The 144,179-nt window shown below is 40.9% G+C and overlaps 3 protein-coding genes across 3 annotated transcripts; 2 read left to right on the forward strand and 1 right to left on the reverse strand.

Moving 5' to 3' along the window:
- The first annotated feature begins 24,896 nt into the window (after nucleotides 1-24,896).
- Nucleotides 24,897-25,262, forward strand: LOC122739133 (40S ribosomal protein S15a-like). The gene has a single exon (XM_043980979.1). It carries the CDS (start codon nucleotides 24,909-24,911, stop codon nucleotides 25,260-25,262), a length of 354 nt encoding a protein of 117 aa, XP_043836914.1. The 5' UTR covers nucleotides 24,897-24,908.
- Nucleotides 25,263-56,982: 31,720 nt separating this feature from the next.
- On the forward strand, nucleotides 56,983-92,501 carry CYS1 (cystin 1). The gene is made up of 3 exons (XM_043987353.1): nucleotides 56,983-57,468; nucleotides 88,685-88,734; nucleotides 91,655-92,501. Exons 1-3 carry the CDS (start codon nucleotides 57,070-57,072, stop codon nucleotides 91,758-91,760), a joined length of 555 nt encoding a protein of 184 aa, XP_043843288.1. The 5' UTR covers nucleotides 56,983-57,069; the 3' UTR covers nucleotides 91,761-92,501.
- Nucleotides 92,502-126,685: 34,184 nt separating this feature from the next.
- Nucleotides 126,686-141,717, reverse strand: KLF11 (Kruppel like factor 11). The gene is made up of 4 exons (XM_043980489.1): nucleotides 141,515-141,717; nucleotides 135,794-136,060; nucleotides 133,813-134,821; nucleotides 126,686-129,758 (listed from the first exon to the last, which is right to left on the reverse strand). The coding sequence occupies exons 1-4, from the start codon at nucleotides 141,554-141,556 to the stop codon at nucleotides 129,457-129,459; spliced, it is 1,620 nt and encodes a 539-aa protein (XP_043836424.1). The 5' UTR covers nucleotides 141,557-141,717; the 3' UTR covers nucleotides 126,686-129,456.
- Nucleotides 141,718-144,179: the final 2,462 nt, after the last annotated feature.

The raw sequence follows: 144,179 nt of genomic DNA on the forward strand, positions 1-144,179 counted from the left end.
TGAGTCTCATGATCAAGTCAGGTTCTCAGCAGGAGGAGCTGCAGACTTCTCACCTACCTCCTCATCTAAATATCTACCATTCAGAGTTGATATCTCCTTGCAGAGGCTTTCCCTTTCAAAAAAAATATTTAGAGCATTCAGTATCTCCAGTAGGTGTCTTTTGTTACCGAAAAAACTGACTAAATTTACTGTTAGCCTAATTAATCAATTGACTATTCATTACCCAGAAACTCTATCTCTTGGGTTTTTCATTTGTTATAATTGTTTTACATTTGTGATTTTTAACTTAATCACTGATGTCTAGTTTGGAATGTGTTATAAGAGGGATCTAGTATGTCATATATGAATGAGAGTTGGGATTATAGAGAAGAAAAAGAGTTCGAAGCTTTTAGAAAGGCATTTTATGAACTTAAAGGTACAAAAGATGGCTTCTTTGGCATGAATATCATGTATTATCCTATTAGAAACCAACCCCCAAACCTGCTGGAATCAAAGTTAACTTTAAAATAATTATTCTTTACTTTTTTTGGGGGGGGATGGCCAAAGAGGGTTAAGTGACTTGCCCAGAATGACAAAGTTAGTGTCAAGTGTCTGAAGCCAAATTTGAACTCAGGTCCTCCTGAATCCAGGGCCAGTGCTTTATCCACTATGACACCTAGCTGCCCCCTATGCTGTACTTTAATTGTAAGCACTGGAATTTTCTGGGTGAGACAGAATCCCTTGGGGACATAAACTTGGCTTATCTATTGCCTTGACCTTACCTTGATCCCAGAAAAAGATTTATGCTAACAGATCAGCAGTCTACTATGCAAGGCAAAAATAGTGAATGGCCACTTTTTAGGAATGCTAAAAATGCACATTACATTTTCCAACCACTTTCAGATGGATGTTGATCCCCTGGAAAGTCAGGGAGACAGCAAGATGAAGTTGTGCATACAACTTACAAAATCTCTTTAAATAATCACAAGTTGGCTATTTCAAAAACCCAAGATCAAACCTAATTGAGGGAGTCTTGTCCCAATATATCTATGAGAGGTAAGGCTGTAACTTTTATACAGAGGCCTGACTGAACCTTTTAGTGTTACCACAATGTCTCTTTTTCCCTTTTTAGGGAAAATTCCTCCAACCATTGCAGGAGATACCCCCTCCCCCCATATGTGTGTGTGTGTGTGTGTGTGTGTGTGTGTGTGTGTGTGTGTGTGTGTGTGTAATATGTTCAATGTCACCAAGAATCCTTGAATCCATAGTGATTGGGATAGAGGGGTGGGGAAAACTTTCTTATAAGAATTAACTTTTACTCATGGTTGAAAAATGCTCTCCACATCTAGAGAAAGAACTATGGAGTCTGAGTGCAGATCAAAGCATGCTATTTTCACTTTTTTTTTGTTTTCTTTTTTCATGGTTTTTACCTTTTGTTCTTTTACTTCTTTCAAACATGGCTAATGTGGAAATATGTTTAACACGATTGCACATGTACGACCTATTTCATATCGCTTGTCATCTTGGGGATCAGTGGAAGGGAGGGAGAGAGGGAGAAAAATTTGGAACTCAAAACCTTATAAAATGAATGTTGAAAACTATCTTTACAAGTAATTGGAAAAAAAATTAAATACTATTTAAAAAATAAGAATTAGCCTTTTCCTACTTGTTGAATGTACTAAGATGTCGGTGATTCCCTAAGATCACAGATGGTGCTGTGGGGTATAGTGCCCATTAAGGGAAAAGAGCAAGTAAACCTCAGTCTGTGAACAGGTTCAGAGAATCCCGAGGCTCTCTTTTTCACTGATTCCAGGTCCTCCTTCTGCACCATCCTTCCTTTATAGCCTGAAGATGGCCTCAGTCAATCCTACCGTAACTTTCTTATAATCTGAATAAAGTGTCTCTGACCAACTTCATCCAAAATGCAGAGTGAAGCATATTTCTTCTACTGTACCATGGAAAGTAGCCATCTGCAAACCTGACATGTCAATAGGCAGACACAGCAAAGCCCACAGACATCCAGAGATAATAGAAACACTTTAGGGGCAGCTGGGTGACGCAGCGGCTAAAGCACTGGTCCTGGATTCAGGAGGACCTGAGTTCAAATATGACCTCAGACACTTGAAATTTACTAGCTGTGTGACCCTGGGTAAATCATGTAACCCTCATTGCCCTGCCCCACCCCCAAAAAAGAATGTGTGCCAAATATATGTGTGTGTGTGTGTATGTGTGTGTGTGTGTGTATGTCTTTCTATCTCTATATATCTTTAACAATTACAAAGCACTTCCCTTACATCCTCTCCATGAGGTACGTAACTTGAATATTCTGATACCCATTTTATGGGTGAGAAAGCTGAGACTCAGACTAAGTGTCACACAGTTAGCAAGTAGTATAGTCTGGACACAAATCTTGGCTTTTTGATCCCTCACTCAAGGATTATTCATTAAAATTACCAGCCAGCCAATCTGTCAATAAACATTTTTTTTTAAGTGAGGCAATTGGGGTTAAGTGACTTGCCCAGAGTCACACAGCTAGTAAGTGTTAAGTGTCTGAGGCCGGATTTGAACTCAGGTACTCCTGACTCCAGGGCGGGTGCTCTATCCACTGCGCCACCTAGCTGCCCCTGTCAATAAACATTTATTAAGTGTTCTATAGTGTCAGGTCGTCACTAGGAATAAAAATACAAAAGTGAGATAGTCCCTTCCTTCCAGAAGCAAATAGCCTACTAAGTTTTGAACAAGCAGACTGACTAATCAGGACATTTCAAGTTATATAACTTCTTGTGCTCACTTGACAGTAGTATTTAACTGTTGAGAAGTTATCAGTGGGGCAGCTAGCTGGCGCAGTGGATAGAGCACCGGCCCTGGAGTCAGGAGGACCTGAGTTCAAATCCGACCTAAGATACTTAACACTTACTAGCTGTGTGACCTTGGGCAAGTCACTTAACCCTCATTGCCCAATCAAAAACAACAACAACAACAACAACAAAATGTACTGAGAAGTTATCAGTGTGCTAGGAATGAACAGAAGATTTGTAGGGATGGGGCCCAGAATCTGTAGAACCCACAGAACTGGGAAAAGTCTGAAAGAAATAGCAATAACCCACATTGATATAACTCCATGGTGACAAAATGCTTTCTCCCCATTATCTCTTTTGATTATCACAACTCCATAAGGTAGGTAGTGAAAATATTATCATCCCTATTTTTTGGAGGGGGGGGCAGGGCAATGAGGGTTAAATGACTTGCCCAAGGTCACACAGCTAGTGTCAAGTGTCTGAGGCTGGATTTGAACTCAGGTCCTCCTGAATCCAGGAGTAGTGCTCTATCCTCTGCCCCACCTAGCTGCCCCATCCCTATTTTACAGATGAGAAAACTGAGGCACAGAAAGGTGAAGTGATCCATACAAAGTTATACGTACAGTAACTCTCAGGGTCTGAACTCAGACCCAGGTCTTCTGATGCTAAATCCAATATACTCTATCCATTACACCAAGAGTTGATTTTTGGGTCATGAAGATACTGCAAAGGCTGTGGCTAGCCTGAGAAATCTGAAGGTTTGCAAATGACCCACTTATACCAAATGACCTACTTCATTATTGTGCTTGACAATGATCACTTTTACTGTAATATATGAACCTCCAAAATGTTTTACAAAGTTACTGGTCATTATCTGACCATGACACATACATTTGTTCTCCCTCAAGAAGATCGTAAATTCTCTGAGAGTTGGGATTATGTCTAATTCTTGTCTGTCTCTAGCACTGGGCTTTCTAACAAAAAATTGTTTAGTTCATTAAATGAATAAGCCAGTTGCTCTTTACTCAAGTACAACACTATACCAGGCTGCTTACTTTACTCTGTCCTCCATGATGTGATATTTCCCCCAAATAAATACAGAATGAGTATCCTGGGCAAGCAAATAGAAGCTCTGTGTGCTCACCCATATCTACAGCCCAAGAGGAAAGTTCCTGAGAGGGTATTTTCCTGATTTAAGAGAAGATAACAGTTGGGATGATGGTAGAATAATGCAATAAAAGCACATATGACTACCAAAACCTCACATGGTGAATGGGGAGTTCATGGGCAATGTTCCTCAGCCCCAATCTTCTTTAGAGGAGAGGAGATCTTAATGAGGCACCATGACATGGTTGATAGATTGCTGGATGAATCCTAGCAGTGTGCCTAGAATGGCAGGTAGTGACTGATGGCAGCATCTGTGTTTGGAGTCAGGGACAAACTAGACACACTAAAGAAAGGCAACTTCAGGACCATGCAAGGAGTCCAGCAGAATACCTAGGAGGTGCTACATGAAGACCATTTGAAGGAGAAAAAAGGACTTAAAGCAATCAGAAGTTGTGAATAAGGCCTTGGCCATATGTGATCATCGACTATTTTCTGAATTCCATATGTACTTATAAGAGAGTGTGTTTCCCCAATGTGGAAGGATGCTTTGTACCAGCTGCTCTTAGTATACCACCTTAGTAAATACCAATTTCTAAAAGTTAATTAATGCTGGCTGGCTAATTGATATCAGCTAATAATTAAAGGGAAAAGCACATTGGTGGGGGATTCATGAGCTATAGTGCTAGAGAAAACACTATCAAGTCCCTCAAGGTTACCCCTAGAGCTCTTAGGCAAGAAATAACCATACATGTTAAGTAGATAGTTTTCCTGAGTAAAAGGGGTTTGGGGATAGTAGTCCCAGAGCTTGCAAGAAAGAAAGAGAGAGAGAGAGAGAGAGAGAAGGAAGGAAAGAAAGAGAGGGAGGGAGGGAGGAAGGAAAGAAGGAAGGATTAGTTAAGCAATTACCATATGCTTGTATACCATAAGTACCATAAGTATTTGGGGGGTACAAATAGAAGAAAATTATATAGTTCCTGCTCTCAAGGAGCTCACCCTGTGATTGGGAGATAACACATAAAAAGAGTGTGACATGCAGATAGAAAGACCCCAAAATCCTAAAGGTGCATGGACAGGGCAAATGGTGAGGTCCATTGGGCACACCAACAGGTCAGATGACAATGCTCAATGGGTCCGGAGGACATAGGGGCAGGTTAAGTGGTAAAGCTTGGTGGTCCTCCATTTCACCGGAAGCATTAGAATTGGTAACTTCCAGCTCATCCAAGCACTGTGAGCAGCCATTTTGCTCTTCTCAGCTGGTGAGGGCTGAGAGATGGGGCAAAGGGAAAACAAAGAGGAAAAGCAGCCCTCGTGTCCATTGGCCTATGGGGTCAACAGGGAACTAGAAATGGGAGACATTTTTATTTCTATTCAACAGTAAATTTTCTCTTATTAACCTCTTCTTAGGAACAAAAAAAAAAGGCTTGTTTGTTTGTTTGTTTAAAAAGGATCTGGCTATATTAAAAAACTTTTATGCTTATCCCCAGAGCCTGAAAGGCCATGGTTTCAAAGCCATCATCCCTTCACCTAGAAGTACACCCAAGGAAATGCTGCTGGTTAGAGTGTCCAAGATAGACTCTTCCCAAAAGGCTTATCTCAATTCCTCTCTGACACTGCCGGCAGAAGGGCTGGAGAGATTAGGCACTTTTGAAAGAGTTCCAGCAATACTCATCTTAGTCACTTAATACTTTTTTTTTTTAATTAAGAATCATGTTCTTTTCCCAAAAGGCTATAAAACTGTGCCTACCCTTTGACCCAGCAATACTACTACTAGGTCCCAAAGAGATCATAAAAAAGGGAAAAGGAGCCACATGTACGACAATATTGATGGCTGCTCTTTTTGTAGTAGTCGAGAATTGGAAATTAAGGGGATGCTCATCAATGGGGGAATGGCTAAACAAGTTGTGGTATATAAATGTAATGGAATATTATTGTAGTATAAGAAATGATAAGCAGATGAATTTCAGAAAAACCTGGAAAGACTTACATGAATTGATGCTGAGTGAAATGAACAGAACCAAGAGGACATTGTACGTAATATCAACAACATTGTATGATGAGCAACTGTGATAGACTTAGCTCTTCTCAGCAATACAATGATCCAAGACAATGCCAAAAGACTCATGATGAAAAATACTCTCCATATCCAGAAAAATAACTATGGAGTCTGAATGCAGATTGAAGCATACTATTTTCACTTAAAAAAAAAGAATCATGTTCCTTAGGCCACATTTATAAAAATCAAAGTGGATCATGGGGCCATGGAATTTAGAGTTCCCATTTTACAGAGAAGGAAGTTGAGGGGAAATGAATTGTCCAAGGTCACATGGCTGGGTAGTAGTAGACCTGTGACTAGAACCCTTAACCCACTCATTCTCAATTTAATTAACTTTTCTCTATTCATGATTTGACCAAGGTCACATAAGTAGTTAGTGTAAATGCTAGAATATAAACTCAGGTCTTCAGATTTCATGTTCAGTGCTTTTTGCAATTGTACTTTTCAAGCAAATAAGGAGTCAGTGTAACATAGTAGAAAAGTCTGGGAGCTCTGAATTTGCTGTGTGGACTTAGGAAATGTCACTAAGCTTCTGGGACTCAGTTTCTTTATCTGAAAAATGAGCAAGATGAACTACCTAATCTATAAGACCAATTCCCATTCTATATATTATTATAGGTAGCCATATTGGATAAATAATGCCCCAAAGGAAAAAAAATGGGGGAGGAGAGGGAAAGAGTTCCATAGAATACAACTTATTGGAGTCTTGGGCTTTGGGCCTCAATACAGGGTTTCAATGCCTTCTTCAAACTCATAAAAAGATTCATTCAGCTATAGAACCTTTGTAGTAATGAGCATAGACCAAATAAAGTTATCCCTTCCACATCGCCAGGGTTAGGGGCACAATGCCCCCATGATCTGGAAAATGCACATAAAATTTTTAGCCTTCCCTTCATACCAGAAAAGAAGTCTGAATTTTTTCTTTTTCTTTTATGGGATGTTTACAGTACCTTATTGTAAAATTTAGGTTAAGTATTTAGTCATAGGCTCTGTGTCATCTGCTGGGTCACCTGAGGCTTCCACAAAGTCCCCACCAAATTCCCATTTAATTTCTTATGCTGACCCACAACACACCAAAACTGATAAGGGGAAAGTTGTGATGTGGAAGGGATAACTGCATTGCTGGCTTTTTCACAGCCTGAGTTCACTCCAAGTTTATGTCATTTAATGGCCACTAGGTGGCAGCAATGGCTATAGCCCCCAAGCCTTATCACAGGCAAGTTACTTTACCCTGTTTGCCATCTGTAAAATACTCTGGAGAAGGAAATGGCAAACCTCTTCAATATCTCTGCCATGAAAACTTCAAATGGTATTATGAAGAGTCAGACATGACTGAAATGACTGAACAAAAAATCTACACTGAATCCTCGATACTATATGGCAATATCACCGCCCCCCCTTCACTGACCATCCTGCTCCTCTCAGTAACCATTTCAAATCTCTTCTCTCCTTGAGTTCCCAATGTTCCCCACCCCACATTGTATTCATCCTTTATCTTACCAAAAATTTTTAAAATGGCCTTCCATGATGAGCTACCTCTTCTCCTCTACATGAAAATTCAAAACCCTTATATATCTTTGCCCAACCTCTCCTCCTTTACTGTCCTAACTAATCTCTCTCTCTATCTCTCTGTCTCTGTCTCTCTGTCTCTCTCTGTCTCTGTCTCTGTCTCTCTCCTCTCCCCTTCTCTTTCTGTCTGGAATATGTGCATTCTACTAATTCTTTCCATACTATCTATAAACATGTTCAGACCTATCTCATCCTAAAAACAAAGCTTATTTAACCCTGCCAACTCAAACTATCATCCTATGATATATCTTTTCTCCCTCCAACTCCTATTTTTATAAAATTTCCAATTCCTGACTTGACTTCCCCACCGCTCACTTATTTCTTAATTCTTACATCTTCCTTCTGATGTTGATATTTTACTGAAACTGTCAGCCCTGTGTTAGGGCCTATTCTAGCACCCCAGTCATTTATTAAATGCAGGTTAATTTTATAGATCTAAAACAGCTCAGTATGTTAAGTATTGAGCAATGGGCCCTAGATAAATGTTGCTCACTGTCCCTAAAGCCTGATTTAGAGAGCAGTTCAGGAGGGTTAAGTTAAATCACATCAGACCATGAACACACAGTACCTTTGTTCTGTTTTACCATTCCCTCCCTCACTCCCCACACCTTATGAATTCATGACTACTTGTGTGAAGGATAAGCTCCTGGCCATTGAGAAAGGTTTTCAGAGCCCAGCCAAGCCATGAAGAGCTAGCTCCTATTTCTATGACAAAAGGCCCAAAGGCAGTCATGAAATGAATCAGATAAGGAGAGGTAGACCCAAAAGTGAATAGCTGCACTAAATACGGGGGTTTCTCTCCCTCCTTTTCTCTGTCAATCATTTATAATGCCCAAAGATTCAAAAGCATAGATCTGGAAGTAGAGACAGTAGCTAACACAATGCTTCCCCAGAAGTCACTGCCCTAGAATTCCTGAGAAGCCAGAAAATCTGACCAGAGCATGTTAGTAATGGAATCTTTCCTGTGTAAAAGAGGAAAGCTGGAAAGACATGTCTGTGAACTGCTAGCCTGATCTTCACTCCTGCCCCTAATAATTACATTGGAGATCAGCAGCACTCCTATCTCTAGCTATTGGAGACTTCAATTAGCTATAAAACACATCCTTCAATAAATTTCATTTGGATTTATAAGTTTTGTTAGATGATTTCCCTCCCAAGTATGAATGTCAATTTATCATAGAATCAATCATTTGGAAAGTCATTTATCAGCCAATGTAGGGAAAGAGAACTTAATCAATTCTCCATTTCATGTTAAGAAAGTATCCTATAAACCTGGAGAAATAATACTAATTCAAATTGGTGTCATGAGTAGGACTAATTTAACCCCACCCCCTTCTCTTATATACTCTTGTACTCCTTGGTTTCCATGACATTGTTCTTTCTTGATTCTATTTTCCTATCTTTCTGACTGTTACTTCTCAGTCTCTTTGCTGAATCATCATCTGTCCCTTCCATTAGTGTGGGTTTCCCCTGAGCTTAATCCTAGGCCTTCTCCTTCTTGACACTTCTTCAGAGATCTCATCAGCTCCAATGTGTTCAAATATTGTCTCTATACAAATGACCCCCCCCCCAAATCTATACATCCAGCCATTATCTTTTTCGTAAACTCAGTCTGTTATTGTTGTTTAGTCATGTCTGATTTTTTGTGACCCCATTTGGGGTTTTCCTGGCTAAGATACTGGAGTATCTTGTCATTTCCTTCTCTAGCTCATTTTATAGATGTGGAAACTGAGACACATTGTGCTAAGTAACTTGTCCAGGGTCACAGACCTAGTAAGTTTCTGAGGTCAGATTTAAACTCAGAAAGATGAGTCTTCCTGACTTCAGGCCCAGCATTCTATCTACTGTACCACCTAGCTGTCCTGGACTCAGTCACTCACCATCAACTTCATGATGGATATCCCTCTCTTGATATCATATGTGCATCTTAAACTTAAAATGACCAAGAAAACTCTAGTCATTTTCCCCAAAATATTACTCTTCCTCCAAACTTTCCTTCTTCTGTTGAGGGTATCACCATCCTCTTAGGTATTCACATTCATAACCTAATTATCATTCTCTCCCTCTTCCCTTCCTCATATCCAAACTGTTGCCAAATCTTATCAATTGTACCTCCATAATATCTTTTCTATCTGAACTCTTCTGTCAAACAGCCATTACCCATGTTAAATTGTATTATTTCTTGTCTAAACCATAATAGCCCTAATCTGTTTCTGCTTCCAGTCTCTCTCCTCTCCAATCTATTTTCTACACAGCTACTAACATAACCTTAAGATACAAGTCTATATCATGCCCCCTGCCCAAAAGACCTTTAGTGATATGCAATAAAATAGTTACATTGGAGATCAGCAGCACTCCTATCTCTAGCTATTAGAGACTTCAATTAGCTATAAAACACATCCTTCAATAAATTTCATTTGGATTTATAAGTTTTGTTAGATGAGTTCCCTCCCAAGTATGAATGTCAATTTATCATAGAATCACTCATTTGGAGAATTAAATTGCATTTAAAGCCTTTAGTCGGGGCAGCTAGGTGGCACAGTGGATAAGGCACCAGTCCTGGATTCAGGAGTACCTTAGTTCAAATCCGGTCTCAGACACTTGACACTTACTAGCTGGATGACCCTGGGCAAGTCACTTAACCCCCGTTTCCCTGCAAAAAAAAAAAAAAAAGCCTTTAGTCACCCACCAATACTTTCCAGCATTATTTCACACCCATTCCCTTTTATGAACTCTACAATTCTGTCAAAATAGACTACTAACCACTTTTTGGGTTTTTTTTTAGTGAGACAATTGGGGTTAAGTGACTTGCCCAGGGTCACACAGCTAGTAAGTGTTAAGTGTCTGAGGCCAGATTTGAACTCAGGTACTCCTGACTCCAGGGCCGGTGTTCTATCCACTGCGCCACCTAGCTGCCCCAACTAACCACTTTTTGAACTTGATGGTCCCTCTCTGGCTTCCATGTATTCACTCCGGGTGTTGATCAGCCCTATGCATAGAATTCACTTGTTCCTCATCTCTGTCTATATGAATCTATCTATGCCTTCCTTCAAAACTCAGCTCAAATTTCAATACCTATAGGAAACCTTCTCTAATTTCCCCGATTTGTTAGTACCCTCATCCTTCTCAATTTTCCTTGCACTATATACTGTACAAATAGTCCTATTCTAATGCTTTAATATAATGTAAAGGGAACCCAAGGATCTCAAAGGTTACAACAGCTAAGATACCCTTCTGATCCTACTATGGTGGAAATGTCTTGGGTGTGATCCTAGCAACAGATCAAATCTGCCTTCTAAGAATTTAAATACATGAAGACTCACCACCAGACAGGATAAATGTATAGGTTAGTTTTGTAAAACTGTTTTTCCTCCTTTTTCTCTTTTTTTTTCCAAGGATGGCTTGATGGGGAGAAAGGGATGGAAGGATATATTTAGAAATAAAGTGATACAAGGGGCAGCTAGGTGGCGCAGTGGATAAAGCACCAGCCCTGGATTCAGGAGTACCTGAGTTCAAATCTGGCCTCAGACACTTGATACTTACTAGCTGTGTGACCCTGGGTAAGTTACTTAACCCCCATTCACCCACACACAAAAAAAAAGTGATGCAAAACAAAAGATATCAATAAAGATAATTTTAAAAGAACTATTGAATTCAATTGAATTGAGATGGGTTCAAGTCTGAACTCAGACACTTACTGTTGACACTTGTCCCTTGAGTCCTCACCTCTCTGGGCCTCAGTTTCATCATCTGTACAAGAATAATACCACTGACACTACCTACCTAATAGGAAAGTACTTTATAAACCGTATAGAAAGTAATCCATTATTATTTGAGTTATATACAAATACAGGGTAAATAGGCCTACATTTCTAACACTTGTATGACTTCTACATTATAAATTAATAGCTCAACATATAACATTTTCTTACAGGTTACTTAGGTATTGAGAGGAAACATGATACAGTGTCTAAAGAACAGTCTTGAAGCCAAGACCTGGGTTCAAATCTTGCCTGACCAGGGAATTCCTTAAAACCAAAGGTGGGCTAGTAAATGACTCTCCTCACCCAAAAAAATTATGTCATGGTTTTAAGTTTAATCTACATGATTAGTATTACTCCATCACTTTTTTTGGGGGGGGGGCAGGGCAATGAGGGTTAAGTGACTTATCCAGGGTGTCTGAGACCGGATTTGAACTCAGTTCCTCCTGAATCCAGGGTCAGTACTTTATCCACTGTCCCACCTGGCTGCCCCCTTGTCCATCACTTTCTTAAGTTTACATAATCAACAAAACACTAAATCAAGCCCTGATTTGTAATGTTTGCTGCTTTCAGTTTAAATGTTCAGGTAGAAAATTTAACAATCAGTTCTCAGGAATCTCAAAGAGCTGTCTCCAGCATACCCCAGACCTATCCCAGTGAAATCACAAGTTCAGTCCCTATTCTCCATATTCAGAAGTTTAAAGATCTTTTTCCAGTGAAAAACGGTATGGTATTGTGATATTTAAAATCTATATTGTGTGGTTGCCTTAAATTAGAAGCTTTAGCACCAGTCTTTGGGCATTAAGCATTTATTAAAGCATACCAGGTATTCACATGGAGTTCAGAAAGCTAAGAAAAGGCCTATCTAGCCTAGAGTTCCAACCTGGTTGGGTTCTTCCTCAAGTCCTCCACCACGAGCCTACTTCAATCAAGAACTCCCCAGCAAACTGAGTGTGGAAGCTTTTTATAGGTCCAGAGCACAGGAGGTCCTTACACACTGCTTCAAGCTGATTGGTTAGTGTCATCCAAATCCATTGGTTCCCTGGACTTGAAGGTGGTCTCGAGTTAATTCAAAGTCTTTAGCTTCTGAGAACAATACCTTCTAAGGGCTGGCCAGGTGTGATTACAATCTAGTAACTTGAAGTAGTCTAATCAGCAGTCAATCACTCTCACTTAATCAATCAGTTTAGATTAATCTCTGGGTGGGGCCTTTGAGTATCTGCTAAATCCCATTATTTTTATCACAGTATAATGGAAAACACACAAGATCAGAGCTGGATTCAAATCCTAGCTCTCTGAGCTTTTCTATCTGTGTGACCTTGAGTGATAAGTTCCTTCCCAATGCCGAGCCTGAGCTTCCTCATGTATCAAATGAAGAGGTTGAACTAAAATGATTGCTAAAGTCACTCTGAGCGGCCGTGATTGGTGTCGATAGTGCCATTGCCATTGAGAGCACGCTTCAGCTCTGGCCCGTTATTTCTGAGCTGAAGCTAAGTGGGGAGGGGGTGCATTTAGCAAGAGAACAACATTCTGCATCCTTTGTGCAAATTGAAAATTGCTCAAAATCTCTTTTCCTGCAGAAATTCAGGCCTCCTCCTTTTCAGCCTCTCATTGGAGAGAAGAAGGAGGAGGAGGAGGAGGGAGGAAGGGGAAAAAGGGAGAGGAGGAGATCTGAGCCCATCCAAAACCATTTAATCTTAACCCCAAAATGTTTTTTTAAAGGCCATGATTTGAAGGTGATTACCCTGTCACAGGTGTTACCTCAAGCAAGGTTACTAGCTACAGCTTCAGGGTGACCCAGATAGCCTCTCTCCTAGAAAGGCTTATCTTAGCTCTTCCCCAACACGGTGGTATAAGGTCTAAGAAAGATTAGGTACATTTAGTAAGAGTTTTCAGCAATATTTATCTTAGACACTTTTTTTCAAAAATTGAAGAATCATGTTCCCTGGGCTGTGTGTACAAGATACATAGTAGAACTTATGAGTCACAGAATTTGGAGTTGGGAGGAACCTAAGAGATTATCTGGTTCTACTGCCTGTTTCACAAAAGAGGAAAATTAAAATTCAAGGAAGGAAAATGACTTGTCCAAGATCTCACAATTAGGAGTGAAAGACCAGGACTAGAACTTTAATATCTTGACTACTTGACTACTTCTTGTAGATAGAGCACTAGGCCAGAAGAAGGAAGACCTAAGTTCAAATATGGCCTCAAATACTTATTAATTGTGTGGACCCCAGGCAAGTTATTTATCCTCTGTTTGCCTCAGTTTCCTCATTTGTAAAAAATGAGGATAATTAATAGCACCTACCTCACAAGGTTGTTATGAGGATCAAATGAGATAATAATTATAAAGCACTTAGCATTGTGCCTGGCACTTAGGAAGTGCTGTATAAACGTTAGCTAGCTAACTAGATTCTTCTCTATTATTCTAGAGATCAAGTCTTTCCTATCCACTGCTGGTAGCTAGATTGTTCTTTTTATACCAAGACTGTTCCAAGTCCCACTAGTAAGTTGCATAGTCAGATATTCCATCTCAGATCCCCCTGCCATAAAGTTCAGTATTCTTGAATTCAGTTTAATTCAACAAGCATTTTTTGGGGGGTGGGGGGGCTGGTAAGGCAATTGGGGTTAAGTGACTTGCCCAGGGTCACCACAGCTAGTAAGTGTCAAGTGTAGAGGCTGGATTTGAATCAGGTACACCTGAATCCAGGGCCGGTGCTTTATCACTGTACCACCTAGCTGCCCCTCAAAAGCATTTATAAAACATCTTATTATGTGTCAGAAATTGTGTTATCTGATGTTGGAGATACAGAGACAAAAGCCAAACAGCCCCTGCCCTCACAGAGCCTTACAGTCTACTATGAGATTATATGTACCAGAATATCCAGGGAAATAATGACAAAAAATTCACAGGAAGGTGGGTTAGCGGTACCAAACCTGGAGCTTTACTATAAAGCGGCAGTCATCAAAACTATCTGGTACTGGTTAAAAAATAGAGTGGTAGATCAATGGAATAGGCTAGGCTCAGGAAATGCAGTAGTAAAGGACACTAGTAATGTAGTGTTTGATAACCCAAAGACTCCAGCTTCTGGATAGGAACTCAGTATTTGACAAAAACTGCTGGGAAAACTGGAAGATAGTATGGCAGAAAATTAGGCATAGACCAACATCTTACACCTTATACTAAAATAAGGTCAAAATGGATACATGATTTAGACATAAGAGGTGATACCATAGGTAAATTAGGAGAGAAGGAATAGTGTACCTATCAGATCTTTGGAAAGGAGAACAGTTTTTGACCAAACAGAGATAGAGTATATTATAAATGCAAAATGATGATTTTGATTATATTAACTTAAAAAATTTTGTACAAAACAGAATCAATGCATCCAAAATTGGAAGGGAGGCAGAAACTGGGAAAAAAATTTTGAGGCCAGTGCTTCTGATAAAGGCCTCATCTCTAAAATATATAGGGAATTAAATCAAATTTATAGAATCCAAGTCACTCCCCAATGAGGAAATGGTCAAAGGATATGAACAGGCAGTTTTCTGATGAAGAAACCAAAGTTATCTATTCCCATATGAAAAAATGCTCTAACTCTCTAATGATTAGAGAGATGCAAATTAAAACAAACTCTGAGTACCACCTGACACCTATCAGATTGGCTAAAAATGACAAAAAAGGAGATCATATAATGTTGGAGAGGCTGTGGGAAAATTGGAACACTAATGCATTGTTCGGGTGGAGCTGTGAGCTGATCCAACCATTCTGGAGAGCAATTTGGAATTATGCCCAAAGGGCAATAAAGCTGTGCATACCCTTTGACCCAGCAATTCCACTTTTAGGTCTTTTGCCCAAAGAAATCATGGAAGGGGGAAAGGGACCCACATGTACAAAAATATTTATAGCTGCTCTTTACGTGGTAGCAAGGAATTGGAAGTTGGGGGGGTGCCCATCAATTGGGGAATGGCTGGACAAGTTGTGGTATATGAATACAATGGAATACTATTGTGCTGTAAGAAATGATGAGCAGGAAGAGTTCAGAGAAACCTGGAGGGTCTTACGTGAGCTGATGATGAGTGAGATGAGCAGAACCAGAAGAACATTGTACACAGTATCATCAACATTGAGTGTTGACCTACTGTGATGGACTATATTCTTCTCACCAATGCAGTGGTACAGAAGAGTTCCAGGGAACTCATGATAGAAGAGGATCTCCAAATCCAAGAAAAAAAAAAGAAAGAAAGAACTGTGGAGTATAGATGCTGATTGAACCATACTATTTCTTTTGTTTTGGGTGCTGTTGTTTTTTTTTTTTTTCTATTTTGAGGTTTTGCATCACTGCTCTGACTTTTTCTCTTGTAACAGGATTAATGCAGAAATAGGATTAATGTTATTATGTGTATATATATGTGTGTGTATATATCTATATCTATATCTATATGTATAGAGATATATAGATATAACCTATATCAGATTACCTGCTGTCTAGGGGAGGGGGGAGGGAGGGGAGGGAGGGAGAAAAATCTGAAATTGTAAAACTTGTATAAACAAAAGTTGAGAACTATCTTTACATGTAATGGAAAAAATAAAATACCTTATACATTAAAAAAAAAAGATTATATGTACCTAGAGAGAAACATGTAAGGTAATACAAAGTAATTTCAAGAGAGAGAAAATGTGAACTAGGGGGATCACCAAAGCCCTCACAGAGGAGACAGCATCCGAACTGTACTTTGAAGGAAGCCAAAAATTCTAAAAGGTAGATATGAGGAGAGAATACATTCTAGACAAGGGAGACCCCCTGTCATGGAAGCAGGAGGTAGAATGTTGTGTAACAGAGAACAGCCAGTAGAACAGTTTGACTGAATTGGAGAGTGTTTGAAGGAGAAGAATCAAAAACAAGCCTTGAAGGGAATACGGGAACCCAATTGTAGAGGCCTTTAAATGTCAGGCTGAGGAATTTGTATTTTATTTTAAAGGCAATAAAAATGTTTTTAAAGTAGATTGGAAACAGGATTACACTTACATTTTAGGAACAACACTTTGGCCACTCTATGAAGGATGGATTGGAGAGGAGAGAAGCTGGAAGCAGGTGAGTTTCTTACAAGTCCAGGTAAAAAGCCAAATTACTAGATATTGAGAAATGAGTGAGAAACTGAGACTATGGAGTCAATGAATGTTGTTGTTCAGTCATTTTCAGTTGTGTCTGACTCTTTGTGACCCTATTTCAGGTTTTCTTGACAAAGATAGTGGAGTGGTTTGCCATTTCCTTTACCAGCTCATTTTACAGATGAGGAAACTGAGGCAAACAGGGGTAAGTGACTTTCACAGGGTCACATAGCTAATAAGTGTCCAAAGCCAGATTCAAACTCAGGAAGAGAGTCTTCATGACCTCGGGCCCAGCATTCTATCCACTGTGTCACCTAGCTGTCCTTCAATGAATGTAGATGACCCTTTCTAAGTCTGGTTATAAAAAGGAGCAGAGTTATAGGGGATTGTAGGGTCAAATAAAGGTTTGGTTTTATATTCTTAAGGATATATAGGATCTGGTCTTATTTGTAGGGAGCTAGGAAGAAAACAACAGATAAGGAGAGATTGAAGATGAAAAGAAAGGAAATGATAGAAGGGACAAGCTCCCAGAGAAAGTGGGAAGGGATGGAATCAAGAACATAAGTGGAGGAGTTGATCTTGGCCAGGAGAAGGTCCACTTCTTCATTAGAAGCTAGAGTGAAAGAAGAGAAAATGAGGGCTAATGAGGAGGGACGTTTTTTTTTTTTTTTGTGGGGCAATGAGGGTTAAGTGACTTGCCCAGGGTCACACAGCTAGTAAGTGCCAAGTATCTGAGGCTGGATTTGAACTCAGGTCCTCCTGAATCCAGGGCTGGTGCTTTATCCACTGTGCCACCTAGCTTCCCCCTGAGGAGGGACTTTTGAAGTGTATAGTAACATAGAAGAAGGGCAGCTAGGTGGCACAGGGGATAGAGCACTGGCCTTGAAGTTGGAAGGCAAGTCACTTAACTCCAAATTACCTTAAACATCCGGCACTATCTCTAATTGTCCTGATATATATCTCTTCGCTGGACCCAGATGCCTCTGGAGGAGAGGTGTATGATGATTTTAATTAACCCAAACTTTTGATTTTTTTAAAAATACAAACAAACTGTGGTATATGATGGTGATGGAATATTATTGTGCTATATGAAGGGACGAGCAGGATGACTTCAGAAAGGCCTGGAAAGACATGTATGAACTGATGTATAGTGAAGTGAGCAGAACCAAGAGAACATTGTGCATAGACAGCAATATTGTTTGATGAAGAACTATGAATCACTTGACTTTTCAACAATACAATGATCCAACACAATCCCAAAGGAATATTGATGAAATATACTAGCCACCTCCAAAGAAAGAACTGATACTGATGGAACAGACTGAAGCATGATATTTTTCACTTTCATTTTTTTCTTTTAATCAAGTTTTCTTGTACAAAATGACAAATATGGTAATGTTTTACATAATCATACATGTATAACCCATATCTGATTGCTTGCCACCTCAGGGAGGGGAGAGAAGAGGAAGGGAAGGAGGAATAAAAATTGGAACCCAAAACTATAAATAAAAATATTTATTACCATTTTAAAAATAAATAAATCCTTTAAAAATATTGCTATCATTCCCAAATGTTTGTGCTCCCCATACTACTTCACATCCCAAACACTGATAGAATCCTCCTTGTCACAAAATTTTGTTAGCAAACAAACAACAACATATTGCACAAGTGATCCACCGTGTCCTCTGCCAGAGGAGGAAGGTATTCTGTCTATTCAGTCTATCAGAATCAAGGCAGGCCAGTAGAATTTCTGACATCTTTCTGTTTTTCTTCCCTTAACCTCACTGTGGCTATAGAATAGATGAATAAGTATTCTTCTAGTGATACAATATAGCACGAATCCAGGAAACACCAGAAGCACTTAACAGTAGAAGCAATGGAGAGCCCTATGATGATCATAATGATGCTGCAGCTTGTGGGCAACAAGGACTTATATGCCAAGAGTAAGTAAAGACATCACCCAGCCCATATACAAGACAATATTTAACAGTAGTACTATTTTGTAGTGGCAATGAGCTAGAACAACGTGAGGGCCCTTTCTATTGGTAAATGGCTGAAGAAACCTGAGGCACATGAATATAATGAATATTATTGTGCTGTAAAAACCCAATGAAAACAAACGAATTCAGAGAAACATGGGCAGACTTGTATGAATTGGTATAAAGTAAATAGAACCAGAAAAACAATATACACAATGACTACAACAATCTAAACAAAAATACCAATAGAATGAAGTTGAATGCTGTTTAATTGTTAGAAAGGTGGGAGACTATGGGTATGGAATAATGCAAGCATTGTTGGATGTAGTCAAGTGTATGTTGGTTTTACATAACTAGAATTGGGGGGTACATTCAAAGGTACTAACCAGCCACAGTGAATCTCTTGGTCTTCATTTTCTACCAACTGCTATTCAGTGAGAGACATGCCATAAGCCCTCAATGAGAAAGAAAACTTAGACCCTTATCTCCCACCAGACCCTGCTGTTATTATCACTGTCATGTCTGGTATTTCCTGTTTTACATGAAGAAATACTGGAAATTATGACCGCCTTATGAACTTTGAAAGGTCAGAAGAGGGAGCCACAGTAGCAAAGAAGCTGGAGTTCATGCCAGGATTGGCCGGAAGCCAGTGGTGAGCAGCAAAGCTCAAAACAACCAGTTCCGCCCCAACATAAGATTGAAACAGGCCAAAGGGAAGTGCTACTGCTGTTCATCCATCCACTAACTATGGTAAAATTGTTCATGAATTTGGAGGTGTAAATCCTGGGTAAGAAGCTGCATTAAGTTTTAGGTGATTCACCCCAGGGACCCAAGGTGGTATAAGGAAGTGTGCCCCCATATGTTAGAGAGAAATACTTAGAAATTTCTATTCTGGTTATATCTTCAATCAATCAACAACATTTATTAAGTGCCTACTGCTTGCCTGGCTGGTAAGCAGCTCTCAATAAAAGTTAATTATATTAATTGGTTAAATGAGACTAGGGTGTGTATAAGGGCTAAAATTCTAAACTGTCTAAAATTCTAATGAGTGGTCACCAATAAATTACAAGCTTTAGCAAGAGTTAGGCTTTTAAGCATTTATTAAGGAGAATAAGAATTTTGGTAAAGAGAAAAGAAAAGCCTAGATTCCTATCTATTAAAGGAGAGGGCATTTCTAGCTCCCTTCTCCACCAGCATCCTCAGGAAAAGAGAGCGAGACAGAGCACCTGGCTCCCCCTTCCTCCTCCCACCAGCAAACATCACTTCCTGACGCCAAAGAAAAGCCAAATGGCCTTGCCTCAAAGACCTTCCTTTCATGGCAGAGCTTTTCTACAGTAAGTCTCCAGCAGGTGGCGTCATTCCAATCATTACAGGTGCTAATCACTGGTGGTCAACTTTGATAAGAACACAATAGAATGTGGCCTAGAAAGGATAGCTTTGGAGATGGCATTGGAATCACCCCAATCCCTAAGAACCCTGAGGGGGAAGTTCAGCCAGCCTCTCTCTGAAAAGTGAGTTCAAGAATTAACAATGTTTGTTTTTTAAACGAGTTTTTTTTTTTTAATTTTTTATTAATGTCTTCTGTTTCTTACATCATCTTCATTATCTCCTGTATCTTTCCCCTATGCCCTCCAGAGAGGCATCCCACATAACAATAATCTTTTTTAAAGAGGAAGAAAAGTCAGCATTACTGGTTGATACATTAAGACTTCTGAAAACATATATAATATGTCACAAGCTTCTTAAACTGTGGGTTCATGACCCCATATGGGGTCACATAAGTGAATGTGGGCATCACAAAAATTTGGCAGCAGTAAAAGTTATGTATACCCTATCTTATACACCTTTATACCAGGGAACACATAGAAAATTCTCAGCAAAAAGGGGGGTCACAAGTGGAAAAATTTAAGTATCCCTGCAATATGTAACATCTTGGATTTCCCACCTCAACAAAGTGGTTGGGGTTGTCTTCTCTATATCTCTTCAGTTCAAGTCTATAATGAATCTCTAATTGAGTTATAATTTTGTTAAATGATTTGTGATTCTGACTATAATTATAATGGTTATTAATTATAATGATATGTTATCATTTTATTTCTAATTATAATTTAGAATTTGATCTATAATTTTGTCAGATTACTTTTTATTTTTTTTGGTGTGTCATTGTTCTTTCCATTCCCATTATTGTAGTTACTTACTGCTTATTTTGTTTTTCTTGGCTTTACTTAACTTTACTCTGCATGAGTTCATTTAAGTCTTATCCATGCTTCTCTGTATTTAGCACACTCATCATTTCTTATACCACAATAGGGACAGCTAGTTGATCGGTGTATAGAACACTGGCCTCAAATCAAGAGGACCTGAGTTCAATCTCCCCTCAGACACTAATTAGCTGTGTGACCCTGGGGGGAAGGTCACTTAACCTAATTGCATTAAACACCTGGGCCCATCTCCACTCTTCTGATACCACATCTTGCCACTGGACCCAGATGGCTCTGGAGGAGAAATCAAGGTTGGTGACCTTACACAGACCTTCCTCACTTAAATCCAATTCAATGCAAATCATGGCATCACCCTGATGTCATGGTTCTCTTTAATATTCTCTTACTTTCATATATCAAAATTCCTTTGTTTAAGCCATTTCCCAATTTATGGGCATCTATTTGGTTTACAATTCTTTGCCATCACAAAAAGTGCTGCCATAAATATTTTGGTGGATATGGGACTATCTTATTATCAATGGCTTCCTTTTTCTGTGTTTGTTACAAGATAGCCTCACTTCAGGGGAAAGTGAATGGAGGAAGGAATGTATACAGAAATGACTGTGATGTAAAAACAAAGACCACCCAGAAGACATGTGACCAGAAAGAACATGGAAAGGCACACTGAGCAGATGAGTGATTAAATGGTGGTCTTAGAACAGGAAATGCTCACAACAAACTTCCTGAGTCTGTTACTAAAATTTAAGACCCTTAACGTATTGTTCCAAATAATCTTTAAGATGTGTTTACCACTAATGGCACTAGAGAGTGCCTGTGGGCCTTACAAAACCGTGTCATGAGAAAGTGAGAATATTTTCCCACAATGTGAAGCCAAAAAAGGGGGAAAAAAGAAAGAAAAAGAAATATCTGGACTTGTTTTGTGGGAACTGGAAAAGAATGAAACTAGGAAAGGAGGTATCGATAAAATAAAGAAAAATTCCAAAGAAGGCTTTTTTTTTTTTAAAATTGTTGTTCAGTCCTTTCAGTCATGTTTAAGTTGGGGTTTTCTTAGCAAAGATACTGGAGTGGTTTGTCATTTCCTTCTTCAGCTCATTTTACAGATGAGGAAACTGAGGCAAATAGGGTTAAGTAACTTACCCAGGGTCACACAGCTAGAACATGTCTGAGGCCAGATTTAAATTCAGGTCCTCCTGACTCCAGGCTCATCATTCTATCTGCTGCACCCCGCCCCCCCTCCCCAAGAAGGCTAAAAATTTCATATTTTCAGATTTCATAAACCATGACCTTTTTGATTTATAGAAGCGACGGATGCTCTTTCTCCACCCTTTCACAAGCAGAAGTTACTCCCAGAGTCAGAAGGACTTAGGTTCAAATCTCGATTATGTTACTTGTTACCTATATGACCCTAGACAAGTTATGTCTCTCTGGGCATCTGTACATTAGAAATAATAATATTTATAGTGCCTACTTCATGAAATTGTTGTGAGTGAAGTACTTCGTAAATCTTAAAGTGCTATAAAAATGGAAGTTACTAATCACCTTGACAAGAACAATAGAGAAAAACTTACCACCCTCTTTCTTTACCTCAACCAGGCTAGCCTTTTGTGAATTCTCCCTTCTTCATCTTGCTTGATCTCTTTGTAGCATGAGAGAAAGAGATATAGAGAGAGCAGAGATAGAAACAAAGAGAATCAAAGAGATGAGAGAGAGAATTTATTAAGTGCTTACTATGTGCCAGGTCCTAAGCTAAATGCAGGAGATATAAATACAAGGAAGAAAGAGAGTACCTGCCCTCAAGAACCTTACCTCCTAATGATGGAAGACAACAAATGAGAAGAGATGGAAAGCCATATGAGCACATGGAAAGAAGGTTGTGATGAGACCAATACCATTAATATCCTCTTCTGGATGCTCTCTTCCCTTGTGACTTCAGAAACATATCTTCCTCTCTCTCTCTCTCTCTCTCTCTCTCTCTCTTTCTGTCTCTCTCATTCTGTCTCCAAGTACAATTCAATCCCTTGGCCCTGCCTCCATCTGGTGTCACCCTACCTAACAGTTTAATTCCATATTATTCTTTTCTACATACTATATTCCAGCCAAGAACTGCTCTCAATTTCTAAGCATGTCCCCCAAAACTTGGCTGTAGCAAATGTCTACAATCTTCTTCGACTGTTGAATTTCTTCCTATTCCATTATTCTCCAACGTAACTCAAATGTCACATGCTCCAGGAAGGTCAATAATGACCTTTTGTTTTTTCAATTGGCATAACTATTTTATTCAATTCCTAGTAAATTACTGTTTTTGAAAAATATTGTTATCAATATCTTTTGTTTTTACATCACTTGGACATCTCCCTTTATTCTTTTTCTTCTTCCCTTTCAGAGAGCTGTCTTGTATAACAAAGAACTGTTTTTTAAAAAAAAAAAAGGAAGAGGAAAAAATCAGCAAAAATCATTTCTATTTTTCCAAAATACATATACATATATGCATATATTATATACAGTGCTCTACCCCCATGACTTCTGCAAAGGAGTGGGAGGGAAGAATCTTCTTATATCTCTCCTTAGGGGCAAACTTATCCATTGTCATTTTGCAACATTCTTCTTTTTATTATTATTTTCAGTGTGTTGATCTTGGAGTCATATGGTTTTCTAGGCTCTGTTTACTTAGCATCAGCTTATAAAAGAATGACCTTATTTCTGCTTCAACTTCACTTAGCATCTTATTTGCGCCTCCCACCTACCATGCAATATTTCATCTTATATTTATGGATGTTGGTGTCTCATCCCCCTACTGGACCTCATGAGGGTAGGAACTGGGTCTTATCTAAATTTTGTATCTCTCTCCTAGTGAGACAGCACATAGTACATAGCACAGTGCTCTGCACATAGTAGGAACAGAGGAAACAATGCTGTTTTTGATCCCATCTCATTCAACTCACCATGCAAAAAGTCACTGGGGATTTTGTGCCCTTGTAAAGTGATGGGGCTGAAATAGATAGATGGTCTATGAGAGCCGTCCAGCTCCAGTTCTATGATCTAATAATAAATAATTGAGCATGGCAAGGCAAAATAAATAAATAAATAACAGATAGATGATGGATGGATGGATCAATGGATGAATGGGTGAATGGATGTATGGGTGATAGATTAATTGATAAGTAAATAAATATTATTGAGTTGAGGGCAGGATGTACTCTATTTTCTCCAAGTATATTAGGTTACCCTGAAAGATCACAATATTCTTATCAGTGTAGCCATTATCTTGCTGGATGCAAATCCATATTTCATGCATTGCCCACTGACTCAAAAAAAGTGGCCAGTTTCTAGTAATGAACCTTTATGCATCTGGCTAATCTGGTCCTTGACTGGTTCCATATATAAGTCCTTTCCATACTGATTAGATCTCCAAGAGCTTGCCTTCTCCTTTTGGAAATGAAAATGGACTCTTCCCCCACCCCAAACACACACACACACACACACACACACACACACACACACACACATTTAGGAGAAAGGTTTTAGCGAGGATTTTATATCAGAAGTGGTGAGAAATGTTAGTACCAAGATGGTGAGAGGTCTGGGAACCATTTGTTAAAGAAAATGGTGGGTACATGGTGCAATGAAGAAAGCACTGTGGAGTCAGGAAGAGCTGAGTCTGAATCCTCCCTCAGACACTTAATAGATCGATGACCCTGGGCAATTCACTTAATTTTTGTCTACCTCAATTTCATCTATAAAATAATAGCACCCACACAAGGATCAAATGAGATAATGTGTGAGATGCTTTGCAAACCGTAAAGGGCTATGTGAATACTAGTTGTTATTATTATTACCTATAAAGTTTGCCTTAGAGAAGGTTCTTCACTGCTTTTAAAGATCTGAAGCCCTACAGTGTAGGAGAGGGATTAAGTTTATTCTGTGTGGCTCTCAAGGACAGAACCAGGACGAAAGTATGAAGTTTAGGGGATGATGGGTTAGGGAGAGATTTCAGTTCAATACAAGTACAGGGGGTTGGTCAGAGGAAGGTGCCCCTCTGGAATTTTGATTCTGTGGAGGGTATGTACAGAGCATTAGAAAACATCTCCTGGGGCATGCCCACAACATCTCATAGAAGAAGAGGCAATGTCTTTAATTCTCAAGAATTTCAGAAAAATTGAAAGGCTCACACTTTTGTGAGTTAGAACCACTCCTTTGTGCTGGGCCTATAAAAAAGGGGATGGGATGGGAAATGCAGAGTTGGCTTTTTTGCACAGATCCTGAGAGAGCCGGGCATAGATCAGAAAGCAGCAGAGAACTCTTTCCGCCATCTTGCAGTGCCGCCACCATGGTGCGCATGAATGTCCTGGCAGTTGCTCTCAAAAGCATCAACAATGCAGAAAAACGAGGAAAACGCCAGGTTCTCATTAGGCCGTGCTCTAAAGTAATTGTCAGGTTCTTAACTGTGATGATGAAGCACGGTTACATTGGTGAATTTGAGATCATCGATGATCACAGAGCAGGAAAAATTGTTGTGAACCTCACAGGCAGATTAAACAAGTGTGGTGTTATCAGCCCCAGATTTGATGTTCAATTGAAAGATCTGGAAAAGTGGCAGAATAATCTGCTACCATCCCATCAGTTTGGGTTCATTGTGATTACAACCTCAGCTGGCATCATGGACCATGAGGAAGCAAGATGAAAACACACAAGAGGAAAAATCCTGGGATTCTTTTTCTAAGGGTGCAAAACATACATACAAATAAAATGCTCCAATGGAAAAAAAAAAGCAGTAGAGAGAAGAGAGGACCTGGGTCATATAGGCAAGGGAAGGAGAGTCTGTTTATGCATATAACTGTTAGTGGCTGCCTTGGGGCAGAGGAACATCAAAGTCGCATGTGCTCTCACCTGTGTGTCAGGAGAGGATGGCGTATGGTCCCAGATGTAGAGAGGTAGTAGTGTAACCTCCCAGGCTCAGAAATACATAAAGAGGAAAACCATATAGCTAATGGTGGAATTTTGTGTGACTCAGCCTCCTGAATAGAAAAAAAGAGAATTTCCTGGAGAGCTTGGAGTCCCAGATTTCTAGGGAGAGAAGAGGAAATTCCTGGGCTGCATCAGCCTTGTGAAGTTTGAGAGTTCCAAGACCCAGCCTTCTAGAGAGAGAAGGAGGAGCATCCAGCCCATGCTGAACTCTTGGAGAGAAGCAGATGCCAGAATCAAGCTTTTTAGCAAAAGAAGACATTTTTGGGTAGTGGCAGTCTTAGGGGGAGGGCTTTCATGGATGTAGCCTCTTGCAATTGGAGAACCTGAAATATTGCTAAGCTATGACATGGGGGAGCAAAAGACCCACACTTTGACCATCCCATTACACTGAGTTATTTGGATAATGCAGGTATGATGGGAAAGGTGGGTTACTGAATATGGCGGTTATATGTGTTGAATGGGTACATGAAGGAGGGGGTCATTCCTGGGATCAGGAGAGGAGTTTAGAGTGGGAGGCGAAGGATATTAAGAGATTAAAAAAAAAAACAACTTTGAAATATTGCTGAGGACTAGTTATTTTTTTTTTTTTGGTCTAAATCTTAATTCCTCAAGAAGCTTCATAAACTCCCCAAAGGCCTAGAATGAATCTCCCATTTATTCTGTACTTTCTTTGTACTTGATGTAATATTGCAATCTCAAGTTTATTTTCCTTCTGCTATGTGGTAGGGAATATGGGAAGGGGAGAGCAGCCTAAACTCATAATGGAACTTGTGTAGATCCCTGAGTAGATGAAGAGATTCACTAGAATGATGGGAGGGTTATCTTACCAGCAACTAAAGTTTGTCCTACAGGTAAAGTGCAAGTCCTCAGGACAGTATCATGAGGGTGAAGACCTTTATTGCTTCTGAGTAAAAACGAGGCTCACTGAAATCTCAGGAGATTTCTCTCTAGAATTTACCTTCTATTGCGTATCCAAAGAACATCAAGGTAATATGAGGGATAATGCAAGGCACTGGGGGTCATTTCATATAAACTATGGGGAGCTCCAGGCTGGGGGCAGGGAGCGGGGGAAAGAGATGGAGAGAATGGTGGGGGAGGGGGGAGGGGAAGAGAGATACAGACAGACAGAGATAGAGAGACAGAGATAGAGAGAGAGATTTGGAAAGGGATGAGGTTTTTTTGCATTTTTGTGGGATGAAATTACTTCCCCATACCCAATAAACATTATTACTTTGAGCTGGATACCATTTTACCTAATAACTATAGAGATTTAGACATGAATCATATCCAACCTATATCTTGAGGTTTCAGGAGAAAACATTGGATGGTGACAAAATAAGCCAGGATATGATTTGGGGGAAGTCCAAGGAGGGGCTGCCACCAAAACTGAACCTGGTCTATGTATGCCAAAAACTTGGATCATAAATAAACTTTATGGGGCAGCTAGATGGTGCAGTGGATAGAGCACCGGCCCTGGAGTCAGTAGTACCTGGGTTCAAATCCGGCCTCAGACACTTAACACTTACTAGCTGTGTGACCCTGGGCAAGTCACTTAACCCCAATTGCCTCACTAAAAAATAAATAAATAAATAAAATAAATAAATGGATAAATAAACTTTATAACTACTGAGCTGTCCAGCAATGGAGGGCCGTCCCATGAAGTAGTCAGCTGCCTTTCAATATTAGAACAGTAGAGGGAAGCAACATGGTCAGTGGATAGAACACCTGCCCTGAAGTCAGGAAGACCAGTTCAAAAATCCAACCTCAGACACTGTGTGACTCTAGGAAAGTCAGTTAACCCCAATTGCCTCCAAATATATGTATGTAAATATAAAATATATAGTACACACACAAGTGTGTGTAGACCAGTAGGAAGTTCAAGCACAGATTGTGTGACCATCTGTAGAAAATGTTGCAGAGGGGCCAGCTAGGTGGCGCAGTGGATAGAGCACCAGCCCTGGATTCAGGAATACCTGAGTTCAAATCCGGCCTCAGACCCTTGACACTTACTAGCTGTGTGACCCTGGGCAAGTCACTTACCCCAATTGCCTCACCAAAAAGAAAAAAGAAAAAAGAAAGAAAGAAAATACTATGAACCATTATTCATTTTTTTAAAAAGAATAAACATTTTAAAAAAGAAATGTTGCAGAGGAAATACTGAAATAAAAGTGAGAGGTTAAGATAGATGAATGCTGAGGTCCCATCTACCTGTAGAATTTTTGTAGGGCAAAGTACTGTGTAAAAAGTTGTATAAATGTGAATGAGATGATTACCATCATCTCTGTTGATCAGGTCTCTGGAAATCAAAAGCACCAGTGACTATTATTTCCTTTGTTGTGTATAAATGTAAAGATTCCGGCCCCCATCTCTCATGGCCTGAATGTATTATCTGCTATCTACCCCTTATTGAAATTCTTTTCTTCCAAGAAAGCCAGTTGGTACCACCTCTTATATGAAGCCTTTCTGGATTCTTCAAGTTAAAAATGATCTCTCCCTCACATTTTCCTAGATTACTTTGCTGACTCATCTTTGTCCTGTCACATTCAGTCTTATATCATCCATGTTTATGTATTTATGAACTTTTCCCCTACTATAATGCAAGTCCCTTTAAAGCTGGGAATGTTTCATTTTATATCTTTATAACTCCTCTCCTTACTTTCCTAGCAATGAGCAATGTTGTTTGGTCTTTTTTTTTTCTTTTTTAACAAAGTAGGTGCTTAGTAAATGTTTGTTGAATCAAATTAATTCCACTTTTAAAATGACTACATACTTTAAAACTCAAACAAGAAAGGAAAGAGCTATTTATTACTCACAGCAACGAACTTTTGACCTTGGATCATGTTTGAAATATTCTCTGGAACTTTTTTCCCAGAATTAAGCCAAGAACAGTCTATTTTGCCACCAAATAATAACTAATAACTTTGAAGAAGAGGGAAATCACAGTCATTTCATCCCGGGTGTCACTATCATTAGCAACGCAAGCAGCCTGGTATGAAGTCATTGGAGAGATGTAAAGTTAAAAGACATGGGGCACCTAGGTGGCACAGTGGATAAAGCACTGGCCCTGGATTCAGGAGGGCCTGAGTTCAAATCAGACCTCGGACACTTGACACTTGCTAGCTGTGTGACCCTGGGCAAGTCACTTAACCCCCATTGCCCTGGGAAAAAAAAAAGCTAAAAGAGATCATAGAGGTCATGGAGTCCAACTAGAGTGTCCAAGTGGTCATAGATGAGACCCAGTGAAGCACTTATTTTGTGCCAGGCACTGCACTAAGTTCTGGGGATACAAACATGAACAATGAGGAAGACAGTCCCTGCTCTCAAGGAGCTTACCATCTAATACACAAAAAGGAGCTGAAAAGGATGGGGGTATTTGAGGATATAATCAAAGGCAAAGTCTGGAAAGTCAGAAGCAGAATCAGGAGAAGAATGAAGGTTAGTCAACCTGGGCCACTCCCCAAAATAGAGACCCCAACAGGAACTCACCAGTAGAAGAAAGGGTATTGGGGTGACAGAGCAATGTTACGGAGTGAGAAGGCTGTAGGAGAAGATGTATATTCCAGAATGAAGAGACAAGCCTTAGGCTCTAAGAGAAGATCCAGGGTGATGTGGCAGCTGAGGCATCAAGTCATGAAGACCTGGGTTCATATCCTACCTCAAACACTTAACCAGCTGTGAGACCATGGACAAGTCTCCTCAATTTTCTCATCTATAAAATGAGAGGGTTAGACAGCCTCCAAGGTTCCTCTCTCATCCAAATCTATAATCAGCCTATGATCATGAGTCCTGGCTTTGTTAGCATGCTATAGACACTTTCAAAAAGTTTCTTCATTCTTCTGAGCCTCAGCTGCCTTATCTGTAAAGTATAATAATAATATTAGTAATAACAACCTCACAGGGTCATTATAAGGAAATCACTCTGTAGCCTGTAAAAAACTTCTAGAAATATGAGCAATCACTTCTCTCTCTGCTTCCAAATCTTCCCTGGACATTAGTTTTTTTCTTCCCAGAGAAAATCACAACTAATATTTACATAGTGTTTGAAAGTCCACAAAATGCTTTAAGTCCATTAAACTCCTTCATTCCTCACAGTAACCCTTTGAAGTAGGTGATAGTAATCCCTATCACAGATAAAGAAACTGAGGGTCAGAGAAGTTAAGGCACAACTAGTGCCAGAGGCAGATTTTTATCCAGTTCTTTCCTGACTATAAAAATAAAACTTTTCCCTCTAAATAGCACTTCCTCTCTTGAAAATTAGGCTAATGTAGGGGGTAGCTAGGGTGGCACAGTGGATAAAGCACCAGCCTCGATTCAGGAGGACCTGAGTTCAAAATCCAGCCTCAGCCACTTGACACTACTAGCTGTGTGACCCTGAGCAAGTTACTTAACCCTCATTACCGCACAAAAAACAAAACAACAAAAAAAATTAGGCTAAGGTAGAGACTTAGGAAAGGCTTTTAGAGTCAGTCTAGATTCTAAGTGTTGGAAGAATAGGAGGTCAAGGAAAGAGGGGGGTGTCAAACATTCTGAACTGAACTAGAGAGGTGTATTCTTCAGTGAGCTGTGGCCCGAGGACTCCAGAGACTGCAAGCTCATATTTCTCATAAACTAAAGAGCTGGAACCTTCAGAGTCTCAGGTTCTGACCCTTTTGCTTACTAACTCTAGTCAAGTCTCTTGGCCTGTTTCCTCATCTGTAAAATGACTTTAATAATACCTGCCCTTCTCACCTTAAAGGGTTGTTATAACAACAAGTAAGGCATGGGGGGTAAAAGCTTTTGTAAATCATAAAGTGCCATGCAAATACCAGGGGTTGTTTATTATCAGTAATGGAAAAGTGTCCCTCTGTTGAACTCAGCATTCTGCCAGGTAAAAAGAGGGTATAGGGGGCAGCTAGATGGCGCAGTGGTTAAAGCACCGGCCCTGGATTCAGGAGTACCTGAGTTCAAATCCGGCCTCAGACACTTGACACTTACTAGCTGTGTGACTCTGGGCAAGTCACTTAACCCCCATTGCCTAAAAAAAAAAAAAAAAAAAAAAAAAAGAGGGTATAGAAGAAGAAGACTCGGTCCTGATCTTTGAGCAGTTTACAAACCAGTTGAGGAGTTTGGATATAGACACATAAACACGGCCAGTCCTCAGCAATACTTCAAAGTTGATCTTTTGATGTCCTGCTCTTTCCACTCTGAGCCCCTCTCCCAACTCACATGAAGGAAACCTCCCCTAAGCACCCACCCAACATCACCATAATCTTCAACATCCTGGTAGACCAAGGATCTCCCTGTGATTCTTCATCTTTCAAGACTTCCTATCTGATCAAAACTCCCCTTCCCTCTTCCTCCCTGAGCAGCCAAGTCTCAAGGATTAAGAGGAAAGCAGTTGATTAAACTAATTCATACTAAAATGATATGACATGCTTGTGAGAACCTTAATCTATCCAAGGGGCAATTGTTTTGTTTTTAGTGAGGCAGTGGGGGTTGTGACTTGCCCAGGGTCACACAGCTAGTAAGTGTTAAGTGTCTGAGGCCGGATTTGAACTCAGGTACTCCTGACTCCAGGACCGGTGCTCTATCCACTGTGCCACCTAACTGCCCCACAATTGTATTTTTTAAAAGTCCACTTGCTAACCCAAGGGATTTGGGTAGGATTTCAGCCATGGTGGGGGTGTTATTGGAGGCAGAGAGGAGGACAATTGGACTTTCTCCACAATTTGATATTAATACTAGCCAGCAGCTGGTCAGTATTGAATTTCATGAGACAACCCTTGAATATGGCAAATGGGGGGGGGGGTGACTCCCCTGGACCTTGTATTTTATCCTGCTGGATTTGTCTCGAGACCAGGGAAGAGTGTGTATTTGAGGAGAAGGTGGCTCTAAAGTAGACCTGAGCTTCATATACAGACAACTCAGGACAGAGACTGTACCTGTGATTTCACATATGCCAATGCCTAGCATTGAGTGGGCACTTAATAAGTACTTATTGACTGACAGGATTTGATAGAAGGACATTACAGAAAAGCTGGAGTCCTTCTACCCATATGATGTGGTGTCTTCGAAACTCTTAGTCCTAGAGAGTGGCCCAAGCAGTGAAAGGTTAAATGACTTGTCCATCATCAAAGAATCAGTATGGACAGAGGCAGGACCTGAATCCAAGTCATCCTTGTTTGAGGACCAGCTCTCTATCCTCTGTATTAGAGTTCTCTGCATACATTGTGTGTAGTAATAATTCCCTTTTCTTTGTATCTTATAGGTTTACTAAGCACTTCTGTCAAGAATATTCCTAGCGGGAGTGGTCGGAAGGGGGCAGCTAGAGCACCGGCCCTGGAGTCAGGAGTACCTGAGTTCAAATCCGGCCTCAGACACTTAACACTTATAGCTGGTGTGACCCTGGGCAAGTCACTTAACCCCAATTGCCTCACTAAAAAAAAAAAAAATATTCCTATTGGGTAAGTATACAGTTATTATCATCCCCATCTTTTAAAATTTTTGTGTGAGGGAATGAGAGTTAAGTGACTCGCCCAGGGTCACACAGCTAGTAAGTGTCAAGTGTCTGAGGCCGGATTTGAACTCAGATCCTACTGAATCCAGGGCCAGTGCTTTATCCACTGTGCCACCTAGCTGCTCTATCATCCCCATTTTTTTTTCTTTCTTTCTTTTTTTTTTTTGGTGAGGCAATTGGGGTTAAGTGACATGCCTAGGGTCACACAGCTAGTAAGTGTAAAGTGTCTGAGGCTGGCTTTGAACTCAGGTCCTCCTGAATCCAGGGCTAGTGCTCTATGCACTGTGCCACCTAGCTGCCCCTATCATCCCCATTTTTATAGGTGTGTAAACTGAGGCTCAGAAATGTCTAAGAACTTGCCCATGCTAATACAATTAATATGCATTAGAATCAGAATTGGAGTCTATGTCTCCCCAGGTCTGTACTATTTCTACTGGACCATGCTATCTATCTACTGTCTACCGGAGTTAGAGTCAGAAGATCTGGGTTCAAATCCTGGTTTTGCTGCTTATCACCCATGTGCTATGGATCAATTCACAACCTCTTTTTGTTCCAGTTTCCTCATCTGTTAAGAGAAGTGGACTCGATTTTAAAGGTGTCCTCCAGGATTCAACCCTATAACACCAGCCATAATATACCCTTCCCTCAGGTTCTATGGTTGATATTAGAACCAGAACTTGGCACTGAATCTTCTGCCTCTAAGGCCAAAGGACATTCTACTTGTCCATGGTGCAGAGGCAGCAGTAACAGTAGCAGCATTGCTAAGCAGAACTACCCAACCAATCCATTCCCTAGGCTCAGGGCCAGTTTGGCCAATTCCCTGAGCAATAACTCTAGCCCCTTTGTCCACTGTCCTCCACCCTCCCTTCCCTGCTGACTACCTCTGAGACAACCCGGGTCTCTGCCAAAGCCAGCTGCCTTCTCTTTGTCTGGAAGGGGGTTAGGAAGCTGGTTTCCAGACAGTCTGGTGGGGACCCTGCCAAATCATGGCCTTTGATCTCTGACCAAACTTTGGCCGAAATGTGCCCAGCCTGCTCCAGTTCTCCGGCTAGGGGTAAAGCCCATCCCCCTGACCTAGATTTCTGATCTCTTAGGACCAAGTAGCTTTAGAGGAAAGAAAAGTAATAATGGGGCTTTTCAGGCAAAGGTCTGCTTCCCCCACTCCTACCTGGGAGGAGCTGTCCATATGAAACTGGTCCCAGCCCATTCACCCGCCTAGTAAGTAAACAATGCCTCAAGGGACATCCGGGAGTTTCCTGGAGGGACTCAGGATCCCTTTTCCCACCTTATCAGTGCAGAATCCGGAGGAGATCTATGGAATGCAATCAATGACTGTAAATTACCTGTAGTCAAGGCTGTTTCTTATAAACAGAATGTGAACCTTACAACCTTCATAACCTTTCTGGTTGTTTTGTTCATCCAAGAGAACTCTGACCACTTATTAGGAGAATCAAGGGTTGGAGCAAAGAGGTCGTAGCATGAGAGATTTAGAGCTGTGGGGACCTAAAAGGGATCTAATCCAATGTTCATATTTCTATGTGGCATGGATACGGTGTGAAACAGTATCTTTGGTGCTGTGGAAACCATGTGGAAGAGGGATTTATAGAAAGGTCTGGAATGTCTCTCTCTATGTCTCAATGAGGGCAGCTGCTACTGTGTGATCACACTCTAGGTCTCCTATCTTCAAAGAGGATAGAGGAAGGGATGAAACTGGTATTTCTTAAGTGCCTACTACATGCCAGGCACTGTGCTAAGCACTTTATAAATCTCTCGTTTGATCCTCACAACCACCCAGGGTCACACAGCTGAGGTCATATTTGAACTCAGGTCTTCCTGACTCAAGGCACAGTGTTCTACCCATTGCACCAATTAGCTGCCTCTAAGGCTTAAAATTGTTTGCAGTATAAGTATGATTCTTTGTTGTTGTTGTTTTTCCCTGGCTGCTCAGAGGAAAAATAGTTTGGGTCCTGACCAAGAAGATAACAGTTTGCCTAAATCTTGGTCAATTTAACTTCCCCTTCTCACTATACATTTATTATACAAGTGTAGGCAATAGAATATGCAACACTAAGGGAGGGTTCATATCTTGGGAGTAACATCTCAGCTCAAGGAAGGAGAAGGTAATCTCACCCAAGAAATCAACTCTCTGCAGTCACTAGGAGAACAGAAACTGGGAATATTGGGGAATGTCAGGGTGTTGGTTTTCCCTCACGCCTGAGGAACCTATTTAAGCTATTAGCTTTTGTTATTGTTATTGTGCCTTACTCAACCAAGTCCCTCTTGATATAACAGGATTCTGGATTTAGAGTTTGTAATCATGGGGAAATTATTTTGTCTCTTTCAACTTCCATTTCCTCTCCTTTAAAATTAGAATAACAACAATGATGACCAACAATGATGATGGGTAGATAACATTTATGTAAGTCTTTATTTAGCTCATCTGATCTTCATGCCATCCCTGTAAGTAGGCAGTATGTTATCCCCATTTTTTCAGATTTAGAAGCTGAATCAAAAGAGACAGGAGATTCCTTGCCTAAAGTCACAAAGCTTATCAATTACAAAGTCAGAATGCAGAACCCGCTCTTCTAACTCCAAGGGTACATCACCATTGCCTGTATGTTTGTACTAACTGCCCTCACATATAAGGAAAGCATTCTGTGGATGTAACTTTTGGTCTACCATATACCACCCTATGCCCCAAGACTCCAGACTCACATGGATCAAACTTAATATCCCAGGATATCTCAAAGGGACTATTTCCTATCTTTAGCTCATTATGCCTACCTGGAGTTACTCCTGCAAATTCAAAATAGAGTTTTAGGCATAGCTTACATCTAGGTGTCCACAAATGTGGGAAGTGAGCTCATAGCTTCCATTTAACCACTCAATATTGGGAATGAAAATTGGATGTGGGACCTTTATTTCTCCCCACAGAAATTTCATAAAGTATAAAAACCAAACAGGATCCCATGAATATATACAAAAACATAAAATCCTTCAAATTGTAGGCAGCTAGGTAGCATAGTAGATAGAGTTTGACCTATAGTCAGGAAGACCTGAGATCAAATCCTGCCTCAGATACTAGCTGTGTGACTATGGTCAAAGTCACTAAACTTCTCTCAGCCTCAGTTTCCTAATTTGTAAAATGAGAATGATAAAAGCCCCTACCTCCCAAAGTTGCTGTGAAGATAAAATGAGTTAACATTTGTAAAGTGCTTTTTAAAACTTAAATCACAACATAAATGCTAGATATTATTATTATTATTAATTTCATATGCTCCCCTCAAGGAAACTGTTATAGGAATATTATGGGCCCCAGTTACCCGAGTTGATCTGGGGAGGTCAAGGAACTTTTTTCCTTGAAACCCTAGGAGTTTTCCCTAGAGATCAAAGAATCTTCTCCTTGAAACTAAACCAAAGGACAGACACACCCAGAGAGATAAGCAGTACCAGATCGGACTGAGCTAGCTCCAAGACCTCCACCCTTCATTCCAGTCTCCCTCACCCCCTCGATGAGGTAATTCTGTTAGGCAATCCTGTTTGGTGTGGCTGCACCAGGAGGGGACAGAGTAACTGCCCACCAGGAGACTGCTTGCAACCCACCAGGACGGAGCAATCACCCACCATCAGACTACTCCCAACCCATGACCAGACTACCTCAAACCCACCATCCAATAAGGGACATTTCACTCACCCCATCTTGGCCCTATAAAAGGGTGCTCCCCAGTCTAGTTGGGGAGAAAAGAGTTTTAAACCTTCCTCCTGGCCAGTTTCTCTGAAATCCACTAAACCTGTTCTTTTATTCCTAACTAGGACTTGCACAAGAGTGTAATTCTTTACAGAGGAATCCTAAGGACTCACATACTTTCCCCATAACAGAAACTAAACTTGAGATTGCCATTGGGTTGACCCTTTGACATTTTGATGAGTCCCTCTTTCCCACAGAGTCCTTCACAGTCCTCCCACAACTCAAAGCATTGCCTGGTGGTTTAGACTACTCTCCCCTGAAGGTAAGCATGAAAAACTAAAAAAAAGCAATCACCTTCCCATGAGACCCGCACTGTCCAAATAACTCACTTTAGCCTGGCTATAGAACCACCCTCCTGTGAGAGAGGCAGGGAAGGGGAAGAGAGTACTCAGAGAGGGACAGGAAAAGAAGGTGGGGAGGGAGAGGGGAGAGGGGACAGGGAGAGGGAGAGGTGGAGGCGGAGGCAGACTCTCCTTATAACTACAGATCTCAGGTGGTGGAGAGTTTGTGCTATTGAAGAGAAGCTGACTCCTTAAGCCAGCTGAGCTGGAAACAAGTTTAGAGTTTGAGTTAGTTTTTGCCAGACCCAAGCTGTTCTGAGTAGCTGAGGAAGCAGAGCTTATTCAAGGAACCTGGGGCCTTTTTACCCTAGAGATTTAGATTCTAATCATCTGAGTTTGGGTCATATTTTTCCCTTTCTCTATCCCCTTTCTCACTGTCCCTGGCTTTATTAACTCCATTTGTGTTACAAATTTTGTTCCATTAATAAAACCTGATTTGTTTGTGTAAAAGAGGCTGTTAATCTCCTTTCTTATCAGTCTGGGAGACATAACTGAAAAAGAGGCAGTTTGGAGAAGGGGAAACTCTGGACCTAGAGGTCCTTCATTATTTTCTGTATGGGATAGGTGGACTTGAGTCAGTTTAGATTCTGAGGATGGGGTCTGGAAAGTACCCAGCCCCCAGTCCCTGTTATAGTCAGATTATTTTATTCATGTTATATTCTATAGTTTATAATAGAAATCATGTATCTTGCCTTACTGAACCTGATGTACCCTGGCACCCCCCCCCCCTTACATTCCAAACCCCAGTCCTTGTTATGGGTTAGTTATACTGTTGCTACAACACACCTCCTGACCAGGCAGGAGAAGATGTCTCCTGTTAGTGCTAGAGCAGACCCCACCCAGATAATACCTCCCTTTTGCATTCCTAAGTCCTAACTAACCCCCCCCCCCCCAGCTCCTGATACCATCACTCCCTTCTTCCCCCTTGCCCCTCCTTACCTGGGTGGAATGGTTTGGAGTAATTTCACCCCTCCTATGGTTTCACCCTTTCCCCCTCCCTTGGTTTGACCTTTTCCCCCTCCCCTTTTCCCCCAGCTCTCGGACATGGCTGAGCATGCATCATACCCTGGTCACAAGCTGAACACACACCCTGGGTGAGACAGGATTGGATGTTAGATTGTGAGCTCACCCTGTGCACGAGGGAACCTCCCCCTCAAAACTTCCATAAAAACCCAACTCATGAGCCCATTACTGTGTTCTTCATCCCTGACATGAGGTTGCCCATTCTCATGAGAATGTAATAAATCTGCCTCTGCTTGACTTGGTGGTCTCCTTGAGTTATTTGGGTAAACTGAGGCAAATTTTGTCCCAAACATTTTCTGAACCCAATATTATGGGGAGCCATCCAATTAACTCTCCGATACTAAATTTGGCCCTTACACCATCTTGTTCATCATTTCTTATAGCATAACAGTATTCCATTGTCGTCATATACCATAACTTTTTCAGCCATTCCGCAATTGATGCAATGCCCTAATTCTTCAATTTGAGAACTCTCAAACTTGGGGTACCCATGAGGCTGTGACAATTGGAGTGATACCACCTGCTGGAGAGTTATTATACGAAAGTTCCGCCATGAGGAGAAGGTGTCTGAGGGCAAGCCATGTGGCTTGGAAGGTCACTTCCTTGGTATCAGGAAGTGACGTTTGCTCATGGGTACTGTCTATCAAAGCTACCAGCCAATTGGCTTGGAGCTGTGTGTGCATGTGGATGGGATGTTCCCAGTTTCACAGGAGGCTTGTGGGACAAAGAAGGGGCAAGGCTCGTTCTCTCTCTCTCTTTTGTGAGGACCTCAGGGGGGAGCCAAGCAGAAGACTCTGGCTCCCTGAAATAGATAGCTGAATCTAGGCCTCTTTCTCTCTCTCTTCACCAAATTCTTATGCTCCTTAATAAATGCTTAAAAAGTCTAAACTCTTGCTAAAGCTTATAATTTATTGGTAACCACTCATTAAATTTTTGGACAGTATAGCTAGATAACAACTTTAAAAGGCAATCCCCATGGCTGTCACTACCCAGCAAGTATTCTACTGTCTCAAGAATCAGAAGACTTAGGCGGCAGTTAGTTGGTGCAGTGAATAAAGCACTGGCCCTGGATTCAGAAGGACCTGAGTTCAAATCCGGCCTCAGAGACAGACACTTGATATGCTTACTAGATGTATGACCCTGGGCAAGTCACTTAACCCTCATTGCCCCGCCAAAAAAAAAAAAAAGAAAAAGAAGAAGAATCAGAAGACTTGGACTCAAATCCCACCACTGATATAAAAGTCACCGTGTAACCTTGGCAAGTCACTTTAATTTCCTGGGCTTCAGTTTCCTCTTCAGGAAAGTAAAGAGGTTGGAGTGAGGGACCTCTAGTTGCTCTTCCAGCTCTAAATCTATGATACTATTATCCTATTACCCAGGAGACCATGAAAGCCAATCTCTGGCACCAACTTGCCTGTGATATCAAAGATGGGAAAGAACAATCAGAGAGATTGTCCCTCTAAAATCCCTGTCCTTCACCTTCATTGAACTTGAGTTCAAATCATGTCTCAGACACTACCTACGTGATCCTAGGCAAGTCACTTAATCTCCATCTGTCTCAGTTGCTTCATCTGTAAAATGAAGATAATAAGAGCACCTTCCTCCTAGGGTTGTTGTGAGGAAAAAATGAAATATTTTTAAAGTAAAATGGTTTATATTAAATTTATATTAGTTTATATGCTAAAGTAAAATATTTTCAATATTTTCAACTTTAACGTAAATGCTAGCTATCATCATTGTTGTCATCATTCAGTTGTTTTAGGCACGTCTAACTCTTTGTGACCCCATTTGGGGTTTTCTTGGCAAAGATATGAGTGGTTTGCCATTTTCTTCTCCAGCTCATTTCACAAATGGGGAAACTAGGGCAAAAGGGGTTAAGGGTCACACAGCCAGATTTAAACTAAGTAAGATGAGTTGTCTTGGCTCCAGGCCTGGCACTATCCTCTGGCACCACCTAGCTGCATCACCATCACCGCCACCACCACCACCATCATCATCATTGAGATCTGTCTTCATTCATAAACTGATAGTGAATTGGAGTCTACACTTGGGAAGAGTGAGTGCTCAATTTAACCTTGACCATTATGGACTCAATTCCTTTTCCTTGCATGAGTTAAAAATTTCCCAATAAAGCCTTCTTGCTTTTTTTTAGCCATTCTAATTCATTTGCAAAGTCCCCTTTGAGTCCCAAGACAGCTACAAGACTGAAATGATTTTATAGCCCTGTAGAAATGTGAGTTGTTAGGTCACCCAGTTATAACGTCTACAGCAAAACAAGCAGCCTTTACCTCCAGAGTCTAGAATTCTGAGCTTGACATTGTTATTGTAACATCAAAAGCAGGATCAATCACTATGGCAACCAAAACTTGGTCCTCTAGCCAGAGAGGTTTAGCAGCTGCTGGAAATGCATGGAGCTTCTCAAATGCTGGACCAAGAGAAAATATGTTCCAGTGAAGGAAATGACTGCAAGGGGGCTTGTGGTAAGCCAAGTGACTAAAACCAGCCCTTTTCCCAACTCAAGACCCCATCCCCTTGTCAGAAGACCCAAAGTGCTGAAGAGGGGACAGGTCTGGGAGGGCAACTTGAGGAAGCATTGTTGTTTTGTTTTGTTTATTTGCAGTTTTTCAATAGGTAGCTCAAGTAACCATGTACTTCATGAATTCCACAGGGTTCATTCACTCATTTATGCATGCAAATATTTATTGAACACCAGGCAACGTGGTATGGTACAAAGAACCCTGCTCTGGGAGTTAGGATGCCTGAGTTCTAGTTCCACTTCTGTTACCAACTTGCTGTGTGACCTTGAACAAGTCACTTCCTCTCTCTGGGTCTGTTTTCTTTTTCAGTGGAAGAATGAGGACACTGGACTAGTCATAATCATTTAATGCTAGACAGTATGTTAGAGATAATCAAATTAAGTTCCCTTGTTTGAAAGATGAGAAGACTAAAGCCAGATCATAGAAATGCATGATCACAGAACTATAGATGGTTAAAGTTGAAAGGGACCCTGGAACATAGAACAGAAGACATGAAAGAAGGGATTTAATATTTGCTTGTTTAACAACATTTATTATCTCTCCCTTCCACTTCCCACCAACCAAATAAGAAAGAAACAAAAACAAAAAGTAAATCTTCATATTTACATAGTTCAACAAAGCAAATTTCCATATGATCCACTTCCAAAAAGGTGTGCCTTACTCTGCATTTTAAGTCCAATTACCTTTCTGGAAGGAAGTGAGTGGAATTCTTGATCTTTAGTCTTCAAGAATCATACTTCACGGGGGCAGCTAGGTGGTGCAGTGGATAAAGCACTGGCCCTGGATTCAGGAGGACCTGAGTTCAAATCCAGCCTCAGACACTTGACACTTACTAGCTGTGTGACCCTGGGCAAGTCACTTAACCCCCATTGCCCCGCAAAACAAAACAAAACAATAACAACAACAAAAAAAACCCCAACAACAAAAAAAAACGTACAACTGTCTTCACCTTCCCATCCTGGTCCCCTCACCCTCTCTGCTTCCCCATAGCTATTAATTCCTTGGTGGTTTGGGGTTTTTTTTTGTTTTGGGGGATTTTTTGTGGTTTATTTCATTTTTTATGTATTTAGGACAAGCTGGAATTTCCTTTTTGAGCATTTTTTTATTTGTTCCTTTTATAAATTTACATTTGTAATGATACTTTTTATTTTTATAACATCTTCATTTCTCAACATATGTCTCCACTTTCCCTCTATGAGAGAGCTCGAGGATGTCTTATATGTGTTGTTTCATGTAGCACTGGAGATAATAGGCCCAATCCCTGGAGGCTAAAGATACCCTTCTTTCTCCTCACTGACAACAAGGCAAATGTCTCCAAAACATCATGAAAAATGCCTTTTCTCCTCTGCTGGCAAATCTTCTATTTTTAGTTTTCTGACTCAATCACTGCTTAACATTCCTCTGTGAGATTTACTGACAAATAGGATGCATTGAAGGTTGAAATTAATACGTCATTTCCAAGTGTTTTTTTTCTTTCTTTTCTTTTTGGTGAGGCAATTGGGGTTAAGTGACTTGCCCAGGGTCACACAGCTAGTAAGTGTCAAGGGTTTGAGGCCGGATTTGAACTCAGGTCCTCCTGACTCCAGGGCTGGTGCTCTATCCGCTGCACCATCTAGCTGCCCCCCATTTCCAAGTTTTAAAAGATTGGGTGTTTTGTTTTGTTTTTAATTGATCTACTTACTAAAATCTAGATATAGACACTTACATTTTTCTCTACAAAATTTCTCTGATGCCTATGTAGTCCCACACTCGCCAGCAGAATAATGGAAAGTGTAATTGTCCCAGCTGGAAGGAAAGACTTAAGGACAAGAGGAAGGAAAGAAAGACTTAAGGGGGGAAGGACAGAATAGAAGCTTAGCTGGACTGTGGAAGCTTGGGAATTTTGGAGCCCAGGGGACTGACTGTAAGGTAAAGGCTACTCCTAACTGAATATAATCATAGCTGGAATCTTGTCTGATTTAGTGACCTACTCAAAGAGTAGTCTTTCCAAATAAAGTTTACTGCAGCACTGGTCCCCTCTTCACTTCCTCCTGATCTTCTGCCTCACTGCTGCAAGGTAAATTGGTATCATTTATCCTTAAGTCTTGTTTATTTATTGTCTTTACTTTTATAGTGAATTTTTGTTTCCAGTTAAACTAATCTTCATTGCATACCAAGCCTGTGCTTAATAGGTAAGAATCAACCACATAATTGGGGAAGAACAAAAGGAAACTCACAGTCTCACAATCCTAGATCTATGAACCTACATTGAAACTTGCTCTCTCTGGAGAGGGTCCAGAGGGTCATCACTATGGAATGGAGGTGACTTGGCTTTCTGGAAGGTATGACAGGCAAGTCCAGCCCTAGCTGGTCCCATCAAGATGGAAGGACTGTACGTATGGACCTAATGATACCTTAGGACCAGCTGAGTTAAGTTTGCATAGGTTCAACACCAGAAAGTTAGTCACTAGGTTGTGATTGTTTTTGTCATGTAAACTCATCAAGGCAAATCTCTTTTTTCATGTGTGTAATTTTATTTTACCTTTTTCAATTAATAAGCCTTTGTTTTTCTCCCACCACCCTGCATTGAAGAAAAAGAGAAACAAAATCCTTGTAATGAATATGAAAAGTCAAGCAAAACAGATCCCCACATTGGCCATATCAAAAAATATATGTCAGGGCGGCTAGGTGGTGCAGTGGATAGAGCACCAGCCCTGGAGTCAGGAGTACCTGAGTTCAAATCCGGCCTCAGACACTTAATACTTACTAGCTGTGTGACCCTGGGCAAGTCACTTAACCCCAATTGCCACACACACACACACACTATATATATATATATATATATATATATATATATATATATATATATATATATATATGTTTAATTCTTTTTCATTTTTCTCAATTATATGTAAAAAAATTAATATTCTTTTAAAAAATGTTTGAGCTACAAATTCTTTCCCTCACTATCTCACCACTAATAGCACACTAGTGTCCTGATTTTTCCACATCCTCTCCAACACTTATCATGGCAGCATTCACTTTTTTTTGGTCAAAAACTTTTTTGGCAGGGGGGGGGTGTCTGGTGAAGCAATTGGGGTTAAGTGACTTGCACAGGGTCACACAGCGAGTAAGTGTCAAATGTCTGAGGCCAGATTTGAACTCAGGTACTCCTGACTCCAGGGCTGGTGCTCTATCCACTGCGTCACCTAGCTACTCCAAAAACTTTTTAATTTAATGTAATCAAAATTATCCATTTTACTTCCTATAATGATCCCCATCTCTTGTTTGGTCATAAATTTTTCCCTTATCCATAGATCTGACAGGTAAAATTTTCTATGCTCCCCTGATTTGTTTATGATATCACCCTTTATGTCTAAATCATGTATCCATTTTGACCTTATCTCAGTATATGGTGTGAAATGTTGACCCATACCTAGTTTCTGCCAAATGGCTTTCCAGTTTTCCCAGCAATTTTTGTTGAATAGTGAGTTCTGTATATCTCATGCTGCATCCTGAGTTCATCATCTATCTCTCAAGAGATGGATAACATGCTTCATCATTAGTCCTCTGGAGTTATGGTTAGTCATTGTACTGATCACAACTCTTAAGGCTTTAGAGTTATTTGTCTTTGCAATGTTAATGTTTATGTATAAATTCTCTTGTTTGTGTTCATTTCACTCTGCTTCAGTTAATCTAAATCATCCTAGGTGGGTGTTTCTTTTTTAAAAAGGACAAAGAGTCAAACCCACTGATATCACTAGTAGGCATGTACCCCAAAGAGATTAGAGAAAGAGAAAAAAAACCTCATGCATACAAAAACATTTAACATAGTACTTTTTGTTGAAGCAAAGAACTAGAAACAAATTGACTAGGGAATACCTCAATAAATTATGGTATATGAATGGAATGGGCAGATTCAGAGAAACCTAGGAAGACTTATATGAGATGGAGCAGAGTGAAGTGAGCAGAACCAGAACTGTGTATAATGACCATAAAATTCTAAAGATGGAAAAAAATTGAAAGACTTCAGAACTCTGATCAGTACAATAACTAATCTAATGCTCTGTACACACCCCCCCATAGAATCAAAATTCCAGTGCTGGTGGTGAAAAGCTAAATGGGCAGGGGCTTAACTGGCACTCTTGATAGCATGTTTTCTATATGTTTCCCATCCTATATGTTCCATGGTCATCCATGTTTTCAGTATGTGTGCATTTTCTGAGGGTAGCTAGGTGGCATAATAGATAGGGAGCCAGCCCTGGAGTCAGGAAGACCTGAGTTCAAATGTGGCCTCAGAGACTTATTAGCTGTGTGACCCTGGGCAAGTCACTTCACCCTTTTTGCCTCAGTTCCACATCTGTAAAATGAGCTAGAGAAAAAAATGGCAAACCACTCCAGTATCTCTGCCAAGAAAACCCCAAATGAGGTCATAAGGAGTCAGGCACAACTGAAATGAGTCAACAACAAAATTTTCTGAATAGTGATATGGTACTGTGGGTATGGGGAAATCATTTCGTATAACTTAACTTGCTATCTTTTTGATAGTGATTAATCGGTACGCTTTGATGATTATTATTTTGAACTAATATGGCCTCTCTGTGGTTGTAAAAGGTACTTCCTTCCAGTTTAATCAAGTTGTTCCAGGCCAATGACATGCCAGGGCAGCTTGGTAGTGCAGTGGATAGAGCCCTGGCCTAGGAGTCATAAAGACCTGAGTTCAAATCCAGCCACAGACATCCAGCCACATGTGTGACCCTGGACAAGTCACTTAACCCTATTTGCCTTAGCTTCTTCATCTGTCAGTTGAGCTGGAGAAAGAAATGTCAAACCACTCCAGTATCTTTGCCAAGAAAACCCCAAATGGATTCATGAAGAGTAATACCTGACTGAACAACAACACAGATTGAACGAGATGATTTTGGACAGCTAGGTGACACAGTGGATTGTGCACTGGGCTTGGAATCAGGAAGACTCATGTTCATGACTTCAAATCTAGCCTTAGACACTTACCAGATGTGTGACACTGGGCAAGTCATTTAACCTTGTTTGCCTTAGTTTCCTCACCTGTAAAATGAGATGGAGAAGGAAATGGCAAGCCATTGTAGTATCTTTGCCAAGAAAAGGGTCATCAAGAGTCAAACACAACTGAAGTGACTCAACAACAACAATGACCTGCTCCTGGTTAACTATTTAAAGTATATAATCATAGCATTTCAGAGTTAAAAAGGATCTCAAAAGTCTAACTTCTCCCACTCTGCTTTTACAGATGAGGAAACTGAGGCTGAGTAGAACGCACATCTGTAGTGAAATAATCATTATAATACAGGCCTCTTGACTATTGGTCCAGGGTTTTTTTTCTATTGTTCTATTTCACTTTCATATCAGAATATTATCACAAACAGTACATATATGTATTTATATGTATATAATTCTGCATACATATATATGTGCACATATGTGTTATACACATGTATCCTACATGTGTATAAATTACCATTATGTAATTATTATTTCGTTACATCAAAGGAAGGATTCTGAATACTTTTCTGGTACTATTTTCCCCAAAGACATTAAAATTGAAAAGAAATTTCCCACTTTCAAATATGTGCCTAAGGAGAGAGAAAAATATGTTTTTAAGTATTATTCAAAGAAGTAAAAAGAAGTAGACATACAAGGAAATTATTTTTTTTTTAGTTCTAGCTTTCAGTATCCACATAAACAGGTATTTCAGAAAGCCAAAGTACTGAATTATGTATTAGAATCCTTTCACCTTGGGATTCACAATGTCTCCTGAGGCCCAGGTTGGGAAAACACTTCATGTGTGGTGGAAGCTAAGAATAAGTTACTAAAAAACTTGGATGGTTAATATTAACTGGCACTTCTTTCATGAATAAACAGCATATAACCAGTTCCTTGGATGTATTTCACATGACCATCAGCTTAACATGCCATTCTAGAAGACATCTGCTAGGCATATGCATTCAATTTCCCTAATAATGAGATGAATCATAAAATTTCAGAGTTGGATTACTGAGTCCCAGAGAAGTGAAGAGATGTGTTCAGGATCTCACAATGTCAAGATACTACTACCTCTGGTATGGACAGGGCTGAATGAATGAATGAATGAATGAATGAATGAATGAATGAATGAATGAATGAATGAATGAATGAATGAACATTTATCAAGTGCCTACTATATGGTAGGTAGTATGCTAGATGCTGGAAATATAGGTACAAAAGTGAAAAGTAGCTGCCCTAAGAGAGTTTACCTTCTAATGAGGGAAGCAGCACATGCATGTCAGTGGTGACCAGAGAAGGGAGCTTTTGTCTGGGGAATCATGGGGCTTATGAGTAGAAACATAAGAGAATCAGTTCACTGTCTTCCTTTAAATCCCAGGTAAAATTCCACCTTTTACAAAAAGCCTTACCTCATCCCTCTTAAGGCTAGTGTCTTCCTGATTATTTCCAACTGTCCTTTATATAGCTTGTTTGTATATATTTGTTTGCATGTTGTCTCCTGTGTTAGATTGTAAGCTTCTTGAGGGTAGAGACAGTCTTTTGCCTTTCTTTGTGTCTCCAGAACTAAGCACCATATTTGACAAATAGTGGGCACTTAATAAATGCTTATTGACTGACTGAATTGTTGCATCCTATTAAGTAGCAATGTTGGTATTGATTTGAATACTGTCCTGGGATGAAAAAAGATGAAAAGTCTGAGCAGGGAACAAGGGGGTGAGAGGTACATACAGTGGCAAGGGATATGACAAGATGCCCAGATTTCCAGATGGATAACTGACTGGACAGGATATGAATGATGGGGGGCGGGGGTGATAGGTATGGTGGGTTTGAACTCACTCATTCATCAATCAGGACAGCTCAGTCCTAGCGTGGAATTCCACAACTGAGTGGATCAACTTCCTTTGGGAGGAGGAACAGGTCTATGGAGGAGTGGAGAACAAGCGACAACATCAGGACAGATTGCAAAATGCTCAGCTAGGCAAAAGTTTACCAGTGTATAACTACATAGAATGACATACCTGATAGAATAGGGAAAGGCTTGGAAAGTATTATCAAGGAAGCAACTTTCTCTGACTTTTAGGTCATTATGACCCAAAAGATTTTACTATTTTCTCTGACCAAGGGCTTAGGCAGCTCACAGCACAGCCCAGCATACAAGACTTTCCAAGGGAAACATATAATGGGAAAACCACAAGCACAAAGGGAAAACCACCCATGTGTTTTCTATTTCTTGTACCCATTCATGGATGTCTTTGCATCCCTCACCTTTTAAACATTTTCTGTGGTGAAGAAAATTAAATAATGTCCCATAAGCATAACCGTACCAATACTGTACATCGAGTACCTTTGTGGGAGGGAACCTTATTACCCATTTTTGAGGAAACCAGACACATGAGCCATTCCTAAATTTTATCTTAGAGATTATTGGGGGAATAATAAAAAAGAGCTTGATTCTCTTGGAAGAGATCTCTTAGCTGGTTTTATCCTCAGGATAGAACCCAGCTCCAACTGAGCCCAAAGTCCTTTGGTGGTGGTGGTGGGTGGGGTCCTTAGGCCATGGGTAATATATCAATGAATTCTGAGTCCAAGACCACATATTTCAAACTAACAATTTTCTCCAAGTACTAAGGACCTGCTATGTGCAGGGTAGTGGATGTTTTGAGGGATATCAAGATGAATTAGATATAACCTTTGTTAAGGGCTAGAATTCTAGCTATACTATCTAAAATCTAATGAGTGGTCGCCAATAAATTATAAGCTTTAGCAAGGGTATTTAAGTGTTTAAGTATTTGTTAAAGAGCATTAGGATCAGAGAGAAAGGTAAAAATCTAACTATTTCTAAGAGACCCTATCATCCGACCCATCATGGCGAGGTCACAAACCAAAAGAGGAAGAACCCCTTTGCCAGCGTCCGCTTCCTACTTCATGTCCTCCTCCCAGAAATGGGAGGCTCCTCAAGTTGATTGGCTGGTAGTTTTGATAGACAGTGCCCACGAGCAAATGTCACTTCCTGATGCCAAGGACCTGACCGCATGGCTTGCCCTCAGATGCCTTCTCCTCATGGCAGAGCTTTCCTACAGTAGCTCTCCAGCAGGTGGAGTCATTCCAATCGTTATACCTTCAAAGAATTTATACCTTCAGAGGGGAGAAAAGAGATTGAGTCAAGAGAGGTAGGTAGCATGGCACAGCCGAACATCTTAGAACTTGAAAACTTTGAGTGAATTCTTTCAAATTCCTTGGCCAAAGTTTCCTTGTAAAATGAAGAGGTAATATTTAAGTTCCTTTCTAAGCCTAAAACTATAATCTTTTGATTCTATGAACAAATGTATCTAGAGCTAGAAGTACCTGCATTTGAGAATAGATGTATGACCTTTGGGTTTTCATATTTATTACATCTCTAAGCTTCAGTTTCCTTATCTGAAAAATGGGGGCAATAATACCAGCACTACCTCCCTAATAGTGAGGATAGACTTAAATAATGAATTTAAAGAAAGCATTTTCTGATATTTTATATATGAACTAACATTATTATAATACAAGGCAGAATGTGATTAGTGGTTTAAGAAATTATAATGAAATTTATGGGGGTTCAGAGATCATCTCCAACTAAGTGAATCTGAGAAAGCTTTATGGAAGAGAAGATGGCATGGCAAACAGGTCTTTGAGGTACGTCTGGATTGAAATAAGCAGTAGTAGTGGTGAGGGGCAGACAGGGGGAGGTAAGAAGAAGAGTTGGAGGATGATATTACAGAAGTAGGAAACAGCTTGATCAAAAGTATAGAGGAAGAAAAACAAGGAGTGTGTCTGCTGGGAAGATGTACTGTTTAGCTGGAGGAAATGCTGAAGAGGATGAATAGTCCACAGTAGTTGAGAGAGAGAGACAAGATCAACTTTCACTTCCACATGAATAGGCTGAGCCCCAGCTGCCAAGAAAAATACTTCCCTCCAGACTTTGGGTTGGAAAATTGTTTAGTTGTAGGTCTCCTGAAGAAACTCAGGCAACTACAAAAATTCACCAACTCCTTAGGCCTGGATGCTATTATACTTCAAATTTTAATTTGCTTGTTGAAATATCAGTTCTGATTTTCCAAGTTTCAAAGAGACAATTTTCTAGTTGTGCCTTGACACAGAAAAATCTCACTCACCCTTTACTCATTACAAATTTATGATGATATTTTTCAAGTAATGTTGTAGTTGTGTGAGGCGATATGGTATATTGGTAAGAATATTGCTCTTGGTCAGAAAGGCCTGGAAAGACATGTATGAAATTATGTACTGTGAAGCGAGCAGAACCAAGAGAACATTGTGCACAGAGACAGCATTATTGTTTGGTGAAGAACTGTGAATGACTTGATTATTCTCAACAATACAATGATCCAAGACAATTCCAAAGGACTATGATGAAACATACTAGCCACCTCCAAAGAAAGAACTGATACTGAAGGAACATACTGAAAGCATGCTATTTTTCATTTTCTTTCCTTTTTTTTTCCTTTTAATCAAGTTTTCTTGTTCAAAATGACAAGTATGATAATGTTTTACATAATAAAAAAATAGCATTGCCCTTGGAACAGGTAGCACAGTAGATAGAACACTGGGCCAGGAGTCAGGAAGACTCATCTTCCTGAGTTAAAATCCAGTCTTAGATACTTACTAGCTATGTGACCCTGGGCAAGTCACTTCACCCTGTTTGCCTTAGTTTCCTCATCTGTAAAATGAGCTGGAGAAGGAAATAGTAAACCACTCAAATATCTTTGCCAAGAAAATTCCAGATGGGGTGATAAAGAGTTAGATATGACTGAAATGACTGAATGACAAATAATAGCAAGAAGCCACAAGATCTGAGTTCTGGTCCCATTTATGGAAACCACTAGTGTGTAACTGTTAGCAATTTGCTTTATCTCTTTGAGCCTCCGTTTCCTCCTTTGTAAATAATTCAGTAAGAGATCAGGCTGGATCTCATTTGGGAAATTGTGCAATGCTTTCACTGTTCCATGCTGGCATTGTTCATCTTTAACTTTTTTCTTTTTCTTTTCTTTTCTTTTTTTTTTGCGGGGCAATGGGAGTTAAGTGACTTGCCCAGGGTCATACAGCTAGGAAATGTCAAGTGTCTGAGGCCAGATTTGAACTCAGGTCCTCCTGAATCCAGGGCCTGTGCTTTATCCACTGCACCACCTAGCTGCCCCCCCCATCTTTAACTTTTGTGGGGGGGGGGGTTTGCAGGCAATGGGGGTTAAGTGACTTGCCCAGGGTCACACAGCTAGTAAGTGTCAAGTGTCTGAGGCCGGATCTGAACTCAGGTACTCCTGAATCCAGGGCCGGTGCTTTAACCACTGCACCACCTAGCTGCCCCCATCTTTAACTTTTAATAAATCTGTTGCTATTTTTCCATCACCTGCATTTCGTACTATGCAACAGTTTAAGTCTTCACATGCTTCTCTTTATTTATCATGGTCATCATTTCCTACAGTTCAGCAATATCCCATTTCCTAATCAATATAAAGCCCAACTTTTAAACACCAGTATGGTAATGCTATCTGCCACAGAATCATGGAAAACCTCAAAAATTCAGGTGGTGACCCATAGGGCAATGGAAAGATAAATGGTAGATATAAATAAGCTGAAGGATATTAGCAATGATAACTTGTGCAAAAGATGTGGGCCAAAAATACTGCCAAGGAAATTCCTGATCAGAAAAGGAGGTGAGCCAGTCATCCAGCAAGAATGAAGAACAACAAAAAAACAAAACACAATGAAGAACAGATGATGGTAAGAGGGCTGCATTGCTACCTGCAAAATGTTAAAAGAGCCAGAGGAAAACTTCCAACACATTGAGTGGATCCCCTGTGGAAACCCACAGACAAGAATGGTACGGGATGAAAAGTCATGGATGGGCTACAATCTGCACAGGTGAAGGGAGGGACCACCTAAATGAAATCACATCCACAGTATCAACACAGAATAGGGTAATAACACTTCTGCCAATAGCTTCCCAGGATTGGTAATACTATGAAGAGATGGGCTTTTGTTATATATAGGAGACAGTACAGTAGAAAGAGAGCTAGATTTGTAATAGGAAGAGCTGGCTAAGAATCTCAACTCTGCCACTGACTATAGGCAGCTAGATGGCATAGGAGCTAGTGTTGGACCTGAATTCAAATTCTGCCTCAGATACTTCCTAGCTTTGTGACCCTGGGCAAAACAAACTCTCTTATCCTCAGTTTCCTCATCTGTAAAATGAAGATGACAACATCTACCTCCCAGGGTTATTGTGAAGATCAAATAACATGACATATGACTTATGTAAAGCATTCTATAAACCTTAGGGTACTATAAAAAATGCTAGCTGCCATTATTGTTGCTATATATGTGACTTCAATGAAATCTCTTCACTTCTCTTCCTTGTCTATAAAATGAGAACTGGATTATATGAACTCTAAGGGCCCCTACGGCTCTTAATCTGTGCTCCTATGATATTTGTGTTATTTTCATGACAAAGGGTTTGGTTTCAATTTCCAAATGCCAAACAATTCTGGGCCTTAGCTTGGACAAATTGATTTGCTTATCTCCACAGAGGCAATCAGTAGATATTCATCATATTGAAAAAGCTTAGATTGTTTGCTCATCCTAGAAGAGTTCTAATGAAATCAAATTTGGAGCTGCAACATTCTTTCATCCTTTCCCAAGCCTACAAAGGTAGCTCATTTTAAAAGCAAGCTTAACTTCAGAAGGAACTTAGACTTCTGGGTTTTATTCCCATTGGTACATGGGGAAAAAACAATTTCCTCCTAAGTCATCTAGGTTTGTGATAGAAGAAAAGGCATTAGAGCAGAGATAACAATGAGGCAATATTGAAGGCTTTTCTTTCCATAAATCTTATAAAGTGTGAAACCACATAGCAACACAATCGTGCTGAAACAATAAATCAACAAGCATTTTTATTAGGCACCTACTATGTGCTAGTTGCTATCTCAGGCGCTAGGCATAAAAAGACAAAAGTGAAACAGTCCCTGCCCTCAGGAAGCTTTTATTCTACTGGGAGATGCAGTATTTACAGAGAAGTAAAAAGGGGATAAATATAAAACACACAGTGGTTAGGGGAGCATGGTTCACTAGTAACTGGAGAAGGTGGTACTTGAGCTGAGTCTTGAAGGGAGTTAGGAGTTCCAATAGGCAGAGGGGAGGAGTGAAATCATTCCAGGCATGGGAGACAACAATCTATGTCAAGGCTCAGACAGAGAGAGAAAAGATGGAACTATAAGTAAGCCAGTTTGTCTGGAATGTGAGAGTGTATGAGGGATAGTCATGTGGAAAATGTAGAACCAGATTAAGATTACACCCCCCCCCAAAAAAAAATAGGAGTCAGTATTTTATCCCAATAGTGGAAATCAATGAAGTTTCATTACCATGAAAATAATATGGCCATATTTGTACTTTAGATTTTAAGTTTTAATTTTTCTTTAATTTTTTTTTGGGTGGGGCAATGAGGGTCACACAGCTAGTAAGTGTCAAGTGTCTGAGGCCGGATTTGAACTCAGGTCTTCCTGAGTCCAGGGCCAGTGCTCCATCCACTGCGCCACCTAGTTGCCCCCTGCCACCTTGCTATATTTGTATTTTAGGAAAAGCAATTGGGTAATTAGAAGGAGGGGAGAGAAACTAGATTTACGGAGATCAGTTAGAAAACTTTTCATAATGAGGTTGAATATATGAGGTCTGGACTAGGTGGTAATCATATAAATAGAAAAAAAGGAGATGAATTTGAGAGATGAGGAGGAGGTAGAATTGAGAAGACCTGGCAGCTCACTGGTTAGGAGGAGCAAAGGAGAGTAAAGAACTTAAAATGACTTCTAGGTTTTGAAACTACTTGAATGAAAGAATGATGGTGCCCTTAACAGAAATAGGGGAATTAAAAGGAGAGATGTATTTAGGGGAAATGATAATGAATTTCATTTTGAACATGTTAAATTTTGAGATATGTGCGGAACCTTCCAGTGTAGATATTAATACACAGCTAGCAATACGGAACTAGAGCTCAGGAGAGATAAAGAAGATTTAGGAAGTATCTTCATAGATGATAGCTGGATCCTTTGGAGCTGGTGATAACAAGAGAGTATACATAATTTTGCTTTTCTTTGATGATTCAGAAGACATTTCAGGGCCTAAATTCTAGTTGGGGGCAAGTAGGAGGCACAGTGGAAAGAGCAAGACCTGAGTTCAAATCTTGCCTCAGAAACTTGCTAGCTGTGTGATCCTGGGCAAGTCACTTAGCCTTTGTCTACCTTGGTTTCCTCATCTGTAAAATGGGGATGATAATAATAGCACCTCCCTCTCAAGGTTGTTGTGAATATCAAATGAAATCATAATTGTAAAGTGCTTAGCATAGTGCCTGGCACATAGTAGTATATTGTTTTGGGGTTTTTTTTTTTTTTGGAGAGGCAATGAGGGTTAAGTGACTTTCTCAAGGTCACACAGCTAGTAATGCATCAAGTGACTGAGGCCAGATTTGAATTCAGGTCCTCCTGAATCCAGGGCCAGTACTTTATCCACTGTGTCACCTAGCTGTCCCCTACCTGGCACATAGTAGTGACATGGGGCTTAGGATAAATCAGAAGAGGTTTCTCCTGTGAAAAGCAAACCCAAAGAAGACCAGATAACAGGACAGACATATCTAGGAATCAAGGGACTACTAAAGTTTAGATTGACCAACTAGATAAGAGGGCAGACACACCTGAGAAGTATGGGGAGATAAAATTCTACAGCAGGAAAGTCAGTTAGGCATGGCTACTACCTGACTAGAGCTGAGAGACAGATAACCCCAAAGGTCAGGACCATCATTTCAAAAAAATCCCCCTCAACTCTCAGGCATATGACAAGCAGCCAGGCTTTCCCCATCCCACCCCAAAAGGGAAATTTCCAGTTTTCAAGTGGATACCCATCTGTCTTCTATAAAAGGTTTTGCCAAAAAAATTTTTTTTAATTTTAAAAAGCTTTTTCCTTCCTTTTGTTCTGGGAGGAGAATGTTTCTGATCCCTCTTCCCCAAGGGGTGAAGTCTTTGACTTACCCCTTGGTCACTTTCTCTAGTGCCAAATAAAAGACCATTTTAATTCTAATTGGACTGTGTGCAGAGGATATAATTCTTTATAGAGAAATACCTAAGGACCCCCACAGTAGACACTATGTAAATATTAGCTATTATTATCAATTCTAACTCAGCCACTAACCAGGTAAGTGACTTTGAGCAAGTCACTTTTTCTTCTCTGAGCCTCAGTTTTCCAGTTGGTAAAAATGAAGAGGTTTGAATGAATAAAAGGATGAAAAACCATTTACTAAGCACTTATTATGTGCCAATAACTGGGCTAAGCCCTAGGGATAGAAATACAAAAACAAATATAATTCCTGCCTTTGCACAACACATACAGGAAAAGGTATTTTGTTCCAGAAAAGTAGAGGCAGGAGAGACAGGGGTTGGGGATGGAAAGAGAGATGGAGGGGAAAGAAAGGGATGGAGGATGCTAAAATGGCTAACATAACCTATCAATAGTAGGTATCAATAGTACCTAAAAGGGGTTAACAGACAAACCTAAGACCCGAGCTTTGATTTAGATCTGAGCTCTAAGAGGAATTCAGACCCCAGTTCTGAAAGGGATTAATGGATAACTTAAGACTTGGACTCTCATCAAAGTCAGGGCCTAGGTTCTTGTTAACTGGTACCTGGAGGTCTGGCTCCTATTAATTACCCCCATTAATCAACACCCACAACAAAAACATAAAGAGACAGGTTATAGAAATCCTAATTGATAAATGTTAATACCCAGAAACTAGGCCTGAGAATGAAAAACACAGGGCCACTCTGACCTTGGCAAGGTGAGGTAGCATGCACAGAAAAGGCCAAATTTGTCCCCAGTTCACCTTATGATGCAAACCACAAAAACACACCTCCACAGAAAAAGGTACATGTCTCAGGGGTTGGCTTAGGACCCCAGGAACTCCAAATTAGGATAGGCCCTCCCCTGTACCTCCCTAAGGTGGAGATTATTATAATGAGACATAATCAATTATAAATATTATAATTATATTATAAATATAACTGTCTTCTCTTTCCCTATTCAAGAGATACCTCCATGGTGCTCTCCCTGTGGTCACTCACAGTATTGCAATAAAACTTGGGAAACTGAGTCACTGAGTCTTGTAATTCTTTGGGATGACTCACAATCAATCTGATCAATTTCCCATCCCACATCAGAAGGAAGAGGAGAGAGGACAGAGTGAGACAGAGAGAGAGAGAGAGAGGGGTGGTTGTGAATGAGGCTTTCCTGAAATAGTAGTATGAGAGAGGAAGTCACTAAGCAAGAGAACAGGGCCCTAAGGCAGAAGTTCATCCAGGGTATAGTCTCTGGGTGGACCAAGAGAAGGCTGGTGAAGTAGGTGACCAAAAAAAAAGGAGAAAGATAAATTTCTAAGATACTGTCCAGTTCCACAAATTCTAGTCTATGGGAAATTTGGTTATGTGAATGTGGGAGGGAAATGCAAGTAACTGAGGATATTTTTTTTTTTATTTTTTAGTGAGGCAATTGGGGTTAAGTGACTTGCCCAAGGTCACACAGCTAGTAAGTGTTAAGTGTCTGAGGCCGGATTTGAACTCAGGTACTCCTGATTCCAGGGCCGGTGCTCTATCCACTGCGCCACCTAGCTGCCCAACTGAGGATATTTTTAAACTCTAAATCACATGACTAGATATTCTTTGGGCAAGACTAAAAACATGTTTTAAATGATTAACAGGTTGATCTCAGTTCAAGAATGATTTCCTCCTCTTTTTTGATAAGCTTTTCCACCTCTTGCCTTAAAAAGTTTCATGATGATTTTCCTTGGGAGAACAAGCAAAACCTACATCAGTATCCTCCAAATGAGACACATCTGTAGACTTAGCTTCCCCAAATGAGGCCAGAGCATGATTTCTTTGGCCCCACCTCATCCATCTGGCTGGTTAACCACAGTACACCATAAGAGGGGGGTGGCGGGGAGGATGTAATTAAGTAATGCCTTGTTCCCTTGACAATTAAACAAAAATACATTTTAATCACATTATACTGTGTGCTGAGCCTCTGATTTTCCTTCCTTACCTAATGAGTTAACATGGTCAATATTCAATTCACTCCCAGGTCAGGGAAGTCCACAAACATTAGCTATCCTGCAATCTAATCTGGACCAGAGTCAATGCCAATTCAAAATGTGTCAGTTACAGCTGCAGGCATTTGAGTTGTCCTGCCCTGGAAAGGTGGAATTTGAAAGGGAGTGGGAAAAGGAAACACACACACATCCCAAAACCCACTAAGTAAACTATAGAAGCTGTGCTTCTTGAATCCCAGATTGATTCTGAGACAAATAGTCACAGATCCATCTTCTCTTGTTTCACTTATTTGAGAATTTGTCTGATTTGTTTTTAATTGTATGTTTATTTTCATTCTAGTCCAATGTCCACAACCAAGAGCATATTTGTGATCACTACATATTGGTATTTCCTTTCTTCATCTTTTGTTCTCCTCTCCCACTCCCTCTCTCCATTCTTTCCTCTTTTTAAAAAATCATTACAGACTATTTTTGAACTGGGCCCACTTTCACACACTAAACTTCAGATGAAGGGGGAGTGGGAGGAGAGGAAATCCAAGGAAGCCCTGCCAACTGAAAGCTGCTCTGCTTTGGGAAGGAGGGAGGCCTGTGCAGTGGAAAACACAAGCAGGGTTCCGATGGGGAGAAAACTTCTCTTGCCTCTCCCTTTGCTTGGACATCCCCGAGACTCCATGCTACCCAGGCTGAGGGCTAGGGCTGTTGAGTGGAAGACTGAAGTTAAAATGAAAAGAGGCTGTAGAGAGAAAAGATGGGGAGAAGGAAGGAAGAATGATGGGGATGAAGGAAAAAGAGGAGGAAATTGAGAGAATGTTGGGAAAATAAAGAGGAATGAGAAAGATGAAGGAAAAGGAAGGGAAGGAATGAAAGATAAAGGGGGAAGAAGAGCAAGGAGAGAGGAAAAGTATTGGAAGATGAAGAGTGGGAAGGACTAAAAAGAAGAGAGAAAGTGAGAGAAGTGAGAGAAAGAAAGGAGCAGATGAGAGGGAAGAAACAGAAGAGAAAGAAAGGGTTGGGAAGTGAAGAAAAGGATGGGAATGATTGAACACATAAGGGTGGAAAGAGGGAGGGCCAGCGACTGAGGGAATGGGGAGCAGGGAGGGCCTGAGAGTGGGCTCGCCGCCCGCCCGCCGCCCCTCCCAGTCCCACCCCACCCTCTCCCGCCCTCCCTCCCTTGCCGGGATGCCCAGAGTCCTCGGCTGAGACGCGAGGCTCGGCAACCCTCTCCCAGCAGTGCGGCCAGGGCCGGGCCATGGGTAGCGGGAGCAGCAGGAGCAGGCGGGTGCGGAGGCAGTTGCGCAACCCTGACAGGAACCCAGGGGTCCCTGGTGTCCAGGAGTTGGGCGATGGGCAGCAGGGCACTGAGGCCTGCCAGGAGGAGGAAGACGGGAAGGATGGGCAGGAGGAAGGCTCAAGAAAAGGGGCCCACGGGGACTGCGCTGTCCAAGACTCTGAGTCGCTCCCAAATGCGGAGGAGGAGCCGGAGTCAGAGTCACTGCTGCTGGACCAGGTACTGGCCGAGTCGGAGGCCTGGGACCCAACATTCAAATCCTGGCCGAGTCGGGCCTCCCACTCTCGGCCGGGGCCGAACCCACACTTGGGTGGGGCTGCCCACTCCCAGGCGAACCTCAGCGGCAGCGGAGAGCGCAAGGTGAGTGATGAGAGTGCGCCCAGTCCAGCAGCGATCCTGGCCAGTCCCCGGCCTCAGCTGCGCCCCTCCCCCCTCTTTAAAGTCTCTCCCCGCCTTCTGTAGGGACTGCCGAGATCCCCGCAACCTCCTCTCCTCTAACCTGCCAGCCAGTGCCCGACTTATCCTTCCAGGTGCTTCTCCCTCACTCCACCTGGGCTTCCAGTCTCCCTGGTTTCCTTAGGTCGCAAACCAGCTCCCTCCCACGCCTCGGACTTAAACATCTTTCCCAGGGAATGAAGGAGGTTGGGGACAAGCTGCAGATTTCACTGTCTGGGAACTTCCTTCCCTCTTCGCCTCTCCTCGCCCCCGCCCTCCTCTCCCACCCCCCACCCCCGTCCATCCCACTTCTCTTTCTCTTCCCTTTCACTCCCCTCTCCCTCTCTTCCATCCCTTCTTCCTCCCTCCTTCCATCTCCTCTCTCCCCACTTCTCCCCTTCCGTCTCTTCCTCACTCCTTCCTTTTCCTCCCTTTCTCTTCTTCCCTCTAAATGCTCCCCCCCATGTCTTCTCGCCTTTCAGACACACTGAGTCATAGAATCCTAAATGATCTTAACAAATTAGAACATCAGGCTGAAGCTAATAAAAGGAAATTTAATAAGAATGCACACAAACTCTTATACTTTCATTTAAAAAATTATTTCAAGAATACAGAGAAGGAAACAGGTAGATAGTTCATTGAAAAAAGATCTGGGGGAAGGGGGTTGTAATGGTCTGCAACCTTAATAGGTCAACTCTGGTATGTGATGGCCAAAAAAAACGACAACCCACAACAACAAACCCAAGGCCCTCTTAATGCTTAAGAGACCCAGGGCTTCCAGTATTAAAGTGCTGGTGGTTCTATTGTACTCCGTCTTGTCTGGCTAACTTTTGGAAGAGTTTGTTCATTTCTTGGCACTACATTTTAGGGAAAGCATTGATAACTTGGAAAGCTTTCCAAGCTGGTTGGCACAGTGGATAAGAATGCTTCCTGCTTCAAAAAGCTCTGTGTCCCTGAGCAAGTCACTTAACCTCTCTCAGCCTCAGTTTCCATATCTGTAACATGGGAATAATTAATACTAGCACCTTCCTTCTAGAGGGTAAAATGAGATAATATTTATAAAGTACATTGCTTCATAAATGCTGGTTATTCTCATCATCATCATCATCATCAAGAGGAGGGCAATCCAAATTGTAGAGGATTTTAGTTTAATGTCAAATAAGAATACATTGAAGGAATTAGAGTAGAGAATGAGGCCAGTAGTAGTACATGAAATCTATTTTCTTTAGGCATTTGAAAGGCTGTCGTATGGTACAGAGATTAGATTTGTTCTGTTCGACCTCAGAGGGCAGAACCAGGTGCCATCGATGTACAGTGGAAAGAGGAACATTTGTGCTTGATGTCAAGAAAACTTCCTAATAATTAGAGCTATCCCCAAATGAATGGAATGTCAAGGGAGGTATAGTGGGTCCCTCCCCTTTGGAGGTCATCAAGTGAAGCCTGAATGCACACTTGTAAGGTAGGTTATACAAGGAATGCTTTGGGGGTTTAGGTTGGACTAGATGCTGACATCCCTTCCAACTTTGAAATTTTGTGATTCTCCCTCTCTGTCTTCCCATTGTGCTCTGTGTGTCTCTCTTGTCTCTTTCTTTGTCTCTTTTTCTGTCTCTGACTCCGTCTGGTTCTGTCTAGCTCTATCTCCCTCTCTGTGTATCTGTTTCTGACTTTGTTTTATATGGCTGACTCTGTTTGGCTCTGGCTCTGTCTCTCTGCCTTTGTCTCTCTCTCCAAATCTCTCTACTTCTCTGTCTCTCTTTCCCTCTCTGTCTTCCTCTTCCTTTTCCTCTCCTTCTCCCTTTCTTTTTCCTTTCTCATAGACAGTTTAGAAGCTGAGTGGTAGCAAGGACCTCAGAGTAATAAAGCCAAAAGTGTTTTTTACTATACAGTAAATTTCTAGACTGAGGCCAAATGGCAAAAGAAGTTGAGATATTATGGTGTGATCTTGGAAACCACTGTAGATCATCAGAGCTGAAAGAAACCTTAAGCTAGCCTCTTAATTGTACAAAAAGAGAAGAAAACTGAAGCTCTTGAACTATTCCAAGGTCACAAAGCAAATTACTGGCAGAACCAGGTTTGGAACTTCCTCTTCCCCCTAAACCAGCTGCGATATTCCTTTATTTTATTTTCTTAAAAATGCTCCAAAGCCTATCTTTGCATTCCTCATTCCCTTCCTCAACAACCCTAAAATAGCACCTGAATTGGACAGTCTTTACTCCCCCCTCCCTCTAAATGAACAGGGAATTAACACCATGGGGACTCACTTGATTTGGGAATGTGGTCAAAGGTAGCTAACGTCGTCCCTCCTGAAGGATCAGGGATCAGCAGTGGGGTCTAGGGACAGAGGGAAAGTGAGTCCTAAATATTAGTAACTCAGAGGTTTTTTCTCCACGATTATTTTTTATTTATTTTTGTTTGTTTGTTTTGGTTTTTTTGGCGGGGCAAGGGGGGTTAAGTGACTTGCCCAGGGTCACACAGCTAGTGTCAAGTGTCTGAGGCTGGATTTGAACTCAGGTACTCCTGAATCCAGGGCCAGTGCTTTTACCACTGCGTCATCTAGCTGCCTCCACAATTATTTTTAAGTGAGGTCAATTAAATCAGGATTGTAAGGAAGGAGCTAGGTATTGAAATGGATAGAGTGTTGAAACTGGAGTTAGGAAGACCTTGGTTCAAATCCAGACTCAAACCCTGGGCATGTCACTTAACCTCTGCTTCAGTTTCTTCAGCTGTATAAGTAGTAGTAGTAGTAGTAGTAGTAGTAGTAGTAGTAGTAGTAGTAGTAGTAGTAGTAGTAGTAGTAGTAGTAGTAGTAGTAGTAGCAGCAGCAGTAGCAGCAGCAGTAGCAGCAGCAGTAGCAGCAGTAGTAGTAGCAGTAGTAGTAGTAGTAGTAGTAGTAGTAGTAGTGGTGGTGGTAGTGGTGGTGGTGGTGGTAGTGGTGGTGGTAGGGGGGATAAGTGGTGGTAGTGGTAGTGGTGGTAGTAATAGAAATCACTTACTTCCCAGGGATGTTGGGAGGAATAAATGAGAATGTTTGTAAAGCACTTTATAAACCATAAAGCATTATATAAGTGCTAACTATGATTATATTAATTATTCATCATTATAGCAATGAACTGCATCATCATAACAAGACTGCATCAGTATTCAATTCTATAAAGCTTTTTTTAAAAGGGTAACAGTTGTGGGAGGGAGAAAAAAGAAACCTCTCTCCTGAAGTGAATCTGATCTCTAAGGAGGGAGCCAGGTTTTAATGTTCTTTTGTTTCCTAAAGTCTCTGGACAACTCAGATGGTAACTGGGGGAGGACAAAAGAAAGAACATGTGTATGTGTATTTTTTTTCCTTCAGTCTGATTAGATAAAAGGGATGAAACATTGAAATTTGGTTTTGGCCTTTGAAGTCCTAGGAGGAAGGACAATGGAGAGATTATACTTAAAGAAAGATAATGTGTTCCTGAGGAAATGTCTGTGTGGAGAGGAATCTTTATAGAGTACACCTTTAAACAGTGTATCCTTAGCAACAGTAGCCTCAGTCCACATGATACAATAGAATGTTCACCCTGGAAGGGACCTTAGAGATAACACAAGTCTGAGCTGCTCATTTTACAGGTAAAGAAGCTATGGCCCCTAGAGAGGTAAAGCAACTTACCTGAGGTTACAGAGGTAGTGAATGATGGAGGCAGGGCTCAAACTCAGGTCTCCTGACAGAATTCTTCCCATCTTACCACGTCTCCCAGGACAGGAGGATAATTATAATGATTACAATAATAACACCAAGATCATAGATGTACAGCTGGAAGGGAGCTTAGAGGTCACCTAGTCTAACTCTCTCATTCTATAGACTGAAGAAACAGGTCCAGAAAATGGAAACATGTCCACTTGGGTAAGTGACTTACCCAAGGTCACCCAGGTGGTAAGGATTTGAATTCAAGTCCTCCGAGTCCTAAAATCAGTCTTCTTTTCACTGTTAACATACTCACCAAATAAACAATCATTTATTAAACACCTACTGTGCACCAAGCACGGTGCTAAGCATTGGGGGATACAAAGAGAGGCAAAAGACAGTCTCTGTTCTCATCGTGTAATGGGAAAGACACAGATATAAAACTAGGTTGTTATTGTTCAGTCATGTCCAATTCTTCATGACCCTGTTTGGGGTTTTCTTGGCAAAGATACTGGAGTGGTTTGCCATTTCCTTCTCCAGCTCATTTTATAGAGAAGGAAACTGAGGCAAACAGGGTTAAGTGACTTATCCAGAGTCACATAGCTAAGTAGTGACTTAAGCTGAATTTGAACTCAGGTCTTCCTGACTCCAGGCAGGGCACTGAATCACGGCATACAAATACATACATACATACATATACATGATAAATTGGAGATAATCACCAGAAGAAAAGCAGTAAAATTAAAGAGGACCAAAAAAGTCCTCTTGCAGAAGGTGAGACTTCAACTGATATTTAAAACAAACCACTGACTCAATAACAGCAGTAATAATAAGATACATTGATTTAGTACTCTAAAGCCTACCGACAACTTCTCAACAACCCTCTGAGACAGGTGTTACAGGCCTTATTCCCCACCCCCTCATTTTATAATTACTTGCTTATGCTCACCCAACACATCAATGTCAAAGGTCATACATGTAGTTACCTCCCCGCAACTGTGAGTTCCTCCCAATTTATGATGATAAATTTATTTTGTACATTATTATCTTAATATATTATTTATTTTGTACATTATTATTTATGTATATGCTACTTTGGCATTTAATAAATGCTTATTTCCTTCATTTTCTTTTGCTTCGTTGCTGGTTCTTGTCTATGTCTCAAATATCTAAAGCTTCTACCTCTGAATAAATGAAATTATTTTCAAACTTCAATCAGTTTTGTCCTAGAAGTCCTGGAAAAACCTTTTTTCTTTATTTTCAGGATTAACATTTTATTGATATATTTTGTCTTTAGGTATAACAAATACTTCCTGCCAACTATTAAAACAAAGAACATTCCTCAAAATACAGTTTCTTTATTGAAAATTCATAGAAAGGTAGGGTGGGTCCTCTAACTTGACAGTTTGATACTAGCATTTTATTTGAACAGAGTTTAGAATACCTTTCATGTTGACTTTATTTATAGTGTTATAGTCATTGTGTGTATGTATAAATATATGTGTGTGTGTGTGTGTGTACAAATGCATATATACATATACATACACACACATATATAGTTTTCTTGGTTTGCTTTCTATCAATTCCCACAAATGTTTCCACATTCATTTCCCACGTTTCTCTGAATCCTTTGAAGTCATCATTTCTTACTGTGCAATAACATTCCATTGTATTTGTTTCCAGAATTTGTTAAGTCATTTATTCCTTGATTGTTGGACACATATATGGAAAAACATTTTTATAAAGGCTTTTTGTCTTTACAAGTAAACTGAACTCATTCTCTCTTTCTCCACTTCCACCCACCTCCTTCCTGAAAATCTCCATTTCTGACAAGGGCACCCTCACACTTACAGTCACCCAGGTTCACAGCTTTACTATTGACTCTTGACTCCTCGCTTCCTTCACACCATTAGTTGCCAAGTTTTGTTATTTCTCCTTCCTTGATCTTTCTGTTTATTCACATAGCCCCTTCTCTACTTCAAGTTCTAATCCCCTCCCAACTAGACTATAGCAATAAGCTGCTAATTGGTTTTCCTGCCTCAAATCTCTTCCCTCTCCAGCCCATCCTCCTAGGGGTGCCAAAATGATTTTCTTAAGGTGTTCATTCTGACCATGTTACTCTTCTACTCAGTTAAATTCATTATGATCAAATATAAGCTGTTCTGTTTACCTTTTTAAAGCCCTCTATCACCTGACGTTAATCTACATTTTCTTTTTTTCTTTTCCTCTCTCCCTTTTTTTGCAAGGCAGTGGGGGTTAAGTGACTTGCCCAGGGTCACACAACTAGTAAATGTCAAGTGTCTGAGTCTGGATTTGAACTCAGGTCCTCCTGAATCCAGGACTAGTGCTTTATCCACTGTGCCACCTAGCTGCCCTACTAATCTACATTTTCTTATTCATTACTCCCCTTCCCACATTTTATAATCCAGTCAAACCAGCCTTCTTATTGTTCTTCACATACAAAACTCTATTTTCTGCCTTTGAAATGGCTATCCATATGCTTTGAACACACTGTCCTTACCTCCGTTTCTTAGAATGCCTTGTTGACTTTAAAACCATGTTCAGGAAACCTTCGACATGAAGCTTTTCCTGATTGTTCCCATCCCCCATTTCTGGAAAAAAGACTGGAAAAAGTCTACCCTGAGATTGAATACAACCTTATAATAAAGAAAAAGGACTAAGTAAAGCCAATTTTGGTACTTACAGATTTGTAAGTTGGGTTCCCAGTGGTTCATCTACTCTCAGAATACTCCCAAACTAACTTGTGGGTCTGTACTTCTATAACTCTAGCTCACAAAGACCGGCCAGTAAGCTTACCTTTAATAGTCAGCCAGCAGGCATAATTAGCTTAAAGTGAAGTCTTAGGGGCTGCTAGGTGGTGTAGTGGATATAGCACTGGCCCTACATTCAGGAGGACCTGAGTTCAAATCCAGCCTCAGACACTTGACACTTACTAGCTGTGTGACCCTGGGCAAGTCACTTAACCCCCACTGCCTTGCAAAAAAAAAAAAAAAACACTTTTAAAAAAGTGAAGGCTTTACTCAGATGGAATATCAAGAATAGTAGCTGTGAAACATCCTCATAGGCCAGGATGCAGCCTCCCCCAAGTACATAAAGCATCAATTGGAAGAGTGGAGATAAACTTAGATTATACTGGTAGTAAGGAATGCACATGGACAAACAACTTGCATCTCTCACATGCAGGCACCTGATATCCCTTTTCTCTTCTCATAATACTATCCCACTGCTCCCTTCTGAATTCAGGGTCTCTTTTGGGAGGGTTGCTCAGTTTGCTATTTCTTATTGCATAATAATGTTCTATTACATTAATATGCCATAATTTTTTGAACCATCCCAATTGATGGGTAATCACTTTGTCTCCAATTCTTTACTACCACAGAAAGTGCTGCTTTGAATATTTTGATATATATCGGAACTTTGTGTTATTGACTTCCTTGTGGCATATACCTAGTAAGGGGTATTACCAGGTCAAAAGGTATAGTCTGTTTAATCACCTTAGTCACATAACTTCAAACTGATATCCAGAAGAGTGCATCTTCTTTAAAGTTTCTACCAGGAGCAGCTAGGTGGTGCAGTGGATAAAGAACTGGCCCTGGATTCAAGAGGACCTGAGTTCAAATCCGGCCTCAGACACATGATACTAGCTGTGTGACCCTGGGCAAGTCACTTAACCCTCATTGCCCTGCAAAAACAAACAAACAAACAAAGTTTCCACCAACAGCACATTACTGTGTCTATCTTCCTATTACAGCTCTTCCGTCATTGACTATTGCCATTTTTTTTTGCCCACAATACTCATGGGTTATTTATGTATTTGAGGAAGAGTGTTTCCCAAGTTTAGATGGGGGGGGGGGTATGTTTTATAATAATTTTCCTCATTATACAATCTTAGTAAATACCTTTGCTAAGAGCTAATTGTGTCCACTGACTGATAGGAAGCACATCTATGGAGGATGGTGAATTACTATAGTATGAGTAGCGATCTACTTGGCTATCCCTAGAACTTGAGAAAGTGGTTGGCTTTCTGGAAATGCATTGGAGCATGTACTCTGGAGCATGAGTGCAAACTGGGAAAGCAGCCCAGAGAAGGCATTACAATAGCACAATGTTTGCATAACATAAAGGACTCGTACAAATTCATTTTTAATTCAGGGCAGAAGCACAAGCAGAGAAGCTGCCCTATGGGAAACATTAATGTTACAAAAGTTCGGCCAGTAGGACACTGAGGAGGTCCTAGAGCATCTTCCCTTGGGATAGAGAACCAAAATGAGACTTCCACATCAGGATCTGGAGGACACTGGTCTTGGAGGCTGAATACACAATTTCTGCTCCAGCCTTTGCCACTGATTAGCTGGTACTTTGGGCAAGTGTCAATTAGAATCCAATCTGGTCTATATGGCGTCTGTCATCTTTCTCTATAACTGTGAGAAGCAGCAGAAACAGGATGGCTGCCAATAACAAGATGGATGCTGAATACCATTTTAACTCAGAGTCTTCAAAGTCTCAGCTGTACAAGGCAGAATTCCTTCACCAAATTTGGTTCCGCTACTTGGCAGTTCATCAGGATCTTCTGGGAGACTTGTATTGGAAATGTGTTTAGGACAGAAAGGCTAAAGATCCTGAACTTGAGCTTCCTCTTAAAATGACTCAGTCTGTTGTGACTTTTTTTTTTTTTTAAAGAAAGGCCTCTGTTGTGTGGCTATTCATTTCCCTGGAAATCTCTTTTGATCAACACGTTAGCCCTTCCCTGATATAATAATTCTAACCAATCAAATTTAGAGTTGGAACTGAATCCTAAAAACACCTGGTCCATCTCACCCATTTTATGGAGAAGGAAACTGAGGCCTTTTCATGATGATGACTCTATTGACCAGAAAGTTTGAGGCTGCCAGGAGCCAGAAGAAAGAACCCTGGATTTGAGGATAGTTGGAGATCCAACTCTTCTTCTAACTGTAGTGACCCCCTAAGTCACTTCTCAACAATTAAACAGCAGACACTTAGAAAGTGCCTGGTACATGCCAGACATTAGACTAGAAGCTCAGGATACAAAGACAACAAAAGGAAGCTGTGGCTGCCTTCAAAGAGCTTACATTATCTTGAGATAATACAAACACTTGCATTTCTAAATCAATACAAAATGTACAAAGTAATTTTGGGAAAAGGGCAGCTAGCACAGTGGATGGAGCACTGGGCCTGGAGTCAAGAAGATATGAGTTCAAATCCAGCCTCAGACACTAACTAGCTGTGTGACCCTGGCCAAGTCATTTAACACTTTTGCCTCAGTTTCCTCATCTGGAGAAAGAAATGGCAAGCCACTCCAGTATCTTTGCCAAGAAAATTCCTCATGGAATCATGAGGAATTGGGAATGACTGAATAATAACAACAATAAATTTTGGAAGGAGAGAAAGCATTAACATTTTGGAATTCAGGTAATGCTCCATATAGAAGGTGGTACCTGAAGAGCAAATGAATTAATAGCCATGAAACACTTTCCATCAGGTACTATGCATGGTGTCCCAAAAGTCTGAGTGCAGTTTTAGGCTTTAATAACTTAAAATTTCACTCGGAACTTTAGGATACCCTGTATAAAATTATAGGAAACTCAAAAAGTTCTCTAGGTGTGAGAACCCCCTTCATTTATAGATTAGCACCAAACTATAACTTATTTTAAAATTTAATTTAATTTTTAATTTTTTTTCCCAATTACATGTAAAGATATTTTTTGAGTTCCAAATTTTTCTCCCACCTTCCCTTCCCCATCCCAAGGCCAGCAAGCCATTTAATATAGGTTATACATTACAATCAGGTTAAACGTATTTCCACATTAGTCAAGTTGTAAGAGAAGAATCAGAACAAAAGAAAAAAACACAAGAAAAAATAAACAAGAACAATAACAAAAAAGCAACAACAAAAGTGAAAATCGTATGCTTCAGTCTGCATTTAGACTCCATGGTTCTTTTTCTGAATGTGGGGAGCATTTTTAACCACAAGTCTTTTGGCATTGTCTTAGATCATTGTATTGCTGAGAAGAGTTAAGTCTATTACAATTGATCATCACACAATGTTGTTGATACTGTATAAAGTGTTCTCCTGGTTCTGTTCATTTCATTCAGCACCAATTCATGTAAGTCCTTCCAGGTTTTTCTGAAATCCATCTGCTTAATGTTTCTTACAGCACAATAGTATTCCATTACATTCATTTACCACAACTTGTTCAGCTATTCCCCAATTGATGGATATCCCCTCAATTTCTAATTCTTTGCCACCACAAAAAGAGCAGCTATAAATATTTTTGTACATGTGTGTCCTTTTCCCTTTTTTAAAAAATCTCTTTGGGATATAGACCTAGTAGTGGTATTACTGGGTTAAAGGGTATGCACAGTTTTATAGCCTGTGGGGCATGGTTCCAAATTGCTTTCCAGAATGGTTGGACCAGTTCACAGCTCCACCAACAGTGCATTAGTGTTCCAGTTTTCCTACATCTTCTCCAACATTTATCATTTTCTTTTTTTGTCATATTAGTTTTCATATGGCTATAGTTAGCTTTAATTTCTTTATCTGAAAACTGCCTGTTCATAACCTTTGACCATTTCTCACCTGGGAATGACTTGTATTCTTATATATTTAATCTAGTTCTCTATATATTTTCTTTTTTTCTTTTTTTTTTTTTTTAGTAAGGCAGTTGGGGTTAAGTGACTTGCCCAGGGTCACACAGCTAGTAAGTGTCAAGTGTCTGAGGCCGGATTTGAACTCAGGTACTCCTGAATCCAGGGCCAGTGCTCTATCCACTGCGCCATCTAGCTGCCCCTCTATATATTTTCAAACTATAACTTATTAGGTGAGTTCTACAGACATATAAGGTTAAGCAACTTGACCAAGTTCACAAAACTAGGGTCAGACTTTTTCATCAAACTCGGGTCTTTCTGACGTCAGGCCTAGCACTATATCTGCTGCGTCAGGCAGAAGACCTCAGGTCAAATTCCTCCTCTGCCATTCACCAGCTATGTGGCCTTGAGCAAATCATTCAGCCAGTTAATAAACATTTATGAGGTGCCTACTGTGTGCCAAGCACTGTGCTGAGCACTGAGGATACAAAGAAAGACAAAAAATAGTCCTTGTTCTTGAGGAGATCACAGTTCAGTGGGAAAGACAACACACATACAAAGAATTGTGGACAAACGGGTTCTATACAAGAACAAGGGGAAATAATCAACAGAGGGAAGGCACAAGGGGAGTCGGGTTAGGCCTCCTGCAGAAGGCAGGATTTTAGGTGCAGATTGAAGGAAGCCAGGTAGGTGGAGATGAGGAGAGAGAGAGGAATCCAGGCAGGGGGAACAGCCAGAAAAAAATACCCAGGCAGGTGATGAAGTTCAAGGAACAGTAAAGAAGCCAGTGTCACTGGATCAAAGAGACCATAGTGGGGTATACGGTGTAAGAAGACTAGAAAAGTTTGGCAGGGGGAAGGGGGGAGGAATCAGGTTATAAAGGGCTTTGAACACGAAAGGAAGGATTTCCTATTTGATCCTGGAGGTTATAAGGAGCCACAGTGGAGGTTTTTGAGTAGGGGGTGAGAGTGACATGGTCATATTTATGCTTTAGCAAGATAATTTTGACAGCTGAGTAGAAGATGGACTGGAGTGGGGAGAGACTTATGGGGATAAAGATAAAAGCTGTCATTTATATAGTATTTTAATGTTTGCATAGCACTTTGTTGTTTAGTCATGTCTAACTCTTCATGACCCCATTTGGGGTTTTCTTGGCAAGGATATTGGAGTGGTTTGCCATTTCCCTCTCCAGCTCATTTTACAGATGAGGAAACTGAGGCAAACAGGGTTAAGAATCTTACCCAGAGTCACACAGCTAGTAAGTGTCCTAAGTGGGATTTGAACTTAGGTCTTCCTGACTCCAAGTCCAATGTTGTAACCATTGGGCTACCAGCTGCCTATCTTCAAGGAGCTTGTGGCATGTGATACATTTTTGGGTTCCATCCAAATACTTAAATCCGCTAAGCAGGGGCCAGCTTGGTTCACTGGGAAGCCCACTGGATTTATCATCAGAAGAGCAGATTTTGAGTCCTGACCCTTCTATATGACTTTGAGAAAGGCACTTCACTACCTTAGATCTCAGTTTCTTCATCTGTAAATTGGGGAGAACTATTCCTTGTATCACCCATCCCAGAACTATTATGAGGAAAGCCAATGTGAGTTATTGTTAATCTCTCAAGGCCTCAATCCCTCATCTACAAATTGGGGATAATGGCAATTAAACTATCTGCCTTTCAGAGTGGCCATAGAGTCAGGAAGACTTGGGTTCAATCCCACCCATGACATGTACTGGCTGTGTGAATCCGGGCAAGTCATTTACCCTCAGTGCCCTGGGCAATTGTCTAAGACTCTGAGAGGGTAAAGATCTGCTTTGGTAGGGGAGGCTCTTCGCTCAGAGACTCCTATGACATTTAAATCACAGGTCAAGTCAAAGAATAACAACAGGGGCAGCTAGGTGGTGCAGTGGATAAAGCACCAGCCCTGGATTCAGGAGTACCTGAGTTCAAATCCGGCCTCAGACACTTGACACTTAGTAGCTGTGTGATCCTGGGCAAGTCACTTAACCCCCATAGCCCCACCAAAAAAAAAAAAAAGAACAAAAACCACCACCACCTTTAAGTCTATGGCCAAATTGGTTTGGGAAGCTTCTAGAGAACCTAATGCTTCTCTATAGGCAAAGCAGGTCCTTCCCCAACTTTTTGGCAAAGATTAAACTGTATTTTGGCAGAGGATATTGTGACCTCCAAGAGGAAGTAACCTTACCTTTATACTCTTTAAAGGGTAGGATTTTATTCTTTTCCTTGCTCTCCTTGGGGGCCCCACTGCTAAACTGGAATGTGGAGAATCCAAAGATGGCCTAGCAACAAGGATGATTACATGTTTAGAAAGTCAACTCTACAAAGCCAAGCTAAAACCCCAGGGTAACTTAATGGAGGGCTTTCAGTCTACAGGATCACTCCAAGGAAACCAGTTCTTGCATTGAGAGACATCAGAAGCTATAATGGAAAGAGTTCAGGGTTGACGAGAAGGGAGCTAATGTGGTAACTGGCAAGCAATGTGAGTGTGCTGGTTTGGGCTGGGCTAAGTTCTATCTACCCTGTATAAATGCCATGCTTTTCCTCAAGAGCCCCAACTTGGTTTCTGCTTTTCCTTTTGCCTTCTCCACTGGGGAGGAAATATCTGTGGCTTTGAAAATATTCTCCTCATGGGACAGATGAGTGGACAGTTGGTATGGCAACAGGGAGGGGTGTAGATCAATCTGCCTACTTTCCCTATGCAAGGCTGCCTTTCTGATAGGCAAGAAGGTACATTTGCTAAACATTTCCCAACAGGGTCTGTTTTCACTCAAAAGGAGGATTGACCCATAAAATGTCAGAGCAGGAGACCTTAGAATATTATAGATGGTGGGGCAGCTAGATGGCGCAGTGGTAAAGCACTGGCCCTGGATTCAGGAGTACCTGAGTTCAGGTCCGACCACAAACACTTGACACTTACTAGCTGTGTGACCCTGAGCAAGTCACTTAACCCTCATTGCCCTGCAAAAATAAATAAATTTATTTATTTATTTATTAAAAATGTTTAAAAAAAGAATATTATAGATCGTCAGGTCTGAAAGGAGCCTTAGAATATAGAATGTTAGAGCTGGAAAGGATGCTGGAGACCATTTAAGTTTTAGAGTAGGGAACTGGGGCCCAGAAAGGGGAATCAACCTGAGAAGAGTTAGAAGAGAGCTTAATAATCAGAATCAGCATGTGAATGGAGGTGTGTGCTGATTCTAAGCCCAGTGTTCTTTCAGCTATTCTGTGAGTCATGGGCTTGTAGAGGTCAAATAAACTCCATGAGGCTCTTGTCAGTCTCTGCTGCAAATGAGCAGGCAAACACTAGCTCTGGGGGCACACCCACAGTCTGGGGAGGTTTTTAGGAGTTCCCAATGATTACCTCATATACAATATTGCAATATTGCCCTCTTGTGGCAAAGAGACAGATTGGTAGAATCAGAGAGAGGAGAAATGATAGGATTTCTCTCTGGAAGGGGGCTCTTTGACATTAAATCTAAACATCTCTTTTTCCAGATAAATAAACTTAGACCTGAGGAGGAGAAAGTATTTGCCCAAGGTCACGCTACAAAAAACTGAATGACAGGGGCAACTAGGTGGCGCAGTGGATAAAACACTAGCCCTGGATTCAGGAGGACCTGAATTCAAATCCAGCCTCAGACACTTGACACTTACTAGCCGTGTGACCCTGGGCGAGTTACTTAACCCTCATTGCCCCACAAAAAAAAAAAAAAGGAAAGAAAAAAAAAGTGAATGAGGATTCAAATCTAGATCCTTTGATTCAAATTCTGTTCCTATAGGATTCTTTTCCCCTGCCTTTCCCAATTCTTTGTTTAAAGTCCATTAGACTTGGGTTGATGGCAATTTTGCATGTAGAATCTAGAATCACATTATTTCTTGAGTTCAATAAGGGAAAGAAGGCAACATTCATCTAGTGCCCTCACCCAACAGGCCAGGAAGCATAAATCAAATGGCAAAATATATAACCAAACAGGATAGCACAATAAATAAGGCAAATCAAGCAACAGATCAGTCCTCCACCCCACTTCCAGACATGCAAACAGATACAATCTCCCACATAGCCATGCTTCAGTGGCAAAAGGAATCCACTGACCTCAAAAGGGAACAGAGGTTTTGGCCTGAGTGCTTCTCATTGCACCTAAGAAATTCCTCCAACCTAAATCTGTTCACCTTTGCCTCCAGCTACTTGGTGTGGTCCAGGGACTCCTCAGCAGGCTGGAAGCTCACTACTAAGCTTCTGTAGCTCTGCTGTCACTTGTTGGCTTCTCTGTGGCTATTCTAATCGTCTTCTCAAAGGCTTCAGGACCCACCCTGCTCCAGTTTCCTATAGCCCCTATTGGGAACTGTTTCGGAGTAAGCTTCCTGGGCCACATGCCTCAGGCTAATTAACATACCTTCAGTTTTGTTATCAAATAGCCCCAGAGCCTCTGGTCAGCTGATGCCCAAAAGGGACACAGGCCAACTTTGAGACAACAGGAACTTATTCTTCTCATGTAAGGTCTCCAGCTCTGACTCTTACCTGAGTTAGGGTGACTGAATTAGTAAGTCAGTCAATAAGCATTTATTAAGTACCACCTATGTGGCAGGCACTGTGCTAAGTGCTCAGGATGCAAAGAAAGGCAAAAACATGATTTCCTGCCCTCAAAGACTGTACATTCTAATGGGGGAGACAATAGCTAACAACTCTGTACACATGAGACATACAGAGTAAATGAGAGGGGCAGCTAGGTGGTGCAGTGGATAAAGTATCGGCCCTGGATTCAGGAGGACCTGAGTTCAAATCCGGCCTCAGACACTTGACACTTACTAGCTGTGTGACCCTGGGCAAGTCACTTAACCCCCATTGCCCCGCAAAAAAACAGAGTAAATGAGAGGGAATCCCAGAGGGAAGGCAATCTTGCAGAAAATGGAATTTAAGCTGAGTCTTAAAGGAAGGGTGGAAGGTGGCAGTGAGGAGAAAGAACATTCCAGACATGGAGGACATCCAGTGAAAAGGCACAGAGTAGAGATGGGAGTGTTGTAAATGAGGACCAGCAAGAAAGCCTGCATTGCTGAATTGTAGACTATGTGGAAGAGTGTAAAAGATTAGAAAGAGAGAAAGGATCCAGGCCATGAAGAGCTTTAAAAGTCAAGAGAGGGGCAGCTAGGTGACGCAGTGGATAGAGCACCGGCCCTGGAGTCAGGAGTACCTGAGTTCAAATCTGGCCTCAGACACTTAACACTTACTAGCTGTGTGACCCTGGGCAAGTCACTTAACCCCAATTGTCTTACTAAAAAAAAAAAAGTCAAGAGAGAGGATTTTTTATTTCATCCAGGAAATTATAAGGAACAATGGAGTTTGTTGGGTAGTGGGGTGTTTTAGAAAAATCACCTTTGCAGCTTGGGGAGGAGAATGATTGGTGTGAAGGGGAACAGAGAGGGGAGAGGGATTTGAGGTAGGGAAACCAAAGAGGAGGCTATTTTCATTGTTCAGGTGACAGGTGATAAGAACCTGAACTAGAGTGTGTAACGATTGGAATGACGCCACCTGCTGGAGACTTACTGTAGAAGAGTTCTGCCCATGAAGCGAAGGTCTTTGAGGGCAAGACCAGGAGTCTTTTTTTTGGCATGAGGAAGTGACGTGGGCGAGTGGGAGGAGGAAGGAAGAGACTGGCGCTCAGTCTCGCTCTTTTTCCTGAGGACGCTGGTGGAGAGGGGAGCTAGAAATGTGCTCTCCCTTTAATAGATAGGAATCTAGGCCTTTTCTTCTCTCTTTACCAAACTCTTATTCCCCTTAATAAATGCTTAAAAGTCTAACTCTTTCTAAAGCTTATAATTTATTGGCGACCACTCATTAGATATTTTAGACAGACTAGCTAGAATTTTAGCCCTGAACAAGTGGTATATAAGTAGAGAGAAAGGGGAAGAGAGACAGAGAGTGAGAGAGAAAAGAGAGAAAGGGAGAGATAGAGAGCCCTAATAAGTTTATAGAGCACTTATATGTCAGACACTAAGTGCTTTTTACAATTATTATCTCATTTGTTCCTTGCAACAACACTGGGAGGTAGATGCTATTATTATCTCCATTTTACCATTGGGAAAACTGAGGCAAACAGAGGTCAGGGGGCTTTCCCAGGGACACACAGCTAGTAAATGTGATTTGAACCCACATCTTTGCTGTCTCCAGGCCCAGCTCTCTATCCATTGTGTCACCTAGCTGCCCCAAGTTGGCAACAGATTGGATATGTGGGGTGAGTACAAGTGAGAGGTTGAGGATGACACCAAGATTGTCATTTAAAGCCTAGTGGCAGGCAGTACCCACACCAATATAAACATGAGTCTTTTGAAATATTAAATGAAGTCACTTTGTTACATAAGTTATGACCCATATATAGAAACCACAGATTAACTGGCTTGGACCCACCCTTATGCTAAAAAAGGTTGACTCAGCATTTTAACAACAGTCAAATTTTTACCTTTTTTTAGTTTAAAAATTTCTGAACTGAATTCACACTTTCTAAAATGTTCAATCTTGATTCAATAAATATTTGTTTAATTTAACTCATTTCCCCTAAACAAGCAAATATTCCCTTGTCTAAAAGAATCCATTTCTTTTTTTGTTTGTTTTTTTAAGTCTTAAATGAAGCTTTTCACTGGATGTGGGCAAGGTCTTTTTGAGAGTTTGAAAATGGCTGTGTGTGTGTGTGTGTGTGTGTGTGTGTGTGTGTGTGTGTGTGTTCCTAGGTCCGAGGAACCTGAACATACCCAAGTAGGAATCCTTTCTGCAGCACCGTCTATAGCATCTGATCGGTACACTCAGGCAGATAGGCATTTCTTTACTCTTCCTGGTCCCTGTCGATTTTCTCAAACAATCCAGTACATGCCCCGGTGACAACAGCTAGAGTCACACACACCCTAAGCCTTGCTGTATCAAGAACAGGTCCAGCCAAATTCCGGACAATCTCTGCCATCTTGACCTTGGCTCAGGATCCCACCTGATGTTGGCAGTTCACTCTCCCTGACACAAGTACCGAGGGGAATAGCTGGTGCTGCCACAGTGGCCACAAGGGGGAGACATTGTGTCATTCTTTGCCCACAGGTACACTCCCCACTCCCATTAGCCAAGGGCTTAAAGCTAGAAGAAACTTTTAGCAGCTCTATAGAGGAAACCCCTCTTTTTACAAAGGAGGAAACTGAGGTCCCTAGAGTTGAAGTAATTCACTCCAGTTTATACAGGTACCACATACACGTCAGCCGTGTCCTTTTCTACCACCTCCAGGGCTTTTTCCACTGTACCATATGGAACTTAGTAGGCATGCAAACCAGATAGTTTAAGAACATCAACTCCCATTTCTGTTGCATTTTTAAGTTTACAAACACTTTTCTTCATGTGAAGTTTTGGATGTCAGTTTTATTAAGTGTAAAAGTTCTTATATATTTTACAAATGTGAATATGAGCATTACTGGCCCCATCTTAGAGGCAGCTAGGTGGTTCAATGGATAGAGCCCTGGGCCTGGAGTCAGGAAGAGCTGAATTCCAATCCGGCCTCAGATACTTACTAGCTGTGTAACACTGGGCAGGTCATTTAACTCTGTTTACCTCAGTTTCTTCATCCGTAAAGTGAGCTGGAGAAGGAAATGGCAAACCACTCCAGTATCTTTGCCAGGGTATGCTCCACAGGGTCACAAAGAATCAGCATAACTAGATTGACCGAACAACAAAAGCCCTGTCTTGATGATGACAAAATAGTCTCTGAGAGGTAAAGGGGATATGCAGGATCACACAATTAGTGAACATAGGACTATAGGCTTTAGGGCTGAAATAGACCTTATAAACCATTTAGTTAGCAAGATTAATTTGTTAAAATAAGAAGCTATCGATCGGATGGTGGGCTGGGGACAGGGGTTTCTTCCTACTCTGCTCTCTGCTCAATTTACAGATAAAGAAAATGAGGCACAGAATAAGGAAGGGACAGTTAGTAAACATCAAAGACAACATCCGATGCTCAATCAATAAATTGCCGAATTGCAAAGGACCCAACTAAAAGCATCCCCTCTAAAACATACCCAACGGGAAGCCAACTAGACCCTACTTGAATACCTACAGAACTTGGAAAGCCACTTACTTTTCACTAGGAAGATAAGAAAAAGTGAAGGACCAAAGGCTGCCTGTTAGAAAGTGTCAGAAAGAAAGATGGATTTACATAGGAATAACAGGTACCTTTCTTGTCACCAGATATGACTGTTTTTGGATATAACAACTCATGAAGATCTTAATAATAATAATAATAGCTAGCATTTTTATACTGCTTGAAGGAATGCAAAACATTTCATACATATTATCTCATTTTAACCTCACCACAAACCTGGGAGGTAGGTGATATTATCATCGCAATTTTACAGATGAGGAAACTGAGGTAGGCAAGGTTAGGTGATTTGCCCAGAGTCACAAAGTAAGTGTCTGAAGCCAGATTTTAACTCAGGTCTTCCTGACAGCAGGCCCAGTTCTCTATTCAATTCCCTACCTAGCTGCTATTAAGGCATGGGGTTGTTGTGGCTGGCTGCCCTAGAGGAAAAACACACATAGAAGAAATTAGAGAGCCCTATGGATCTGACCTTGAAATGACCCCAACAGAGCAACTAGGTGTCGCAGTGGATAAAGCACTGGCCCTGGATTCAGGAGGACCTGAGTTCAAATCCAGCCTCAGACATTTGACACTTACTAGCTGTGTGACCCTAGGCAAGTCACTTAACCCCCATTGCAAAAAAAAAGGAAAAGTCGATGACCATGAGCCTTGAGAAGTTATTGGAAGACTATGCATGGCTTTTGGAGGCAAGGATGTAACCGAATAAAACACCTTCTTAGGTAGGAAAGCAACAACTTACCGACTTGTTTGAGGTTACCTCCAAGTCTAGGCCTTTGTTTACATAAAACTTCTTCCTATAAACTTTTTCTTGTGCATTTTAAGAGTCCTTTGTTGCAAGACATACATTTGTTATATTTTTATCACTCACCTATAAATATATTTTATTTGGGGAGGGGTTTGTTTTTGTGGGGCATTGGGGGTTAAGTGACTTGCCCAAGGTCACACAGCTAGTAAGTGTCAGGTGTCTGAGGCTGGATTTGAACTCAGGTACTCCTGAATCCAGGGCGAGTGCTTTATCCACTGCACCACCTAGCTGCCCTATAAATATACTTTAAACAAAAACATCTCATCTTTTTCCTGCTCTCAACACAAAGAAATGTGGCCCATTTGGGGCCCAGCCTCTGAGAGGCAGAATTTGTACAAAAATTGTTGACTGAAGCATCACTTCAATAAGTTAACTGATCCAACATTTATCAAACACTTGCTATTTGTAGGGTCTCTGAGTTCATTGTCCAATAAGGGGATCAGACATGAACACAAATAACTATGATATACAATATTACATAAGTGTACAAAACAAAATGTTTTGCGAACAAACTTGGGTATGGGGGTGGGGTTTGGGGATGACAACTGGGTCTTTGTCCCAGGGCCCTGAATATAAAAGACACAGCACTGACAGTCTTTAAGCAGGATAGAAACAACAGACGTTAGCATCTGGTTAGCAAGAATAATTAATTAAATTGGGGACCTATCAAATGGTAAGCTGGGGTGAGCTCCTCCCTGTTTTCTTGAATGTCCCCTCTTCTCTCTCATCCCATACACATGTGCAGCAGCATCCCCCAGCAACAGCCTACTGCTGATAGTACCCAAAGCCTCTGTTTCCCCATTGTGGGCCAGTGTCCCATCCATCCTCCCCCAGCACACAACAGAGGGTATATGTCATGCTCTAAATCCATGGTCTTTTGAATCAGAGAAGATAAGATGACATAATCTTATAACACTAATATCCAACATCATACAAGGTGGGCCAAAAGTCACGAAGAGATCTGATAACTTTTGAAAATTATTTTTTCTTCATTTCATATATATATATATATATATATATATATATATATATATAATTTGTTTCTTGACTATGATGCTATGGTATATAAATTTAAAACAAAAAATAAAGGAGTTCTTAAATATTGAAACCCCATGGTGACTTTTGGCCCACCATGTAGAATGTCAGGGTTGGAAGGAGTCTTATCAGTAATCTAATCCAGCTCCCTCAGTTTACGTTTTATCATTTTATTCTCTACTGTCTGGTTAGTGATATTCACTATTTGTCTCATGTCTTAGCTCTAAAACTAAATTATGATGACATCATTAAAATAGGGTTAAGGTGTAGGAGGAATAAACTGGGGGAGGGAGAAGGGGAGAGATGGTCTGGGGAGAGGTAGTTCACATGAAGGAAACAAGAAAACTAAATTGTTAAAGTGTCCTGATTTCTGGGTCTCTGGCCACCTCTGTCTCCAGCAGGACTGGGCATGTCATAGGTGGGGCAGAGAAAAGTACACTGGTTCTAGAATCAGGAAACCTACCTTTGAATCCTGGCTTTGACAATTTCAAACCTCATGACTTTAGGCAAATTACTTCATCTCTCTGAGATTCAGTCTCCACATTTGAAAAAAGGACAATAATCCTTGTACTGTTCCTTCATGAGGTGGTTATGAGAAAAGGGCTTTGTAAACCTTAAAGTTCCAATAGAAATAAATGTGAGGTATGATTAAGGTGCTGAATAAATAGTGTAAGCTCCCTGAAGGCAGGAACTATTTCATTTTTTCATTTGGGTATCCCTAGTGCCTGGTCCATAGTAGGTGCCTAATAAATGCTTATCTATTGATTGAGTTGATGAATGATTGATAGAACCAGTGCCAAGTTCTGTGGCATAGAAATAAAGACTAAAGAATGATTGATAGAACCAGTGCCAAGTTCTGTGGCATAGAAATAAAGACTAAAGAAAAAAATTGGAGCATAGGTTGTGGAGGTCTTGTTGATAGGGCAAAAATTGAATTAAATGGTTATTGGCATGATGGTAAATAGTCCAAATAGGTGGTTTTAGTACTGTTAGATCTTAAAGGAAAAGACTAGGGAAAAATGTAAAAATAATCTGGGGGGTTTAGTGGACAAGTTCAATATGAATCAATAGTGTGATATGGGGGTTAAAATAAAAGTAATTCTATTCTAGATTTCATTAATAAAGGCATTCTGTCCAAGACTAGGAAGGTGATGGTCTTCTAGTCAGACCATATCTCAGGTATCATGTTCAGTTCTTGGCAACACAGTTTAGGAAGGATGCTGACAAGCTGGAGAGCATCTGGACCACGAATATGAGGCAGCTAGAAACCATGCCATAGAAATGTAAGGTGGTCTAGGCACAGAGGACCAAATCATCATTCTTTCCACCAATGTTGTTATTGTTGTTGGTCCTTCATTCTTGAAGAGGACCAATAACATCAGGAAGGTGATATCTTGACTTGCAAGTGAATTTGGATTGAAGTGAGAGAGGGCTGTGCAAAGTCACCAGTCTCACTCTCTCCTCCAGAACCATCTGAGTCCAGTGGCAAGATCTACATCAGGACAATTGGAGATGGCCCTAGATGCACTGGGCCTGGAGATAGTCTTATGTAAATAGCCAGGCTTCAGCTCTAGGTTACATAAAGATCAGTTGAAAGAAGCAAGGAGTGTTTGGATTGTAGAAGAGAAAACTAGAGGGGATGGGGCATGACAATTGTCTTTGATTACCTAAAAGGCTTTTATATAGGGGCAGCTAGATGGTGCAGTGGATAGAGCACTGGCCCTGGAGTCAGGAGTACCTGAGTTCAAATCCGGCCTCAGACACTTAATACTTAACTAGCTGTGTGACCCTGGGCAAGTCACTTAACCCCAATTGCCCACTAAAAAAAAAAAAAAGGCTTCATTTAAAAAAAAAAAGGCTTTTATATAGAAGAAGAATTCAATTTCTTTTGTTTGACTTCATTAGCAGAAGCTGAAGAAATGGGTAAAAGTTGTAGAAAGGCAGATTTCAGCTCAGTATAAGGGAAAACTTTCTAACCATTGTAGCTATCCAAATGTAGAAAGGACCACCTCTCAAATAAGTTCCTCCTCACTGGAGGTCTTTGAGCAAAGACTGGATGAGCACTTATCAGAGATTTTGTGGAGGGAACTCCCTGGCTTGATAGGCAGGGGGATGGAGGTAAATGGGAAGGGGACTCTTCCAACTCTGAGAATCTGTGGTTTTGTAGGACCCAAAACGGGGCTTAAAGCTACTGGGCATGAGAGGGAAGCAAACCACTGAGCATTTTATCTGTAGTGGAGCCAGTGGTCCCCACTCTCTCTCCTGTGTACCAGGACGTTGTCAGCAATGATTGAGATGATATTTATAAAATTCTGGAGCTCATTAGGGAAAGGAGTAAGCTATTATGAGTAAGATATAGCTATCACCATTACTCCTACCAATCTCTTCTTTAGTTGGATATTGAATGCTAAGCTTCAGTTACCACAGCAACTGAATAACATGAGTCAGCAGTTTAGGGTTTCTCATAATATTGAGATCATGTTGGGGGTAGAGGAAAAGATAAATATCAATCCCTGAAGCTCTCTTTACTCTCATTCACAATTCTTACCATTATTTGTCTTCATTCATTCATAGACGATAGATTTAGAGTTAGAAGGAACTTAATAGAACACCATGTTCAACCAAACCCCCTCACTTTGCAGATAAGTAAACTGAGGTTCAGAGAGAGGCAACGACTTCCCAAAGTCACAGGGTCACGAAGTAGCACAATTTGCATATTGTACATCCTTTTTTATTAGGTTGTTATGCCCTTAACTGTAATACGGCTGTAGGATCCTCCTATAGCTCCCTGTAGAAATTGTGTTTTATTCATCTTTGTGTATCCTTTGGTAAAGGTTCAGGCTTTCCTGCAAACTTTCCTCAGAGGATTTGGTGACCTTCTTCTAGGCAGTTAACACAATCCAAATACTAAGGCAGCACACAGGTAGTCCCCATATTATCCCTCACTCCCAATACATGGCCATTCATTCTCTTATTCTAATTATATATCCCCTGCATTCAGTGCTGGAAGGGACCTTATAGATCATCATTCCAACCCACCCCCTCATTTTACAGAGATCATTTACATCATTCCCAGCACACAAAGCATTGCTGGTCATGTGCTGCAACCTACTTTTACCCATCATTCATCTCCCCATTGCTCTTGGGAGCCATCTTTGATTCTTTAGAAAGAAGGAAACAAGCATCAAATGCCTATTATTTGTCAGCCACTGTACTAAGTACCTTATAAATATTATCTCATTTGATCCTCACAATGACCCTGGGAAGTAGGTGCTATTTTATAACAATTTTATAATTGAGGAAACAGGCAGACAGGGGTTAAGTGTCTTGCCCAAGGTCTCACACCTATTAAGTATCTGAGGGCGGGGCAGCTAGGTGGCGCAGTGGATAAAGCGCTGGCCCTGGATTCAGGAGGACCTGAGTTCAAATCCAGCCTCAGACACTTGACACTTACTAGCTGTGTGACCCTGGGCAAGTCACTTAACCCCTATTACTCTGCAAAAAAAAAATTAAGTATCTGAGGGTGGATTTGAGCTCATGTCTTCCTGACTCCTGGCCCAGCACTCTATCCACTTCACCACCTAGCTGCCTCACACCGTGCTCTTCATTGGAGAGTGCAATTGTTATAGATCACAGCCAAATAGCATCATCAAGAGAATATTTTGAGACTTCAAATATTTGTGTTAGAAAAATAGGATTGGGGCAGCTAGGTGGCGCAGTGGATAGAGCACCGGCCCTGAAATCAGGAGGACCTGAATTCAAATCCAGCCTCAGACACTTAACACTTGCTAGCTGTGTGACCCTAGGCAAGTCACTTAACCCCAATTGCCTTACCAAAAAAAAAAAAAAAAAGAAAGAAAGATAGGGTTTTTGATTTCAGGGATCACTGAAAGTGATGCATAACTTCCCAAAAGCAATTTTATTCTCTCTCCTGTTCAGTTATGGAACTTATTCACTGTCTATCCACTTTTAGTATCTGTCCAGTATATCCAAGGGTCTGTCCATTCTACTGAATATCTGTCTGAACAATAGGCATTTTTCATTCACTTGGTTTTCCTATGTGGATTATTAGGTTGCTTTTTCTAAAATGCTTGTGAATTTCATTTTGGGACCTTTATATTGTTTGGGGGTTTGCTGCAATCAGAGCAATGTCATCAGCAGAAAAGGACATCTGGAAGATCTCATCATCTGTAGGGAATTCCTTTTCCATTTTAATTGATGACAGGACATCTTCCATTACAGTACCAAACACCTTAGGTGAAGATACGGTGATACTTCACTATATCTTGCCCAAACCAGTCCCAACATGCTGCTACCCAGCCATCTTTATACTGTATTTTCCTTCATCCTTCTCATTCCCCCAAACCCACTTTCCACCTTTTGTTCAGGGAATAGTAATCGAATCAGTACTACCTGGAAGTCCTGGAAAGGCCATGTCAACCAATTATCCTATGGTTCCACTCATCATCCTTGTCACTTCCTTGACCAAAACATGCCTCCCTGACCATCATTCTTCATATGTCTTGTCTTCCTCTATTAGAATGTAAATTCCTCTAGGGCAGAGATTGAGTGCTTAGCACAGGTCCTAGGTGTATAGAGTTTAACAACTACTTTTTCATTAAATTCATTCATTTATTTATTCATTCACTCAAATGTATCCCTTCAGGGAACCTAGATTCCTAATTCCATGTTTATTCCATTTAAACCCTGCTGAGTGCCCTGTCCAACATACATTTTTTTTTTTTGGTGAGGCAATTGGGGTTAAGTGACTTGCCCAGGGTCACACAGCTAGAAGTCCAACATACATTTAATAGTTACTGTGAGAATCAAATTAAATAAATCTAATGAATCTGTTATATGTGAAACTGTATGGTAAGTGTTGGAAAAGACAAAAAAATAAATAAATTCCCCTCAAGGAATTTATAACCTAGTCAGAGATATAATACACACACACACACACACACACACACACACAAGTGCAGAAGTGGTATGTAAGAACTGAAGAAAGAAAGATTGCTTTTGCTGGGAAGGATATAATCAGGGAAGGCTTTAGGAAGGAGGTGCCATTTGGAGCTCTACCTTGAAGGATGTATAGGAATTCAAATAAAATAATGGGTGTGATATGCTTTACGTTCCATTGAATCTTACTTGTATAGAATGCTTTCATTAGTTTAATTACCAGCTCTAACAGCGTTTAGTTGAAAACCTCCTAGCTCATCTAATACTCATATTCCAAAACAGCACAGCCAATAAATAGATATCTTTCCCAGGTCTACTAACAAACAACTCTTATTTGGCCTTGTGAAGAGTGGGGGTGGAATGCATTGTGCCATCTACACATTCTTGCTTGAGACTCGTTGGCCTGGCAGTATCTGAAGCATGTTGGTAGTGGTGTATGATGACTAACATGCCTTATTTGGCCAGAGTGACCCCCAGACAGTTGACACATCTTCTGTTACTTGACCTGTATTTGAAACCTTTCCAGTCTGGTAGGATTTACAGCAACATTCTCTGGCTAGGCTCTGTAAAGGAAATAAACAGCTATTGGGGGCATCAATGAGTTTTTTGGTTTTGGTTTTGTTTTGTTTGGGGTTTTTTTGCAGGGCAGTGAGGGTTAAGTGACTTGCTCAGGGTCACACGGCTAGTAAGTTTCAAGTGTCTGAGGCTGGATTTGAACTCAGGTCCTCCTGAATCAAGGGCTGGTGCTTTATCCACTGCGCCACCTAGCTGCCCCATCAATGAGTTTCTTAAAGAGAAATAACACACACAGCCACAGTGCCTGAAGTTTCTCTACTAACCTACTAGCCTCTTAGAAATGGCTAGTGACTCATCTGGGGAACAGGGAAGCCACAAGTCATTGTATCCAAAAAGTTCAAAGGTTCAGATCCTAAGATTATAGGATTATAGAATGGAATTTAGTAGGTAGAAGGTACTTTGGAGGTCAGCTAGTCCAACCTCCTCATTTTTCAGTGAGGGAATGACTATCCAAAGATTTCAAGTGACTTGCCCAAGCTCACCCAGGTGGCAAGAATCAGAGGTGGGATTTGAACCCAAGTTCTCTGACTTCAAAGCCAATGCTCTTTGCATTGAGGAGCAGGGGAAGTATGTGACCCTGTGAATTTACTGATAAAGAAATTGAGAATCAGGGAAGTTAAAGGATTTGCCCCAGGTCACATAGTTAAGAGTCAGAAGTGGAATTTGAATCCAAATCCTCTGGCTACAGAGCTACTGCTCTTCACGATGGATATCAGGGGAGAAGAAAGTACAATGAGGTTTAGTAGAAAGACTACTGAATTTGGAGTCAGAGGACCTGAGTTTGAATCCTAGCTCTTCTACTTACAGCCATGTGACCATGGACAAGTCAAGTCATCTCTGTGGACCTCAGTTTCCCCACTTGTAAAATGCCAGAGTTGGACTCTAATGTGCCTTCCAGTCCTAAAGCTATGGCTTCTTATAGATTCTAAGGAATATAAAGGACTTTAGGGATCAGTGAAAAGAACTTTGATTCTAGAATGAAAGTACCTGGTTTCAAATCCCACTACTGACTCTTACTACCTGTATGACCTTGGACAAGTCACTTAACCTGTCTGGGTCTCACTTTCTTAATTTCTAAAATGAGGTGACTGAACTAGATAGCTTTCGAGGTCCCATGAAGTTCTATATCTATGATCTTATAATATAGTATCCAGGAAAGGAAACAGGGTCAGTGGAAGGGAAATTATTTAGCCCAAGGTCTCATGGATAGTTGGAATTCAGACCCTATCTCCAGACTCCTACTTCTTTCCCAGGCCCCACAATCATGTTTGTTAGTCTCCAGATTTCCTTCCTAAGCAGATTCATGAATCAAAATATTGTAATAGGGAAGGAGGAAACAGAACTGGGAGTCATTTGGGGAATAGTGGGAGGAAGGGACTTGGGGAATATGAGGTAGATTTAAGATGCTTCAGTACTTCAAGGATCAATGATTTCATCAGTGTAAGGCACTATCACAACTAGTAATTGTCAGAGCAGGAATTCAAACCCAGGTAACTCCAAAGCAACTTTCTCTCTCTCTTTTTTTTGTGTGTGTGTGAGGCAATGGGGGTTAAGTGACTTGCCCAAGGTCACACAGCTGGTGAGTGTCAAGTGTCTGAGGCCCCATTTGAACTCAGGTCCTCCTGAATCTAGGGCTTGTGCTTTATCCACTGCGCCACCTACCTCCCCACAGTATAGGCACTTCCTTCACTGACTTGAGTCACCTCCCATACCATAAGTCAATAGTTTTCATAAAGGAGCTCCCCAAATTCACCACCTATTTAGATTAACACTCCAGTAACGAACCTCTAGGAAATGCATTAGACTGGTCCTCAGAATATGGACAACTACAAAATCCATATCTGAAGTCCTTTCAGCATGGTAGGAACTGGCAGAACTTATCCTCTGCTGTCCAAACATTTGGGAGCCCAAGATGATCTCCAAGCCATGATGAATTGGTATATAGTATATGGAATTGAGATAAGATAAACAAAAAGGCAGGTGTGTTCAGTTGGATTGCCCTCTTCTATGACTGAGTTGTTAATCAATCCTTCTTGGTACCAATACAAAATTAGATGGTACCGAACCAATTTCAACATCTCAAATGTCAAAGCAAAATAACTCTAAGCCTATTGGTCTCCTTCTGATATGGCTAGAGGTAACAGTGGGAAAGAATTTTGAGAAGAGCTGCTCAGGATTGCTGAATTGACAGAAGCTGTCAGTGTTCTCTAAACTTCCAGACAAGAGAAGGCAGTGGGCTGGTTGGAACAATCACTTGTGATTCCATTTTAAGTGTAGTTAAGGTCCTAGGATAAGAAGCTAGAAGGGACTGTAGAGATCATCTGGCCTAAGCTCCTCATTTTAACAATAAATAACCGAAGCCCAGAAAAGTAAAATTATTTGTCTAAGGTCACACAGGTAGTAAAGTAATAGACCTAGGATTCAAACCTGTTATTAGAGGTAACAAGATGGTTCAGTGTGTAGAGTGCCAACCTTGGAACCAGGGAGATATGAGTTCAAACCCTGCCTCAGACATTTACTACCTATGTGACCCTGGGGAAGTCATTTAACCTCTCAGCCTCAGTTTTTACATCTGTAAAATGAGGATAACAATAGCACCTACCTCACCAGATTGTTGTAAGGATCAAATGAATGAAGACATATAAATTACTTTGTAAAGCTTAAAGCACTATATAAATTCCAGTTATTCTTATTATTAATTCATATATTTATTTGACCCCAAATTCAACCTTATTTTCATTACCACCTCTCTACTGGGCTGCACTCAGAGTCTCAAGACTGACCTCAAGGGAGGAATCCCCAACATGGGCATGGATATTGTCACTGAGCCTATGTAATGCCATAGCTTGTAAGGTTATAGATTTATGGGAAGGAAGTAGAGAGGTTTATTTTCATAATATCATTAACACATCACTTACATTAATGCTACCGCCCCCACTTTGAAACTCCTTTGGCTCCTCCTTTCTCACAGGACAAAGTACAAATTTATTAACCTGATATTCAAGGTTCTAATGTCATTAACTGGCAATTTTTGTGCCCCAGTATAAGCAACATAGAATGTACCTTCCAATCAACTTTTAAATACAAAGGTAGTGGGGCAGCTAGGTGGCACAGTGGATAAAGCACCAGCCCTTGATTCAGGAGGACCTGAGTTTTCAAATCTCACCTCAGATGTTTATTAGCTGTGTGACCCTGGGCAAGTCACTTAACCCCAATTGCCTTAAAAACATCTGGGGCGGGGGCACCTAGGTGGTGCAGTGGATAGAGCCCTGGCCCTGGAGTCAGGAGGACCTGAGTTCAAATCTGGCCTCAGACACTTAACACTTACTAGCTGTGTGACCCTGGGCAAGTCACTTAACCCCAATTGCCTCACCAAAAAATAAATAAATAAATACAAAGGTAGTTAGAGGAGGAGAGGGACCTCTTAGAGAGATATTGGGCTGTTTCCACATTTTTCTATCCCCAACAGGACCTATAGTAGTGTACTAATTACTTGGAACAAATAATACTTTATCTTTTTAAAAGTGCTATGTTTATTGGTACTTACATGTTAACAAATGGAAATGATTAAATCTCCTTTGGAATGTCCAAGGATCCCATATGCACATTCACCAGGTCACTCCAGTTTGTTGTAGGGAGGCTTGATGTCTGGGCCAGACTGATGGTAAGATCTTTAAGGTAGACATTGCCTAAAGGGACAGAAAGAAGACTGTTATGGAAGTCCTAGCTGCACTTTTTTCCACAGTGACTGTATAGACACTTTTCTTGGGGAGAAAGAACATGGAACTAAAAACACTTCATTTCTAACTGAAAGCAGTCAATTCACACCCACTGATAAAACAGTAAGGGAGGAAAACAATTGTCTTCTAAGAGCTATATCATAGGGAGGATGCATCTGTTGGTACTACATAAAAACAACAACAACAACAAAAAACCCAGACCTAATCTTTATATTTAGCATCTTCATAAAGATTGGCAATTTTGACAATTTCCTGCATTTGTATATCAAAAATAATCTGAGCTTCCTTCTCTAAAGGTTGGATAAAAGCTTCATATAGGAGACTTTAATATAGTAGTCCATTCTGGCAAATTAACTTTCCCAGAAGTGGCATTACCACCTGTTGTAGCCTGTCCCAGTCTGTCCCACAGTTCTGGACAACTCTTGTGGTTACAAGTCATAATTTTGATATGCTTGCATCTTGTGACAGCTGTGATCTTGGTTGAATGAATCTACTGACTTTGCACTGATTCTGAAGTCTGACCTTGACCAAGGGAAACTGGATTGAGCTGGCTTCCCTAATTTTAATTAATTCCCTGTCAGTTGAGGGCAGGATCTCATGCCATAGATGTTGGTTTTATTGCTCCCTTTTGTTGTGCTTTTAATTCTGTGGTTTCAAAGAATGGATATTCCTTGAAGGAAATGTGTAAAATTTGTAGCTATTTGTAACACACACTTCCAACGAGATACTGCAATAACTGTTAGTTCCATGAAATCAAGGGTTTCGAGGATCGTTCAAACCCACAATGAAACAGGATCAGTTGCAAGGAAGCACAAAGGAAAATGTAGCCAAGAATGAAAAACAATGCCAAGAAATGGCACCAGCTAAATGTCGGGTCTATACTAGGCACTGGGAAGAGAAAGAAAAAACAAAACAAAACAAAACAGTCCCTGACATCCAAAGAACTTACAGTGGGTATTAGCATTCAAAGCTCTCCACAATTTAGTACTACCTTCCCTTTCCAAATTTATATCATAAAATTTTCCCTCTTCATATTCTATACTCTGACAAAATGACTATGCTCTGATTCCCAGACTTGCCTTTTGCTTTCCCACCTCTATGCATTTGCTTATGCTGTTCTTTCTGTATGCCTGAAATGCCCCACTGACTCTTCATATATTGAATTTTTTATTATCCTTTAAAGCCCAGTCCAAATGCCACCCTGAATCCTTCATATCCCAAGTCATTAATGGTCTTCATCTCCAGACCTCAGCATTTTAAAAAATCCCTTGAATGTACTTATCATGCAATATATAATATCCATATCTGTTTGTGTTTTATTCCTTTAGTAAGCTATAAGCTGCATGAGGGTAAGCACTAAGTCTTATTTAAACTTTGGGTGTCCCCTTGTACCTAGCACAGTGCTCCATACACATCAGGCTTTGAATAAGTAAGTCTGCTGAATAAATGAATGGAAAAAGTGAGGTGCTATCCTCATTTGTTTAATGCTATATTGTGTATTTAAGTGTGGAGGGTATCACCATCTCACAAGTATCTGACTTGGATATTTCATAGATCACTCTCATAGCTCTCTAATACTTCGTTTTATTATTTCCAAGGTATCTCCTGTACGGAACACCCTGGATATAGAGAACAATAACAACTTTGAGTAAGTATCACAGAAATCCTATTTCTACCAGTATAATGGGGAGATCAGCTGATGAGAGCCCAGGTCTTAGAACATGATTGTTCTTCTTTAGACAATTAGTAGACTTTAAAAAAAAATTTTTTTGTGGGGCAATGAGGATTAAGTGACTTGCCCAAGGTCACACAGCTAGTAAGTGTCAAGAGGCTGGATTTGAACTCAGGTCCTCCTGAATCCAAGGCCAGTGCTTTATCCACTGTGCCACCTAGCTGCCCTCAATTAGTAGACTTTTAATCATCATATAGTACCAGTCCCTCAAGTCACTTCTCTTCTCCCCAAATCCACCTGGAGTCATGAGGTCAGCAACAGTTTTGCCATCAACAACAACTCCCAGCACTCCCCTGTTTCCTTAGATACGCCAAGGTCAAAGGTCATGGCAACCTAAATGGGAACACTAAGTCTCATAACTTCAGAACCAAATATGAGCTATTGTTGGTTACCAGCCCTGGGAAGTTCACATCAGTAAGATGAATATTTCATCCTCTGTTATATCACCAGTTTTGCTTCCAAGGACCTCAGTCACACACTGGTCTGGCCAGACAGGATGTAAAGTAGTATCTATGGAGTCATTATAAACCACTATGGGGGGGTAATGGGTACAGACCAACTTCTCCCTTTCCCCATCTAAGCTCACTCCCAAGCTCTAACAGTCAGCTTGTAGCGTGAGTACATGCAGACACACGTGTGCACACACACACACACTCACACTCACACTCCAAACCTCAATCCCCATCCCTGCCAAAGGAAATCAAAATCCAAGGCCTATCCCCCCTCTTCCCAACGGTGGTGGGTCAGACACCCAAGCCTTGCTATATTCCCTTTAGCTGCACCATAATGTGCTTTTTCATAGACTCAGAGGCTGAACTCTCCAAAATGTGTTGTCCCCATTAGGGGGAAAAAAATATATGTGTATATACATACATATATATATATATGTGTGTGTATATATATGTATATATGTGTGTGTGTATATATGTATATATGTATGTGTATATGTATATATATGTGTATGTGTGTATATATATATATATAAACGCATTTATATAGCCCTGTAAGGTTTGCACAGTATATTACATGTCATCTCATTTGTTTTTGTTTTGTTTTATGGGGCAATGAGGGTTCAGTGACTTGCCCAGGGTCACTCAGCTAGTAAGTGTCAAGTGTCTGAGGTCAGATTTGAACTCAGGGCCTCCTGAATCCAGGGCTGGTGCTTTGTCTACTGTACCACCTAGTTGCCCCTCATGTCATCTCATTTGAACCTTAAGACCAACACTGTGAGATGGATGCTATTATTATCCCTATTTTTCATATGAGGAAACTGAGGCTGAGAACAGTGATGTGACTTCCCCAAGGTCACATAACTAATAAGCATCTGAGTCAGGATTTGAAATCCTGTCTTCCTGCTCTGGTGCCCTATTCACTGTACCACCCAGCTGCCCCCTTGACAACAGGGACTCTCTTCTTTTTGTTTGCACAGCCAGTGCTTAGCACAGTGCTTGACACGTATGGAGTGCTTAATAAACACTTGTCATTCATTCATTCTAGGAAACCAAAGGCAAAAGAGTTATATTTCCCCTCCATCCTATGAGCTTCCATCTTTTACCAAAGAAGATAGGCAAGAAGGCCCAAGTGAACCCTCAGGCAACTTATTTTAGCAGAAAGACTACCTAACAGAGCCTAAGGTTACCTCAGATCATACCTTAGTTGGAAGACAGGAAAAAAGCACTTAATTATGTTCCAGGCACTATGCTAAGCACATTATGCATATTATCTCACTTGATCCTCACAATAACCCTGGGAGGCAGGTGCTATAATTATCCACATTTTACTGTTGAGGAAACTGAGGCAAACAAGTTAAGTGACTCACCCAGGGTCACACTGCTAGTGCCTCAAGCCAGATTTGAACTACTAAAAACAACCCAAAACCATAAATTAATTCTTCCCTTGACCTCAGTTTCCCCGCTCCCAATAATAATAGCTTACATTGATATAGCACTTTAAGGTTTGAGGTAGGTAGCATAAGTATGATTGATTACCCTTATTTTACAGATGAGGGAACACCTCAGAGAAATTATTTTCAGAGTCACATCTATAAAATGAGGGAAATGGCCCAGATGGCTTCTAAGGTCCCTTCTAGCTTTATCATTGTTTTATTCTCACAGGGACATAGCATGGTATAATAGCTGGAGTGCTGAGTGAGGAATCTAAAGACCTGGATTCAAATTCTGGCTATGACATTTAAAAGTTCTCTGTGCCTGGGGCAGCTAGGTGGCGCAGTAGATAAAGCGCTGGCCCTGGATTTAGGAGGACCTGAGTTCAAATCCGGCCTCAGACACTTGACACTTACTAGCTTTGTGACCCTGGGCAAGTCACTTAACCCTCATTGCCCCGCAAAAACAAACAAAACAAAAAACAAAAAAACAAAAACAAAATTCTCTGTGCCTCACCTGTAAATGAGGGGGTTGGACTAGGTTGGATAGATCGAAATTATCTCTGTTTCTTAGATCCTATGATGTATAGTATTTGTGCTTTGGGTCAGACTTACTTTTTTTGTGGGGGGGGGGCAATGAGGGTTAAATGACTTCCCCAGGGTCACACAGCTAGTAAGTGTCAAAAGTGTCTGAGGCTGGATTTGAACACAGGTCCTACTGAATCCAGGGCTGGTGCTTTTATCCACTGCGCCACCTAGCTGCCCCCCAGACTTACTTTTATTTAAAGTTCTATCAGCTGGCCCTGGAGCTTCTGACTACATCCAGTATGTGTCCTGAGCCCATCCCAAAGGACCTAATGGAGATTTCCAGTCTCTGACATTATACTCCCCTTGACCCTGCTTTGCCTGACAGGCCTTGTTTTAAACATCCCTGCTATGTCTTTTTACCCACAGGACTCCTACCAGGAGCAGCAAAAGGCCTGAAAGACAAACTCCCATCTTGTATGACTGCTCAGAAGAGGAGCTGATGGCAAGCATTGAGCGAGAATACGGTCGCTGAAGGGTGACATGCGCCAGGGAAGATCTGTGACTTTAGTTGACAGTCCCTGAGCCCTGAAAAAGGCTCATTCTCCATGGAGAAGAGAGGCAACATCAGTTTCTGGCCCTGCCCCCACACCAATTGGCCAGAAGTTCACATGATACATAAGCCAGTGTGGTCAAGTTACTACTCTACTAAGGGATTCATATCTCTAGTAGGCAATAGGGTCAGTGGGGAGGAAGGTGTAGGGTCCTCCAGTAAGAAAACAACCATTTCTGAGATGCATTTATAGATCCATAGACTATTACACCTGGATGGGGCCTTAGAAACCATCTGGTCCACCTTCTGTATTTTACAGGTGAGGAACCTGACTTTCTAAGGTCATACAAGATGGTAATTGCCTGAGCCAGGACTTGAAACCGGGTCTCTTGACTATTCAGCTGGTACTCTTTCCACTGTACGATCCTACCTTCCACTTGATAGATGGCTTTTAAAAATGTGCCCTTTCAGAAGTCAGCCTCAAAGCACAGTCTTAGGCATGGCTGGCCGTCCAGAGTCGCTGTTTGAAGTGTCTGGTCAAGGACTGTACTGAGAACCATTCTTACGTGGAGCAGTGGAAAGAAACCCTGTCTCTGTGGTATCAGAAAACCTGACTTCAAATCTCAACTGATATTTAGTGATCGTGGGCAAGTTACTTGTTGTTCAGTCATTTTTCAGTCATGTCCCACTCTTTGTGACCCCTTTTGGGATTTTCTTAGCAACATACTAAAGTGGTTTGCTACTTCCTTCTCCAGCCCATTTTACAGATGGGAAAACTGAAGCAAACAAGGTCAAGTGACTTGCCTGCAAGTCTTCCAGACTCCAGGACTATTCTATCCACTGCACCACCCAGCTGCCCCAGGCCAAATTACTTGGCCTCTCTGTAAAATGAGGGAGTTGGACTGGGTAGCCTCTAAAGTCTCTTCTAGCTCTAGAGCCATGATCTATAATGGTCCAGACCAAATATTTGGAATACTGAGGGGAAACTAAACTAGGCTACTATATAACTAACCAGTTTCTCTGTCCATTCTTTTAAGGAGGAGGAGAGAAAACACTGTTAAGGGCTAAAATTCTAGCTAAACTGTCTAAAATATCTAATGAGTGGTCGCCAATAAATTATAAGCTTTAGCAAGAGTTAGACTTTTAAGCATTTATTAAGGAGAATAAGAATTTGGTAAAGAGAGAGAAAAAGGCCTAAATTTCTATCTATTAAAGGGAGAGCACATTTCTAGCTCCGCTCTCCACCAGAGTCCAGAGGACAAGAGCGCGAGACTGAGCGCCAGTCTCTTCCTTCCTCCTCCCACTAGCCCGCGTCACTTCCTGACTCCTGGTCTTGCCCTCAAAGACCTTCCCTTCATGGGCAGAACTCCTCTACAGTAAGTATCCAGCAGGTGGCGTTATTCCAATCGTTACAGTCCCCCCTGTTGTTCCTCAAGAAACAAAATGTTTCCTTGATGGAACAGTAAAAAGAATATAATAACTATTGCTAACTAATAATATGTGAACAACAATATAGAAAAGGAAGAGAGGAAAGTTTTGTCCAGAGGGGCGATTTTTTTTTTTCCTCATGAACCGACGCTTTGACATTAGTCTTGCAAAGGGAGGGCCTCTGCAGAGAATACATGTTACAGATGGTGTATATTATAACAGAAAGAGAAAAAAAACCAACAAAAACAAATCAAAACTGTTCATTTAAAGTCTCTGAAAGTCTTTTCTCAGATGTCCTCTAGGTGTAGTCATGGAATGGAAGTCAGGGGTTGAGGTGTGGATGCTGGTAATCAGCCAGGAAAATTTCCTACAAAATTGAGCTTAACACAACTTTAAAATAGCTTTGTCAATAATCAAATCAAACAATGAAAGTTCTCAAAAACATGTCTAAGGGAATACAGAATCTTAGTTGTTAACACTTGAAACATACAATAAAACAAAAATTGAACCATTCTTTAAAATTACATTATTATTATAGTCCCCCCTTATGGAGAGTAATTGAGAAGACAATTGCTGTGATATTAATTTTTAAAAATAATTTTTGTCTTTGTTTCATCACTTTTTGCATCATCTGCCTAATTATCCTCATGCCATTATGAGAAATTTTAAAATCTTATATAATTGGTAACAGATGTCAAGGCCAAATTCAACAGTGTATTTATCATGACACCTGAGATAATTATGGGGGTTACCATAAAAGAACAGAGAAATGATGGGATATGAGCATTCCCACACTTGAGCAATATGTACTGCCCATACAGTATGCCAGGCTTAAAATAGGTGGATGGAATATATGTCCATGCCACCGAACATATTGGAAGAAACTGAGTCAGACTTAATCAGATGCATGGGATTGAGATGTCCATGGCATCAGGCATATAGGAGGGAGCATAGAAGCCAGGTGTAGAAGTGAGATGGGTGGGATGAATACTTCCAGCCATCTGTACAATATTGTGGGGAAAAAGAGAATAAAATATTAAACCAAGAGAATCCAACCTCAACATTTGTCAAAAGCCGTTCCCTCGGCCATACCTTGACTTCATGCATGTCTCCCCTCATGTGACAGTTCAGTGTCTGCTCTTGCATGTATTCCTCTTGTGATTGGATGGCATCTTGGCCAACTGACATCTGATAACTCAGAATAACGGCAATTAATGTCTTAAATGATAAATTCCCATAATTTAAAATCTCATATGGATTTAAAAATTGAGGATAATAAATGATTGCAAAAAATGTGAATACACCTTGACTCAGAACACAATATATAATTATGCAACAATTTCAAATAATACCCCTTTTTTTTACTTAGTATACAATTACTCTTGTGAAAAATCAGAACATATTTAAATACAAGTTAAAGCACAACAGAATCTCAAAGAAAACTTTTTTTTAAAAAAGAAAACTTTTACAAATGTTCCCCTCTTTTTTTTTTTTTTTGGAATATGCTTATCAAAAATAATACTTCTAGAATTAATTTACACTTGCCATGGCAACCAATTTGCCAGGGAAATGCTTTAAAGAGTTTGATCAAATAATCAGTTGAGAAAAAATAACAAAAACAAACAACTCAGAATATGGGAGCACAATACTCCTAGAATTAACATTGTATAATAAAATCAAAACCATCTTGCAATGTTTCAAAATTAGATAGACAAATGAATAGAAGAAAATACACATGGAACAATAAAAGACAATGAAATTCAAACTAAGGAAGTCTAAATGAATGTGAACTTAATATTAATAAGAGTATTATAAAATATAAACTTGATCACATGACTATAAAAAGCTTTTACAAATATTCTCCTTGTTTTAAAAACTAAATATAAAACACAATCTCAAAAGCATGAAAATCTCTATGAAAATAAACCCATACCATTAATTTCAAAATGTATATGTAATAGCATAGAAATCCTATGTAACCTCTGAACTGATATTAATACTCTGAGTGAATTCAGAACACCTTTGATTCCGATATCTAAAATCCCCAATACTCATATCAATACCTTGCTGCTTACTTCTACATTTCTCTAAAATATATATCCTTCCATGCCAAAAGAAGCATTGTCTTGAACTATGTTGATGATTGTCATTCTTATTCAGCTTAAGTTTTTCTTCTTTAACCCCTCTATATTGTCTGTCGGGCTTTTCACCATACAAATGCTTTATAAGATTACTAATGAAAGACAAAAGCAGGTTAGCAAAATTATGAACAAAACGAGCATATCTGGAATTTAAAGAGTTTTCTAAGATTGTCTCAAAAGCACAGCCAGGATGGGGAAGGGCTGAGCCTGAAGCTGCAAATGCAGGTAGAAAAAGTTGAGCATGCGCATCAAATCTCTGGACTTCCCAGGCAGGGGAAGCAATGGGCTTGGCCATGTGAGGAGTAGAGGGTGGGGTCTGGAGAGGAGGGGAGGGACCAGAGCAATTTGAATCAGACTTGATTTTGAACTCAGGCCTGGATTCCTCTTCCCCCACTTTGCCTCCAGGTGCTAGGGGATTAAAAGCTTCTAGAGGGTGGGTCATTGCCTCCAGGCATGCAAAATTAGAGCAACAATTAGTGTTAGAACTGGGAAAAGCCGAAGGAATCTCTTCAGGTTTCTCTGAAAAAGCATGGTTGGGAGAGGGGGAGATATTTCTTTGTGGGAGTACATTGCTGGCTCTTCTAACAAAAATAAAAAGAAAAATAGAAAATCCACAAAAACAAAGCATTAACATGATCTTATCTCCCATTTGTCTGGTTAAACAGACTAAAATCAAAAATAGGATAATTAGGGAGTTTAAAAGGTCCATTTGAAAAAATTTAAAGGGAAAACACCAGGCAATTCAGCAGTACTTAAGATTTAAAGGGTTAGGGTAGGGAAAATTTCTTACCCAACCGGAAGATCAGAAGTGAGGTTCAGCTTTCCTCTTCGTGGTCAGCCATCTGTTAAGGGCTAAAATTCTAGCTAAACTGTCTAAAATATCTAATGAGTGGTCGCCAATAAATTATAAGCTTTAGCAAGAGTTAGACTTTTAAGCATTTATTAAGGAGAATAAGAATTTGGTAAAGAGAGAGAAAAAGGCCTAAATTTCTATCTATTAAAGGGAGAGCACATTTCTAGCTCCGCTCTCCACCAGAGTCCAGAGGACAAGAGCGCGAGACTGAGCGCCAGTCTCTTCCTTCCTCCTCCCACTAGCCCGCGTCACTTCCTGACTCCTGGTCTTGCCCTCAAAGACCTTCCCTTCATGGGCAGAACTCCTCTACAGTAAGTATCCAGCAGGTGGCGTTATTCCAATCGTTACAACACTAAATATTTAAATTCAAGGGACTAAGGACCTTTTGGGATCATTTGACTCTTTTGGGGTGCCAGTTCCTTCATCTATGAAATAAAGGGTATGGTACCTACTTTGCTGGGCTTTTGTGAAGAAGATTCTCTGTCAAGCTTAAGGTACTATATAGAGGTTGTGATGAACAGGATGCTATTGAGAAAACCTGGAGAGACCTACATGAACTGAAGCAGAGTGAAATGTACTGTATACGAAATAAAGGGGTTGGTCTGTCCTTCCCACCACTGACATTCCTGTGCATCTAGATGTTTTCCTGATATCTGAAACACATCTCTGAAAGGCAGCTCAATATTTCTATTTTTGGAACCAGAGAATCTCAATTCTCTACTTATTCCCAATGTGATCTTGTGCAAGACACTTCTACTGGGAAGTGTTAGAGTAGATGACTTCAAAGGTTCCTTCTAGCTCCCACATCAGCCAGCCCTTGGTAGCCTGTGTGATCATGGTCATTTCACTTATCTAGGCCTCAATGTCCTCATCTGTAAAACCCACCCCTCAAGGTCCTTATGGGAAAGTGCTTTGTGAACCTTAATGGGCTGTGCAAATGTCAATTATTTATTATTAGTCCCATGATCCAAATTGCTACTTATTGTCAGAGATGAGGCCCAGAGTCTAAAGTCTAAATTCTATTTGAAAAATAAATGAGTTTGTACTTTAAGACATGACCCATTATGCCTGGACTATAGTTGTCACAATGTGTACCATAAAGGAGAATGAATTTCCAAAACACTTTTGAAACTTTGTTACCAAACATATAGATAAGGTAGAAAGAAGACAAAGGTCTGATGAGTTTGAGGTTAAGTAGATTCCTTCCCGTTTGAGTTGCTGTCCAGCTTTCCGCATCACACTTTTGCTGAATCTGAGAGCTGGAATGGGCATAAGCAGCAATCTAATCACATCCTGAAAAAAAAGAATTCCCACTACAAAATACCTGATACAGGACAGTCTTTGAAGATTCCGGTGATGAGGAACCCACTATTTTCCAAGGCAGCCACTTCTGCTTTGGCAAAGCTCTAATGTTAGGAAGGTTAGGGCTTGTCCCCTCTGTGTCAAGCCAAAATTTACTTCTTTGCAAATTCTAGGGGGCGGCTAGGTGGTGCAGTGGATAAGCACCGGCCCTGGATTCAGGAGGACCTGAGTTCAAATCCGGCCTCAGACACTTGACAATTACTAGCTGTGTGACCCTGGGCAAGTCACTTAACCCCATTGCCCCGCCAAAAAAAAAACAAAAAACAAAAAAACCCCACAAAGCTACGCAAATTCTATTCATTGTTCCTCGTTCTGTGACCAAATGGAACACTCTAATCCCTCTTGTACAGGAAAAGCCTTTCAAATACTTGATACCATGTTCTCCTCCCACACCCCACCCCCATAACCCTTACTCCCCAGCCTTTTCTTCTCCAGGATAAACTTTCCCAGTTCCTTCAACTGATCCTGATAGGGTATGGATTTAAGGCATTAACCATCCCAGCTGTCTTCTGGATGCCCTCCAGTTGATCGATTCCTTTCCTAAACTGTAGCACCCAGAACTGAATACAATATTCCAGCTATTGTCTGACTCTCCATTATTTCCCTCCAGATGAGGCAGGATGCAGCTCCTGGCCCCCTTGACCCCTGCAGGATGATATCCTCCTTCCTACCTCTGTGGGGATGGTTCCAAACTCAGTAAAATGGAAATTGCCTGCATCAACAGACTAAGCAGGTCCTCCCTGATGACGAGGCTCTGAATGCCTGAGATAGTCTCTGCTTCCCTTTCCTCAGCCATAGCTACACCTAAGGTCATGGATTCTAGAGCTGGAAAATACCTTAGAGAATATCTACTTCAAGGCTTCCTAACATGTTTTGTGTCATGGACCCCTTTAGCAGCCTAGTGAAATCTATGTGTCCCTTCTCAGAATATATACATGCATACATGAATGCATGCATACATACACACATACATACATAGAGAGAGAAGTGTGTGCATACATGTATGTATATGTAGACATGTGTGTATATACATATATATAATAACTAAAATAAATGCTAAGTTTCAGTTAGAAGTTATTGAAAATAAAGATGTAGGGGCAGCTAGGTGGTGCAATGGATAGAGCACCAGCCCTGGATTCAGGAGGACCTTAGTTCAAATCCAGCCTCAGACACTTAAGACTTACTAGCTGTGTGACCCTGGGCAAGTCACTTAACCCCAGTTGCCTCAACAAAAAAAAAAAAAGAAAGAAAGAAAGAAAGAAAAGAAAGATGTAATTTTTTTCCCTGTACAAGTTCACAAATTCACGAACCTCAGTTTACCAACTACTATTCAAGTCTAATTGACTAAGGAGAAACCCACGGCCCAAAGAAATGAAAAACTTGCACAAAGTTGAATATATTTTAAGTTAGCAGAATTGTGCTTGTTGAACCCATGTCCTCTGATTCCAAATTCTATGTTCTTTTTCTGTCCCACCACACTGACTCACCACTGGGTGATTCATTGCTCACTACTGACCCATGGCAAAGCTTTTCCCATTCCCACTCCCAGCCCCAAATCCAGACCACCTTTGTTGAAAGAGCCTTTGTCTTCAGACATTTTCCCACCTGTGCACACATTTTAAATACACTATCTATAATCAGGGCCAAAACCAGAATTTCTTTAAAAGGATCTTTTTAGTCTTCATGGGGACAGTCAGGTATCTGATGGTTAGTGAAGCTCTTCTTTGTGAAGGCTTAAGACATTCACACAGACAGGAGGCTAAGCGGGTATCCTCCCCCAGGCCCCTCTCAAGCCAGCCTTTACTCCTTATTTTAAAGATACTTGGCAGCCCTCCCTTGTTCCCCATATGTATAATGGTCCACCCATTGCTTACATATTTAGTAATTACTGGAGCTGAGATCCAAACCCCATTCTAAGAGTACCATTTTGCCTGTAGTACCCAGGGAGACTGAAAAAAGGTGAGGAGGCACTGCTGGACTGGAAATTATAAAAGACAAGTCCAAACAAGAACAATTACCTGAAACTTGGTAACAGATATTTCAGAAAAGTGGCCAGCCCTAAGGATCTGTGATTACCCAGTGCTGGTATAGCTGTGATGGGCAAATCAACTTATTTTTATTACTTCTCTTGGGAAATTCTGATTTAGGATCTTAGCATCTGTTGCTGGATGAGACCAGAGATCAAAGTCCAACCCCCTCATTTGACAGCTAAAGAAACAGGCTGAGAGAGGGGAAGGGACTTATCCAAGGCTACACAGATCATTCACAGAGACAAGACTTAAACCCAGGTCCCCTGGCTCCAATTCCACTAAACCTGCATGCAGCAGTCAGCAGGCTTTTTCTAAGGAGCTGGTGGATGGAGAAAATACACACAAGCCACCCAAACCTCTCCAGGTTCAGCTCAGAACATCCCCAGAGCTAAGTACTGTTTTTATTCAAGTGCCTGAGGGACAACCTCATTTTTGAAAGAAAGCATAAGCCCAGTTTCTGCTCTTCTCCCATTTGGACTTCTTTTTCTTTGGTTAGAGCTATTTCAGGAAGCATTGAGGTGCAAAGACATGTAGGTTTTTCTCAACACAATGATTCTGATGATCTCTGTGCCCTCTCTGAAAAGCAAGTGTTCCAGCTGTTGAGCCGATTTGTATGAGAACATCATCTGTCTATATATATCTGGGTCATGTAACTCATGTAGAAAGATGGAAAACGGGACCATTTTTAATTAGACAATGTTCATCTTGAAGGGAAAAAAAAAACCCTGCTATCCTGAATGGATAAAAGAATCATGGATAACTAAGTTGTACTAACAATACAAATTGGTATTTTTTTGTTATGGGGAGTCACACGTATTTCTTTCCTGTTTTCATTATTATCTTAGTAATAAAAGTCTTCTTTATGAAAAGAGGTGTTTCATTTCAGGTTTTACAGCCCTATCTCAGATTTCACAGATATTTTCTAATTTAACACAGGTATCTTGCACAAACAGGATACAATAGCAAGGTTTTTTGTTTTGTCTTGTTTTGTTTTTAGCAAAAGATGATCCCTTACCCTTTTCTAATATAAGCAAAACACAATTTGGGAAATACTTGACCTAAGAAATATATCTTTCCTGTAGGAGATAGAGAATAAGCCTTGGCATCAGGAAGACCTGGGTTCCAATTCTGTCTCTGTTGGCTGAGTGACTTGGTAAAGTCACTTAACATCTTAGTGCCCCAGGCCACATTCTAAAATTGTAAACTGCTGTACTAAAGTTGCAAATTTGTATAAGTTTACTTACTGAGTGAGGAAATATATACAAGAATCACATGTCTAGGGGGAAAAAAGCCTTCCTGGAAAGAGGAAAGAAATATATGTGACTCCCCACCAAAAAAAAACCAAAAAAACCCAACCAACTTGTGTTGTTGGGCCAGGCAATAAAATAGGGCTTATGTGGCTTCAGAAGAACTGAGCATCTGCTCTTGTTCCCCTTAGGTCACACAGGGAAATCTGCTTTCAACAAAAACATGTGTTAGCTTACTGTGCTCAACAATGAGAATTCAATAGTGTAACATGGCATGGTTCCTGCCTGGAGGATTTTATGACCTCCTGGAGGTTGGATTTTTGTTGTTGTTCATCCTTCATTTTTGAAGAGGACCGATGACATCATGGTGTGATGTCTGAACTTGCACTGAATTGGATTTCAGGGAGGCAGAGTTGCACAAAGTCCTTGGCCTCACTTTCTCTTCCAGAGTTATCAAAGTCCAGTGGCAAGACAAAAGTCAAGAGACTGGCCATGGCCTGGGATGCAGTGGATGATCTTGGCATCTTCAATGTCTGACCAAGCTCTAAGTCCTCGCCAGCACCTGCTTTACCTGTCTTCGTGGCCGTTGGAATGAATTGTTCCCATCTGTTTATTGTGCCAGGGGGAATCTTCACATGCTTGAGAGAGACATTGCCCTAACTCAGTGATGGATTTGAGGCCTGTCAGTTGCTCTCAACCTGGTTTAGCCTGTCTACTGAGATGGTTTTATCCGCAGATGGCCACTGAGCATGCTATAGCTTCTTGAATTGGATTGGAAGACTAATGGGAGAGAAGGAAGGAAGAGCTTAAGACTGGACACAAAAGGCTTTAATGTAATTTTTTAAAGGATTAAGTCTAGCAGGATCACATTTATTCTCCAACATCTGTTAAGCATCTTTGGTGTCTGAGGTCCTGTGCTCTTGTTAGAAGAGTGTGCAGATGAAGAAATTATTTCTACCCTCAAAGAGCTTATTTTTGAATATGCCTCTCTGTAGTCTCCTGGGAAGGAAAAAATTATCCCAAACCAGTACTTAAGATCTTAGGGATTATGGGCTAGAGGAGATCTTAGAGATCATCTAGTCCAGAGGTTCTCTGCATTTTTTGTGTCATGGATCCTCTTTTGTAATCTGGTGAAGCCTATATACCCCTTCTCAGGATAATGTTTTTAAATTCATGAAATAAAATGCATAGGCTTGCAAAGGAAAACAGTTGAAATAAAGTTTATTTTTCCCATCCAAGCTCATAGATACCGTGAAATTTTCACCAGTTAACAAGCCCCTCATTTCACAAATGTAGGGAGACTCAGCTTTTCCTGCTGGCCAAATGATAAAAGCAAAGCTTCCTCCTTAGTTTAATTTTGGTTTTGGCTGGAATCCATTTACACACTAATCTGAACAGGATCTCAGGAGTATCTAAGAGTCTATAAACCCAAGTAAGATAGTTATCTGTAGTGGAAGTCTTTGATCTCCACTCAAATAAAGAGTGTTGGGTGGAAAGGAAAGACCTACACTTAGACGGGAGATAATCTGGCCAATTTTTGTTTGGTGGGGACACCACATCCAAGAGGACACAGATCAGCGTGACATCTCTGCCTGCATGGTCCCCACAGAATCAGCCCAGTGTAGACTGCTGAACTTGCCACTACCAGAGGACCAGTGGGGACCATCAGAGTTAGGACTAGTGAGAGCAGCTTAATGACATCAGCTGTGGAGACCTGACATGTCCCTTTATAGGTATTCCCATTCACTTCATCTTTCTATGTGCTTACTCTAATCACTAATTGTGTTTATATTTGTGGGTAAGTATACCCTAGATTTATAGGGGGAAATATTCTTTTGCAAACTTTCTTACTATACTTTTAAAAAATCAATTGATCAATCAATAAATATTGATTAAGCACATACTATGTAACAAGTACTATGCTAAGAGCTTTATTTTTGTTCAGTTATATAGGATTCTTCATGATGACCTTATTTGGGGCTTTCTTGGCAAAGTACTGGAGTGCTTTGCCATTTCCTTCTCCAGCCCATTTTTACAGATGATTACCCTGAAGCAAATATAATTAAGTGACTTGCCCAAGGTCACATAGTAAGTGTCTGAGGCCACATTTGAACTCAGGTCATCCAGACCCCAAGACAATTGTTCTATCCACTGCGCCACCTAGCTGCCCAGATCGGTTTTTGCTTTGAATTAATTGTGTTCTTTGGCTGGATAAAGAAAAACATTATTAGTAGTAGCTTGAACTCAAGGTCGATGTTTTGGGTACCTCACATGAGAGAGGGAAGTACCAAGCAGAATGGCATCATAGCATAGCTAGAGCACTGGGCTTGGTAGAGTCAGGAAGACTTGGGATCAAACCCCTACTCGGGTACCTCGTAGTTGTGACCCTGGACAAGGCACTTAGCCTTAGTTTCCTCATTTGTAAAATAAGAATAATAACAATATTATACAATAACCTTTATAGGGTTGCTGTGAGGATCAGCTGAGAATATGTAAAGTGCTTTGAAAGCCCTTACAGTACTGTATAAATGCTAGCTATTACATGGAAGAGGAAACCAAGGCCAAGTTGGGGGAAATGACTTACCCAAGATCACAAAAGTAGTAAATGACAGGGCAAGATTCAAACCACTTTCCTCTGACTCAGAAGCCAGTGCTCCTGCCAAATGTCCAGTCTTTCAGTCCTTCTACGAACATTTATTGTCAAGTTCAGGTCTCCTTTGTGTGCTAGCTGGGCAATCCTTCAAGTCACTTAACTTTTCAATCCCCCCAAGCAATTCTCTCAAGACAATAAATTGCAAAACAGTTGTTGATGTGCATAGATCAGCCTGCTTGCTGTTCTGCAAACTGAACCATCACTCTCTCTCTCAGCCAGGGTTGTCCCACATGCTTGGAATGTTCTCCTTCCTCATCTCCTCTTAATGGCTTTGGTTTAAGTTCCAAATAAAATCTCACATTCTATGAAAAGTCTTTCCCAACCTCTCAATTTTAGCGCCTTAACTATTTCCTTTTTATGCAATACATAAAGGGAAGGGACTGTCTTTTGCCTCTTATTGTATCCCCAGTGCTTAGCACAGTGCTCCACACACAGTAGGCCTTAATAAATGCTATTGATTGACTGATTAGGTGTGAGGAAATGGGGAATGGTCTCCTCTCAATAAGAATATAATAGTCACCATTCAGATTACACTCCTCCACACTTGTTTGAGGAAAAAGGTCTCCTTCTCCACCCACCCCCACCCCACCCCCAAACAAAATCACTTGGCTCAGGGAAGCCCTGAGCTGGTCTCAATCAGGTTTGCTCCTGAGCTATATCCATATAAGAGAGGATTGAAGAATTATCCCTGTATCACCTCCCCCATTGTCTAAGAACCCAAAGAATAATTATGGGAAATAGGGTTAGGAATACTGTGATCTGGTTTTTGCACATAGATTGTAACTCTTGAGTAATCAGACCAATGATGAAAAAGAGGAGGGTTGGGGCAGCTAGGTGGCGCAGTCGATAAAGCACCGGCCCTGGATTCAGGAATACCTGAGTTCAAATCCGACCTTAGACACTTGACACTTACTAGCTGTGTGACCCTGGGCAAGTTACTTAACCCCCATTGCCCCACAGAAAATAAACAAACAAACAAAACAAAAACAAAAAATGAGGAGGGTCCATTCACGTTAGGGACTAGGGTTTAAAACAGGGCCTGTGAGCCCCCATTCTTTGCACCCACCAGCTGCACACTGGGTTGCCCATTCTCGCGAGAATGACAATAAATGAACTTTGACACATCACCGCTGCTGAGTTCCAGAGAATTATTGAGCAGGAGTCGTTTTCCTCACATTAGCTAAAGTGAATTTCCCCCTTGGGAATTCTCTACACCAATGAAATCACTGGTCTAGAGGACAAAAAACAAAATTATAGACAAAACACTCCCTGCCTTCAAGATGTGTACATCTAATTGGGTGGGGGTGGGGGGGTGGAGAACTCCTTGTACACAGATAGCAAATATAAAATAAATACAACATATGTACAAAATAATTTGGGGAATGGGATGAAGTTGCTAGTAACTGGAAGGGGCCAGAAGGATCAGAGTAGGTCTCCAATTGTTGTTCAGTCCTTTCACTGGTATCTGACTCTTTGTGACCTTACTTGAGGTTTTCTTGGCAAAGAACCTGGAGTGGTTTACCATTTCCTCCTCCAGCTCATTTTACAGATGAGGAAACTGAGGCAAACGGAGTTAAGTAACTTGCCCAGGGTCACACAGCTACTAAGTATCCAAAGCTAGATTTGAACCGAGGTCTTTCTGAATCCAGGGCCAGCCCTCTACCCACTGAGCCACCTAGCTGCTCCTAGGTCTTTAAGAGGAGATAAGATTTGAGAAGGAAGCTAGAGATTCTGAGAGGCCAGCAGAGGCGAGGACAGAAATCATTCCCAGCCAGGTTCCTTCTCTCTTTATGACCTGTGTTACTTTGGGCCAGTTGTTTCCCCTCACCTGAGTCCACTTGCAAGAAAAAGGTAGCCTTTGAGCCAGGCCTTGAAGGCTGAGAAAGGTTTCAACCCACAGATGTGGAGGAAGAGTTTCTCAGCCTCGAGGAGCAGATTGGACCAATGCCCAGAGGTGAGAGAAGGCAGGACTAGATAGGGATACACAATGGTTAATCAGTGCCCAGCAACTGCCTGGAAAATTCGGAAGCCCTGGCTAACTGTAAAGCCGGGAGTCTCTAGAACAAACACTTAATCACATCCCCCAACTGGGGAGATGAGGATTAATTGAAGGTTTGGGTTAAACATTTACCAAAGTGTCAGGGAGTCAGGCTGAGTAAAACATATTTCCTAGCACTCAATCACTGACTTAAGAGCTTACCTTTTCTGGGAACCAACCTTGAACCTCCTGTAGAATATTGTGGCAGAAAGTCCAACATCCATAGAATTAATTTTATCTTTTGCTGAGGCGGTTGTTGGCTGAGGGGTTATTGGTTTGTTTTGTTTTTGTTTTTGTTATTTTAATTTTTATGTGTGTAGAACTTAATTCTTTTTCCTCATTTCAAGTATTTTTTCTGTGAACTTGGGTAGCCATTTCATCTGTAGAATGGGAGAATAAAACTGGAAAAGTAGCATGACATCGTAAAAAGAACATTGGATTTGGAATCTGAGGACCTAGGATCTGAATACTCTCTCTGTTACTTAGCACCTGTGTGACTTGTGGCAAATCACCTCATCCCTTTGGATCTCAGTTTTGAAAAGCAAGGGTGTGGGACTAGATGATGTCTGAGCTCCCTCCCTTATAGCTCTAAATCTCAGGATACTCTCTGACTTGGCTATGATTAAGTTTCAGATGAATCGATCTATGCAAAATAGATTTTTAAAACTGTAAAGCTTTGTACAAAACATTTCACAAAGCATTGGACAATATCAGCTATTCTTGTTATAATTAAATTGTTATTAAATGATTAAATAATAGTAACAATTAACAATTATTAGTAGTAGGATGATTTAAGCTCTATCACCATTCTTACTCTGTGCTTCCCTAGGTCTGAAGCTTATTGACTTAAGGAATTTTTATCAATTTGGGGATGATTCTTGAAACATAAACTTTTCTGCTAAAAGCTCTTACCCTGAGCTCCGCCTCCTTTCCCCTCCCAAACCTTACCCTTTTCCATTCTTTTCCCACTATTTCGCACTAACCCACTGACCTATTTCCCTTTGTCCTATCTGAGCCAAAGTTGAGCTCAATGGAAAACCAGCCAAAGAGTCCCTTTTCTTTGTTTTCTGTTTGTTTGCTTGTTTTGAGACTGGGTATCTATCTCATCCAGGCTGGATGTTATAGGTATCCCAGGGCAGCTAGGTGGCACACTGGATAAAGCACCAGCCCTGGATTCAGGAGGACCTGAGTTCAAATTTTACCTCAGACACTTGACACTAGCTATGTGACCCTAGGCAAGTCACTTAACCCTCATTGCTCCACCAAAAAAAAATTTTAATTTAAAAATTTAAAAAAAATAATTTTTTTAATTAATGGAAGTTATAAGTATCCCACCCAACTGCTAATCAGCAAAGAAGCTTTGACTTGCTCTGTTTCTGACCTGGGCCAGGTTCACTCTTTCATAGGGAGCCCTCTGACCCTCTCTATATTGGTTCTGGACTTAGTGCAGATTCCTATTCAGCTTTGACCTTACTGTTCAGCTCAGAATTCCTGAACTCAAAGGATCAATCAGTCTCAGTTGTGGCCTCAGCCTCCCCAGTAATAGGGACTGCAAGAATGATCCACCACCCCCAGTACAGCTTTTCACTAGAAAGGACTTCAGATCTCCCCATCCCATCCCTTCACAATAGATGCAGAGAAGGCCTGTAGCCAAGGAACAGTCTGACCCCAGCCCAGTCCAGGATCCTGCCACAGACTGACCGAAGGCTTAGCAAGCTACGTAAGCCAGATGGATACTGTACATGAGGCCCTTTGCTGGCCAACAGCCAGCCTATAAACAAAAATGGGATGGAAAAGCCATGTTATGTAGGTGAAGCCCGCATCTCTTTAGAAGAGCTAGTATGCTAAGCTGAAAAGACCTCTGGACAGTATCTCCAGGCCTAGTTCTAATTCATGTCCTATTCCTTACTCTGTGTGTGTGTGTGTGTGTGTGTGTGTGTATTTTTTTTTAATTAATTAATTAAATTTTTTTTTTTGGTTAGGCAATTGGGGTTAAGTGACTTGCCCAGGGTCACACAGCTAGTAAGTGTCAAGTGTCTGAGGCCAGATTTGAACTCAGGTCCTCCTGAATCCAGGGCCAGTGCTCTATCCACTGTGCCACCTAGCTGCCCCTACTGTGTATATTTTTGTTCTTTTGTTTCAGTCATGTCTGAGTCTTCAGGATCCCATTTGGGGTTTTCTTGGCAAAGATACTGGAGGGTTTTGCCATTTTCTTCTCCACCTCATTTTACAAACAAGGAAACTGTGGCAAATAGGGTTAAATGACTTGTCCAGAGTCACAGGGCTAGTAAGTGTCTAAGGCCTGATTTGAACCTAGATTTTCCTGACTCCAGAACCCAACATACTCTCCACTGTACCACCTAGCTGGCCCCACTATGTACATAGTAGATGCTTATAAATACCTTTCCTTCTTTTTGGGGGTCTTTAATATCTGTGACTAGCACCTGCAGGACCACTTGCCAGGCTACATCACCATAGGGGTTGATTCCCAGGATAATGGTTATAGGCACTGGGCTAGAAGCATTACTATTTCCAAGGCTCTCAGGGTCATAAACCTCCAGGGCTGTCTCCATCAGGGTCTGAGGGGACATAGTGGTCCAAAGTGGTGGTGGTCTGGGGGCAGCTACGTGGTGCAGTAGATAGAGCACTGGCCCTGGATTCAGGAGGACCTGAGTTCAAATCCAGTCTCAGACACTTGACACTTACTAGCTGTGTGACCCTGGGCAAGTCACTTAACCCCAACTGCCTCACCAAAAACAAAAAAAAAAGAAAGAAAAAGAAAGAAAAAGGAAAGAAAAGGAAAGATGAGCAGGAGGAGTTCAGAGAAACCTGCAAGGACTTACATGAACTGATGCTGAGTGAGATGAGCAGAACCAGGAGAACATTGTACACAGTAACAGCAACATTGTGTGATGATCAATTGTGATACACTTGCCTCTTCTCAGAAGTGCAATGATCCAAAACAATTTCAAAGAACTCATGATAGAAAATGTTCTCTGGATTTCCAGGGCGGAGCCAAAATGGCAAAGGAAAGGCAGTGAGCTCTTGAACTCATGACACGATTGCTCCAAAAAACATCCAAATAACGCCATAGGAAAATGCCCAGAGCAGCAAAACTTAAAGAAGAATGTGCTGAAATCATCTTCTAACCAAGAATGGCTTGGAAGGTCAGAAGGAGGGAGCTACTGTGCTAATACAGGAGTCGAACCCAACCCCACAGTCACCCTGACACAGATCCAGTCCCAGGAAGGCCTCACCAGAGAAGGAGACCCCCAGAGCCTTTGAATCAGCTAAAGTGCCAGTGTCATCTGGAACTAAGCTCACAGTCTGGTGAGAGGGCTGAGCCCTGGGCAGGGGGGAGACTACAGGGGTCTATGCTGGTGCTGAGGCAGAACTTGGGTTTTTCACCCCTGCTGAGAACCAGGAGGTAGGCTTGAGTAGCAGTGGCACAGGTGGGGGAGGGGCACAGGTTCATTGGAGCTAACAACCACAACAGACACAGCTGGTTGATTAGCAAGTTGGTCTGGGATCATCTAGGACCAGGAAACAGGCCAGGCAAGGGAAGAACCTGATCCTCTTTAAATCATACAACCCGGGACTTCTTAAGCTTGGGACAGTGAAGCCTGGAAACAGTGCCCCACTTTAAGGAGCTAAAAGTCAAGGAAAAGAAAGGCAAGATGAACAGATGGAGAAAGGTGAGGACCATAGAAAGTTTCTTCAGTAACAATGAAGACTGAGGTGCACCTTCAGAGGAAGATGTCAATGTCAGGCCCCTATATCTAAAGCTTCCGAGAAAAATATGAATTGGTCTCAGGCCATAGAGGTGTTCAAAAAGGGCTTTGTAAAGAATTAATTGTTATTTGAGGTTTTTATGCCTTGGCGCACACTGGCCTGGGACTCCGCAAACCACACGGTGTTCCACCCACTGGTTGTAGCCATTGCCAGGGCTCTGGCACCTCATGTCATCACCACTCCCGGACGTCTACATGGGCCTGGCAAAATTATAATGATTGGAAGCCTAGTGAGGGCAGTCATGTGACTGTCAGAGTGGCCATCCCATTGGCTGGGGCTGTGTAGGGTGTTTCTAGGTTTGGGGGAGGAGGATGGGGCATTCTAGGTGGAAGCTGGAAAGCGACAGGCATTCTGGTGCGTATTTTCAGCTGATTCCTGGACGGTGGTATTTTTTCAGGTATTATAATTTCCCTTTCCCCATTTTATTTCCTTTCCCTTGATCCTACTGATCCTGTTTGTGTTGTTTTTTTTTTTTTAAGTTCGTTCTTGTTAAAAATAAATCTTCAAAAAAAAAAAAAGGTGGGGGGGGTGGCTAGGTGGCACAGTGGATAAAGCACCGGCCCTGGATTCAGAAATACCTGAGTTCAAATCCGGCCTTAGACACTTGACACTTACTAGCTGTGTGACCTGGGCAAGTCACTTAACCCCCATTGCCCCGTTAAAAAAAATAATAATAATAAATAAATCTTGTTCTGTTTTGAGGGAGGCTGCCGGTTTCCTTTCTTGCCCCAATATTGTGACGAGCTGCTTAGCTAGCACTCCCCAGTTAAAAATTGGTCCCCACAACTTTGAAGATAAAGTTAGAGAGGTAGAGGAAAAAATGGAAAGAGAAATGAGGGTGATGCAGGAAAGACATGAGAAAAATGTCAACAGCTTGAAAAGTCAAATTGGCCAAATGGAAAAGGAGGTACAAAAGCTCTCTGATGAAAATAATTGCCTAAGAATGAGGATTGAACAAATGGAAGCCAGTGACTTTATGAGAAACCAAGGCACAATAAAGCAAATCCAAATGAATAAAAACATAGAGGGCAATGTGAAATATCTTTTGGGAAAAACTGCTGACCTGGAAAATAGGTCTAGGAGAGATCGTTTGAAAATTATTGGTCTATTGGATAGACATCATCTTCCAAGATATTCTCAGGGAAAATTGCCCTGAAATTCTAGAAGAAGATGCTAAAATAGAAATTGAAAGAATCTACCGATCATCTCCAGAAAGAGATCCCAAAAGGAAAACTCCTAAGAAAATTATAGCCAAATTCCAGAGCTCTCAGGTCAAGGAGAAAATATTGCAAGCTGCCAAAAAGAAAGAATTCAAGTACTATGGAGCCCCAGTCAGGATAGCACAAGATCTAGCAGCTTCTACATTAAAGGACCGGAGGGCATGGAATATGATATTTCAGAGGGCAAAGGAAATGGGATTGCAACCAAGAATCACCTACTCAGCAAAACTCAGCAGAATCTTTCAGCAGAAAAAATGGGACTTTAATGAAAAAGAAGACTTTCAGATATTTGTGATGAAAAGACCTGAACTGAATGGCAAGTTTGACTTTCAAATACAAGACCCTAGAGAACCATAAAAAATTGGAGCTGGGGGACATACCTGGGATCGTACAGTGAGTAACTGTCTTGTGTCTGAGGCTGGGTTTTGGCTGGGATCCCCCTGGGTCCAGGGGTGATGCTTTGTCCACTGTGTCACTTAGCTAGGTGATGACATCTTTAGGGTTAAATTGAGGGGTGAAGGGAATGCACTGGGGGAGGGGGGAAGGGCAGAGGTGAAATCCTACATGAAAGAAACAGGAAAAGGCTTATGGAGTGGGGAAAGAGATGGGAGAGGAGCAGGGCAATAAATGAATTTTACACTCATCAGAAAAGGCTCAAAGACCTTAAACTCATCAGAGCTGCCTCAAGGAGGGACTAACAGACACACCCAACTGGGTGGAGTAATCTATTTAATCTGGGCAGTAAATGAGCCTAACACTCATCAGAATTGGCTCAAAGACCTCAATCTCATTAGAATTGGCTCAAGGAGAGAATAATGTACACATTCAATTGGGTAGAGTAATCTCTCTAACCCTGCAGGGAAGGGGATAAAGAGAGAGGGGCAAAAGAAGGAAGGGCAGAGTGGGGGAGGGGACAGACAGAAGCAAATCCCTTTTGAAGAGTGATAAGATGAAAGAAGATGGATAATAGTATAAATATCATGGGGAAGGGAATAGAATGGAAGGGAAACAGTTAACAATGGTAATCATGAAAAAGAGAAAAGGGGGAAAAATTGTACAAAAAATATTTATAGCAACTCTTGGTGGAGGCTAAGAATTGAGAATCAAGGGAATGTCCATCAGTTGAGGAATGATGGAAGAAGCTGTGCTATATGATTGTAGTGGAATGGTCTTGTGCTACAGGAAATGACAAGCAGGATGATCCCAGAAAAACCTGGAAAGACTAATGAACATCGATGTATAGTGAAGTGAGCAGAGCTGGGAGGACATTGTGCATAGTGACAGCAGTATTGTTCAATGAGCAATTGTGAATGACTTAACTACTCTCAGCAATGCAATGATCCAAAACAACCCCAAGGAACTAATGAGGAAGCTTACTATGCACCCCCATAGAAAGAACTGATAAAAAGAACACTTGTGGATTGTACATATATAACCTGCGCTCTTGTGGAGAGAGGAGGAAAGGGAGGGAGGGAGGAAGAAAAATTTAGAACTCTAAATCTTATGAAAATGAATGTTGAAAACTACCTTTACATGTAACTGGAAAAAATAAAAGAAATGTTAGAAAAAAAAGAAAGAAAATGTTCTCCACATGCTTTCCTTAAAATAATAAACAATATCTACCTAAAATCATCAGCAAACATAATATGTAATGGGGATAAGTTAGAGGCCTTCCCAATAAGATCAGGGACAAAACAAGGATGTCCATTATCACCTCTATTATTTAATAATGTACCAGAAATGTTAGCTCTAGCAATAAGAGAAGAAAAAAGAATTAAAGGAATTAGAATAGGCAAGGAGGAAACAAAACTATCACTCTTTGCAGATGATACGATGGTATACTTAGAGAATCCTAAAGAATCAACTAAAAAACTACTTGAAACAATTAACATCTTTAGCAAAATTGCAGGATATAAAATAAACCCACATAAATCATCAGGATTGCTATATATGACCAACAAAGCTCAGCAGCAAGAGATAGAAATAGAAATACCATTTAAAGTAATGGAAGACAGTATAAAATACTTGGGAGTCTACCTGCCAAGACAAACCCAGGAACTCTATGAACACAACTACAAAACACTTTTCACACAAATAAAATCTGGTCTATATAATTGGGAAAATATAAATTGCTCATGGATAGACCAAGCTAATATAAAAATGACAATTCTACCTAAATTAATATACTTATTTAGTGCCATACCAATCAGACTACATAAAAATTATTTTATAGAGTTAGGAAAAATAATAACAAAATTCATCTGGAAGAACAAAAAGTCAAGACTATCAAGGAAACTAATGCTAAAAAATGCACAGGAAGGTAGGCTAGCCATACCAAATTTGAAGCTATACTATAAAGCTGCAGTCATCAAAACTATTTGGTATTGGCTAAGAAATAGAATGGTGGATCAGTGGAATAGGTTAGGCACAGGAGACAGTAGTAAATGACTGGTAATCTACAGTTTGATAAACCCAAAGACTCCAGCTTCTGGGATAGTAACTCAGTATTTGACAAAAACTGTTGGGAAAACTGAAAGATAGAATGGCAGAAACTAGGCATAGACCAACATCTTATACCTTATACTAAAATAAGGTCAAAATGGGTACAAGATTTAAACATAAAGTATGATACCATAGATAAATTAGGAGAGGAAGGAGTAATTTACCTCTCAGATCTATGGAGAGGAAAACAATTTATGTCCAAACAAGAGATAGATAATATTATGAAATGTAAGATGAATGACTTTGATTACATTAAATTAAAAAGATTTTGTACAAAAAAAAAAAGGTTTTGTACAAATAGAAGCAATGTGGCCAAAATTAGAAGGGAGGCAGAAAGCTGGGAAACAATTTTTACAGCCAGTATTTCTGATAAAGGCCTCATTTCTAAAATATATAGGGAACTAAATCAAATTTATAAGAATGTAAACCATTCCCCAATTGAGAAATAGTCAAAGGATATAAACAGGCAGTTTTCTGATGAAGAAATCAAAGTTATCAATTGCCACATGAAAAAGTGCTCTAAATCACTATTGATTAGAGAAATGCAAATTAAAACAACTGAGAGGTACCACTTGGCACCTATCAGATTGGCTAATATGACAAAAAAGAAAAACAATAAATTTTGTAGAAGCTGTGGAAAAATTGAAACACTAATGCATTGTTGGTGGAGCTGTGAACTGATCCAACCATTATAGAATGCAATTTGGAGTTATGCCCAAAGGGCATACCCTTTGACCCAATGGTAGCACTACTAGGTCTGTATCCCAAGCAGATCATAGAGGAGAGAAAAGGACCCACATGTACAAAAATATTTATAGCAGCTCTCTTTGTGGTGGCAAAGAATTGGAAATTGAGGGGAGGCCCATCAATTGGAGAATGTTTAAACAAGTTGTGGTATATGAATGTAATGGAATGCTATTGTGCTATAAGAAACGATGAGCAGGAGGAGTTCAGAGAAACCTGGAAGGACTTACATGAACTGATGCTGACTGAGAGGAGCAGAACCAGAACATTGTACACAGTAACAGCAACATTGTGTGATGAACAATGGTGATAAGACTTGGCTCTTCTCAGCAGTGCAATGATCCAAAACAATTCAACAAAACAATTCAAAGAACTCATGATAGAAAATGTTCTCAACATCCAGAAAAAGAACTGTGGATTATGAATGCAGATTGAACCATACTGTTTCTATTTTGGGGCCATTTTTTCCTTCTTTTTTTGAAGTTTTTCCCTTGTGCTCTTGTTTCACAATATGACTAATGCAGGGCAGCTAGGTGGCACAGCGGATAAAGCACCAGCCCTGGATTCAGGAGGACCTGAGTTCAAATCTGGCCTCAGACACTTGACATTTACTAGCTGTGTGACCTTGGGCAAGTCACTTAACCCTCAATGCCCTGAAAAAAAATACAACTAATGCAGAAATATGTTTAATGTGATTGTACATATATAAGCATAATCAGATTGCTTTCCGTCCTGGGGAGGAGAGAGGGAAGGGAGAGTGGGAGAAAAATTTGGAACTAAAAATCCTATGAAAACAAATGTTGAAAACTACATGTAACTGGAAAATAATAAAATACTTTTTTTACATAAAATCCTTTCAATTCTAAACCCCCCACAGTAAAAGTATCTGATGCCAGATTTGAACTGACAAAGATGAATCTTCCTTACTGCAGGTTCAACACCCTATCTACTGTGCCACCTAGCTACCCCTCCTGTTATGTAGCTTGCCAATTTCCAAGGTGTAAATGCTCACACTGAAAATTTAACAATCAGCTCTCAAGACAGACACCTAATAAATACTTGCTGGTTAGTTGGCTGAGCAATGAGACTCAATCAAAGTTTGCCTAGAAACCAGGTAGCAGAGCTTGGATTCAAATCTTTTTTAAGGTGGCTAGAACACTGGGCTTGGAGTCAGGAAGATCCAATATCAAATCCAGACAGGATGGGGAAAGACGGAAAGAGTTGAGTGGAAGTCTGATAAATAGGATAACACCAAGACTTCCTGTGTAAATAATTATTTTCTACCTGTTTCTTGAAATCTATGTATATGATCACACTGTCAAGCTGATAAACTAATCAGTTTAACCTAGCAACCAAGTTTATATCACAAGTCATTACACATCTTTCATAAAGCATAGAATGTTTGATTTGGAGATAGATAATCCCACCCCCTTCCTTACTTTACAAATGAGGAAACTGAGGAAAAGTGACTTGTCCAAGATCATATTAGATGGAAGATAGTAGGGCCAGGATTTGAACCGAGGTTCTCCTAACTCCAAAACCAGAATTCTTTCCACTATGCCATGAAGCTATCACAAATTAAAACAAGACATTAACTGGGCAGCTAGATGGTACAGTGGATAAAGCACCAGCCAGGGGATTCAGGAGGACCTGAGTTCAAATCCAGCCTCAGACACTTGACACTAGCTGTGTGACCCTGGGCAAGTCATTTAACCCTCATTGCCCCTACAAATATTAAAAAAGAAAAAAAAAGACATTAAGGTGTAACTGATTAAAATCCAAGGAAAACACTGAAGAAAGAAAATGTAAGTAGATGCAACCATAGTTTTTTGAAGCAAAAATTACCTGAAACCTACCCCTTTAAAGATCCACTCAAGTCTTCCCTCCTCCATGAAGCCCTCTTTGACTAATCCCAACGCACAGTGAGTTCTTACTCCTCTAAGTTTCATCAGCCCTTATTTTATAGACCACTTGTTGAGCATCCCTGCCTGGTATTGTTTGGCATCTTTTTATCTATATGTCTTGTCTATAATAAGACAATGTATAAATTGTTTTACAAAATGTAAAACATCATATAAATGTTAGCTATTATTATCATCATTATTGTCAATATTAGTTTTTGTTTTTTCATCTCTGTAATGAAGTGCATATACTAGATGTCTCCAGAGTACCTTTCAGGGCAGCTAGGTGGCGCAGTAGATAGAGCACCGGTCCTGGAGTCAGGAGGACCTGAGTTCAAATCCGACTTCAGTCACTTACACTTACTAGCTGTGTGACCCTAGGCAAGTCACTTAACCCCAATTGCCTCACCAAAAAAACAAACAAACAAAAAACCAGAGTACCTTTCAACTTTAATTCTATGAGAACCCATGGTGTTGTAGAAAGAACAGTTGATTGGGAGTTGGAGTATTTGGGTTCAAATCCTAGCTCTGCCACTACTACCTGCTTGACCTTAGCAAGTCACTTTGCTCTTTGAAGGCCTTATTTCCTTCATCTATATGTAGAACACTCCCTAGACTACTAATCCAAATTGCATTCTCACTGAAGAGTTCAGTGCTCTGGAGGGCAGTACTTTGTGTTCTGGGGTAGCCTGAGGGTCGAGGATCTGGCCCAGAAGCCCCCACTAATGTCTCCTGTTAACAATCAGCTAGTAGACAAAGTTCTTAGTGAAGGCATTTACCAAAATGGCATAGTATAAATAGTTATAAAACATTCCCTTCATCATACACATATGGTTACTGGGAAAAGGGTGTTCAAACTACAATGTACAATGGTAGTTATACTCTTGCTGGGGGAGGAGGTAGATACACAAGGCTATGGCTATTGTACTTGCAAAGCCTAGACATCCTTTCTTTTCTGTGGAACCCTCACAAAGTTTCTCTGTGAGTGAATCATCCCTGCCGGGCAGGTTGCCCACCTGTGCTTCCAGGGTCTTCTCCTATTCATAGAAAGATTCTTGATGCCAGAGTTAGCTTTCTTTCAAGTGCATAGCCAGCTCAATTCTGCTGCCTGAGGCCCTGATCCACAAAGCTGTATCTGATCTCAAGTGACTGAAGCTGCCTATGGCCTAGAGTCCATATCCATGCATATCTATCTATCTATCTATCTATCTATCTATCTATCTATCTATCTATCTATCTATCTATCTATATATATATATATATATATATATATATATATCTGTTCCCTCAGCTATTCCTCAGACTCTCTGGAAATGACTCTCCAACTGCTATTTAGGGCATCTTGAATGGTTGCTGTCTGTAAATTCTAGCTAGTCTGTCTAAAAAAATCTAATGAGTGGTCGCCAATAAATTAAAAGCTTTAGCAAGAGTTTAGACTCTTAAACATTTATTAAGGAGCATAAGAATTTGGTGAAGAGAGAGAAAGAGGCCTAGATGCCAACATCTATCTATCTCAGGGAGTCAGCATTTCTAGCTCCACTAAAGAGAGAGAGAGTGAGCCTCCCCACTTCTTCATCCCACAAGCCTCCTGTGAAACCAGGAACATCCCATCCACACACACACACACACACAGCTCCAGGCTAATTGGCTGGTAGCTTTGATAGAAAGTACCCATGAGCAAACATCACTTTCTGACACCAAGGAACTGACCTTCCAAGCTACATGGCTTACCCTCAGACGCCTTCTCCTCATGGCGGAGCTTTACTACAGTAACTCTCCAGCAGGTGGCATCACTGTAATTGTCACAATCTCCTTCTAGGTGTTTATCCCTAGAGTTTCTCTGTGTGCTATAGTGGTTGGGGCCCAAAACCCTTTTAAAAGAAAAGGAAATATTGCCTGATTGTATTTTCTCCGAAAAATACCACAAATTCTACATTGGCTGAGAGGGACTTTAGGATTTAGATCTGGAAAGGAACTTGTTTTACAGTTTATCACTGGGGAAATTGAAGCTCAGAAAGGGACAGTGTCTTGGCCAAGGTCACACAGGTACTAACTGAGGCAACACTCATTCAGTGATTAATATTTGATACTGATGGCAATAGGAAGTCACTGGAGTTTATTGAGTAGGAGGGTAACATGATCGGACTTACCCTTTAAGAAAATCCCTTGGGGGCAGCTAGACGGTGCAATGGATAAAGCAGGACCTGAGTTCAAATCCAGCCTCAGACACTTGACACTTACTAGCTGTGTGACCCTGCGCAAGTCACTTAACTCTTGTTGCCCCTTAAAAAAAAATTTTTTTAAATCCTTTTAGTGGCTGAAAGGAAGATGGATTGGAGTAGGGAGATACCTGAGGCCAGCAGATTCACCAGCAGGCTATTGCAGTAATCCAGGTATGAGATAATGAGCACCTGTACCAGAGGGGTGGCAGATTGGAGAAATATGGCAAAGGTGAAATTGACAGGCCTTGGCAATAGCTTGGATATGGGGGTGAGAGATAGTGAGGAATACAGAATGACTGCTAGGTTGTGAACCTGAGGGACTGGGAGGATAGTATTACTCTTCTACAGTAACAAAGAATGTACGAAGGAAGAGGGTTTAGGGGGACAGGTAATAAGCTCTGTTTTGGACATTATTGAGTTTAAGGTATCTACCAGACAGCCAGTTTGCGGTAGGATAAGTAGATATGAACAATAGAGATGATAATGAAATCCTTGGGAGCTGATGAGATCACCTAGAGTAGTGGTATAGAGAGAAGAGGAGGGTCCAGGACAGAAACCGGAAGGACACCTATGGTTACAGGGCGTAATCTGGAGGAAGATTCAGCAAATAGATGCTTATTCCCTTCCCTTCCTCCATCTAGCTGAACTCCCTTATTTAAAAGATAAAAAACAGAGACTTAGGCAAAAGGACTTGCCCAGCATTGTGGAAGTACTAAGTAGTAGAGTCAGGTTTTGAATCCAGGTCTTATAACTCCAAAAATAAGGCTCCTTCTACTGAACCTCAGGGACAAATCGTTCCTACCAGAAATGAACAGGGCTCCTGTTGCCAGGATTCGAGCTAAAAAGGAAAAACAAGGTTATTGGAACTTCCAAAGCAGATCAGATTTCCGGAGAGGCTTAGGAACAGGAAGCCATCATTCAGTCTGCTAGCAGTGGAGACAATTCCAGCTGGAACATCCTCTCTGGGGTTGCTAAGCCTTGAGCAATGAGCAGGGCTTATCAGAGGCACTAACGGAGTGAGTGGGCCCCAGTGAGGAGGCCCTTAGGAGACGGGTACAAAGAGGACAAGAGATGAGAATAATCACAAAAATAAATGCCAAAAAAGAACACAGAGTTTGAAATCTGACAAAGATCACAGGGTGAAAGTTTTCACTGGGGATTTGGAAATATGGTTAAGGACTCCCAATTTTCTCATAAACATATAATGAGGGCAGCTAGGTAGATAGAGTGCTGGTCCTGGAGTCAGGAAGACCTGAGGTCAAATGTGACCTCAGACACTTACTAGCTGTATGACCCTGGGCAAGTCACTTAACCCTGTTTGCCCCAGTTTCCTCATCTGTAAAAAGGGCCAGAGAAGGAAATAGCAAACCACTCCAGTATCTTTGTCAAGAAAACCCCAGAAAAGGGGTCACAAAGAGTTGAACATGACTGAAAACAGGGTTGTTATGGGGATGAAAGTAGACGATGTATACAGAGCACTTTGCAAACTTTAAAGTGTATAAATGCAAGCAAATTTATTATCACTTCTGCTTAAGATTTCCATTTCAGTATTGCTTAATTATTTTTGTTTTGTTTTGTTTTTTACAGAGCAATGAGGGTTAAGTGACTTGCCCTGTGTCACACAGCTAGTAAGTGTCAAGTATCTGAGGCTGGATTTGAACTCAGGTCCTCCTGAATCCAGGGCTGGTGCTTTATCCACTGCTCTACCTAGCTGCCCAGTATTGCTTAATTATAATAGCTGATGTGCACATAATGCTTCAGGGTTTACAAAGTACTTTGCCTACATCATGAAACATGGGAATAGTGCAATGAAAAGAGTACTGTGCCAAGAAGTCAGGAAGACCTGAGTTCAAATCCCAATTCAGACATTCAGAAGCTATGTGACCCTGGGCAAGTGCCTTAACTTCTGCCTGCCTCAGTTTTCTAATCTATAAAGTGGGGATCATAATAGCTCCTACCTACCAATGTTGTTGTAAGGATCAAATGAAATAATATTTATAAAGCATTTTGCAAACCTTAAAGCATTCTATAAATGCTAGCTCTTATTATTAAACATGGCTAAACATGCTCTTCATAAAGGAGGAGGTACTACAGGTATAATTTATATTCACATTTTAAGGAGGAGGAAAGTAAGACACAGAGGTTAGGGGACTAATAACATTGATAACCTTTTAGCCAATCTGATTAAAAAAAAAGAGGCAGAAAAGGAAATAGAACTAACTGCAAAGGAATGATTAAAAGGAGGAGGAAGGACTATTGTTCCTGATGGATTCACAGGAGAAATTCTAACATATTTAAAAATAATAATTAATTTCAATACTACACAAATAATTCTCAAAAAGTGAGAAAGAAAACACCCTACCATTCCTTTTATGAGACAATTAGATAGCCCTACTAGGGAAACCAGGGAAGAACAGAGCACAGAACTATAGACCAATATAATTTATGGATATTGACTCAGAAATTTAAAATAAAATCCTGAAAACTACAGTAATTCATCCAGAAAATCATTCAGCATGATCAAGTAAAGCAGTAAATGTAACTAATCAAATTTAAAACAAAAACATTCAAAAGATTCATGATTATCTCAATAGATGCAGAAAAGGCCTTTCAGAAAATATAATAAGCATTCACGCTTAAAAAAAACACCTATAAAGTATAGGGATAGAGGGACCTATTTTCAATATTATCATGTAAAATGGGGGGGTACACTAGAACCTTTCTCAATAAATATAGGAGTAAAGCAATAGATTTATTCTCCCGCTATTATTTGATACAGTCCTGAAATGCTAGTGAGAGCAAAAAGACAAAAGAAATTAAAGACAAAGACAAGAGTAGAACTATCCATCCTTATTTACTGATAAACATAATGCTTTACTTAGAAAATCCTAGGGAATCAGCAAAGATGCTATTTGATGCAATTTATAACTTCCACAAAATTGTAGGCTATAAAACAAACCCTCAAAAATCAATAACCTAGGGGCAGCTAGGTGGTACAGTAGATAGAGCACTGGCCTTGGATTCAGGGGGAACCTGAGTTCAAATCGGGCCCCAGACACTTAACACTTACTAGCTGTGTGACCCTGAGCAAGTCACTTAACCCCGATTGCCTCACCAAAAAAAAAAAAGAAGAAAAAATCAATAACATAGCAATAGTTCTATAACAAAACCCAAGAAAGAGAAAACCTATTCTAAATAACAACAAAATGTGTAAAATATCTGGGGATATAGCAGTCTTCCAAAGCACTCAAAATACTAGTATACAAAGTGCTACTTTTTATTATTTTCTTTAAATAATAAAAAAATCATTTGGAAAAATAAAAGATGTAGAATATAAAATAAAATAATGGAAAATGGTAGAAACAAAAAGGGCATAGCACATCCATACCTCACACTATATTATAAAGCAGCAATCTTCAAAATCACCTGGTATTGGTTAAACAGTTGATAGGTAGATTGATGGAACAGATTAGACAAAGGGAGAATAAGAGACAATAGAACTCAATAAGCCAGTGTTTTATAAACAAGAAAACATAAATTACTTTATGTTTTAAGAATTTTAAGAATTTATTTAAGAATGCTCTATTTGATAAAAACTGCTAGGAAAGTGACTGTAGAGCAGTCTGGCAGAAATTTTGTTTAGACGACACCTCACACCGTATCCCACAATAAATCCTAAATTGATATGGGACCTTAATATTAAAGATCATACTACAAAAAAAAAAAAACATCTGAAGAGAAGCAGATCATACACCTCTCACAGCTATGGGTAGGACATGTATTCTTAACCAAAGGATAGAGGCAATTACAAAAGATGGAATAGATAACTGAGGGGAGGAGGACATTGTATTAAATTTCTCTGAGATGTATTTGGTATTCAAGATATATAAAAAATAACAGAATATATACATATATACATACACATATACATACACATATACACACACACGTGTGTATTAAATATACATATATATGTAGACATAAAACCAAAAGCCATTTCCCAATAGATAAGTTGTCAAAAGATATGAACAAACAGTTCTCCAAAATGAATTGTAAGTTATTAACAGCCATATGAAGGAATGTTCCCAATTACTAATAATATGAGAAACAAAACTCAACCCTGAGGTTTTATCTCACACCCTGCAAATTGGCAAAGGTCACAAAAATTGGGAATAATCAATGTTGGAGAGGTTCTGAGAAGATTGACACACTGGGACATTGTTAGTGAAGCTATGAATAAGTACAAGCAATTTGGAATTATGCAAATACAATAAAATGTAAAGGGAGGGGAGGGGGAAGGACTGCTGTTCCGGTTGGATGCACAGGAGAAATTCTATCAAATTTTAAAATAATAATTAATTTCAATAATACACAAATAATTCTAAAAAACTGAGAAACATTCTGGAAAACAGTTTTGGAACTAACTGGGCATAACCTTTGACTCAGTCATACCTGTACTAACCCTATACTTCAGAGGTCTAAGAGAGAGTAAAAGGATCTACATGTTTAATAATGTTTATAGCAGCTCTTTTTGTCATAGTAAAGACCTAGAAACTAAGGAGGTATCCATCAATGGGTGATGTAGCAGTGAGATATATGAATGTAATGTAATATCACTGTGCCATAGGAAATTGTGAAAGTGACAGTTTCAACAAAACCTAGAAAGACTGAAGCAGAGCGAAGTGAGCATAGCCCAGAGAATAACTGATATAATAACAGCATTCTAAAGAAAAACAATTTTGAAAGACCTGAGAACTATGTTCAATGCAATGACCAACAAGGATTCCAGAGGAGTGACGATGAAGTGTGTTACTTGCCTCCTGACAGAGGGACAATGGACTCAAGTTGAAGAATGAGACATATTTTTTGGAAGTAGCCAAATATGGGAAGTTGTTTTTCTTGACTATGCATATTTATTCCAAGGGTTTTGGTTTTCTTTTCAACTGGGGAGGAGAGATGGGAGAAAAAGGGGAACTGGTATTAGAATTGCCAAAAAAGAAAGAAAAGAGGGTAGTTTTTTAATGCAAAAAAGAGGGTAGATGGCCCCAAAGAAAAAAAGAACTGGACAGTTTTGAAAGTTAACATATGGAATTTATTATAATATTTAAACAGAAAAGCAAAATGTATACAATATTCAGAGTTTAATGTGCAATCCCCTATTTTTGTTCTATCTTGTATACAGAAACACTGATTTTATTTGGTACGTTGAGAAAAAATAAATTAAAAAATAAACATTGGAATAGGAATTCATCATGAGAAAGAATGTGCAAGTACTGTTCTCAGTGAGGAGGGAACGCTTCAGTAAAGCTACATCAGCCACGTGGAAGGCATTTAAAGACTGGGTGACAGCTTGTTTTTGCCACTGATGTATGTATCCCTTGATGTTCACACTGCTTCAGACAAATACAACATATTCATACAATTTCTGGAATGCATGCTCACAGGGAAGACATGACAGGTGTCCGGCAGATCAAATCAAGCCCCTAGGAAACCACAAAGCGCTCACTTGTGAGGGTGAAAAGTCAGGACTGATATCACTAGGGCCTCATTCTATCTTAATACAAAGCTTGCTCTGATTTACATGCTGTTTCTCAAAATTGACAGTGGGCTAGTACCTTGCTTAATTTTTTTTTATTATATCTTTTGTTTTTACACCACCTTCATTTCCAGATATATTCCTCCTTCCTGTCAAATTTATAACAAAAAATTTAAAAAGGCAGGAAGGGAGTAATTTGGCAAAACCAACACATTCCCGAGTCTGACAGCATATACAATGTTCCACACTCATAGTCCTGCCCCCACCTCCATCCCCACCCCCTCCTCTGTAAAGAAAAGAGGGAAGTGAATTTTTTCAATTCTTCCCTAAGCTTGATCATTACAATGACAGTGTCCAGGTTATTATTGTTACATTCATATTGTAGTCATTGTGCGTATTGTTATCCTGATTCAGCTTCAGTAAATGAGCTAGCTTCAAATTAGTAGCAGCCTCCTGCTGCTTGGGTCCAGGTGCTATGTTCTATGGGTAATTGCTGAAACTTCTGAAGCAGAATTCCTGACAGGTGTTCCCATCAGGTGACAACACCAGCATGCTGCTCTCTCCCTCCCTTTCCTCCACCAGCACTGTGGGGAATTGCCTCTCACCACTGGGCTATTCCTGAATGCTGATGATTGGCTCCTGCATCCACCCCCACCAAAAAAAGACTGTTACAAATCATAAAATATCTTTTCCCTCCAAGATCAACACAAATTAACCCCACAAGCTTACATTTCACTAACTGCTATTTTTATCAAGTGCTCAACTATTAATTTCCAACTGTATGCAAGGTGGGGACCACCTTGAATCCTTGCAAATTGACTCCCTCGTCCAAGCAAAACTCCACAGCCCTCCATACTTGGGAGAGGTGGGGAATGTGGAAGAATACATAAGTGAATCAGGGATTTCTACAGTCCCTGCCCTGACCCAAGCCCTTAGCACCTCACAAATAGATCAAAGCAACAATTTGCTATCTGATCTCTCAGCTCTAGGCCAACCCACACACAGCAGCCAAAGTAATTTTTAATTAAACACATTTTATTTAATTGGGGAGGGGGAGAAAGAGGGAGAGTTCTGGACCTGATTATGTCACCAATATACGTCAGGAGTTCCTAGGAAGGAAATTCCTTCTTCTAAAGCAGATCTGCAACAATTATGCAATTTACCAGTTTCTAGGAGTCTTTTAATGTCTTAACTATCCCAGGCAACTCTTTCAAATATTAGTTTCATTAAATCACTCAAACATTCTAGAACATAGAGTGTTCTCTTTGCCTACTGGGACCAAACCCAAGGTACTTAACATGGTATTGAAAGCCCTTTCTCAATTCTTGCCATCATTCACCCTTTACTCTGGGTAACAGATGTCTTCATAGTCCCATCTTTGTCCTTTAACTTTGCTTGTCCTAGTTCCAGCCCCGACAAAGTTCCAGGTCTCAGCCAATCTACTTTTATTCTTTCCATATGACTAAGGGCTCATTTAGCTCCTCTGTGAAACTCTCCCTTGATTTATGCAATTCCACTATTTTGCCTTCTTTCAACACTTATCAAGTTATACATCAAACTGCACTTGATTTTGTTATTTCACATAGAATACCTTTGCAATTCCATTGTAAGTTTTTTTCCTTCCCCTCCACCAAGACTCCAACAGTACCCCCAAGAAACTACAAAATGAACAGCAGATACACCCTGGTAAAAGTCTCAGCAGATGGGCTAAATCAGGTTAAGGGTAACCAACGGACTTCAAAACTGTTGGTGACTTAGGGAGATGTCTACCCCAAGCATATGAAGACTTCCCCTGAGTAATGGGCAGATAACAATTTGTTCCAAGGACCTTCTGAAGCACTTACATCTTGGCCAGACATCAAGGATGCCATGGTCACCTACTTGACTTCATGACTGGAAGAGTGAGGGTGATGACTTTGTGCAATTCTGCCTCACTTAAATTCAATTCACAAGCCAAGTCACTGCTTGTGATGTCACTGATCCTCTTCAAAGGACACCTAACACAACATGATAGTACTTAGAGCCACCAGAGGTTACCCAAAACAATGTTCCTTGAATAAAACATTTTCAGTCAATGGGGGGTCACAAAGACATGACTGAAAAATTTACTGAACGATAGTCATGAGAGTCAGTGTTAGAACTCACTTAAGTTAAAGGATTCACAGTGCAAGGCAGTCTGTGTCCAAGGCAGCATGGAGTAAGTGTAAAGAACACTGGATTCTGTCAGGGGGGTTCGTGAAGTTTTTTGTTTGTTTTGTTGGGGCAATGAGGGTTAAGTGACTTGCCCAGGGTCACACAGCTAGTGTCAAGTGTCTGAGGCCAGATTTTAACTCAGGTCCTCCTGAATCCAGGGCTGGTACTTTATCCACTGCTCCACCTAGCTGCTCCCGGGGGTTCTTGAGTTTTGATCAGTTCCCTCCTATGTAAAATGAAGTGGTTGGAAAAGGTGGCCTTTAATATTCCTTCCAGCTTTTAAGTCCCAGGTTGGATTTGAATCTCATCTATCCTCTGGTTTCCTTCAAATCTCAGCTAAAATTCTACCTTCCAGGAATAGATAGTTTTTGGCGAACTCAAGGAAAATGCGTATGAACTAATGCAGAATGAAGCAAATAAAACCAGAACAATTTATACAATAACAAAATGGTAAAAAGGTTTGCAAGACTTAGGAGTCTGATCAGTATAATGATCAACAATTCCAGAGGATTAATAATAAAACATTCTACCCAGCTCCTGAGAGAAAGGTGAAAGGACTCAGAGGCTTTCAGGAGATATGTACATATTTTTTGGATGGGGCCAATGTGAAAATTTATTTTGCTTGACCACACACTTTTATTTTTAATTTTTAAATTTGTATTTTTTTTTTGTGGGGCAATGAGGGTTAAGTGACTTGCCCAGGGTCACACAGCTAGTAAGTGTCTGAGGCCCAATTTGAACACAGGTCCTCCCGAATCCAGGGCTGGTACTTTATCCAATGCACCACCTAGCTGCCCCCAACCACACACTTTCAACAGGACTTTTATTTTTCTTTCATTGTCAATGTAGTTGGGAAGGGGTAGAAAGGAAGTTTTTACTGATTGATTTATCCCCAATTTATGGTATATATCTTATTTGTACATAGTTGTTTACATTGTGTTTCCCAATACAGAAACACTTTGCCAATGTAATTTTTTTTTCCATCAGGATGATGCTTATAGAGATGCTAAAGGATACTAAGCAGAGCAAGACTCCAAAAACTGGGTTTTTGTGAAGGGCCAAAGTTGGGATTCCAAGTCACAGAGGCCTTTGAAGATTCTTATGACATTTACTCAATGCAAAATACTAGTTATATACAATAAAAAGAAAACACAACTTACAATTCAAAAGTTTTATATGATTTGAAGGAAAAAGTTATATTACAGTTTCATTAAATAATAGCTTGAAAAAATCTGTTATAAAAAAATTATGAAACATTTAAAATTTTATTCTTGGAACTTAAAAAAAGGCTCAAAATAAATCAAGAGAAATTACTCAGGCGATAAAGTGCACAGGAAAAATTTGCCTCATCATTCTCAATCCATAATACCCAAAGATTTCAGATGGAGGCTTCTGAACCTAGAAAAAAAATAACAAAAGTTCTGGTTCATGAGTTAACTTCTCTTCATAAAGGGACTTGCTTCCCAACCTTATATACTCAAAAAGGGACAAAATAAGTAAGAGGACCAAATGGTTTTTGCTAAGGATATTTCTATAGCTTTTCTAGGCTAATTCAAGAATGGAAGCATACATTTAAAAAAATATTTTCAGTACAAATAAAATTGGTGTTTATGTTTTAAAGAATCAATCATTAAGTCCTCTTTCTCAGGGAAATGAAACAATCTGAAAATCCCAACCACTCAATGACCAATTCCCTTGAATCCATCCATATTCCAGGGTACTAACAGTAAGACTCATAATTTTGTAAGTCCCTTGGGAAAAATACACAAATTGGGGGCTCTACAGAGTATATACAATTTTAAAATTCTGGATGGTGACAGTGCTACTATAAGTAGATTTGGGAGTGAAAAGTTAGGGGAGGAAAAGTAAAAAACATAAAACATACATATGAAATTGTTACTTTTACATCTGTATCAAAACCTCTACAATCTAATAGGTGAATTCCAAACACATTAACTTACATACAGGTTAATATAGTGACATTAGGTAGCATAAAGATCACTAGAGATAGTGAGAAGGTTGTGGATGGGGTTGGAATATTTCAGTATCATTGAATAAGGGCCTCAACATCAAATAAGCTAGGCACAAAACTTTATAACACCAAATTCAATATTTCTATTTACCATAATTTTTATAAAGGTAAACTGCCAATAACTATGTTCATATGTAAAAATGTAAATACATAATAAGCTTTCTAAATTAATAGTAGTAGTGCAACATACAATGAAATCCCTACTGTCTAATTGGCTAGAACTACAGTGCAATACTTAACAAAAAAGAATTTTTATGCCTTGATGGACAAACCAGAATTCTTTCAGGGTCTGGGAAACATTAAAAAAAACAAAACAAAACCAAAAAAACCCTTAACAAATGGTAGCAGTGGATTGCAAAGGAAAGAGCCAATTAACTTCTACCTTTCCTTCAGATCTTACCATTTATAAACATTTTTCTCTGTTGCTTCTAAAAAGTACTTTCATTTTCCCAAGCCAGTCACAAAAGCTATGGTAAGTTATTTTTATAAAACTGGAGTTTGCAATATTGTTTTCTATTGTCGATGTGTGAGGGAATTAAAGAACCAGAGATGGCCAGTTTACAACGTGTTTCACTTTAAAAGTATAGTACTTTTTTTTTTAGTGAGGCAATTGGGGTTAAAAAAAAAAAGTATAGTACTTTTGTGAAAAGGAAAAATCAGTAAATGGGCCACTTCCATTTACTTGAAAAGGTCAATTTACATAGAACATAATAAAAATCCTAAGGCCACCCATCAAGAGATTCCAATTCAAAAAGTATTTAAATTAGTGGTTTCACATCTTTGGGGTCTGTGAGATAAGAGAGTGGGAATGCTTTGCATGAGTGAACACAAACATCCAAACTTCAATATAAAGGTAACCATCTTTAATGAAGAAAACTTAAATGAGGAGGCAGTTTCTTACTCAGCAGCATACAGGCCTCACTGTATGCAACTGGCAGGTCTTGGTCCTCTGACATTTTGGATCCCCAGGCCATATCTGTGGCTTAGGGTATCTACTTTAAATGACTAGACAAACTTTTGAAATGTTTTGAGAAGGTAAATGCATTTTTTTTTCTTTAAAAGGCCCTCAGTCAATCATTTATGGATCTTAAAAATTCTTAGGCTTACAGAGGACTGATCACAACTAATGATTTCTTTTGCCTGGAAGATGTTCCCAGTTTACCAAGCTGGACAATTATAAAAAATGTTTTTCATTATTAATAAAAAACAGCTTGTAAAGTAATTACAATATAAATACCTTTATAGAAAACACTAGTATAAAAATTAGTACCCTGTAACATTTTGTAAAAAAATTATGAATACAAAGGTTAAGTGAGTCAAGATTTTGTAAACTTTACAGCTAAGATGTTTTCTTTCAATGCTGGTGATTCAGATTATCAATTTTTTGAACACTTTCCTTAAAAACAAAACAACGGGGCAGCTAGGTGGCGCAGTGGATAAAGCACCGGCCCTGTATTCAGGAGTACCTCAGACACTTGACACTTACTAGCTGTGTGACCCTGGGCAAGTCACTTAACCCCCATTGCCCCACAAAAAACAAAAACAAAAAACAAAACAACACAAAAAAAACCAAACCCAAGAGTTTCTTAAATTACAAAACTGTAATTGTGAACAGGGCCTCAGTTAAAAAAAAAAAAGTTAACAACATGCTTTCATCAGGAACTGCCCCCCAAACCCAGAAAAGACATTATGTCAATTCTGCATTTTAGTGATTACAGTAAGTGTTCTGAATAAAGGCTTTGAAAAAACATCAGATGCAGCTCATGCCCTGCACGATTCCTTCCTTAGGCAGAGCATGATGGCAGTGGGGCTAATGGGCTCAGAGACACACCACTGCTTCCAGGTTTCTCTGATGAAGCAATTCTGTTTAGTTTGCCCACTTCGGCTTGCCAGTTTGGGATCTTCTTGGCAGCCATGTGACGTCGGGCATGTTTTGTCAGGTGATCACTCCTCATAAAGCGTCGAGCACAAACAGGGCACACAAATTTCTTCTCTCCTGTATGAGTTCTGCGGTGTCGAGAAAGTTCATCTGATCGAGCAAATTTCTTATCACAACCTACCCAGCTGCAGTTAAAAGGCTTCTCTCCTGTGAGTGGGAAGGAAGAGGATAAAAAACACAAGTTTTAAAAAAGGGAAACCAGAAACCATCTAAATAGTACAACTTCTGGCCTTTTATTTATTTTGTTTGTTTGTTTGTTTTTTGTGGGGCAATGAGGGTTAAGTGACTTGCCCACGGTCACACAGCTAGCGTCAAGTGTCCGAGGCTGGTTTTGAACTCTGGTCCTCCTGAATCCAGGGCCAGTGCTTTATCCACTGCGCCAACTAGCTGCCCCCTGGCCTTTTATTTTATATCACACGAGTCTGCTTTCTCCCCTCAACTATGTAATAAAAAGGGGGATGACAACAAAAACAGCCTGCATTTAAACAGAATTTAAAGGTATGAAAAGCACCTTAAACACATTATCTCATTTGATCTTCATAACAACTCTGTAAAGTAGGTGCTTATTATTATTATCATTATCTGTTTCACAGTTGAGGAAACAGACTGAAAGGTTAAACAACCTGCCCATGTAGGTACTGGGCCACACACCTAGTAAATGTCCCAGGAAGAATTTGAACTCCAAGTTGAGCACTCTATCCACGGTGCCACTTAGCATATACTATTCTATATTTTTGTTGTTGGGTTGTTTCAGCTGTGTCCAACTCCTCCTGACCCCATTTGGGACTTTCTTAGCAAAGATACTGGAGTAGTTTGCCATTCCCTCCTCCAGCTCATTTTATATATGAGGAAACTGAGGCAAACAGGGCTAAGTGACTGCCCAGAGTCACATAGCTAATAAATACCTGAGACTGGATTTGAACTCACAAAGATGAGTCTCCCTGACTCCAAGCCTGGCACTCTATTTGCTGTACCACCTAGCTGCCCCACTATCCTATCTTATAAGGTTGCTGAACATCAGTACTCACAAACCTTGCCTTGTGTCACTTCTCCTATGTATTTGTTATCTTTTTATACTGTTACTGTAACTTACTCAAATGTACTGAAAACTACTTGAGTAAGGATTTATTTATACCCTTGCTCTGTACCTTGAATATAAATGCTCAATAAATGCTTGCTGGTTGACTGAGATGATTGTCTGAACATGAAAGCAAGGCATTTACATTATTGTTGAGACTCTGAAGTGTCTCAAATTTTGATGAAACTGACATTGAGGTCAATCAAACTACATTTTAAAGGGCTATGGTCTCTTATAGGGTAGCCAGGTGATAAAATGGATCCAGCACCAGGCCTGGATTCATCTTCCCGAGTTCAAATATGACCTCAGATACTTACTAGCTAGGTGACCCTTGTCAAGTCACTTAACACTGGTTTGCTTCAGTTTCCCCATTTATAAAATGAGGCAGAGAAGGAAATGGCAAACCACTCCAGTATCTCTGCCAAGAAAACCCCAAATGAGGTCATGAAGAGTCAGACAAGACTAAAACCAAACAACAAAAAACAAAAGGTCTCTTATGGCACTTTTCAGAGAACAAAGGTCTATAATTTCCTTGGGTCTTCAAGACCTAGTTAGTGGCAAGAGACTATAAACAGACCAAGTTTAGCCTAAATGCCCTTAGGAAAATTTCCGTCCCCCATGGCTAGGCAGCCTATGTCTCTCTTGGATTTACCCAGACACTGGATATAGAAAATGTCCAGAGGATTGAGAGACCAGGGACTAAAATCCCAGGCTAGTAACTATAGAGCTGGAAGGGACGTTAGAGGTCTTCTAATCCACTAACCTCATTTTACAGTGGAGGAAACTAAACCAGAGGAAATCACGAAGTTAACAGAAAAGCCAAGATTCAAAACCAAGTTCTCCAAGTCTAAATCCAAGGCTCTGTTACAGCAGGCTCATCCATACTGAAAATGAATAAATTTACTAATTCTGCTTTAAGCAGCTGGACCTGTCTGACTATTGTGAGAAGTCTCTTTTTCACTTTATTATTTTTATGTTAGGTGGGTCAGGACAATGATGAGCATGCTAGATTCAATCAATCCCATCTGTAAAATGAAAGACTAGAATAGAACATCTCCTCAAGTCTTTCTACTGTGGATCCTATAATCTTGTAAATATTATATATAAAATTTTTATTCTTAACCAGTTTTAATTTCTTATGAAAAACCCAGCACTCAATACAATTACCAAACTGAACACAATGTGCTTTTTAAATGATTTAAGTGGAAAATTTACCAGTGTAGTAGTATGGAATTTATTGCTTGGCACGGTTAGACCATTAATTAGGATGTGGTACTGTCCTAGCTCAGAATACGCTCCAATGAGGAAATTTTCAATTAAGTTGAGGGTAACAAGAAGAGGGCTTGTTTTTTGCCTCCCTACCCAATACCATTTTCTTGCTGCTACTGATGGATGCTGGCTTGATGTGTAACAAAACCCCATTATCACAAATTCCACATTCAGCAGTTCAGACAGGAGCTGGGTTGAAGTATACCTTGGTACTTACTTACAATCACAGATGGGATTTATTATTAGCAAACAAAATTTTCTAGAGGAATTATCACCTAAATATTTTAGCTATATCTATTTTTTAAAATCAATTTATGGGCTTGGGTTGGTACTTTCATAATGTTAATCACCAATAATTTTGATCAATGAAAACAGAATTAAAACACATGTTGAAGTTACCAAATGGCATTGCCTTTTTAAAAGATTCTAAGTCAGTCTGATCCTCCCACCCATGTTCAAATCAATGATGTTTTACTATATTTTTGCCAACTTTTTTTTTTGTACTTGGGCACTGAGATTGTTTTTGCAAAGGACACATTTTCTAAAATGTAAAATGTTGGGGCAGCTAGGTGGCACAGTGGATAAAGCTCTGCTCCTGGATTCAGAAGGACCTGAGTTCAAATCCACCCTCAGACACTTGACACTTACTAGCTGTGTGACACTAGGCAAGTCACTTAACCTTCAATGACCCACAAAAACAAAATAAAATGTAAGATGTTCACAAGGTGGCAATAGGTTAGTTGGAAGAAGTGGGCAGTGTTTGATGTGCTATAGTACCAAATACAGTTTAAAAGAAAAAAAAAAAGGGGGCAGCTAGGTGGCACAGTGGATAGAGCACTGGCCCTGGAGTCAGGAGTACCTGAGTTCAAATCTGGCCTCAGACACTTACTTAACACTTACTAGCTGTGTGACCCTGGGCAAGTCACTTAACCCTAATTGCCTCACGAAGAAGAAGAAGAAAAAAGGAGAAGGAGGAGAAGGAGAAGGAAGAGGAAGAGGAAGAGGAAGGAGAAGGAAGAGGAAGAAGAGGAAGAAGGAAGAGGAAGAAGGAGAGGAAGAAGAGGGAGGAGAAGGAGGAGAAGAAGGAGGAGGAGGAAGAAAAAAAGGGCTATTCACTAATCCTATCAACTGGAGCCACTCTAGAACTAAAACTAGTGCTCATCATGAGAGCCTTCAGGCCCTGAAACATCCTGAATTGTCTTCAGGATCATCAATTATCATGAGCTCCATGGAAGGTAGGGACTTTTGTCTTTAACTTTTCTATCTCTCCCAATACCAAGCACAGTGGTATACTAAAAGGAGGCGTTTATAATAATTTGAATTAAAAACAAAACAAAAAATAGTGGTTGGTACCATTTTTTAAATTGCTAATTCCAAGGAATATTAATAAAATACGAGTTGGAAAGAACTTCAGACATCACTTAATCCAACCCACACTTGTATCATGGACCCCTCTGGCCATGTTACAGAAAAATGTTTTAAAATAATTGAACAAAATGCTAAGTTTCAGCTGTAGGTTAATGAAAATGAAGATGTACTCTTTTCCCCATCCAAATTCACAGACTCTCTGAAATCCGTCTTCTCCCCTTAGGGATCTATGGATCCCAGGTTAAGAACCCCTGTCCTACACTCTATGTGTTTACCCAGCCACTAATGGTTAACAGTTAAAACCAGAATGCCCTACTGCTTCAGTACATTATTCTGTCAGTGGGAACAAGACCCACAAATCAGCTACACGTTACATAGCTTTCCCCTGTATGCTCACATTTCCCCATCAAAAAATATTTAGGGCAATTTCCTAACCATTTGGCCTGAAATCTAGGCAACATTCAACTTTTATAAACACACACTCACCAGTGTGAGTACGAAGATGGGCCTTGAGGTGGGAACTTTTGAAATAAGTTTTCCGGCATCCAGGGAAGTTACAAACATAGTTTCTTCTTCTGGAAAAGTCTACTGAAGGGACACAATTTTGACTAGGTGTAATGAAGACGGGAGCAGGGGCAAGAGGGAGTAACTTGGTGTTCCCCAGAGTCATGACATTTGGTTGGCAAGATGCCGGCTGTGGGAAAGTCGCCTGGGGGAAAACCAGCATAACAGCTCCTTGAGGCACCGACGTTCCCATGAGGACTGGCTGAGAGATGGGAGCAGTCTGGGGTAAAATGGGCTTGATGGGTGCTGGGCTTGTCTGGGATGGGGGCTTCAGGAAAGCTGAAACCATTCCACCACTTTGACCAGTCACAGGGACCATTTGGCAGAGGACAGGGGGAGGGTGGACGGGAACAGGGACAGAAATATAAGAGGCAGTTTTCCTTGGGGCATCACTGTCACAATTCTTTGGTGAGCAGGTCTGTGTTGGGATAGGCCACACTCCCTGTGGTCCTTTATCAGGAAGAGAAGAACCAGAATTTTGTAAATGAGACTGATAGGGGACTAAATTAGCATGGTGTAAACCACTTTCAAGGTGCAAGGCCTGAAAAGCTTCAGAAATTCCTGAGTGGTGAGTTTCCTTCAGGCCTATGGAATTTCTGTTGCCTGAAACGCCTTCCATTTCTCCTTGGGTTGCAGGAATGTGAGAGGAAACAGAATTGTCCCCAGTGTGTCGGATCACGCTGGTCACCATGGCTTTGTAGGCCTGAAGAGAAGCTGGCTCTGGCACCTCTGGCTTCTGACTGGGCAGCCCTGAGTCCATCTTCATCCTTGACAATTTGGCTACCAAAACAGAGGTTGTATTTGCAGAGGTAGCCGAATAGATCGATGTGTTGGCTTGACCTGTCCTTGTCTGGGAAGAGGTGACTTGGGAGGGAAGAAGCAATGAAGCAGATGGTTCAAGAAGATCGGGACTGTGAGGGGGAGTCATGCACTAAAAAGAAAAGAACAAACAGATAAGACAGAGGTTTGGGGTTGATTTTAAAAGATATGCATTTCGAATATGGTTCTCCTATATATTTAAAATGTAAACACAATTCACTTCTTCCCCAAGTTTCTTCCACCTTTTCTACCTAAGCATCCGCTCTTTCTTCCCAATCACTTCAAACTCAGGGCAACACATCCAAAGAGCACATACCAATTCACAGAAGCTAGATCATGGAACTTCAGATGTACATGGTGAAACAATGTAATTTCAGCAATTGGATTTATAATTCATGGTATTTGTTATGTTTAGATTCTTTAAAGGGCTTCCCTGTATCATTTTTCCCACCCTCTAATTTCTATCCATCCCGTTTTCTGCCCCCAGTAAAAGGGCAGTTAGTTAAAGGTTCTCTGAAACAAACACACTCAGCATTTTCATAGTTTTATTCCATCAACTACTGACCCACCACTTCCTATGCTTCTTCCTTTACTGAATCTTTCAGTACTTCTCTCTAACTCAAGGGCTGGAGGCCAGTCTCACTTCTGGTGGCCACCTGAGGGATCTGAACTTCTCCCTGATATTTCATCCTTGCTGACAAAATTCACTAACAAATATATCTTCAGGCAGAGCTGGAAGTAGGGAAGACGGAATCATCTAGAGGACAAAACCCAGGAAACATTTTAAAATAGTCTTTCTATAATAGTATATATTGTGGTCGGGGCATCTAGGTGGCAGTGTCTATCCACCTCTACTTCTAAAGACCAACCCAACTAAGGTAAGAAGGACTCATCATCATGGCTGCCATCTTCTAGCAAGCTGCAGAGGAGCTGGAATCTAGGTCAGTGGAAGTTTCCACAGTGGGTACTGGAAATAGTGAAGTTCAACAATAAATGCTAATAGACAAGGGGCTGAATCATATATGCATAGCCATTTCAAGAACATTCCCCACCCCTATCCCCACCTAAACCCTCCCTTTCTTACCAAGGTAGAAAGAGAATGGAAATCCTTTGGTAACTCAGATATGGCAGCTTCACCATGCAGGGTGGTAAAGTCCCCTGAATCAGAAACTGGAGTAAGTGGTCTTATCTTCAAGAGGTCACTTTTCTGGGATCTTTGACCCCAGGAGCTCATGCAAACAAGAGCTTCAACAGCTTCCATGTCTGTCTGCTCCAAGATACTACATGTAGACCTCTCACTGTCATGTCGTTTCCTTTCCAAGATAGATTCACATATGTCCATGATGTCAGCCTGAAGATAAACAAATCACAACACTTCAGATGGGGATTTGTGAGAAAGTAATGATTAATTATGGATTTCTTGGGGAACCCAGAGATCAGTCCTTCCCCAACCCACCTTCCCAAGCTTAAAGTTCCATTCTCCTAGATAAGGGACAAACCCCAGGGAACAAAAGAAATGGAGATAGACTCTCTTGTCTAGCTAAGTGAAAGACCACGCCTAGATAATGGACTTTTGCTTTAGGCAGCTTGAGTGAGGGTGTTCTTTTTCCCAGATGTCATCTGTAGAGATCATTTTAATTTAGACCACCCTCAAGTCATGTCAACCAATGGAATTGAAAGATGCTAACCAATTAACTTTGATCAATGTATAATGACCTGCCTCTATCAAAAGAGGATAAAACTGGGGCAGCTAGGTGGCACAGTGGATGAAGCACTGGCCCTGGATTCCGAAGGACCTGAGTTCAAAGCCCGCCTCAGACACTTGAAACTTACTAGCTGTGTGACCCTGGGGAACTCACTTAACCTTCATTGCCCTGCAAAAAAAAACCAAACAAACAAACAAAGAGGATAAAACTCTGGGCCACACCAGGGGCTTGACCTCTTCCTCTTAAGGCAGTGTAGGTTTTGTAGGTCTTTTGAACTCTCCTTGAGACCACATGCGTCTCTCAGAGAGACAGCATGTGTCCTTGGCTTCTCTCCTGCTTGTGCTAACTGCCACTTGGTCAATTCTTTACTGACATATATTAGATTAATAAAATAATAATATGCTTACTGCCCTCCCCGCCCTCCAAAATAGAAGGAATATTGTCCTAAGTTGAAATTTCAGCTTTGCTACCAACTACTCAGTTTCCTCTCTTGAAAAATGGTTGTAAGGGGCTGTAACTATATGATCTCTACGGTCTATATCTATTATTGTACAATCATATTATTATACACATGAATATATGCACCAACACCATATCCCTTTAATTTGTCTATTACAAGAGGTTAAAATAGACTCCTGCTAATTCCATTTTCTATTAAGTTTCTTTTAAATAACATTTCCTAAGTGGAATTTCACTGTCTCTTTTTAATACAATAACTGGAAAAGAAAAAAAATGGACTTAATAGAAAGGCATTCTCATATGAAACACAATGATTTCTAGAATATGTTTTTCAGAGTGAATGATTAAAACCTCAACCGCAGAAATAAAAGCCAGAACATCAACTGGAAGAACCAGCATAACCCCCTACTAACGGTAAATTCTGACAAGCCCATCACCTTCACCAATGGGCACTAGTACTACATGGTACTCGTCTAGACAAAGCAACTGCCTCTTTTGAGGGAGCTTAAGAAAAGACCTGACCTTCTAGAGTTTAAAAAGCCACTCTGGAGCACTAGAAAAAAAAAAATCTGCTTTTTGCAGCTTGTCTAGAAAAAAAAATCTGTACCCTGACTAAAGTTACAGTATCACCATAGGGGAGGTTCTTACTAGTTATTGAATTATAAGCTCGAGCAGAGTCAGGTCTTAGACTTTCCTGGATCCCTAATGAAGCAGAACAATAGTTATAAGAAGCACTCAAAGATCTGGTGAAGAAATACCCACTTTATACAATAATGCCAATTAACATATCAGCTTTTTAAAAAAATTAATAGCATTTTATTTTCCAATTACATGTAAAGACAATTTTCAACATTCATTTTTTGAAAGATTTTGAGTTCCAAATTTTTCTCCCTCCCTCACAAGCAATCAGATATAGATTATACATATCATAGGATTTTAAGATTTAAAGCTGGAAGGAACTATAGAAGCCATATAATTCAAGCTCCTCTCATTCTACTGATGAGGAAACAGGCCCAGAGAAGCTTCCACTTGCCTAACTAAAGCTATCCAAGTTATTAGTGACAAAGGTGGGATCTGAAGGGGGGGGGGGGGGGGGGGGGTGGGTCTTTTGGGCTCCAAATCCCTCACTCTTTCCACCATACCATCAAATCTGATCCTCACAACAACCCTGTGAGCACGAGGTAGATATCCTAGATATTATTAGGTCCATTTTATAAATAGGGAAATTGAAGGTGGGGAAAAGTTTTAAGTAACCCATAGTCACCTTGTTAATAAGTGGTAGGGGCAGCATTTGAACCCAGGTTTCTTCTAAGTTTGAACTTACGGTTCTCTATCAAACCATATTGCCTACCCACACAGTTAAACTGAGATCCATGTCAGTTAAATAATCTATACCTAGTCATATAGCTAAGAAGTGATGGAGCCAGGAAGGGGAGCAGGATCTAGAACCCAAATTCCCTACATTACAGTGTCACATTCTTCCCATTCTATCAGGCTCCCTTTCTTCCTGAATCAGCCAACAGCACTCTCCTCCCATCCTCCCACCCCTCGATACTTGTATTAAGAATCAGATGGAACCTTAGAGACCCTGGACTCAAATCCCCTTACTTTATCATGGAGGAGCTGAGACATCTTTCAAACCCATGAAATCAAAATAAGCTTCTTCCTCAATGACGGTTTGTGAAGATAACAACACGACTAATCAAAAGTTCTTTCAAAGGTTTCTGGGGTTGAAAGGACCATAGAGGGGCAGCTAGATGGCGCAGTGGTTAAAGTACCGGCCCTGGATTCAGGAGTACCTGAGTTCAAATCCGGCCTCAGACACTTGACACTTACTAGCTGTGTGACTCTGGGCAAGTCACTTAACCCCCATTGCCTAAAAAAAAAAAAAAAGAAAGGACCATAGAGATCATCTAGTCCAAGTTCCTTCCTCCCATGAAATTGTAACCCATCGAGGGGATGTGACATACTCAGCACAGGAATTAAAATCCAAGTAGTCTGAATGCAAATCCAGGGCTCTTTCCTTTAACGATAAACACCTACTCACAATCTCAAGCAAAGACTTCTAAACCTTGTTGCTTTCCCCAAAGGGCCCCCGTTTTCCAGGCAGAACAGCAATAGCCAATCTAACCCAGGCACCCATTAACAGTAATAGCAATCGGGGCAGCTAGGTGGCGCAGTGGATAGAGCACTGGCCCTGGAATCAGGAGTACCTGAGTTCAAATGCAGTCTCAGACACTTAACACTTACTAGCTGTGTGACCCTGGGCAAGTCACTTAACCCCAATTGCCTCACCAGAAAAAAAGAAAAGGCAATTATTCAATCCAAAAGCATTTATTAAGTACCTTATACAATGAAGGCACTGTGTTAGGCACTGGGGACTTAAAACAAAAATCAGTCCCTGCTCACAAGCACCTTTTTATTCATACCAAGAGCCCTGGACCTAATCTAAGGTCAGAAGACATGAGTTTGAGATCTCATTCCATCAGTCCATATCCAGTCCACAGCACTGAGTGGACTACATGACCTGAGATCTTTTTTTCCAACCTTGAGATTCTTCAGGTCCAAATAGCACAACTAGAAGAGGCAAGGGATGGAAGCTGTTAAGACAGATTTTGAATAAGGAATAACGAATTAAGGAGAGCTGTCCAAAAGAGGAATGACTTCCTGGGAAGGAAATGAATTTCCTCCCCCCTCTACCTTATTGGAGGGACTTCAATCAAAAGCTAGATGACTACTTCTCAAGGACAGGTACTGTAGCAGATGTTGGGTCATTAAAAGAGTTCTTAAGGGGCAGCTAGGTGGCGCAGTGGATAAAGCACCAGCCCTGGATTCAGGAGGACCTGAGTTCAAATATGACCTCAGACACTGGACACTTACTAGCTGTGTGACCCTGGGCAAGTCACTTAACCCTCATTGCCTCAACAACAACAAAAAAGAATTCTTAACTTGGGGACCTTGGGATTTGTGGGTAGATTTCAGGGAATCCAGAACTATGGCTGGAAAAAGAATTACTTCCTAATTTTCATTAACTTCTAACCAAAAGCTGGCATTTCCTTTAATTCTGAATTAAACCAAAACCAAACTTTATTGTTCAGAGAAGGGGTCCATAGGCTTCACCAGACTGCTAAAGGAGACCAGGAAAGAACCTCTCTGGTAGGGCATCCCTCCAGTACTGGTTGTGTGGATAGTTAGCTGCTGAAGTAGAAGCAATTTAATAACGTATAGTGAAAAGAGAGGATTCACAGTTAGGACCTGGTTTCATTTCCCACTTCTACTTGTTATCTGTTTTCTTCAGCAAGTCCTCTCTGGGCTTCTATCCTCATCTACAAAATAGGGGGTTGGACTAGATGACCTCTAAGATCCTTCCAGCTCTAGATCTAAGATCTCTTAAATTCCTTCGAGCTCTAAGATTACGTGATTCTAAGAACTGCAGTTATTGCTCTCCAAAAAATAACTTATAACCTCAGGTGGGCCAGTTTCCCCATTTGCAAAATTCGGGGGAGAACCCCATGGCCCAGCTTACTTTCCACCTAACCCAGCCCAAAGGTTCTTAATTGAAGTCCATGAACCACTTCTCAAAATGTTTTGAAAACAAAACACTTCCATGATTAAAAAAAGAAACAAATTCTACTGAAATAGTTATCAAAATATTAAAAAATAAAGCCAGAACCAAATCACGGACCCCAGGGCAAGGGCTCCTGACCTAGACTTTTTGGGGGGAGAGTTTTTAGCCCTTCCTGGACAAAAGGAGAAATCCAAGGAAAGAAAAAGTGACATTTCTTTTTTTCCAAGCTCATTTTTTCCCACAAGAGAAAGGGTATTCCCACATGTCTAAGTCCCCCCCACCTCCAACCTCCACCCCCGTAGTGAGGAGGTAGCGATCGGCTGGGAGGAGGGGCCCCTGGAGCCCCACCTCCCCTGCCCCGCCCCAGCCACCACCCACTCCCTACAAGGGCACGGTGACGTCATGGGTGGGCTAAGCTGGGGCCCCGTAGGCAGACCCTCCGACTCTGGGAAGGGGCGGAGGCTAGGGGCGGGGGTGGAGGCTGGGGGGGAGGGGGAGAAAGGGAGACTGAGTCCGGCATCCAGGACCGCCCCGCGCCAGTTTGGGCCGGAAGGCCGGAGCGCTTCCCCCTCCCCAATCCTGAAACACGGTAGGGCGCGACCCCGAACGAGTTATCCACACCCCTCGTCTCTCTCGAGGCCAGAGGCCTCCCCGGGCGCCCTCTCAGGGGCTGCACCGGGACGGCCAACGCGCCATAGCACCCCGCCCCGGGCACCTAACGGGACTAGGGTGGCAGCGGACCTCACCCACTCTGCACCCTCTTTCGTCTAGCCAGCCTGGGGCGATCTCCCCCACACCCCTCCCCCAACCACACACACCCACTCCCAGGCGGAAAGGGGGTGTGAGCATCAGCAGCGAATGAAAGCGGCTGCACGCGCACAGCCCCCTCCCAAAGCGAAGCACCAGCCCTCCCGCCCTCCAGCTCCAGAACGCCCCGGGATGCTCCTGCCCCCAGGGTGGGGGGCAGAAGGGGGAGCGAGTACCCTAAGCACCTAACCCTCAAAATAAGAAAATAAAAGAGCCCATGATCCCCACCACCCAACTTGACCCTCAGCCCAGGTTGGGAACTCACAGCGGACGCATCTCCCTGGCTGGTCGTGCCGGTGGTGTGCATGGCGAACGACGTCGGGAAGCAGCTGAACCGGCGCGAGCTGAGAATCTCCAGCCGGGCGGCTGCGGTGCATGTGTAAAGCAGGCGGCGGCTCACTGGAACCTTGCACGGACTTCGGGGAGAGGAGCCGGCGTAGATCCCCGGGCAGGGCGCGCGCGCCTCTGCCAGCCCGCCCGCCCGCCAGCGCACCCGCTCCGCCCAGGCCACAGCCCTCAACGTGCAGGGAGGGGAGGAGAAGGGGTAAGACAGGGGAGGGGCTGGAGGAGGGCGCGAAGAGGCCCGGGAGGGAGGGCGGGGCTCAGACGCGAACCAAAATACGGCGCGCCCCGCCGCGGAGGATGCGGGGAGCGGCTAGACCAATCACGTGCGACCTCGTAGCCGCCGGACCAATAAGGGCAGCGGGGCGACGCGTGATCGGAGCCTGGTCCAGGCGTGATCTGGAGGGCGGGGTGCGGGCACGTGTTTGTGTCGAGGAGGGAGAGGGCGAGGGAGAGGGCGGGGCTGGGAGGGAGAGTCCTGGAGAAGAGAGGGAGGCGGGAGAACTGAACCGAGAGAGTGGGCGGGGCTTGCAGGGGGAAACCTAGGGGAGTGGGGGGGAGAACTGAATCGCCGGGTGGAAAGTAGGGGAAAGGTCTCGGCGGCGGTAGCGGCGGCGGCGGCCCTGGGCGGCGGCGGCTGCGTCTGTGGAGACGGCGCGGGCGAGGATGTCCCAGCGGTGCGCTGCGGGGGAGGGATGGAGGCGGGGCAGCGCCGTATTTTAAAGGGGCCGCCATGGCCTTTACCCTCTCCCTTCTGGCCGCGCTCTCCTGCTGGCTTTGGATTCTATTTAGGCGGTATAAGACTGCCAACTTGGGGTATTTGGGGATGCACAGTATAAAAATAGATCAGTAACCTACTTTTTTTATCCTAAAATGAAATTAATCCTGCAGCTCTGTGCTTCACAAAACTCTTTCCTAGACCAGTCGGGTATCAGTTGTATTTGTGGTAGTCAGTTCCACAAGCATTTATTAAGCGACTACTATATATATATACCAGCCTCTATGCAGAGCTATGAGGATACAGAGACAAAAGACAGCTCCAGCCTTCAAGGAGCTCACAATCTAAGGAGAAAGCAAAAAAGCAAACATCTACAAAGTCACATACGAGATTAAAAGAGTATTTAAGAGGGAAGACACTAGAATGACGAAAGGTTTGTGGAGAGGGGAAAGCCCAAGATCTGGAGGCAGAGAGCAGTTAGTTACCTCTCCATCTTGACTCTGCCCCTGGTGATCCCTATAATCTTGGGCCACCCATTTACCCTCTCTGTGAGCCTCAGTTTCTCCCTCTTTAAGATGTTCTGCATTTGTTTGCACTTTGGACTTCCCATCCCCATTTTACAAAGGGAGAAAAGTGATGTCCAGAGAGGGAAAGGGATTGAGGCTCCTTTCCTTCTCATTCTGAAACTTCCTCCTCAACCCAAAAAGGGATTTAAATGCTGAGGGTCCAGGAGATCCAGGCTGTGCTTCCTGTATTGTCCACTTTAACAGACCAGCAGCTCCATCCATACTCCCCAACAATCCATTAGCCACCTCTTTTATAGGTGACTACTAATAAATAATATAGATATAATATAGATTAAATAATATAGATTGCCCGCCCCTCCACCTCAGCTACCCATGGGAGTGATCACGGGGAGACCTCACCCACTTCATGACCAAATTCTCCAGTCCTGCCAGCTTTCTCTCCTACTCTAATATAGGGCCACATGACTAATCCCTTTACAAAGTTCTGAATAAGTTTCTCCTCAATTGAACAAGCTGCAATATGCAGTGTGACCCTGTGTTTTTTAAATTATTAGGCTAAAACTGTATTTTTATGAACTAATTATTAATATTAATTATTAATGTATTTTATAAATTAAATTGCTTTTGCACTAGTTTTGGCAGTAAGCATTTTTTTATTCATTAATATTATATATCCTTAAAGGATTGACTGTGTGCCTCCCTAACTTCTCATGGTCTCTGGTCTTCCGACCTACATTGGAAGAGCTGTCAAAAGGAGAGAGAAGAGCCCAGAGAGACGCTGGTGTGGCTAAGGGTTTCATCCTCTTTTTTTGTTTTTTTTGTGAGGCAATTGGGGTTAAGCGACTTGCCCAGGGTCACACAACTAGTAAGTGTCAAGTGTCTGAGGTCGAATTTGAACTCAGGTCTTCCTGAGTCCAGGGCCAGTGTTCTATCCACTGCACCACCTAGCTGCCCCTGTTTCATCCTCTTTTGATAGAGATGGGTCGTTATACATTGATCAAAGCTAATTGGTTAGCATCATTCAATTCCATTGGTTGACATGACTTGAGGATGGTCTAAATTAAAATGAACTCTACAGATCAAATCAGGGAAGAGTATGTAAAAGATCCTCACTGAGGTGAAGTATCTAGGTGTGGTTTGATCTCATTAATCCTTCCCTGAGCTAGACAAAAGAGTCTATCTCCATTTCTTTTATTCCCTTGGGTTTCTCCCAGACAAGATTTGCTGAAATTCCTCAAGAACTGGACTTTCTGGAGTGGTGGGGAGAAAGGACTGAAACTGATCTCTGGGTCCTCCCAAGAAATCCATTCTTTTCTTTTCTTTTCTTTTCTTTTCTTTTCTTT

The sequence above is a fragment of the Dromiciops gliroides genome, chromosome 2 (genome assembly GCF_019393635.1).
Source record: "Dromiciops gliroides isolate mDroGli1 chromosome 2, mDroGli1.pri, whole genome shotgun sequence".
Classification (NCBI taxonomy): Eukaryota; Metazoa; Chordata; class Mammalia; order Microbiotheria; family Microbiotheriidae; genus Dromiciops; species Dromiciops gliroides.

What these genes read in the sequence shown, in the direction of transcription:
- LOC122739133 (XM_043980979.1), top strand. Translation starts at nt 24,909, where the DNA reads ATGGTGCGCATGAATGTCCTGGCAGTTGCTCTCAAAAGCATCAACAAT.
- CYS1 (XM_043987353.1), top strand. Translation starts at nt 57,070, where the DNA reads ATGGGTAGCGGGAGCAGCAGGAGCAGGCGGGTGCGGAGGCAGTTGCGC. An exon ending in GCGGCAGCGGAGAGCGCAAG is followed by an intron (nt 57,469 to 88,684) that starts GTGAGTGATGAG and finishes ATTATTTCCAAG; the next exon opens with GTATCTCCTGTACGGAACAC. An exon ending in GAGAACAATAACAACTTTGA is followed by an intron (nt 88,735 to 91,654) that starts GTAAGTATCACA and finishes TTTTACCCACAG; the next exon opens with GACTCCTACCAGGAGCAGCA.
- KLF11 (XM_043980489.1), bottom strand. Translation starts at nt 141,556, where the DNA reads ATGCACACCACCGGCACGACCAGCCAGGGAGATGCGTCCGCT. An exon ending in GCCAGGGAGATGCGTCCGCT is followed by an intron (nt 136,061 to 141,514) that starts GTGAGTTCCCAA and finishes GTTTATCTTCAG; the next exon opens with GCTGACATCATGGACATATG. An exon ending in CCATCTTCGTACTCACACTG is followed by an intron (nt 129,759 to 133,812) that starts GTGAGTGTGTGT and finishes TCCCACTCACAG; the next exon opens with GAGAGAAGCCTTTTAACTGC.